Genomic DNA, 144,179 nt, shown 5'->3' with positions numbered 1-144,179 from the left:
TAGGTTATAGGGAGAGATTATACAAATGAGGCCTGCTTTCTGTAGAATTTAGAAGGCTTGGGGTGAACTTCAAGATATTAACAGGAAAACACAGGGTAGATGACATTACGCTATTTCCACTGGTTGGTGACTCTAGAAATAGGGGCAGAGTCTGAGCATTAGGGCCAGACTATTCAGGAGTGATGTTAGGAAGCACTTCGACACACAAAGGGTGAGAGGGGTTTGGAACTCTCTTCCACAAATGTGCAGGTTAGGTGAATTGGCCTCGCTAAATTGCCAGTAGTGTTAGGTGAAGGGGTAAATGTAACAGGTCCAGGCAGCGGACCGTGGAGGGGGTCGTTAGGGCCGACTGCCTGCCCCTCTTCCGCGGTTACGTTAGAGCCTGGGTGTCCTTGGAGGAGGAGCACGCGGTGTCCACCAACACCTGGAGTTGTTCAGGGAGAGGTGGGCGCCGCAGGGAGTGGAGTGCATTATTTCCCCCTCCAACTCTATTTTGATTGAATCCCTGCCCTCCCCTTCACTGTTTAACGTGAAGGGCACTGCTTGTCACTAAAAACAAAAGCTTCCGCCTAAAGAAGTCATTTCATTTTGCAGAATCAGAAGGCAAAGGGGAATGTTTAAGAATGCAAATTCACAAAACAGTAGCCCACAGCCAATCTCCCCCTTGTACACCCAGCATCATTGTGTTAGATGGAACTAGATACTCACCTGGTGTAACAACACTTTCTTATATTGCCAGAGTAAATTGGACCAAATGATAGATACACAAGTAAATCAATTAGCCAGAAAGGCTACATTAGCAGAGATGTCCAGAAGCTAAAAACCCATTGTTTTCCATTTGTCTATCTCATGTTTCCATATGAAGTACAGCCCAGCACTCACTAATTTGTAGATAGTGTTACAGGCAAAGAGTATAATATTCTCTTCATGATGCCTGGGACTAGATTGACATGGATTTTAAAAGCACATTACTGAACTGCCTAATTACAATCTTCTTTTCTGTGAGAAAACCAGCCCGGCTCGCTTGACTTCAATTTGTGCGGGATTTAAATTTTTTTTGACAGGCCTCTTACTCAACTCTGAAGACAGTCTGAGTCAAGACTGCACTTCACATCTTCAACACACCAATCACCTCCCCACCCCCCCCCACCCCCCCCCCCCTCCACCCCCCACCCCATCCCAAGCCCTGATGAGAGCTCATTAAGGATCACAAAATATCTTTACTTCGCAATGGAGTAACATATCGAGCCAGATTTTAACCACAGCAGCAGTTCTCCTGAGCCACTCTCAAATGGGAGTGACATTTCTCATACACTTTTCGCCACATGTATTGAAGTAATTTAAAGTTTAATTTTGGGAATGTGGTAACTGCGGGAATATAGGTGGTGCAGCAGCCAATGTGTGCACAGCAAGCTCCCATAAACAACAGGTCATCTGTTGTGTCATCAATTGAGGGCAAAATATTAATCAAGAATATTTCCCCTGCACTTCTTCTCAAAGGTGCCATGGGATCTTCAATATCCACCAGAGTGAGGAGCAACTCAGGTTAACAATTCATCCAAAAGGAAGCATCTCTGACACTGCAGCACTCGCACAGTCAGTTACTGACAGAGTCAGTCAGCTCACCTTCCTGGACGGGGGCTTTCACCCTGACTCTGGTGTCTTAGAGGCAGGAGCAATCCCACCTAAGCCACAGCTAATCATAGTCAGTGTACAACTGGGGCAAGTCAGGGATTCTGCAAATGCAAAATTGTTCTGAAATGTTTGAGAAGTGAGCACGAATCTCCAAGACAATTGTAGAGTTCTCTCAATGCAGAATAAGGCCATTCAGCCAGTTGTGCCACACTAGCTCTATTTCCCAGGCCAGTTCTGTTTGAAATAACGCCCCAGAGGCCAGTATCCTGTCACCAAGTCCCCCTTTATTTACACTACAGTCCTTGACACTAATCCAGGTCCCTCAGAGCCAGCTCTCAGAGTGAACAGAACCCTTGACACTCCTGTTCATATCTGTCAGCCAGGGCTCCCTGATCGGACCAGGTTAACAGCCCCAGTCAGGGAAACCATATTCTGACTGACCACTTGACTGACCTCGTTACAATCACGACACTATAATTTAGTAGCAATGATATAAATGATAATCCTGGAGAAAGATCATTGAGGTATGTAAATAAAAATGTGCTGTAAGTTTACTTTTTAGAGATGAAAGTGATACCATTTGACTGATAGTCAAGATTACTGTTCTTGATTAAGAAAGTGGATGTCCCCTTCCTATTTGTTCTTGGAAGACGAGTCTCCATCTGTAACGAACAATGGTAGGACAGTACGGAAGGGCAGTTCAAGGTGGAGGGTCACTTCTTTCCCATTCATAAGCTGGGCCTGTGTTTATTACCCGTCCCTTGTTGCCCCCTTGAGAAGGTGGAGGTGATCTACCTTCTTGAACCATTGTAGTCCATGTGCTGTAGGTAGACCCACAATGCCCTTAGGGAGGGAATTCCAGGACTTTAACCCAGCAACAGTGAAGGAACAATGATATATTGCCAAATCAGGATGGTGAAATCTCCAGGAATATATCCAATCAGAGTTAGCTACCTGAGGACATTGACATACTCCCCATCATGGTACACTGGGTTCTCTTCATGCCATAGGCATCCACTGCTCAGTGATCCCAGATTACCTTGTCCATGTATAACGGAACGGGTTTGATAATGTAAAGCAAAACACAGATCCTAAGAGGGCAGGAATCTCCTGTGAATCACCCTTATGTTGGGAAGAGACATTTCAAGACTCCCTCAGGTGCCTCACCTGTAGATGTCTATCCCTCTTTGACAACCCTTCCTCCCTATTCCTTCCTCTCCCTCCTCCATCATACACTCACTGAGGCTCCTTGTTATATGAGGAAGCTCCTGCCCCAGACCTTTGTGCCAATCTCTCTAGGGCAGGGGTCCCAGAGACGCTGGGTCTCTAACCAGTCACCATCCCTTCAGCAACGCAGACCTGACGCTCTGGAACTCCAAATTGGCCCTCCTCTCCTAATCTAGACATTTAATATCTCCCAGCCAAGGGTGGGGTGGTTAACACTGGGGGTTTGTGGGTCAGGCAAGGTCACAGCATTACAGGAGCTCCAATAGCTCAGAGGGTTGTGAGACTGGGAGATTTCATAGAATTCCTCCAGTGTGGGAGCAAGCCATTCAGCCCATCACAACCATGCCAACCCTGCAATGAGCATGCCACCCAGACCCAAATCCCTCCATCCTATCCCTGCATTTCCTGTGGCTAATCCACCTAACCTCCACACGATGGGCAATTTAGCAGAGCCAATCCACCTAACCTGCACATCTTTGGACTGTGAGAGGAAACTGGAGCAAACCCACACAGACACAGGGTGAGCATGCAAACTCCACACAGACAGTTACCAGAGGGTAGAATTGAACCCTGGTCCCTAGCGCTGTGAGGCAGCAGTGCTAACCAGCGAGCCACTGTACCACCCAGACCCAGCAAGAGAGGGAAGGGGGCAAATCCACAGTGGGTTTTGAAATGAAGGCTGAGAATTTGAAAGTGGAGGTGTTGCAGGCCCGGGGTTAAGTGAGCTCAGGAGCTCTCTATGACTGGCACTAGGTACAGGGCATATTGTTGCTAATTTAAAATGCAGCATTTGCAAGTTGACAAAAAGAAATGGGAAAACAAATCCAAAGCTTTCACCTTGTGAGCTGAACGAGGAGGTTGCTGAGAGCACATTAGTCATGGTGCTTGAGGAGAAACCTGACGATGTAATTTGTACATGTCATCTGTGAGTATTGTAAAAGAAGATGAAAAATGCGAGTGTTTGCCAATCTCCAGTTTATCTGAGACTTGCAACTCAAAACTTCAGAGTTTATGGATTGAAAGTTCCTGAGATGGAGTTTGACCAAATTTCCATCTTCCGTAGAAGAGGCAGCATCAGGTTCTGTCGTGGGGCACCTTACCATTCTCTTCCAAGTTGGCTGTTCCATCATGGTCACCAGTCAAGAATGTTCTTTCGATGGGAAGACCCTCATGCAATCTGCTTCTGCTGCCTTGCCATGGTGTGGATTCTCTATTGTAGCAGGGTCTGGCCAATCAGCCCCTCTAAGCAGCTCCACCATTTGGGATCATGGCTGATCATCTAGCTCCATGCCATTTCCCTCCACTAACCCAATATCCTTTGACCTTGGTGCTATCTAGAAATTTAGCAATCTTTGTCTTGGAATTACTCAAGGAGTGAATTTACACAACCCTCTGGGGGAGAGAATTCCAAAGCTGGATCTCTTGCTGAGTGAGGGAAGTCCTCCTCAGGCAGTGGTCTCTCAGGTTCTATCTCTTGGTTCTAGGCATTGCAGCCAGAGAAAGCATCATAACAATACTGAGTAAAGTTAAAATCTCTCCATCTCAGCTCTGGCCACTCTCATTGGGTACAAGAGAAGGGGACATTTTCCCTGAGTTTTGCCAATTTCTCAGTCACCATCACTAGGACAGACAGATCTTTGGTCATTACTATATTGTGGGCAGCTTGCTGACAGGTTTCCTCCATTGAATGCCCCACAAAAGCAATCCATCAGCTGGGAAACATTTTGAGGTGCCCAGTGATTGTGATCGGTGCTACATAAATGCAGGTCTTTCTTCCTTTCTTTCTTTCTGATTCTCCTGCCAATGCTCTGAAATCTGCATCTCCTCTGATGATTAACTTTCCTCTCAGTTTCTGTCTGTCTGCTCTATGATGATTTTCAATGTTCCCTTTTGAGGTTGAAAGTTCTCTTAGCCTTCTCCTCTCAAAGAGAAACTGTCCCAGCTTCTCCAGTCTCTCCAGGGATAGTTTCCAGATTCTTATTCCTGAAACTATTCCAGTAAATCTCTCTCTGCACCCTCCATGAATCACCAAAAGCTAACGTCCTATTTCAGCGGGTGACAGGGAGGGCGAGTGGAATATTGGCCTTTATTTTGCTAAAACTATGCAAGGCATTCGTCAGACCACATCTGGGAAATGGAGATCAGCTTTGGGCTCCTTACCAAAGGAATGATAAGACTGGCATTGGACACAGTCCTGGGAGGGTTCACTAGGTTGATACTAGGACTGGAGGTTGAGTAGATTGAGCCTGCTGGACTTTAGAAGAAGGAGAGATGACCTTCTCGAAAAATAAATGAGATTCTTTGAGGATTGGACACGACAGACAGAGAAAATTTGCTCGTTTTTGTACCCTACTTGTGACACCAGCGAGATCATATACTTGTTAAACATTGAAATACAGAAGATAGGAGCATAAGTAGGCCATTCGGCCCTTTATGCTTGTGGTAACCTGTTCCTGCTTTCTCCCCATTCACCTTGATCCATTTCAGCCTCAGAGTTATATCGAACAGTTATTAAACCATTACATCCAGTCTAGTCTTGGTTAAAATCAGGACGACCAAACTGACATTGCCTGAGTCTCCTTCTGTTACATCACCCAGATATCCATTCTCAACTGGACCAGTCAACCATCATTCACCATATGTTACCATCACTGAATCCCCCACTATCAACATCCTGGGGGTTATCATTGACTAGGAACTTAACTGGACTCACCACATAAACACAGTGGCTACAAGACCACATCAGAGGCTAGGATTACATTGGCAAGTAATTTGCCTCCTGTCTCCCCAAAGCCTGTCCACCAAAGCACAAGTCAGGAGAGTGTTGGAATATTCCCCACTTGCCTGGATGGGTGCAGCTCCAACAACACTCAAAAAGCTTGACACCATCCAGCCGCTTGATTGGCATCACATCTTCAAGCATCCCCTCCCTCCACCACCAACACTCAGTAGCAGCAATGTGTACTATCTACAAGATGTACTGCAGAAAAAAATCCTCAGATAGCACCTTCCAAACCTATGACTGTTTCCCTCTAGAAGGACAAGGGCAGCAGATACATGGGAACACCACCCCCTGCAAGTTCCCCTCCAAGTCACTCACCATCCTGACTTGGAAATATGTCGCTGTTCCTGAAGTGTCACTGGGTCAAATTCCTGGAATTCCATCCCTCAGGGCATTGTGGGTCTACCTACAGCACATGGGCTGTTGCAGTTCAAGAAGGAAGGTCATCCCCACCTTCTCAAGGGGCAACTCGGGGAGAGCAATAAATGCTGGGCCCAGCCAGTGATGCCCATGTCCCACTAAAAATGAATAAGTAATAAAAAAAAGCCATGTGACTGCTCAGCCAACAGTAATTGGTGGACTGGTCAAACCTGGCGATCCAATTGTGAGCAGACATTCTATCACATGACTGGGATTGGGAATGCCTTTCCTGCCTGAGGGCACTGGACCCCAATTGCCCCTTTGCCCCCAGCAGCCACTCCCCTCTGTCTTCACAATCCCTCCCTTTCTTTCATACATTAGCTTGAATTTACAGAACCAGGGCCATTAGATCAAAGAAATCCCACAAAGGAATAAGGAAAAATACAACTGATTCGTGCTAATGTTTACATAAATCTCCCCTCCTACTCTACCACATCCCAGTCCATCAACGTATCTTTCTCTTTACCCTATTCTAGTTCAAGAATTAGGGCCAGAGTTTAAAAATAAGGGGAAATCGATGTTCCGGGCGTAAGCCCTTCATCAGAATGCTCCTGATCTCCCGATGCTGCCTGACCAGCTGTGCTTTGCCAGTGCCACACTCTTCAACTCTAACCTCCAGCATCTGCATACATAGAGTCATAGAGATGTACAGCATGGAAACAGACCCTTCGGTCCAACCCGTCCATACCGACCAGATATCCCAACCCAATCTCGTCCCACCTGCCAGCACCCGGCCCATATCCCTCCAAACCCTTCTTATTCATTTACTGATTCAAATGCCTCTTAAATGTTCCAATTGTACCAGCCTCCACCACATCCTCTGGCAGCTCATTCCATACATGTACCAGCCTCTGTGTGAAAAAGTTGCCCCTCAGGTCTCTTTATATATCTTTCCCCTCTCACCCTAAACCTATGCCCTCTAGTTCTGGACTCCCCCACCCCAGGGTAAAGACCTTGTCTATTTATCCTATCCATAATTTTGTAAACCTCTATAAGGTCACCCCTCAGCCTCCGATGCTCCAGGGAAAACAGCCCCAGCCTATTCTGCCTCTCCCTATAGCTCAAATCCTCCAACCCTGGCAACATCCTTGGAAATCTTTTCTGAACCTTTTCAAGTTTCACAGCATCTTTCCGATAGGAAGGAGACCAGGGTTGCACACAATATTCCAAAAGTGGCCTAACCAATGTCCTGTACAACTACAACATAACCTCCCAACTCCTATACTCAATACTCTGACCAATAAAGGAAAGCATACCAAATGCCTTCTTCGCTATCCTATCTACCTGTGACTCCACTTTCAAGGAGCAATGAACCTGCACTCCAAGGTCTCTTTGTTCTGCAACACTCCCTAGGTCTTGCTAAGATTTGCCAAAATGCAACACCTCACAATTATCTAAGTTAAACTCCATCTGCCACTCCTCAGCCCATTGGCCCATCTGATCAAGATGCTGTTGTCATCTGAGGTAGCTGAAAATGTGTTGCTGGAAAAGCGCAGCAGGTCAGGCAGCATCCAACGTTCCGGGCATGAGCCCTTCTTCAGGAAATGGAGCTAATCTGAGGTAACCTTCTTTGCTGTCCACTACACCTCCAATTTTGGTGTCATCTGCAAACTTACTAACTACACCTCTTAGGTTCATATCCAAATTATTTATGTAAATGACAAAAAGTAGAGGGCCTAGCACCGATCCTTGTGGCACTCCACTGGTCACAGGCCTCCAGTCTGAAAAACAACCCTCCACCACCACCCTCTGTCTTCTACCTTTGAGCCAGTTCTGTATCCAAATGGCTAGTTCTCCCTGTAATCCGTGAGATCTAACCTTGCTAATCAGTCTCCCATGGGGAACCTTGTTGAATGCCTTACTGAAGTCCATATAGATCACATCTACTGCTCTGCCCTCATCAATCCTCTTTGTTACTTCTTCAAAAAACTCAGTCAAGTTTGTGAGACATGATTTCCCACACACAAAGCCATGTTGACTATCCCTAATCAGTCCTTGCCTTTCCAAATACATGTACATCCTGTCCCTCAGGATTCCCTCCAACAACTTGTCCACCACCGATGTCAGGCTCACTGGTCTATAGTTCCCTGGCTTGTCCCTACCATCTTTCTTAAACAGTGGCACCATGTTATCCAGTCTTCTGGCACCTCACCTGTGACTATCGATGATACAAATGTCTCAGCAAGGGCCCAGCAATCACTTCACTTTCTCCCATTTCTCCTTTAAAAATGAGGGATCACCCATTTCAAACAGAGATGAGGAAACATTTTCTTGTCAGAGGGTTGAGAGTGTTTGGAATCTCTTCCTCAAAAGGCAGTGGGTGCAGAATCTTTAAATGCTTTTGAGCCGAGAGAGATAGATTCTTGATTCCGAAGGGGATGAAAGATCCTAGCGATTAGCAAGAATGTATAGTTGAGATTAAAATCAGATCATCCACAATCTTATTGAAATGCAGAGTAGACTTACAGGTCAAGTGACCTCCTCCTGTTCCTGATTGTATGTTGGAATGATTGCTCCTTCATCTACTTCTCTAGCTTTCCCTTAAACACTTAGTGATTTAAACCTGGGCACTATCCAATTATTCTGCAGAATAATTTACTGGCTATTCCTTCAGAATAATTATTTCATTGTACAGGTCTAAACCAGACAGAGGATGGTGAGGATTTGGAATGTACCTTTGGAATTCTACCTTTGAGCCAGGTAGAATGAAGTGCAAAACTTGTGCCCACACCTCCCCCCCCTCACCTCCCTCCAAGACCCCAAGGGATCCTTCTATATCCATCGCAGATTCACCTGCACCTCCACACACATCATTTACTGCAATCGCTGCACCCGATGTGGCCTCCTCTTCATTGGGGAGACAGGCCGCCTACTTACAGAATGTTTCAGGGAACACCTCTGGGACACCTGCACCAACCAACCCAACCGCCCCGTGGCTGAACACTCTAACTCCCCCTCCCACTCCGCCAATGACATGCAGGTCCTTGGCCTCCTCCATCGCCAGACCCTGGCCACATGACGCCTGGAGGAAGAGCGCCTCATCTTCCGCCTAGGAACCCTCCAACCACACGGGATGAATGTAGATTTCTCCAGCTTCCTCATTTCCCCTCCCTCCACCTTAGCTCAGCCCCAACCCTCAGATTCAGCACCGCCCTCTTGACCTGCAATCTTCTTCCCGACCTCTCCGCCCCCACCCCCTCTCTGGCCTATCACCCTCACCCTCACCTCCTTCCACCTATCGTATTCCCAGCACCCCTCCCCCAAATTCCCTCCCCCCCTACCTTTTATCTTAGCCTGCTTGGCACACCAGCCTCATTCCTGAAGAACGGCTCATGCCCAAAACGTCGATTCTCCTGCTCCTCGGACGCTGCCTGGCCTGCTGTGTTTTCCAGCACCACATTTTTCAACTCTGGTCTCCAGCATCTGCAGTCTTCACTTTCTCAGGAATGTACTGCCTGGGAGAACAGTTAAGGCAGGAAACATCACAACCATGGGGTGTCACAGTGGCTCAGTGGTTAGCACTGCTGCCTTACAGCACCCAGGATGCAGGTTTGATTCTCCTTGAGTGGGGTTCCTCCGGGTGTTCCAGTTTCCTCCCATAGTCCAAAGATGTGCAGGTTAGGGTAGATTAGCCATGGTAATGTTTAGGTTGGGGGTGGGTGGGTCTGAGATCCTCTTCAGAGGGTTGGTGTAGTCTCGGTGGGCTGAATACTGTAGGGAGTCTATGAACCTTCAACATGATCTTGGATGGTCATGTCACAGCATTCAAGGCTGTGGGAGAGTGAGACTTGTGTATATTTGGAGGAGTTTTTTTTGCTGGTACAGACTTGATGGACTGAAGGGCCTCTTCTGCGCTGTGTGATCCTGTGATTGAACTCTTGCTGAAAAAAATACACCTGTGGTTGAAGATTTTTGATTTTTGAAGATTTTTGATTTGCACGCACAGGACATTTAGTAAAAATGCCAGTGTAAAGAGGAACAGCATGTATACTAGAAGAAGTATCAAATACTTTACACAAGAATATACAAGTAGCATTACCAACCAATCAGCACTCGCTTCTCTGCAGTACAACATATTGTTCCCCTTGAATTTATATTCTTATGAAATGTCCTGATGATTGCAAGAACAAAGTTAAAAATCACACAACACCAAGTTATAGTCCAACAGGTTTATTTGGAAGCACTAGCTTTCGGAGCGACGCTCCTTCATCAACGCTCCTTGAAAGCTAGTGCTTCCAATTAAACCTGTTGGACTATAACCTGGTGTTGTGTGATTTTTAACTTTGTACACCCCAGTCCAACACCGGCATCTCCGAATCATTGCAAGAACAAACGGTTTCAACAAAACGTGTCTTTTTTCAGTATTATTTATTTTAAATTCAGGTTGAAAAGTAACTTTCAAAATAGAGAAATAGGATAAACAGGAGGAGGGATAAAAATTTGCAGAGCTTCAGAGAAAGAGCATAAAAATAAAAACAACTTGATGGCTGTGACAGAGAGCTAGCACTTCCAAAATGAACCAAATGGCCTCCTCCCATGATATATAATTCTTTGATTCATGGATTCTGCCTTCTTTCAATTCAAATGCCAACCTGAATTCCAACTGCTTCTCTCTCCAAAGTTACAGAGATGGACTGATCTGTAATAATCTGATTATCAGTAAAAAAAAATGTACTTACAACCTCCTTTTATCTTTGTTTCTTGTAGTCTTCCCTCCCTCGCTGTGACTGAGCACAGCACCGACAGTACACTCTCCAACAGGCTGCACACACACACCCCCCCAAAAAAAACAACAAAAATATCTGGCTATTGGCAAATCAAATTGACAGGTTGTAAATTGGGAATAAATGAGTCGTGGGTTTTTTTTCAGGTAGGGCTCTAGTTTGTGGTAAAAGCACCAAGCAGAAATCGAACAAATGTTATTTTAAAAATATTTTCTTTCAGTGATGGATTGTGTCAGACTGGCAGAGTTGTATGTTTTAGTCTGGTGATGGTGGTTTAGAGGGATCATTTCTTAAGACAATAATGTCATTAACAAGGGGGAGAGTGGTAGCAGAGATGTGTTTGAATGTGGTGAAAGACTGCCCTCTGGTGGTGCTTTTGGCCCAGAACAGCACGACTCATGTCGCCTTTCTTAAAGCGTTTTACAGCTGATGAAGACAAACAGCAAAGTCTCATTGACCGCACAGCCTGCACTTTAGTAATGTCGTTCGAGAAATTGGTATTGTCCAGGACCTCACAGAAAACTCTTCAAAATATTGACATGAAGTTTTCTAAGCCCACCTGAAAGGGTTTGGTGCCCCACCTGAAGGACAGTGCAGTGCTCCCTCAGGGCTGCATGGGGAGTGTCATTGAGCTTTTGTCCTCAGGTCTCGAGAATGGGAACTAACTCAGAGAGGAGACTGGGATCCGGATTCCTGATATAACAAAAATGGGTCATGGGAAGAAGAACTGCCATATATTAAAGGGCAAGAGTGGACCTGTAGGCCCCTATCCACAAAGACAATGCACTGCTCCTTCATTGTCAAGGGCACAGAGCTGATCTCCTCTCACTATAATATACACCAACATGCTCTTACACTCAATGCTGTCTTTCACAGGTGATGAGAGAATGCGAGCAACGTATCAGTAAACAGTTGTAATCAGTTCTGACTGGATTGCTATCTAAGGGTGTGATTCTCACTTAGGGGGAAGAATTTTTAAAAGGGTGGGAGATTACAGTGGCTCAGTGGTTAGCACTGCTGCCTCACAGCGCCAGAGACCCAGGCTCAATTCCAGCCTCGGGCGACTGTGTCCACATTCTCCTCTTTTCTGCATGGGATTCCTTCGGGTGCTCTGATTTCCTCCCATTGTCCAAAGGTGTGTGGGTTAGAAGGATTGGCCATGGAAAATGCAGGTTTACTGGAATAGGAATATGGGGGAGTGAGACTGGATCTGGGCCTGGGTGGGATGCTCTTTGGAAGTTCAGTATGGACTCAATGGGCTGAATGGCCTGCTTCCATACTAGGGATTCTAAGATTTGTGTTATAATATCAAAAGTGCTTGTCGATACACTCTATGGTCCTCTATCTCAGAGGGTCCTGTAAGGAGAATGATGTTAAACCGTTTCTGACCATACTGTCAGCTCCTATCACTCAGGACCTGCTCTGTTTCAGATACTCACACACACAGAGTCATTGGAAATAGGACTGATGGACCCAGCTGCGGGAGTTGGATATTGTCAACGTTGCTGTGATCCAGTGACAGTGCAGAGAAATGGAGGAGGAATGGGTGTGCCAGGAAAGGGAGGACCTGCTCTACACTCCAGCTCGGTCAAGGATGACCATCTCCTGGGACACTGACCCTGAACGATGCCATCTGCTGCAGTGGGATCTCCCAACCCGAGGTGGGTGGGTGGGTGGGGGGGGCTGCTGTCTGTACCTGGTGACCTTGTGGTCATCGGGGTCACAGATCCGGTGAACCTTTCTGTGACCCTGTGTGCGATCTCCCAGTCATCCTCCCACAAAACAAAGCGAAGCAGTGACTGATGCAACTTGTAACAAATGACACGCTTTATCTCACTTACCCCGGGACCAAGTCAGTGCTGCAGCCCGGGGCGATAGGATTCCGAAACCAAAGGAAAACCAGGACTGGGGGCCTAGCAGCATCTGTGGAGAGAGAAGCTGAGTTCATGCTTTGGGTCCAGTGACCCTTGGTCAGGATTCTGAATGATAGCTGCCTTCCCCCAGCTACAGGAAGCGATAGACCATCCCCATGTTGTGTTGGGAGTGTCAGATCACAAACAGCTCACTGTGTCATCAATCCATCAAAGTGCACATCCATGTGTGATCTTCAATAACTCCATCCTGGAAGACACTGCCAGCTTCCCTGGGAGCTACCATGACACCTAGATCCTTGTGAACACTCAAGGCCTGGTCCTTTATGAGGCTGGTTACTGAGACTACACCCCACCCCTTACCCGGAACCACAGCTGGTGACTCAGATCCACAAGCCCCTGACTGGGGCCGAGCGCAGAGACAAGGCAACACATTCTTCACCCAGGGCATAGGGGAGCAGGTGATAGGGCTCCTGAACATGAGGCCACAAGGCTAGGATCAGTCAGTGGGGTGTCACAGTCCGCTCCAGGTGGAGTGAGCCGTTCAATCCTGCAGGTTATGCTCTACACAACTGGAGCGAGCAGCGAGGAGATGGGATGGACTCTGAAGAGCCGGGAGAGCAGCCGCAGTTTCCTCGGGAGAGCGGCCGCAGTTTCCTGAGGAGGAACACTGAGCAGGAGGAACATCACCTTCACTGGGATGGAGGGCTGCAGTGTTTGGTATTACTAACCAGGAAGGGCTGAGCACTGACAGAGGGGTTCTGTTGATCTAAGCTGGGTGCAGTGATTACTCAGGGATTGAAGTCGTTTTGCTGGGCAAAAAACAGGCAGGCCCTAGTTGTTCCCAGAAAGCAAATGCAGCTTTTGTTGATTTTTTTTTGCTGTTGATGAAACAATGTGAGTGTTTTGAATCCTTTGAGGGTTTTCCAGTCTGTGATGGTCCCACGTTGAACAGTGAGGGGATGCCAGTCTATACTGGGCACTGGGGAAACAGTGACACTCCCTCACTCAGAGGAACAAGCTGGGGGAGGGGAGGGTGCCCTGAAACTGGTTCCAAAAGCTGCAGTTTCAATGATCGTTGATCAGACAGGGGATAGTGTAAAATGGCAATACATTTATGAACATGAACTTGTATTTCCAATGAGGAGACACTGTGCCACCTATGTGCCTTCCAAAGCATCCCTCCCAATTGGCACTGGTGACATGCATCCCTGGATGTGCCAGAGTCATGGGCATTGCTGAGAGCACAGCAGTGCCATAGAGGCAAGGACTGTAGCACATGAAGCAAGGAGCATGAGATATCTCAGCGGAATTGACAGATAGAAACTGTCCAGGAAACTCTGACAAACTGACAGCTCGTGGATTTCTGGTAAAAGCTAGCCAGCCCAATGATACTGCCTTTTGAGTGTCTTGATGGTTATCCCATATTGACAGCCTCCAGTTAGACTTTTCCCCACAAAGGGGAACCTTCTCTCAATCTTCGCTCAATCACAACCCTTCACAAGTTTAAATCCTTGGCTTTTGGTTTTCAAGTTGGATAAGGCTGTTATATAAGTCACACTCAGGCACGTGCCATACCATTTGGTAAATCTCCCCTGCTCTTTCTCCAGTGACAACCAGAACTGTGTGAACTATTGTGACTGAGATTGAATCAATTGTCTAATATAAATGTAATACAATGTCCCTACTTTTCAATTCAATCTCTCTGGAAATATAACCTCTGTTCCTTTCATTTCTGTCTGTCAAACATGGCTGCATTCCTCCAGGGGGGAATCAAACTGCAGTAAAGCTGGGCCACTGCTCCCTCCTCATTATAGCCTTCTTACCCTTGAATCAAAGAATCCTTCCAGTGTAGAAGCAGGCCATTTGGCCCATCGGGTCCACACCAAATGTCTGGAGAGCATCCCACCGTATCACCTGTAAGTGTGCAATTCCCATAGCTAACCCACACATACCTGAACACTATGAGGCAATTTAGCCTGGCCAATTTAGCCTGGCCAATCCACCCTAACCTGCATATCTTTGGAGTGTGGGAGGAAACCGAAGCATCCAAAGGAAGCCCACACATTCACAGGGAGAATGTGCAAACTCCACACAGATAGTCGCCTGAGGCTGGAATCGAACCTGGGTCCCTGGTGCTGTGAGGTAGCAGTGCTAACCATTGAACCACTGTGCCACCCCATGATGCTAGGCCAGCTCTCACTAAGCCTTTTCGATTACAACCATCACCTTCTGTCATCTGAGCAGCAAACCCAAGTCTGTACCTCACCATGTGGTAACTTTGCTGTCACCATCCTCTTCAAGTACAGGAGACTGCAGAGCCTCAGTCTAGGGTGGGAGGGGGAAACCACTTCCTGGAAACTGCAGAGCCTCAGTCTAGGGTGGGAGGGGGAAACCACTTCCTGGAAACTGCAGAGCCTCAGTCTAGGGTGGGAGGGGGAAACCACTTCCTGGAAACTGCAGAGCCTCAGTCTAGGGTGGGAGGGGGAAACCACTTCCTGGAAACTGCAGAGCCTCAGTCTAGGGTGGGAGGGGGAAACCACTTCCTGGAAACTGCAGAGCCTCAGTCTAGGGTGGGAGGGGGAAACCACTTCCTGGTCTAATTAGAAGAGCCTTTTTTAACACCCAGTGGGTAACGGGAACCTTGTACCCGCTGCCGGTAAGTGTAGAAAAGGCAGAAACACTCATCACATTGGACATGTATTCAGATGTTCACTTGCAATGCCAAGACTATGATTTTGGATTGGTGGTGCTGGAAGAGCACAGCAGTTCAGGCAGCATCCGAGGAGCGGCAAAATCGACGTTTCGGGCAAAAGCCCTTCCAAGTGGTGGAGAAATGGGATTAGAATAGGGGGCTGGTTGTTTTTGACAGTCACAGACTCGATGGGCTGAAGCGTTGTTTTCCATGTAGTAGCGCTTTCTGGCTCTGTGGCTCTATGCACATTAACACCTGGCAACATTAATGCTGTAGACTTTGTTACAAAGCCTTTAGGGAGGTGTTGGATGTTTGGTCTCATTCCTTCCAGATGCTAAACTGTTCTGCTCACAATTCCAAATACCATCATGGTGGTGGGGGGTAGGAACGTGGGAAAAGAGATAAGCCATTCGATCCATCAAGCCCACCCCACTATTCAATGGGATCATGACTCATCCAACACTTCAATGCCTTTTACACATAATCCTGTACCCCACTGATTATCAGAAATCTATCAATCATGACTTGCAGCAGACTCCATGACTGACCCTCCACAGCCCTGTAGGGTAGAGAAATCCAAAAGTTCATCCGCCTCTGAGCAAAATAATTTATTCTTGTCTCAGACCTAAGTGGCATCCCTTTATTTTTTAATTATGCCCCTGGCTTCAGACTCACCAACCAGGAGAAACATCCGAGAATGAAAGCAAAGCCTTCGGGATGCAAGAAATCCGAAACAAATACAGAGAGCACTGGAGAAACTCAGCAGGTCTGGCAGCATCTGTGGAGAGAGGTGGAGAGTTAATGTTTCTGACACTTCTTCAGAACATTCAAAACGAGGTATTTCTCTGTATGAATCTTGTCAAACAGTTTCTGCCCAGATTAATTAACTCTCCTATGGACTATTTAATTTTTACGAAAACTAAAAGAGCTGTGGATGCTGTAAATCAGAAACAAAAACAGAAGTTGCTGGAAAAGCTCAGCAGGTCTGGCATCACCTGTGGAGAGAAATCAGAGTGAACGTTTCAGGTCCAGTGACCTTTCCTCGGAACTCTAATTTTTATGTTCACTTCCCTCTTTGGTTTGAACTTATTTAAATGCTTCCAGCTTTTTGTACAATTCCTTTTAAGTTTTTGTGGACCATTCCCTGAAGCTGTTTTTATTTGGCTCCTGCAGCAACAGCATTCCCTCTCTTTTGGTTTTGAGTTTCTTTGATTACAGAGCTGCTTCCACGAGGAAGCATTGGAAATTGTAATAATCAGGAAATGATGATGTCGATGTGAGATGAGAATTAAATCATTCAGTGGCCCCTTCTTCCCCAGGTTCCTCAAACCCAGTCCAGCTCCCTGCACTCTCCCTGCACACAGAGTAAACGTTGGGAGTTGAGTGGAGTGCAAGAGTTTCAGGGAATATATCTCAACCTTTCACCTTCTTAAAAGCTAACAAGCTGCTGGTCATTGAAGGGTAGTCATTTCACCTTCTTTTGGGCCAAAGGTAAATAGAAACAAAAACAGAAACTGCAGGAGAAGCTCAGCAGGTCTGGCAGCATCCGTGAGAGAGAAACAGAGCTAACATTTCTGGTCTGGTGACCCTTCTTCAGAAAGGTGAACTCTGTTTCTCTCTCCATGCCTGTTGCCAGACCTGCTGAGTTTCAGCAACAGTTTCAGTTTCTGTTTCTGATTTCCAGCATTTGCAGTTCTTCTGGTTTTTTTTGTTGGATGTAAAAACAAGCTGATCTTGTGCCGTAGCCCAAAGGGCAAGCCAATTAAGCTGATTAAGTAAACTGCTTGCCTCTAGTTCTTGAGGCAGGTTGGGCCGAGGGTGTAAAAGCAGGGCCTGACGTGTGTCCAACAAAAATGTTAACTGTAGAGAGTGAAGCGCTGGGTGTTGAGTTGAGTTGAGAGTTGAGTTGTGTTGAGTTGAGTTTGTTGAGTTGAGTTGAGTTTGTTGAGTTGAGTAGGGAGTTGAGTTGCGTTGAGTTGAGTGTCAAGAAGGCATACAGGACACTTGCCTTTCTCAGTCATGACATAGACTATAGGAATAGGGAGGCCATGTTAGATCTGTCCAGAACTTCTGTTAGGCCTAGGCTGATGAATCAGTACTCCTCCATGTTGACCACCACTTAGAGGAAGCACTGAGAGTAGCGAGTTCGCAAAACATAGTCTGGGTCGGGGATTACAATGCCCACCACCAAGAGTGGCTCAACAGCAGCACCAATGATTGAGTCGATCAGGTCCTGAGGAACATAGCTACCAGACTGGATCTATGGCAGGTGGTAAAGGAACCAACAAAAGGGAAAAACATTCTTGACCTCATCCTTACCGATCTGCCAGCTGCAGATGTATCTGTCCATGGCAGTATCGGTAAAAGTGACCACTGCACAGTCCTTGTGGAGACAAAGTCTCACCTTCACATTGAGAATACCCTCCATCGTGTTGTGTGGCACTATCATCATGCTTAATGGGACAGACTTCAAACACAACTAGTAACTCAAGACTGGGCATCCATGAGGTGCTGTGGGCCATCAACAGCAGCAGAATCATACTCCAACACAATCTGTAACCTCATGGCCTGACATATCCCCCACTCAACCATTATCATCAAACCAGGGGATCAACCCTGGTTCAATGGAGAGTGCAGAAGGGCATGTCAGGAGCAGCATCAGGCATACCAGAAGATGAGGTGATGACCTGGTGACAACACCAAACAGGACTATACAAGCAGCATGTGATAGACAGAGCTAAGTGATCTTACAACCAAAGGATCAGATCTAAGAAAGGTCACTGGATCTGAAACGTGCAGGTTAGGTGAATTAGCCATATTAAATTGTCCATTGTGTTCAGGGATATATATGGTAGGTGCACTTGTCAGGGATAGATTTAGACTAATAAGGAAGGGGAATGGGTCTGGGCGGGTTACTGTTCGGAGAGTTGGTGTGGACTTAGAAACGTACAAAAGTACAGCACAGAACAGGCCCTTTGGCCACTGATGTGCTGAGGTTTAATCCCAATGTAAAATATAGTAACAACCTACGCAGCCCTCAACTCACTGCTATCCATGTGCATGTCCAGCAGTCACTTAAATGTCCTCAATGACTCTGCTTCCACCACCACAGCTGGCAACGCATTCCTTGCATTCACAACTCTCTGTGTAAAGAACCTTCCTCTGACGTATCCTTTATACCTTCCTCCTAATATCTTCAAACTATGACTCCTCATACCAGTCCACCCTGCCCTGGGGAAAAGTCTCTGGCTATTGACTCTATCCATGCCTCTCATTACCTTGTATACCTCGATCAGGTCACCTCTCTTCCTCCTTCTCTCCAGAGAGAAAAGTCTGAGCTTATTCAACCTTTCTTCATAAGGCAAGCCCTCCAGTCCAGGCAGCATCCTGGTAAACCTTCTTTGCACCCTTTCCAAAGCCTCTGAATCTTTCCCGTTGTAGGGCGACCAGAACTGGACACAATATTCCAAGTATGGTCTCACCAGGGATTTGTAGAGCTGCAGTTAAACCTCGCGGCTCTTAAACTCGATCTCCCTGTTAATGAAAGCCAAATACCACATGCTTTCTTAACAACCCTATCCACTTGGGTGGCAACTTTGAGGGATCTATGTACTTGAACACCCAGATCCCTCTGTTTCTCCACACTGCCAAGAATCCTGTCTTTAATCCTATATTTAGCATTCGAATTCGACCTTCCAAAATGCATCACTTGTTGGGCTGAAGAGCTGTTTCCACACTGTAGTGATTCTATATTATTAGAAGCATTAATTCTGATTTTTCTCCATAGATGCTGCCAGACCTGCTGAGATTTTTCAGCATTTTTTTTGGATCAGATCGAAGCTCAGCAGTCCGTCCACATCCAGTCTTGAAATGACAGTGGACAATTCAACAACTCACTGGAGGAGGATGCTCCACAAATATCCCCATCCTCAGTGATGGAAGAGCCCAGCACATCAGCACTAAAGATAACATTGGGGCCATCACAACAACCTCCGAGTAGATGATCCATCTCAGCCTCCTCCAATGGTCCCCAGCATCACAGATACCAGTCTCCAGCCAATTTGATTCTCTTCATATGATGTCAAGAAACAGTTGATGGCACTGAATATTGCAAAGGCTGTTGGTCCTGACAACATTCCAGCAATGGTACTAAAGACCGGTGTTCAGGAACTTTCCACTCCCCTAGCCAAGCTGTTCCACGACAGTTACAACACTGGCATCTACCTGACAATGGGGGGAATTGCCCAGGTATGTTCTGTACACAAAGCAGGACAAATCTTGTGTCTTCCTGACCCATAGACCCGTAGCCAGTGAGAATATGTGACAATGCCAATAATCCTCAACACAGGTGCCCCACAAGACGTCATCCTGTGCTATGCTCCTCATGCTCTCACGACTGTGGCCAGATTCCACCCAACTCCATTTACAGGTTTGCTGATGACATCATCGTTGTAGGGCAGATCTCAAATTCCGATGAGACAGAATACAGGAAAGAGATAGTGTGCTGAGTGACACGGTATAAAGACATCAATCTCTCCATCAACATCAGCAACATGAAGCAGCTGGCTATTGACTTCAGGAAGCAGAGTGGAGGGGATGGTGCTGAGGTGGAGATGGTGAACAGTATCAAGTTCCTGGGAGTGACAATCACCAACATTCTGTCCTGGTCTACCCATGTTAACACTACACTCAAGAAAGCACAACAATTCTGCTTCTACCCCTTCAGGAGGTTAAGGAAATTCAGCATGTCTACAAGGACTCTTACCAATAGAAGGACCATCAAAAGCATCCTATCCAGGTGCATCACAGCTTGGTTTGGCAACTGATCTTCCCAACACCATGTGAAACTCCAGAGAGGTGTGAACACAGCTCAGTCCATCTCGCAAACCAACCTCCCATCCACTGACTCCATCTAGACTACCCACTGCCTCAGGAAGGCAAGAAGGCCCCACCCACCCCGGTGAGACTTTCTTCCACTCTCTTCCACCAGGCAGAAAGTATAAAAGCTTGAATACACATTCAAACAGATTCAAGAACAGCTTCCTCTCTGCCATTATCTCATTTTTGAATGGGCCTCTCAGATGCTAATATTGATCTCTCTCTCTCTCTGTACCTTCTCTACAATACTTTATTCTGCACTCTGTTCTGCTACCCTGATGCACTTGCATGGTACAATCTGCCTGTGGAGCATGCAAGGCAATACTTTTCACTGTATCTCAGTACATGTGACAACAATGAATCAAATTCAGACTCAAAACTCCAATCTAAACATTCCAATTACCACCCAATCAGCCCACTCTCCATCATCAGTAAAGTGATGGAAGGGGTCATCAACAGTGTGAGGTGCAAGTGTGGACTGCAGATGCTGGAGATGCACAGCAGGTTAGGCAGCATCCGAGGAGCAGGAAAATCAACATTCCGGGCCGGAACCCTTCATCAGGAATCAAAAACATAAACAGCAAGCAATAAACAGAACAAAGTGATCCCACAATGATCAGACCTAGGCTCTGCAGTCCTGCCACACCCAGTCATGAAAGGTGGTGGACAATTAAACAATGCACTGGAGGAGGAGGCTCCACAAGTATCCCCATCCTCAATGATGGAGGAGCCCAACACATCGGCGCTAAAGGTAAGGCTGAAGTATTCACAGCAATCTTCATTGCAGCCAAGTGGATGACCCATCTCAGCCTCCGCCAGTGGTCCAGAGTATTAAAGACACCAGTCTTTAGCCAATTCACTCCACTCCACATGGTATCAAGAAATTGTTGCAGGCACTGGATACTGTGAATGCCATGGGCCATGACAATATTCCAGCAATGGTATTGAACACTTGTGTCCAGAACTTGCCACTCCTCTACCAGCAAAGTTCCAGTAAAGTTACAATGTTGACACCTACCCAACAATGTGGAAAATTGCCCAGGTATATCCTGTACATAAAAAGCAGGACAAATCCAACCCGGCCAATTCCCGCCCCATTAATCTATGCTCCATCATCAGTAAAGTGATGGAAGGGGTCGTCAACGGTGCTATTAAGCAGCATCTGCTCAGCAATAACCTGCTCAGTGACGCCCAGTTTGGGTTCCCCCAGGGTCACTCAGCTCCTGACCTCATTACAGCCTTGGGTCAAACATGTGTAACAGAGAGCTGAATTCCAGAGGGGAGGAGAGAGTGACAGCCCTTAATATCAAGGTGGCATTCAACCAAGTGTGGCATCAAGGAGCCCTAGGAAAACTAGAATCAATGGGAATTGGGGGCAAACTCTCTGCTGGTTAGATTCATACCTGACACGTAGGAAGATGGTTGTGGTTGTTGGAGATCAGTCATCTCAGCTCAAGGACATCTCTGCAGGAGTTCCTCAGGGTAGTGTCCTCGGCCCAACCATCTTCAGCTGCTTCATCAATGACTTCATCAATAAGATCAGGAATGGGATGTTTGCTGATAATTACAGAATGTTCAACACCACTCATGACTCCTCAGGTACTGAAGCAGTCCATGTACAAATGCAGCAAGATTTGGACAATATCTAGGTTTGGCCTGATGAGTGCCAACTGACCACAAAAATGCCAGGCAACAGCCACCTCCAATAAGAGCCAATCTAACAACTGCTGTTTGATATTCAATGGTGTAGCCATCATTGAATTCCCCACTGTCAACATCCTGGGGGTTACCATTGACCAGAAACTCAGCTAGACTTGTCATATAGATACAGATACAGCTACAAGAGCAGGTCAGAGGATAGGAATTCTGTGGCAAGTAACCCACCTCCTACTCCCTAAACCCTGACCACCATCTACAAGACACAAGTCAGGAGTGTGATGGAATACTCCCCACTTGCCTGGATGAGTGCAGCTCCAACATCACTCAAGAAGCTTGACACCATCCAGGACAAAGCAGCCCGCTTGATTGGCACCACATCCACAAACATCCCCTCCCTCCACCACCGATGCTCAACAGCAGCAATGTGTACTGTCTACAATAAAAACTGAAAGGACTGCAGATGCTCACAATCAGAAACAAAACTTCATGGAAGTGTCACTCAAAGTGAACTCTGATACCTCTCCACAGATGCTGCCAGACCTGCTGAGCTTTCCCAGAAAATTCTGTTTTTATTTGTGTTCTGTCTACAAGATACACTGCAGAAATTCACCAAAGATCCTCATACGGCGCCTTCCAAACCCACACCCACTTCCATCCAGAAGGCCAAGGTCAGCAGATACATGGGAACACCACCCCCTGCATATTCCCCTCCAAGCCACTCACCATCCTGACCTGGAAATATGTCACGTTTCTTCACTGCTGCTGGGTCAAAATCCTGGAATTTTCTCCCTAAGGGCATTGTGGGTCAACCCACAGCACATGGACTGCAGCAGTTCAAGAAGGCAGCTCACCCCCACCTTCTCAAGGGGCAACTAGGGATGGGCAATAAATGCTGGACCAGGCATCAACACCTACATCCCACAGGAGAATGAGAAAAATCCTTCTGGATTCCAGAATCACATCTGAGCGTAAATGTAGAATCTCTACAGTGCGTCGACCCAACAAGTCTGCACTGACTCTCTGAAGAGTATCCCATCCAGACTCAGCCCCCATGGCTACCCATGGTTAATCCACTTAACCTAAACATCTTTATAATGTGGGAGGAAACCCCACACTGACAGAGGGCAAATGAGCAAACTCCACTCAGTCTCCTGAGGCTGGAATTGAATCCGGGTCCCTGATGCTTTGAGGTAGCAGTGCCAACCACTGAGCCACTGTGCCACCCTATATGTTATTGATTGGGTTTTACAAATGCTAACAGGTTGAGGAGCTTGCCTGGTCAGATGGTCAGATAGGCAAGGCTATAGTTTCCTGTTGCATTCTCCATGGCAATGCCTCAGCTAATCAGAGTGACTGGCCGACCAATCAGCAACCTTTCCTCCAGCAGTATACGTTGCGAGTTTGTTTGAGATTTGGCATTCTTGCATTTGTCCTGATAGTGCAAGGCAGAAAGCTTTAGCAATACTGTGTTTCTGTTCAATCAACCTCAATGTCATCAGGAAAAGATGCGTTGAAAAAGAAACAGAAATTTGTGGATGAACTGTCTAGCCATTTGGGTTCTTGTTTCTAATTTCCAGCATCTGCAGTTCTTTGGGGGTTTTTTTGTTTAAAGAGAAGTTGAAGTCAGGAATAGATTGAGAAACCTTTGTTACAACACCAGCTATAACTCACTCTAACCATTGAATTACTTCATAACCCATACCCTATAACCTGACCACCAAAACGGAGACAGGCACAGTGAGTGCAGCAATCAGGGAGTGCTGCATCATCAGAGCTGGCATCTTTCAGATGAGGTGCTACATTTATTAAACAAAGGCATCGTGCCACCCTCAGGTAGCTGTGAAAGATCCCCAATGCTGCCATTCTGAATGGGGAGTTCTCCTGGGTCAATGTGGAAGTGAGTCATCACCACTGTTTTGTGGGATCTTACTGTGCACAAATAATTGCTGCGCTTCTGACATCATGCAGCGACCACGCGGCTTAGCGCAATGGGGACATCTGGAGCTCGTGAAGAGGTTCTAGAAGAAAGTGAGGACTGCAGATGCTGGAGATCAGAGCTGAAAATGTGTTGCTGGAAAAGCGCAGCAGGTCAGGCAGCATCCAAGGAACAGGAGAATCGATGTTTCGGGCAACAGCCCTTCTTCAGGAATTTTCAGCTCATGAAAAGGTGCCAAAGAAGTGCAACATTCTTTTCATTAAGATTAATAATCTTTTTAGTCCATTCGATATATAAACTTTGCTCCTCTCTCCTTCTCCCTCTCTCTTTATAGAACATAGAACATACAGCACAGAACAGGCCCTTCGGCCCACGATGTTGTGCCGAACTTCTAACCTAGATTAAGCACCCATCCATGTACCTATCCAAATGCCGCTTAAAGGTCGCCAATGATTCTGACTCTACCACTCCCACGGGCAGCGCATTCCATGCCCCCACCACTCTCTGGGTAAAGAACCCACCCCTGACATCTCCCCTATACCTTCCACCCTTCACCTTAAATTTATGTCCCCTTGTAACACTCTGTTGTACCCGGGGAAAAAGTTTCTGACTGTCTACTCTATCTATTCCTCTGATCATCTGATAAACCTCTATCAAGTCACCCCTCATCCTTCGCCGTTCCAACGAGAAAAGGCCGAGAACTCTCAACCTATCCTCGTACGACCTACTCTCCATTCCAGGCAACATCCTGGTAAATCTTCTCTGCACCCTCTCCAAAGCTTCCACATCTTTCCTAAAGTGAGGCGACCAGAACTGCACACAGTACTCCAAATGTGGCCTAACCAAAGTCCTGTACAGCTGCAACATCACTTCACGACTCTTGAATTCAATCCCTCTGCTAATGAACAATAATACTCCATAGGCCTTCTTACAAACTCTATCCACCTGAGTGGCAACCTTCAAAGATCTATGTACGTAGACCCCAAGATCCCTCTGTTCCTCCACCTGACTAAGAACCCTACCGTTAACCCTGTATTCCGCATTCTTATTTGTTCTTCCAAAATGGACAACCTCACACTTGGCAGGGTTGAACTCCATCTGCCACTCCTCAGCCCAGCTCTGCATCATATCTAAGTCCCTCTGCAGCCGACAACAGCCCTCCTCACTGTCCACAACTCCACTTATCTTCGTATCATCTGCAAATTTACTGACCCACCCTTCGACTCCCTCATCGAAGTCATTAATAAAAATTACAAACAGCAGAGGACCCAGACCTGATCCCTGCGGAACTCCACTTGTAACTGGGCTCCAGGCTGAATATTTACCATCTACCACCACTCTCTGCCTTCGACCGGTTAGCCAGTTTTCTATCCAATTGGCCAAATTTCCCTCTATCCCATGCCTCCTGACTTTCTGCATAAGCCTACCATGAGGAACCTTATCAAATGCCTTACTAAAATCCATGTACACTACATCCACTGCTCTACCCTCATCCACATGCTTGGTCACCTCCTCGAAGAATTCAATAAGACTTGTAAGGCAAGACCTACCCTTCACAAATCCGTGCTGGCTGTCCCTAATCAAGCAGTGTCTTTCCAGATACTCGTAAATCCTATCCCTCAGTACCCTTTCCATTACTTTGCCTACCACCGAAGTAAGACTAACTGGCCTGTAATTCCCGGGGTTATCCCTATTCCCTTTTTTGAACAGGGGCACAACATTCGCTACTCTCCAGTCCCCTGGTACCACCCCCGTTGCCAGTGAAGACGAGAAGATCATTGCCAACGGTACTGCAATTTCCTCTCTTGCTTCCCACATAATCCTAGGATATATCCCGTCAGGCCCGGGGGACTTGTCTATCCTCAAGTTGTTCAAAATGTCCAACACATCTTCCTTCCTAACAGGTATCTCTTCTAGCTTAACAGTCCGTTTCACACTCTCCTCTTCAACAATACGGTCCCTCTCGTTCGTAAATACTGAAGAGAAGTACTTGTTCAAGACCTCTCCTATCTCTTCCGACTCAATACACAGTCTCCCACTACTGTCCTTGATCGGACCTACCCTCGTTCTCGTCATTCTCATGTTTCTCACATACGCATAAAATGCCTTGGGGTTATCCTTGATCCTATCCGCCAAGGATTTTTCATGCCCTCTCTTAGCTCTCCTGATCCCTTTCTTCAGGTCCCTTCTGGCTATCCTGTATCCCTCCACTGCTCTGTCTGAACCTTGTTTCCTCAACCTTATGTTTCCTTCTTCCTCTTTACTAGACATTCAACCTCCCTCGTCAACCAAGGCTCCCTCACACGACCATTTCTTTCCTGCCTGATCGGTACATACATATCAAGGACACGTCGTATCTGCTCTTTGAAAAAGTTCCACATTTCCACCACATCCTTCCCTGACAGCCTATGCTCCCAACGTATGCTCCTCAAATCCTGTTTTACAGCATCGTAATTTCCCTTCCCCCAATTGTAAAATCTACCTTGTTGTGCGCACCTATCTCTCTCCATAACCAAGGTGAAAGTCACAGAATTGTGGTCACCATCACCAAAATGTTCACCCACCAACAAGCCCACCACTTGTCCCGGTTCATTACCGAGTACCAAATCCAATATGGCCTCCCCTCTGGTTGGACAATCTACATACTGCGTTAGAAAAGCTTCCTGGACACACTGCACAAACACCGCCCCATCCAATCTACTTGATCTAAAGAGCTTCCAATCAATATTGGGAAGTTGAAGTCGCCCATGACTACTACCCTGTGGTTTCTGCACCTTTCCAAAATCTGTTTCCCAATCTGTTTCTCCACATCTCTGCTGCTATTGGGGAGCCTATAGTAAACACCCAACAAGGTGACTGCACCTTTCCTATTTCTCACTTCAGCCCATACTACCTCCAGAGGCAGATCCCCCTCAAACTTCCTTTTTGCAGCCGTTATACCATTTCTAATTAGCAATGCCACCCCACCCCCTCCTTTTTTACCACCCTCCCTAATCTTACTGAAACATCTGTAACCAGGAGCCTCCAACCACCATTCCTGTCCCTCTTCTATCCACGTTTCCGTGATGGCCACAACATCGTAGTCCCAGGTACCGATCCATGCCTTAAGTTCACCCACCTTATTTCTGATACTCCTTGCGTTGAAGTATACACACTTGAGCCCATCTATCTACCTCTATCTCCCCTCTAACCCCCCTCTCCCTCTATCTCCTCTTCTACCTCCTCTCTCCCTCAATCTCCACTCTCTACCCCCTTCTCTCCCTCTATCTACCCCTCTAACCCCTCTCTCCCTCTATCTCCACCTCTACCCCCTCTCTCCCTCTACCTCCCCTCTAGCCCCCTCTCTCACTCCATCTCCCCGTCTACCCCCCTCTGTCCCCCTATCACCCCCTACCCCCTCCCTCTATCTCCCCCTCTACCCCCCTCTCTCCCTCTATCTCCATCTCTACCCCCCTCCCTCCCCCATCCCTCCATCTACCCCCTCTCTCCCTCTAACTCCGAATCTACACCCCTCTCTCCCTCTATCTCCTCCTCTACCCCACTCTCTCCATCTATCTCCCCCCTACCCGCTCTCCCTCTCTACTCCCCTCTCTCCCTCCATCTTCCCTCTGCCCCCTCTCTCCAATCTCCCCTCTATCCCTTCTCTCCCTCTATCTCCCCTCTACCCCCTCTCTACCTCTATCTCTTCTCTACCCTCCTCTCCCCCTCTATTTCCCCCTCTACCTCCTCTCTCCCTCTAACTCCCCCTCTAACTCCCTCTTTCCCTCTATCTCCGCTTACCACTCTCTCTACCTCGATATCCCCTCTACCCCCCTCTCCCTCTATCACCCCTCTACCCCCCTCTCTCCCTCTATCTCCCCTCTACCTCCCCATATCCCTCTACCTCCCCTCAACCCCCCTCTCCCCCTCTATCTTCCCTTGAACCCCTCTCTCCCTCTATCTCCCCGTCTACCCTCCTCTCTCCCTCTATCTCTCCCCACTAACCCCCTCTCTTCCTCTATCTCCCCTCTACATCCCTCTCTCCCTCCATCTCCCCTCTACCTCCTCTCTCCCTCTATCTCCCCTCTACCCCCTCTATCTCCCCCTCTACCCTCCTCTCTCCCTCTATCTCCCCTCTACCTCCCTCTCTCCCACTATCTCCCCTCTACCCCCTTTATCTCCTCCTCTACCCTTCTCTCTCCCTTTATCTCCCTGTCTACCCTCCTCTCTCCCTCTATCTCCCCCACTACCCCCTCTCTCCCTCTATCTCCCCATCTACCCTCCTCTCTCCCTCTATCTCTCCCCACTAACCCCCTCTCTCCCTCTATCTCCCCCTCTACCCTCCTATCTCCCTATATCTCCCCCCACTAAACCCCTCTCTCCCTCTATCTCCCCGTCTACCCTCCTCTCTCCCTCTATCTCCCCCCACTAACCCCCCCCATCTCCCCCTCTACCCCCTCTCTCCCTCTATCTCCCCTCTACCCTCCTCTCTCCCTCTATCTCCCCCTCAACCCCTCCCTCCCCCTCTATCTCCCCCTCTACTCCCCTCTCTCCATCTATCTCCCCCTCCATCTCCTCTCTCCCTCAATCTCCCCTCTCTCCCTCTATCTCCCCTCTACCCCCTCTCTCCCTCTAGCTCCAACTCTACCCCCTCTCTCCCTCTAGCTCCAACTCTACCCCCTCTCTCCCTCTATCTCCCCCACTAAACCTCTCTCTCCCTCTATCTCCCCCACTACACCTCTATCTCCTCCTCTACTCCCCTCTCTCTATCTATCACCCCCTCTACCTCCTCTCTCTCCCTCTATCTCTCTTCTCTCTCTCTATCTCCCCTCCACCCCCTCTCTTCCTCTATCTCCCCTCTACCTCCCTCTCTCCCTCTATCTCCCCTCTACCCCCTCTATCTCCTCCTCTACCCTCCTTTCTCCCTCTATCTCCCCCTCTACCCACCTCTCTCCCTCTATCTCCCCCACTACCCCCTCTCTCCCTCTATTTCCCCCTCTAACCCCCTCTCTCCCTCTATCTCCCCTTACCACTCTCTCTACCTCGATATCCCCTCTACCTCCCTCTCCCTCTATCACCCCTCTACCCCCTCTCTCCCTCTATCTCCCCTCTACCTCCCTCTCCCCCTCTACCTCCCCTCAACCCCCCTCTCTCCCTCTATCTTCCCTTGAACCCCTCTCTCCCTCTATCTCCCCGTCTACCCTCCTCTCTCCCTCTAACACCCCCCACTAACCCCCTCTCTCCCTCTATCTCCCCCCACTAACCCCCCCATCCCTCTATCTCCCCCTCTACCCCCCTCTCTCCCTCTATCTCCCCTCTACCCTCCTCTCTCTGCCTCTATCTCCCCCTCAACCCCTCTCTCCCCCTCTATCTCCCCCTCTACTCCCCTCTCTCCATCTATCTCCCCCTCTACCTCTATCTCCCCTCTACCCCCTCTCTCCCTCTAGCTCCAACTCTACCCCCTCTCTCCCTCTATCTCCCCCCTACACCCCTCTCTCCCTCTATCGCCACCTCTACCCGCCTCTATCTCCCCCTCTAACAACCTATCTTCCTCTTTCTCCCCTCTACCCCCTCTCTCCCTCTATCTCCCCCTCTGCTCCCCTCTCTCCCTTTAATCCCTCTCTAACCCCCTCTCTCCCTCTATCTCCCCCTCTACCTCCTCTTCCTCTATCTCTCCTCTACCCTCCACTTTCCCTCAATCTCCTCCTCTACCCCCTCACTCCCTATATCTCCCCTCTCTTCCTCTATCTCCCCTCTCTTCCTCTATCTCCCCCTCTCTCCCTCTATCTTCCCCTCTACCCACTCTCTCCCTCTACCTCCCCTCTCTCTCCCTCGATCTCCACCTCTACCCACCTCTATCTCCCCATCTAACCCCCTCTCTCCCTCTATCTCCACCTCTACCCCCTCTCTCCCACTATCTCCCCTTCTACACCCCCTCTCCCTCTAGCTCCCCCTACACCCCCTCTCTCCCTCTATCTCCCCCTCTACCCCCCTCTCTCCCTCGAGCTCCCCCTCTACCTTCCTCTCCCCCTCTAGCTCCTCCTCTACACCTCTCTCTCCCTCTATCTCCCCCTCTACTCCCCTCTCTCCATCTATCACCCCCTCTACTTCCTCTCTCTCCCTTTATCTCCCCCCTCTCCCTCTATCTCCCCCTCTACCCTCCTCTCTCCCTCTATCTCCCCCCACTAACCCCCTCTCTCCCTCGATCTCCCCCTCTACCCTCCTCTCTCCCTCTATCTCCCCCCACCAACCCCCCCCTCTATCTTCCCCTCTACCCACCTCTCTCACTCTATCTCCCCCCACTAACCCCCTCTCTCCCTCTATCTCCTCCTCTACCCCCTCTCTCCCTCTATCTCCCCCTCTACCCCCTCTCTCCCTCTATCTCCCCTCTACCCTCCTCTCTCCCTCTATCTCCCGCTCAATCCCTCTCTCCCCCTCTATCTCCCCCTTTACTCCCCTCTCTCCCTCTATCTCCCCTCTACCCCCTCTCTCCCTCAAGCTCCAACTCTACCCCCTCTCTCCCTCTATCTCCCCCCACTAACCCCCTCTCTCCCTCGATCTCACCCTCTACCATCCTCTCTCCCTCTATCTCCCCCCACTAACCCCCTCTCTCCCTCTATCTCCCCCTCTACCCTCCTCTCTCCCTCTACCTCCCCCCACTAACCCCCTCTCTCCCTCTATCTCCCCTCTACCCTCCTCTCTCCCTCTATCTCCACTCTACCCTCCTCTCTCCCTCTATCTCCCCCTCAATCCCTCTCTCCCCCTCTATCTCCCCCTCTACACCCCTCTCTCCATCTATCTCCCCCTCTACCTCTATCTCCCCTCTACCCCCTCTCTCCCTCTAGCTCCAACTCTACCCCCCTCTCCCTCTATCTCCCCCTACACCCCTCTCTCCCTCTGTCGCCACCTCTACCCGCCTCTATCTCCCCCTCTAACGACCTATCTTCCTCTTTCTCCCCTCTACCCCCTCTCTCCCTCTATCTCCCCCTCTGCTCCCCTCTCTCCCTTTAATCCCTCTCTAACCCCCTCTCTCCCTCTATCTCCCCCTCTAACCCCCTCTTCCTCTATCTCTCCTCTACCCTCCACTCTCCCTCAATCTCCTCCTCTACCCACTCACTCCCTCTATCTCCCCCTCTAACCCCCTCTTCCTCTATCTCTCCTCTACCCTCCACTCTCCCTCAATCTCCTCCTCTACCCACTCACTCCCTCTATCTCCCCATCTAACCCCCTCTCTCCCTCTATCTCCCCTCTAACCCCTCTCTCCCACTATCTCCCCCTCTACCCCCCTCTCCCTCTAGCTCCCCCTACACCCCCTTTCTCCCTCTATCTCCCCCTCTACCACCTCTCTCCCTCTAGCTCCCCTCTACCTCCCTCTCTTCCTCTCTCTCCCCTCTACCTCCCTCTCTCCCTCTATCTCCCCTCTACCCCCTCTATCTCCTCCTCTACCCTCCTCTCTCCCTCTATCTCCCCCACTACCCACCTCTCTCCCTCTATCTCCCTCACTACCCCCTCTCTCACTCTATCTCCCCCTCTAACTCCCTCTCTCCCTCTATCTCCCCTTACCACTCTCTCTACCTCGATATCCCCTCTACCCCCCTCTCCCTCTATCACCCCTCTACCCTCGTCTCTCACTCTATCTCCCCCTCTAACTCCCTCTCTCCCTCTATCTCCCCTTACCACTTTCTCTAACTCGATATCCCCTCTACCCCCCTCTCCCTCTATCACCCATCTACCCCCCTCTCTCGCTCTATCTCCCCTCTACCTCCCTCTCTCCCTCTACCTCCCCTCAACCCCCCTCTCTCCCTCTATCTTCCCTTGAACCCCTCTCTCCCTCTATCTCCCCGTCTACCCTCCTCTCTCCCTCTATCTCTCCCCACTAACCCCCTCTCTCCCTCTATCTCCCCCTCTACCCTCCTCTCTCCCTCTATCTCCCCCCACTAACCCCCTCTCTCCCTCTATCTCCCCGTCTACCCTCCTCTCTCCCTCTATCTCCCCCCACTAACCCCCCCCTCTATCTCCCCCTCTACCCCCTCTCTCCCTCTATCTCCCCTCTACCCTCCTCTCTCCCTCTATCTCCCTCTCAACCCCTCTCTCACCCTCTATCTCTCCCTCTACTCCCCTCTCTCCATCTATCTCCCTCTCTCCCTCAATCTCCCCTCTCTCCCTCTATCTCCCCTCTACCCGCTCTCTCCCTCTATCTCCAACTCTACCCCCTCTCTCCCTCTATCTCTTCCCTACACCCCTCTCTCCCTCTATCTCCCCCTCTACCCCCTCTTCCTCTATCTCTCCTCTACCCTCCACTCTCCCTCAATCTCCTCCTCTACTCCCTCACTCCCTCTATCTCCCCATCTAACCCCCTCTCTCCCTCTATCTCCCCTCTACCCCCTCTCTCCCACTATCTCCCCCTCTACCCCAATCTCCCTCTAGCTCCCCCTACACCCCCTTTCTCCCTCTATCGCCCCCTCTACCCCCTCTCTCCCTCTAGCTCCCCCTCTACTCCCCTCTCTCCATCTATCACCCCCCTACCTCCTCCCTCTCCCTTTATCTCCCCTCTCTCTCTATCTCCCCTCTACCCCCTCTCTTCCTCTATCTCCCCTCTACCTCCCTCTCTTCCTCTATCTCCCCTCTACCTCCCTCTATCACCTCTATCTCCCCTCTACCCCCTCTATCTCCTCCTCTACCCTCCTCTCTCCCTCTATCTCCCCCTCTACCCACCTCTCTCCCTCTATCTCCCCCACTACCCCCTCTCTCACTCTATCTCCCCCTCTAACTCCCTCTCTCCCTCTATCTCCCCTTACCACTCTCTCTACCTCGATATCCCCTCTACCCCCCTCTCCCTCTATCACCCCTCTACCCCCCTCTCTCCCTCTATCTCCCCTCTACCTCCCTCTCTCCCTCTACCTCCCCTCAAACCCCCTCTCTCCCTCTATCTCTCTTCTCTCTCACTATCTCCCCTCCACCTCCCTCTCTCCCTCTATCTCCCCTTACCACTCTCTCTACCTCGATATCCCCTCTACCCCCCTCTCTCCCTCTATTTCCCTTCTACCTCCCTCTCCCCCTCTACCTCCCCTGAACCCCCCTCTCTCCCTCTATCTTCCCTTGAACCCCTCCCTCCCTCTATCTCCCCGTCTACCCTCCTCTCTCCCTCTATCTCCCCCCACTAACCCCCTCTCTCCCTCTATCTCCCCCTCTACCCCCCTCTTCCTCTATCTCTCCTCTACCCTCCACTCTCCCTCAATCTCCCCCTCTACCCTCCTATCTCCCTCCATCTCCCCATCTAACCCCCTCTCTCCCTCTATCTCCCCTCTACCCCCTCTCTCCCACTATCTCCCCCACTACCCCCCTCTCCCTCTAGCTCCCCCTATACCCCCTCTCTCCCTCTATCTCCCCCTCTACCCCCCTCTCTCCCTCTAGCTCCCCCTCAACCTCCCTCTCTCCCTCTATCTCCTCCTCTACACCTCTCTCTCCCTCTATCTCCCCGTCTACTCCCCTCTCTCCCTCTATCACCCCCTCTACCTCCTCTCTCTCCCTTTATCTCCCCTCCCTCTCTCTATCTCCCCTCTACCCCCTCTCTTCCTCTATCTCCCCTCTACCTCCCTCTCTCCCTCTATCTCCCCTCTTTCCCTCTATCTCCTCCTCTACCCTCCTCTCTCCCTCTACCTCCCCGTTTACCCACCTCTCTCCCTCTATCTCCCCCACTACCCTCTCTCTCCCTCTATCTCCCCCTCTAAGTCCCTCTCTCCCTCTATCTCCCCTTACCACTCTCTCTACCTCGATATCCCCTCTACCCCCCTCTCCCTCTATCACCCCTCTACCCCTCTCTCCCTCTACCTCCCCTCAACCCCCCTCTCTCCATCTATCTTCCCTTGAACCCCTCTCTCCCTCTATCTCCCCGTCTACCCTCCTCTCTCCCTCTATCTCTCCCCACTAACCCCCTCTCTTCCTCTACCTCCCCTCTACCTCCCTCTCTCCCTCTATCTCCCCTCGACCTCCTCTCTCCCTCTATCTCCCTTCTACCCCCTCTATCTCCCCCTCTACCCTCCTCTCTCCCTCTATCTCCCCTCTATCTCCCTCTCTCCCTCTATCTCCCCCCTACCCCCTCTATCTCCTCCTCTACCCTCGTTTCTCCCTCTATCTCCCCCTCTACCCACCTCTCTCCCTCTCAACTCCCCCTCTACTCCCCTCTCTCCATCTATCTCCCCCTCTACCTCCTCTCTCCCACAATCTCCCCTCTCTCCCTCTATCTCCCCTCTACCCCCTCTCTCCCTCTAGCTCCAACTCTACCCCCTCTCTCCCTCTATCTCTTCCCTACACCCCTTTCTCCCTCTATCGCCACCTCTACCCGCCTCTATCTCCCCCTCTAACGACCTCTCTTCCTCTTTCTCCCCCTACCCCCTCTCTCCCTCTATCTCCCCCTCTGCTCCCCTTTCTCCCTTTAATCCCTCTCTAACCCCCTCTCTCCCACTATCTCCCCCTCTCTTCCTCTATCTCTCCTCTACCCTCCACTCTCCCTCAATCTCCCCCTCTACCCCCTCACTCCCTCTATCTCCCCTCTCTCCCTCTATCTCCGCCTCTACCCTGACTCTCCCTCTATCTCCCCCACTACACCTCTCTCTCCCTCTATCTCCCCTCTACCCCCCCTCTCTCCCTCTATCTCCCCCCTTCCCCCCTTCCCTCCTCTCCCCCTGTACCGCCCCCTCTACCACCCGCTCTCCCTCTATCTCCCCTCTACCCCCTCTCCCTCGATCACTTCTCTACCCCCTCTCTCCCTCAATCTCCCCCTCTACCCCCTCACTCCCTCTATCTCCCCTCTCTCCCTCTATCTCCGCCTCTACCCCCTCTCTCCCTCTATCTCCCCCACTACACCTCTCTCTCCCTTTATCTCCACCTCTACCCCCTCTCTCCCTCTATCTCCCCCTCTTCCCTCCTCTCTCCCTGTATCGCCCCCTCTACCACCCGCTCTCCCTCTATCTCCTCCTCTACCCCCTCTCTCCCTCTATCTCCCCCTACCCCTCTCTCCCTCTATATCCCCTCTACCCCTCTCTCTCTATCTCTGCCTCTACTCCCTCTCTCCCTCTATCACCCCTCTACCCTCTCTCTTCCTCTATCTCCCCCTCTACTCCCCTCTTTCCCTTTAATCCCCCTCTACCCCCCTCTCTCCCTCTATCTCCCGTCTACCCCCTCTCTCCCTCTATCTCCCCTCTACCCCTTTCTCTCCCTGTATCTCCACCTCTACCCCCCTCCCTCCCTCTATCTCCCCCCTTCCCTCCTCTCTCCCTGTATCGCCCCCTCTACCACCAGCTCTCCCTCTATCTCCCATCTACCGCCTCTCTTCCTCTATCTCCTCGTCTACCCCCTCTCTCCCTCTATCTCCCCCTACCCCTCTCTCCCTCTATATCACCTCTACCCCCTCTCTCTCTATCTCTGTCTCTACCCCCTCTCTCCCTCTATCACCCCTCTACCCTCTCTCTCCCTCTATCTCCCCCTCTACTCCCCTTTTTCCCTTTAATCCCCCTCTAACCCCCTCACTCCCTCTATCTCCCCTCTCTCCCTCTATCTCCCCCTCTACTCCCCTCTCTCCCTCTATCTCCCCTCTACCCTCTCTCTACCTCAATCGTCCATCTATCCCCCTCTCTCCCTCTATCTCCTCTCTACCCCCTCTCTCCCTCAATCTCTCCTCTATCCCCTTTCTCTCTATCTCCCCTCTACCTCCTCTCTCCCTCTAGCTCCCCCTCTATCCCCCTCTCTCCCTCTATCTCCCCCTCTACTCCCCTCTCTCCATCTATCTCCCCACTACCCTCCTCTCTCCCTCTAACTCCCCTCTTTCCATCTGTCTCCCCTCTATCGCCTCTCTTCCTCTATCTCCCCCTCTACTCCCCTCTCTTCCTCTATCTCCCCCTCTACCTCCTCTCTCCCTCTATCCCCCCTCTCTCCCTCTTATCTCCCTTCTAACCCCTCTCATCTTCTATCTTTCCTCTACCCCCTCTATCCCTCTTTCTCCCCTCTACCCTCACTCTCCTTCTATCTCACCCTCTACTCTCTCTCCATCTATCTCCCCCTCTACCTCCTCTCTCCCTCTATCTCCCCTCTACCCCCCTCTCCCTCTAGCTCCCCTCTACTCCCCACTCTCCCTCTATCTCCCCTCTACCCCCCTCTCTCCCTCTATCTCCCCTCTACGCCCCTCTCTCCCTCTATCTCCCCTCTACGCCCCCTCCCTCTATCTCCACCTCTACCCCCCTCTCTCCCTGTATCTCTACCTCTACCCCCCTCTCTCCCTCTATCTCCCCTCTACGCCCCCTCCCTCTATCTCCCCCTCTACCCCCCTCTCTCCCTGTATCTCTACCTCTACTCCCCTCTCTCCCTCTATCTCCCCCTCTTCCCTCCTCTCTCCCTGTATCGCCCCCTCTACCACCCACTCTCCCTCTATCTCCCCTCTACCCCCTCTCCCTCTATCACTTCTCTACCCCCTCTCCCCCTCTATTTCCTCCTCTACCCTCCTCTCTCCCTCTATCTCCTCCTCTACCCCTCTCTCTCCCTGTATCTCCACCTCTACCCCCCTCTCTCCCTCTATCTCCACCTCTACCCCCCCTCTCTCCCTCTATCTCCCCTCTACCCCTTCTCCCTCTATCACTTCTCTACCCCCTCTCTCCCTCTATCTCCTCCTCTACCCCCTCTCGCCCTCTGTCTCCCCCTCAAACCCCTCTCTCCCTCTATCTCCCCCTCTAACCCCCTCTCTCCCTCTATCTCCCCCTACCCCTCTCTCCCTCTATATCCCCTCTATCCCCTTTCTCTCTATCTCCCCTCTACCTCCTCTCTCCCTCTAGCTCCCCCTCTATCCCCCTCTCTCCCTCTATCTCCCCCTCTACTCCCCTCTCTCCATCTATCTCCCCACTACCCTCCTCTCTCCCTCTAACTCCCCTCTTTCCATCTGTCTCCCCTCTATCCCCTCTCTTCCTCTATCTCCCCCTCTACCTCCTCTCTCCCTCTTATCTCCCTTCTAACCCCTCTCATCTTCTATCTTTCCTCTACCCCCTCTATCCCTCTTTCTCCCCTCTACCCTCACTCTCCTTCTATCTCACCCTCTACTCTCTCTCCATCTATCTCCCCCTCTACCTCCTCTCTCCCTCTATCTCCCCTTTACCCCCCTCTCCCTCTAGCTCCCCTCTACTCCCCTCTCTCCCTCTATCTCCCCTCTACCCCCCTCTCTCCCTCTATCTCCCCTCTACCCCCCTCTCTCCCTCTATCTCCCCTCTACGCCCCCTCCCTCCCTCTATCTCCCCTCTACGCCCCCTCCCTCTATCTCCCCCTCTACCCCTCTCTCTCCCTGTATCTCTACCTCTACCCCCCTCTCTCCCTCTATCTCCCCCTCTTCCCTCCTCTCTCCCTGTATCGCCCCCTCTACCACCCACTCTCCCTCTATCTCCCCTCTACCCCTCTCTCTCCCTGTATCTCCACCTCTACCCCCCTCTCTCCCTCCATCACCCCTCTATCACCCCCTCTACTCCCCTCTCTCCCTCTATCTCCTCCTCTACCCCCTCTCTCCCTCTATCTCCCCCTCTAACCCCCTCTCTCCCTCTATCTCCCCCTCTAACCCCCTCTATCCCTCTATCTCCCCCTACCCCTCTCTCCCTCTATCTCCCCTCTACCCCCTTCTCCCTCTATCTCCCCCTCTACCCCCTTCTCCCTCTATCTCCCCCTCTAACCCCCTCTCTCCCTCCATCACCCCACTACCCCCTCTATCACCCCCTCTGCTCCCCTCTCTCCCTCTAGCTCCCCTCTACCTCCCTCTCTCCCTCTATCTCCTTCTCTAACCCCCTCTCTTCCTCTTTCTCCCCTCTACCCCCCATCTCCCCCTTTACTCCCCTCTCTCCCTTTAATCCCCCTCTACCCCCTCTCTCCTTCTATTTCCCCCTCTACCCCTGTCTCTCCCTCTATCTCCCCCTCTACCTCCTCTCTCCCTCTATCTCCCCTCTACCCTCCTCTCCCTCTATCTTCCCTCTACCACTCTCCCTCTATCACCCCTCTCTCCCTCTATCACCCATTCTACTGCCCTCCCTCCCTCTATCTCCCCTCTACCCCCCTCTCCCTCTATCTCCCCGTATACCCCCCTCTCCCTCAATCACCCCACTACCCCCTCTCTACCTCTATCTCCCCTCTACCCCCCTCTCTCCCTCTATCACCCCACTATCCCCCTCTCCCTCTATCTCCCCTCTACCCCATCTCTCCCTCTATCTCCCCCTCTACCCCTCTCTCCCTCTATCTCTCCTCTACCCCCCACTCTCCCTCTATCTCCCCTCTACCACCCCTATCTCCCCTCTATCCCCCTGTCTCCCTCCACCCCCTCTCTCCCTCTATCCCCCCCTCTACTCCTCTCTATCCCTCTATCTCCCCCTCTACTCCCCTCTATCCCTCTATCTTACCTCCACTCCCTCTCTCCCTCTCTCCCTCTATCTCCCCATCTACTCCCCTCTCTGTCCCATGTCTGCATGGGTTTCCTCCGGGTGCTCCGGTTTCCTCCCACAGTCCAAAGATATGCAGGTCAGGTGAATTGGCCATGCCAAATTGCCCATAGTGTTAGGTAAGGGGTAAATGTAGGGGTATGGGTGGGTTGTGCTTCGGCGGGGCGGTGTAGACTTGTTGGGCCGAAGGGCCTGTTTCCACACTGTAAGTAATCTAATCTAATGTCTCTCTATCTCCCCCTCTTCCCCCTCTCTTCCCCTATCTCCCCTTCTACTCCCGTCTTTCCCTCTATCACCCCTCTACCCCCTCTCTCGCTCTATCTCCCCCTCTACTCCCCTCTCACCATCTATCGTCCCCTCTACCCCCGTCTCCCTCTATCTCCCCTCTACCCTCCTCTCTCCCTCTATCTCCCCCTCTATCCCTCTCTCCCTCTATCTCCCCCCTACCTCCTCTCTCCCTCAATCTCCCCTCTACCCCCCCTCCCTCTATCTCCCCTCTACCCCCCTCTCTCCCTCTATCTGCCCTCTACCCCCTCACCCTCTATCTCCCCCTCTACCCCCTCTCTCTCTCTATCTCCCCATCTACCCCTCTCTCTCCCTCTATCCCTCTCTCACCCTCTATCTACTCGTCTACCCCCCTCTCCCTCTATCATCCCTCTAACCCCTCTCTCCATCTATCTCCCCCTCTACCCCCTCTCTCTATCTCCCACTCTACCCTCCTCTCTCCCTCTATTTCCCCTCTACCCCCTCTCCCTCTATCTGCCTCTACCCCCCCATGTCCCCCTCTCTCTCTCTATCTCCCCATCTACCCCTCTCTCTCCCTCTATCTCCCCCTCTACCCCTCTCTCTCCCTCTATCCCTCTCTTTCCCTCTATCTCCCCCTCTACACTGCTCTCACCCTCAATCTCCTCATCTACCCCCTCTCTCCCTCTATCATCCCTCTACCCTCTTTCTCTATCTCCCTCTCCACCTTCTCTCTCCCTATATCTCCCCCTCCACCCCCTCTCTCCCTCTATCATCCATCTATCCTCTCTCTCTCTATCTCCTCCTCCACCTCTCTCCCTATATCTCCCCCATACCCCCCTCTCTCCCTGAATCTCCCCCTCTACCTCCTCTCTCCCTCCACCTCACCTCTACTCCCTCTTCCTCTATCACCCCTCTACCCCCTCTCTCCCTCTATCTCCCCCTCTACCCCTCTCTCCCTCTATCTCTCCTCTACCTCCCCTCTCCCTCTATCTCCCCTCTACCCCCCTCTCTCCCTGTATTTCCCCTCTACTCCCCTCACTCCCTCTATCTTACCTCCACCCCCTCTCTCCCTCTATCTCCCCCTCTACCCCCCCCTCTATCTCCCCATCTACTCCCCTCGCTCCCTCTATTTCCCCCTCTGCCCCCTCTCTCCCTCTATCTCCCCCCTACCTCCCTCTCTCCCTCTATCTCCTCGTCTACCCCCCTCTATCTCCCCCACTAACCCCCTCTCTCCCTCTATCTCCCCCTCTATCTCCTCTCTCCCTCTATCTCCCCTCTCTCCCTATATCTCCTCGTCTACCCCCTCTCTCCCTCTATCTCCCCTTCTACTCCCCTCTCTCCATCTATCTCCCCCTCTACCTCCTCTCTCCCTCTATCTCTCCTCTCTCCCTCTATCATCCCTCTACCCTCCTCTCTCCCTCTATCTCCCCCTCTACCCCTCTCTCTCCCTCTATCTCCCCCTCTACCTCCTCTCTCCCTCAATCTCCCCCTCTACCTCCTCTCTCCCTCAATCTCCCCTCTACCCCCCTCTCTCCCTCTATCTGCCCTCTACCCCCTCTCTCCCTCTATCTCCCCCTCTACCTCTCTCTCGCTATCTCCCTGTCTACCCCTCTCTCTCCCTCTATCTCCCCCTCTGCCCCCCCTCCCTCTTTCCCTCTCTCTCTCCCTCTATCTCCCCCTCTACACCCCTCTCGCCCTCTATCTCCTCGACTACCCCCTCTCTCCCTCTATCTCCCCCTCTAACCCCCTCTCTCCCTCTATAATCCCCTACCCCTCTCTCTCCCTCCATCTCCCCTCTACCCCCCTCTCTCTGTCTCCCCCTCTACCCCCTGTCTCCCTCTATCTCACCCTCTACCCCCCTCTTTTTCTCTATCTCCTCCCCACCACCCATCTCCCCTCTACCCCCTCTCTCCCTCTATCTCCCCCTACCCCTCTCTCTCCCTCTATCTCCCCTCTAACCCCTCTCTCTCTATCTCCCCGTCTACCCCCCTCTATCCCTCTATCTCCCCCTACCCCTCTCTCTCCCTCTATCTCCCCTCTACCCCCCTCTCTCTCTATCTCCCTCTCTACCCCTCTCTCTCTCTCTATCTACCCCTCTAACCCCCCCTCCCTCTATCTCCCCTCTACCCCCTCTCTCCCTGTATCTCCCCCTCTACTCCACTCTCTTCCTTTCTCTCCCCCTCTACGCCCCCTCTCCCTATATCTCCCCCTCTGTTCCTTTCTCTCCCCCTCTACACTCCTCTCTCCCTCTCTCCCCCCCCCCTCCACTCTCTCTGTCTCCCCCTATACTCCCCTCTCTCACTCTCTGTCTCTCTTGCTCTTTCTCCCTCTCCATCTCCATCTCCATCTGTCCCTCTCTCTCTCTCCCTCTCCCTCCCCCTCTCTCGGTTGATTTGCTCTGAGAAGGGCAGTGGAGTGGGATGGAGGTGAGCTTCACTTGCACCATGTGATTTGCCCCAGTCATACATCCGCCTCGAGGGATAACTGCAGACAATCTTGGGATCTGCAGCCTGTTGGCTGGGATTCAGACGGGCAGGAATATCTTCAGTTGTAGAGTAGACAGGACGAGGCCTGGGGTGTGTGAGCGGTCAGTGCCCTGCAGAATCCTGTGGCTGAATCCATAGGGAGCAGGGCTCACCTTTCGGATCACCGATCGAGAGGTGGTCACCAGGATCAACTGTAAGACTGGGTTCCTTCCTGACCTCAACCCCCTCCCTCCTTAATGTCCCAGTGTCGCAGAAGTAGGAACACCACCAGAGGGACCTATTTGTCTTCAAACACATTGAAACACTGTGCATTTTCTAAACAAGGTTTACCGCACTGATTCCTGGGATGATGGGAGAAGGAGAAACGAGATCAGTCAGGACTGTATTCACTGGAGTTTAGAAAATCAGGAGGCATCGCATTAAAACCTAAAGTTAAAAAGAATCCAACAGGACTAGACAGGGTAAATACAGGAAGGATGTTCTAGGTGACCAGGGAGTCCAGAACCAGGGGTCACAGTCTAAGGATACAGAGTAGGCCATTTAGGACTGAGATCAGGAGAAAGTCGTCACCCAGAGAGTGGGGAGCCTATTGAATTTCCTGCCACAGAGAACGGTTTGAGGCGAATATATTGAATATTTTTTAAAGAGTTAGATATAGTTGTTAGGGCTAAAGGGGTCAAATATTATGGGGGAGAAATCATGAACAGGGCACTGAGTTGGATGATAAGCCATGAACATATTGAATGGTGGAACAGGCTCGAAGGGCCGAATGGTCTACTCTAGCTCTTATTTTCTTTGTTTCTATAGTTGCGCCACAGGGACAGCAAGCCAAACTAAATCAGCCTCACTAATACCGGATTCACGATACAACATAGAACATTCAACGTTACAGCGCAGTAGAGGCCCTTCAGCCCTCGATGTTGCACCGAGCCGTGAAATCAATCCGAAGCCCATCTAACCATCCATATGCCTATCCAATGACCATTTAAATGCCCTTAAAGTTGGCAAGTCTACTACTGTTGCAGGCAGGGCGTTCCACACCCTATTGCTCTCTGAGTAAAGAAACTACCTCTGATATCCATCCTATATCTATCACCCTCAATTTAAAGCTAGGTCCCCTCCTGCTAGCCATCACCATTCTAGGAAAAAGGCTCTCCCTGTCCACCCTATCTAACCTCCTGAATATCTTAAATGTCTCAATTAAGTCACCTCTCAATCTCTCCGCTCTCAAAAACAGGCTCAAGTCCCTCAGCCTTTCCTCACAGGACCTTCCCTCCATACCAAGCAACATCCTGGTAAATCTCTTCTGAACCCTTTCCAAAGCTTCCACACCCTTCCGATAGTGCGGTGACACAACAGTCCAAGTGCAGCCACACCAGGGTTTTATACAGCTGCAGCATGACCTCGTGGTTCCGATACTCAATCCCTCTGCCAATCAAAGCTAATACACCTTAACAACCCTATCAACTTGGGTGGAAACCTTCAAGGATCTGTGTACCTGGACATCGAGATCTCTGCTCATCTACACTACCAAGAATCTTACCATTAGCCCGGTACTCTGCATTCCTGTTACTCTTTCCAAAGTGAATCACATCACACTTTTCCATATTAAACTCCATTTGCCATCTTCAGCCCAGCTCTGCAGTATATCTATGTCCCTCTGTAACTGGCAACATCCTTCGTCACTATCCACAACTCTCCCAACCCTAGTGTCATCCGTAAATTTACTAACCCACCCTTCTACGTCCTCATCCAGGTCATTTATAAAAGTGACAAGCAGAAGTGTACCCAAAATAGATCCTTGTGGTACGCCTCTAGTAACTGAACTCCAGGATGAACATTTCCCATCAACCACCACTCTCTTTCAGCTAACCAATGCCTTATCCAAACCACTAAATCCCCCTCAATCCCATGGCTCTATATTTTGTGCAATAGCCTACTGTGGGGAACCTTATCAAATGCCTTTCTGAAATCCATATACACCACATCAACTGCTTTACCCTCATTCACCTGTTTGGTCAATTTCTCAAAGAACTCAACAAGATTTATGAGGCATGACCTACCCTTCACAAAACCGTGTTGACTATCCCTAATCAACTTATTCATATCTAGATGATTATAAATCCTATCTCATATAATCCTTTCCAATACTTTACCCACAACCGAAGTAAGGCTGACTGGTCCATAATTACCAGGGTTGTCTCTACTCCCCTTCTTGAACATGGAAACAACATTTGCCATCCTCCAGTGTTCTGGCACTATTCCTGTAGATAATGACGATATAAAGAACTTGGCAATCTCCCCCCAGCTTCCCAGAGAATCTCAGGATAAATCCCATTCATCCCAGAGGACACACCTATTTTTACACTTTCCAGAATTGCTTACACTTCCTCTTTATGCACCTCAATCCCAACTAGTCTAGTAGCCTGTATCCCAGCATTCACCTCGACATTTGCTAATATGAATACTGATGAAAAGTATTCATTTAGCGCTTCCCCTATCTCCTCTGACTCCATGTGCAACTTACCACTACTGCTCTTGATTGGCCCTAATCTTACTCTAGTCATTCTTTTATTCCTAATATATCTGTAGAAAGCCTTAGGGTTTTCCTCGATCCTATCTGCCAACAACATCGGATGTCCCCTCCTGGCTCTTCTTAGCTCTCTCTTTAGGTCTTTCCTGACTAACTTGCAACTCTCAAGCACCCTAACTGAACCATCACATCTCATCCTAACATAAGCTTTCTTGACAAGAAATTCAACTTCCTTAGTAAACTACAGCTCTGTCACTCGACAATTTCCTCACTGCCTGACCAGTACTACTCATCAAGGACACACAGTAGCTGATCCTTGAATAAGCTCCACATTTAAATTGTGCCCATCCCCTGCAGTTTCCTTCCCCATCCTATGCATCCTAAATCTTGCCTAATTGCATCGTAATTGCCTTTCCCCCAGCTATAGTTCTTGCACTGCATCATATACCTATCTCTAAAGTAAAGATAACCAAATTGTGGTCACTATCACTGAAGTGCTCACCTACCTCCAAATCTAACACCTGGCCAGGTTCATTACCCAGTACCAAATCCAATGTGGCCTCGGCCCTTGTTGGCCTGTCTACATACTGTGTCAGGAAACCCTCCTGCACACATTGGACAAAAACTGACCCATCTAAAGTACTTGAATTATAGTATTCCCAGTCAATATTTGGAAAGTTAAAGTCCCCCATAACAACTATCCTGTCACTCTGGCTATTAACAAGAATCATGTTTGCTATCCCTTCCTTGACTTCTCTGGAAATATTCAGAGGCCTATAGAAAACTCCCAACAGGGTGACCTCCCCTTTCCTGTTTCTAACCTCAGCCCATACTACCGAAGTAAATGAGTCCTCAAACATCCTTACTGCCACCGTAATGCTGTCCTTGACTAACAATGCCACACCTCCCCCTCTTTTACCATTGTCCCTGTTCTTACTGAAACAACTAAATCCCAGAACCTGCAACAACCATTCCTATCCCTGCCCTACCCATGTCACAAAAAACATCGAAGTCCCAGGGACCAACCCATGCTGCAAGTTCACCCACCTTATTCCGGATGCTCCTGGCATTGCTTTTGACCTCAGTGCTCTCAAACTACCACAAACTTGAACTACAATTTAGGTTCCCAGCCCCCTGTTGAATTAGGTTGAACCTACTCAAACAGCATTAGCACATTTTCCCCCCAGGATATTGGTGCCTCTCTGTTTCAGGTGAAGACCATCCTGTTTATAGAGGTCACACCTAGCCCAGAAAGAGCTCCAATTATCCAGGCATCCGAAACCCTCCCTCCTGCACCATTCCTGTAGCCTCATGTTTAACTCCTCTCTCTTCCTATTCCTCGCCTCGCTAGTATGTGGCTCAGGCATCAAACCAGAGATAGCAACTCTGTTTGTTCTATCACTAAGCTTCCACCCTCGCTCCCTGAATTTCTGCCTTAAATTCCCATCTCTCTTCCTACCTATGTCATTGGTGCCTATGTGGACCACAACTTGGGGCTGCTCCCCCTTCCCCTCAAGGACCATGAAAACACGATCAGAGACGTCATGAACCCTGGCACCTGAGAGGCAACACACCAACCTTGAGTCTCTCCCATTCCCACAGAACCTCCTGTCTGTCTCACTAGCAATGGGGTCCCCAATGACTAATACTCTGCTCCTCTTCCTCCTTCCCTTGTGAGCAACAGGGACAGAGTCTGTGCCAGAGACATGTACCCAATGGCTTACCCCGGGTAAGTCACCCCACCCCCCAACAGTATCCAAAACAGTATACTTGTTATTTAGGGGAACAGCCACAGGGACCACAGGGGATCCCTGCACTGCCTGCTGGTTCCCTTTCCATCCCCAGACTGTAACTCATCTGTCTTTTTCTTTTATCTACATAGAACATAGAACATAGAAGAATACAGTGCAGTACAGGCCCTTTGGCCCTCGATGTTGCGCCGATCCAAGCCCACCTAACCTACACTAGCCCACTATCCTCCATGTGCCTATCCAATGCCCGTTTAAATGCCCATAAAGAGGGAGAGTCCACCACTGCTACTGGCAGGGCATTCCATGAACTCACGACTCGCTGAGTAAAGAACCTACCCCTAACATCTGTCCTATACCTACCACCCCTTAATTTAAAGCTATGCCCCCTCATAATAGCTGACTCCATACGTGGAAAAGGTTCTCATGGTCAACCCTATCTAAACCCCTAATCATCTTGTACACCTCTATCAAGACACCCCTAAACCTTCTTTTCTCCAATGAAAACAACCCCCCAAGTGCCTCAGCCTTTCCTCATACGATCTTCCTACCATACCAGGCAACATCCTGGTAAACCTCCTCTGCACCCGTTCCAGTGCCTCCACATCCTTCCTATAATATGGTGACCCAAACTGCACACAAAACTCCAGATGCGGCCGCACCAGAGTCTTATACTACAGTCTGATCTGTAACTACCTCCCTGTAACTCTTGTCAATAACCCCCTCTGCATCCCGAATGATCCGAAGTTCATCCAGCTCCAGTTCCTGTTCCCTAACACGGTTTTCGAGGAGCTGTCGTTGGGTGCACTTCCCACAGATGAAGTCAGCAGGGACACTACTGGTGATCTTTACCTCCCACATTCTGCAGGAGGAACATTCAACTGCCCTAATCTCCAATCTCACTGTTCTAACTTCCCAATGGGACTACTGAAAAACTAAAATAAAATAAAGAAAGTAGTCACCTTACTAATCAGGCACACAGAACGCTTCGTTTGGTTGGAGGAGGGGGACGGGTGGGAGACCCTACCCAAGGAATGTTTCGAGTAAAGCCACCACCCAAATGTAAAGCCTCACTTACTCAGCAGTCCCGTGTCTGCTCTTGCTCAGTGTGCACTCCACCTATACACGAGGTAAGCTTATATATATTTTAAATTTACCTTCCCATCGGGCCTCTGCTCCTTGCTGTCGCTCCTCCCACTCCAACTGCCACCAACAAAACAGATAATCAATTCGAAATATTCAGTGACCCTGAAAATTGCCCAATTGTTCTTGACCATAATTTAAGAACAACAGGTAGCAGATACCAAGTTTATAACTTAAACAGACATTAACATCCTTTGTGTGAAGAATTCTCTCCAGCTCCTCCTCTCGTGTGTACAGCTCCAATTTCTAGATTAGTCCAAGGTTCCCACAACAGCGGAGAGAGCTTTTATTTATTGTACTCTAGCGATTCTTTTCAAATAAACCCAGCGAATGCCAGAGAAACTCAGCAGGTCTGGCAGCAACTGTGGACGGAGAGGAGGAAGTTAACATTTCCAATCTGGTATTACTCCCATCCAGAACAAGAGGCTTGGACCCAGCAATTGGCCAACAGTTACAAGTGTAGTGATTGTAACAAGGTCAGCCAGCTGGGCCTCATAGAGTAAGAGTTCCCTGATTGGGGCTGTAAATCTGGTCCAATCAGGGAGCCCCGGCTGACAGATGTAAACAGGAGTGAGCCCGGGTGTCCTTAGAGAAGGAGCACGCGGTGTCCACCAACACCCTGGAGTTGTGACTGGCCACTCGAGTGTTTCCTTCCCTCTGGAGAAATTGGCTCGGTTTGTGACTGTGACTCTAAAGAAAAAAAATATATAAACAGGGGAAACCGGGGTTACGTTAGAGCCCGGGTGTCCTTGGAGAAGGAGCACGTGGTCTCCACCAACACCCTGGAGTTGTGACTGGCCACTTGAGTGTTTCCTTCCCTTTGGAGATTGGACCATTTTGTGACTGTGACTAAAAAAAAACATATAAAAAGGGTGATTGTTACCCTTCCCTTCACTGTTTTGATAACACAACATTGCCCTTTTGATGTGAAGGGTAGTGCTTGTCACTGGCCACTCAGGTGTTTTTCCCCCCTTCTGGAAAAAAAATGTAAACAGGAGTGTCAGGGGTTCTGTTCACTCTGAGGCCTCTCTGCGTGCAGATAATGGATTACCTGGTGACGGGATACTGGCCTCTGTGGAGATATTTCACTGGCAATGAGAGTAAAGCATGGTCCTAAAACAATCTGCTCGCAACAGCCATCCTTTAGTTGGGGGTAAGCATTTCTGGCATCGTGCCATTACTTGGGAAGTTTGACTCCTTCCATCCTGCTGTTGAGGACTGGGCCCAGTATGTGGAAAGAATGCATTATTTTTTCCAGGCTAAAGACATTGGGGCGAGTGAAAAGCAATGAGGAATTCTCCAGACAGCGTGTGGACCTGCAGCTTTCCCTGAGGCACCTAATACCAAAACCTTTCAAGAGCCAACAGATTTAATTAAGGAATATTACATCCCCGAGCCTCATCTAACCCTGAGACATATCAGTTTTACTCAGCAATTTGCGAAGCAGGGGAATCCATGTCAGGATTTTTGACGAGGTTAAGATGACTAGCAGATGCAGGTGACTTTGGTTTAATGCTTAATGAGGTGCTAAGAGACCGTTTGGTATGTGGGATTAATGATGTAATCATGTGAAAGCATCAACGAGCTGAGGCCTACCTGGACTTCAAACAGACACTACAACGGGCTTTATCACTTGGAAATGTAACAAGTGGAACATATGAGTTTCAGGATATTCTGATGGAGGTAGAAGTCCGACTGAGCTTGGGAAACACCACTTGAGTGAACGCAATTGTGCAGCCTCATTCAGGACATATCCTGAACAGAGGGACTCTAACTTATCCCACAGCAAAACCCTGGAACAAACCAAGCCTCACCAAATGGTTAAAGTTTTCTTCAGCATCTGGGCCAGCAAGCCATGTAGTTGCTGTTGGTAGGCAGACTCAAGACAGCAAAAGAGTCCCATGAGGCCTGAGTGGAGTAAGAGAACTCATAGGCCTGTATCCAGGAGAGTGAACACCCTGGAACGCTCACCTACATCTGGTTTGGAATAATTAAATTGCTTAGCAACATCCAAATCAGAACCAATCAAAATTAAATGGTCACAGAGTCATACAGCACAGAAACAGACCCTTCGGTCCAACCCGTCCATGCCAACTAGATATCCCAACCCAATCTAGTCCCATTTGTCAGCACTTGGCCCATATCACTCTAAACCCTTCCTATTCATATACCCATCCAGATGCCTTTTAAATGTTGCAATTGTACCAGCCTCCATCACTTCCTCTGGCAGCTCATTCCATACACGTACCACCCTCTGTGTGAAAAAGTTGTCCCTCAGGTTCCTTTTATATCTTTCCCCTCTCACCCTAAAGATATGTCCTCTAGTTCTGGACTTTCCCACCCCAGGGAAATGACCTTGTCTATTTATCCTATCCATGTCCCTCATGATTTTAATGGAGTTCAGTGCTAGCGTGATCATTTCAGCAGTTGCAGAACCAGCCTGTAACAAAATTCACTCTGGACTCCAACCGTTAGGTTTGTGGAAAACTTCAGCTACACTGAGAACCTGTCCTGGGGAACCTTTAGAGACTAACTTTGGTTCCGATCTCTTATCAGAAGCAGCTGGTTTAGTTACCATTGATTGTAGTAAAAGGCCCAGGCCCAAGCTTGGTGGGATGAAATTAGTTGTGAAAGATTCACCTTGATTGGCTCAACATTTTTCAATTAGAAAATGGCTGCCTGTGTGAAGTCCTAATTAAATCCTCAGAAGTTTTTCAGGAAGCTCTCGGGACTATCACAGGAGCAAAGGCCACCTTGCCTGTTGACCAGGAAGCAATCCCATGATGCTGCCAGGCACACCCAGAGCCATTTGCCTTACGGGCAAAAGTAGAGGCAGAAAATTAGGGGCAGCACGGTGACACAGTGGTTAGCACTGCTGCCTCACAGCACCAGAGACCCGGGTTCAATTCCCGCCTCAGGCGACTGACTGTGTGGAGTTTGCACATTCTCCCCATTGTCTGCGTGGGTTTCCTCTGGGTGCTCCGGTTTCCTCCCACAGTCCAAAGATGTGCAGGTTAGGTGAACTGGCCATGCTAAATTGCCCATAGTGTTAGGTAAAGGGGTAAATGTAGGAGAATGGGTCTGGGTGGGTTGTGCTTCGGCGGGTCGGTGGGGACTTGTTGGGCCGAAGGGCCTGTTTCCACACGGTAATTAATCCAATCTAATCTAAAAACCAGGAGGCTGGAAAACAAAGGAATCATCAAACCAGTCTAGAGTGTGGAATGGGCAGCACCAGTCATACCAATTGTGAAGCCCGACTGGTCGATTCACCTTGGGGGGATTTTAAACAAACGGTAAACTGCTTTCTGCAGCTGGTTAACACCCAATCCCTCACAGAGAACGTTTGTATGCAAAGCTGACAGGGGGCTGACCTTCACAAGATGGACATGAACCAGGCGTACTTGCAGTTGTGGTTAGATGAGAACTCCCAGATGCATGCTACAATTAAAACACATAAGAATTTGTACCAATAAAACAGACCGCCATTTGGGCTGAACATGAGGAACGTGTTCCAAAGTCTGCCCCCAGGTCACCATTTATGTAGATGGCGTGCTAATAACAGGGACAATAAATAAGGAGCACTTCGAGAATTTGGAAATAGTCCTTAGATGTTTCTCCCAGGTGCAGATACGCCTTAGAAGGGAAAAATGTGACCTACTTGGGCAACAGAGTCAACCCAGGACTGGGTTATGCCCATTGGAAGATAAAGTGAGGGCGATCAAAGATGCCCCAGCCCCATGTATGCACCTGAGTTTAGGTCTTTCCTTGGGTTGGTGAATTGTTATGGAAAGTTCATCCATACCCTGGCCTCCACCCTGGCACCTTTGCATCAACTCTCAAAGAAAGGTCAGCCTTCGAAATGGCCGCTTAGCCAAGTCAAGACTTTCCTTGAAGTGAAGAAACAGCTATCATTCTCAAAGGCATTGATAGACTATGATCCCAAGCAAGATGTGATATTGATGTGTGATGCCATCCCATATGGCATTGGGGTCGTATTAGCTCATAGATGGCCAAATGAAGAAGTACACCCAATAGTTATGCATCCAGGACTTTGGCTCATGCAGACTGTAAATACACCCAGATAGAAAGGAAGGTTTGGCAGTCATATTTGGAGTCAGCAAGTTTCACCAATGCCTTTAATGGACATAAATAACAAACCACAAGCCCCTGCTAGATAGAACATAGAACATATAACATAGAACAATACAGCACAGAACAGGCCCTTCGGCCCACGATGTTGTGCCGAACTTCTATCCTAGATTAAGCACCCATCCATGTACCTATCCAAATGCCGCTTAAAGGTCGCCAATGAATCTGACTCTACCACTCCCACGGGCAGCGCATTCCATGCCCCCACCACTCTCTGGGTAAAGAACCCACCCCTGACATCTCCCCTATACCTTCCACCCTTCACCTTAAATTTATGTCCCCTTGTAACACTCTGTTGTACCCGGGGAAAAAGTTTCTGACTGTCTACTCTATCTATTCCTCTGATCATCTTATAAACCTCTATCAAGTCACCCCTCATCCTTCGCCGTTCCAACGAGAAAAGGCCGAGAACTCTCAACCTATCCTCGTACAACCTACTCTCCATTCCAGGCAACATCCTGGTAAATCTTCTCTGCACCCTCTCCAAAGCTTCCACATCTTTCCTAAAGTGAGGCGACCAGAACTGCACACAGTACTCCAAATGTGGCCTAACCAAAGTCCTGTACAGCTGCAACATCACCTCACGACTCTTGAATTCAATCCCTCTGCTAATGAACGATAATACTCCATAGGCCTTCTTACAAACTCTATCCACCTGAGTGGCAACCTTCAAAGATCTATGTACATAGACCCCAAGATCCCTCTGTTCCTCCACCTGACCAAGAACCCTACCATTAACCCTGTATTCCGCATTCTTATTTGTCCTTCCAAAATGGACAACCTCACACTTGGCAGGGTTGAACTCCATCTGCCACTCCTCAGCCCAGCTCTGCATCATATCTAAGTCCCTCTGCAGCCGATAACAGCCCTCCTCACTGTCCACAACTCCACCTATCTTTGTATCATCTGCAAATTTACTGACCCACCCTTCGACTCCCTCATCTAAGTCATTAATAAAAATTACAAACAGCAGAGGACCCAGAACTGATCCCTGCGGAACTCCACTTGTAACTGGACTCCATGCTGAATATTTACCATCTACCACCACTCTCTGACTTCGACCGGTTAGCCAGTTTTCTATCCAATTGGCCAAATTTCCCTCTATCCCATGCCTCCTGACTTTCCGCATAAGCCTACCATGGGGAACCTTATCAAATGCCTTACTAAAATCCATGTACACTACATCCACTGCTCTACCCTCATCCACATGCTTGGTCACCTCCTCGAAGAATTCAATAAGACTTGTAAGGCAAGACCTACCCTTCACAAATCCGTGCTGGCTGTCCCTAATCAAGCAGTGTCTTTCCAGATACTCGTAAATCCTATCCCTCAGTACCCTTTCCATTACTTTGCCTACCACAGAAGTAAGACTAACTGGCCTGTAATTCCCAGGGTTATCCCTATTCCCTTTTTTGAACAGGGGCACAACATTCGCTACTCTCCAGTCCCCTGGTACCACCCCCGTTGCCAGTGAAGACGAGAAGATCATTGCCAACGGTACTGCAATTTCCTCTCTTGCTTCCCACATAATCCTAGGATATATCCCGTCAGGCCCGGGGGACTTGTCTATCCTCAAGTTGTTCAAAATGTCCAACACATCTTCCTTCCTAACAGGTATCTCTTCTAGCTTATCAGTCCATTTCACACTCTCCTCTTCAACAATACGGTCCCTCTCGTTCGTAAATACTGAAGAGAAGTACTTGTTCAAGACCTCTCCTATCTCTTCCGACTCAATACACAGTCTCCCACCACTGTCCTTGATCGGACCTACCCTCGTTCTCGTCATTCTCAGGTTTCTCACATACGCATAGAATGCCTTGGGGTTATCCTTGATCCTATCCGCCAGGGATTTTTCATGCCCTCTCTTAGCTCTCCTAATTCCTTTCTTCAGGTCCCTTCTGGCTATCCTGTATCCCTCCACTGCTCTGTCTGAACCTTGTTTCCTCAACCTTATGTAAGCCTCCTTCTTCCTCTTTACTAGACATTCAACCTCCCTCGTCAACCAAGGCTCCCTCACACGACCATTTCTTTCCTGCCTGATCGGTACATACATATCAAGGACACGTCGTATCTGCTCTTTGAAAAAGTTCCACATTTCCACCACATCCTTCCCTGACAGGCTATGCTCCCAACATATGCTCCTGAAATCCTGTCTTACAGCATCGTAATTTCCCTTCCCCCAATTGTAAAAACTTCCTTGTTGTGCGCACCTATCTCTCTCCATAACCAAGGTGAAAGTCACAGAATTGTGGTCACCATCACCAAAATGTTCACCCACTAACAAGCCCACCACTTGTCCCGGTTCATTACCGAGTACCAAATCCAATATGGCCTCCCCTCTGGTTGGACAATCTACATACTGAGTTAGAAAAGCTTCCTGGACACACTGCACAAACACCACCCCATCCAATCTACTTGATCTAAAGAGCTTCCAATCAATATTTGGGATCTATCCAAAGAGGTCAAGACAATGCCTCCCATAGCTTCAGGCTGAATTCAGGCTGGGTTCTAATAATAAGTGTGCATAATTACAAGTTGGAACACCCTCTGGGTGGCCAAGTAGCGAATGTGGTCTCCTGTTGGCAGATATGCCAACAGTGGTACCGCCACTGGAACAGTCTGCAATGGTTTTAAATTTCCTGGACTCACTCCCAGTCACAGCTTACAATATCAGATTTTGGACATAGAAAGATCCGGTCCTGACAAAACTGAAACAGCTGGTGGTGATGGGGGAAACCTAAGGGCCTTACAATCAGAACTGAAACCTTTTTGAACCCAGAAAGAGCAGATCACAGGAGAGGTCGCTACATTATTGTGGGAGGCAAGAGTGATGCCCTGAGCAATGGCCACCACCCCATTACTGGCTGAACTCCTACAGGGTCATCCAGGGGTTTCCAAAATGAAGATATTGGTGAGCTGCTATGTCTGGTGGCCAGGATTGGTAGGGCAGTGTCCAGAGTGCCAAAACGGATAAAAATGACCACTAACAGCCCTCCCACATTGTGGGAACGGGCGGGTAAACCCTGGACTCGGTTACACCTGGGCTGAGCAGGCCCTTTCATGGTCTTAATGTTCTTAGACATTGTGGATGCCTACTCAGAGCGGTTGGATGTGCATACAGCTCTTTCATCAAACACAGGGATGACGTTAGAAAAACAGCTTTTGCAATACATGGACTCCCGGAAGTATTGGTCATAGATAATGGGCCATCATTTACCAGCAGGAAGTTTGAATATTTCCTGAACTCGAAGAGTATTCGTCATATAAGGACAGACCCATAACATCCATCAACCAAACTTAGAGGGCAGGCTTAAAGAAACAGCCTCATCCCTGATGAAGGGATTTTGCCTGAAAATTCGAATAGAACAAAGAACAAAGACCAAAGAAAATTTACAGCCCAGGAACAGGCCCTTCGGCCCTTCAAGCCTGAGCTGATCCAAATCTACTATCTAAGCCTGTTGCACAATTCCTAAGCATCTGCATCCCTCTGCTCCCCACCTATTCATGCATTCATCCAGATGCATCTTTAGTGATTCTACCGTGCCTGCCGCTAACACCTCTGGTGGCAACGCATTCCAGACACCCACCACCCTCTGTGTGAAATACTTGCCGTGTGTATTGCCCTTAAATGTTTCCCCTCTCACCTTGAAAACGTGACCTCTCGTTATTGAATCCTTCACCCTGGGAAAAAGCTTTTCTCTATCCACCCTGTCTATACCCTTCGTGATTTTGTAAACCTCAATCAGGACCCCCTCAATCTCCTTTTTTTTCTAATGAAAACAAACCTAACCTACTCAACCTCTCTTCATACTAACACCTTCCATACCAGGCAACATCCTCGTAAACCTTCTCTGCACCCTCTCCAAAGCGTCCACCTCCTTTTGGTAATGTGGTGATCAGAACTGTACACAGTGTTCAAAATGCGGCCGAACCAATGTCTTGTACAATTTTAACATGACTTGCCAGCTCTTATACTCAATATCCAGTCCGATGAAGGCAAGCATACTATATGCTTTCTTGACCACTCTATCCACCTGTGCAGCAACCTTCAGGGTACAATGGACCTGCACTCCCAGATCTCTCTGCCCATCCCCTTTTCCTAAGGCTCTTCCGTTCATTGTATAATTCGCTCTAGAATTAGTCTTGCCTAAATGCATCACCTCACATTTGTCTGGATTGAAATCCATCTGCCACTTTTCCGCCCAACTCTCCAGTCTATCTATATCCTCCTGTATTCTTTGACAGTCCCTTATGGTTTTTGCTACTCCACCAATCTTCATATCATCTGCAAACTTGCTGATCATACCAACAGTGCCCTCTTCCAGATCATTTATGTATATTACAAACAACAGTGGCCCCAACACTGATCCCTGTGGAACACCACTGGTCACCTTTCTCCATTTTAAGAAACTCCTTTCAACTACTACTCTCTGTCTCCTGTTTCTCAACCAGTTCTTTATTCACCGAGCTAGAACACCCTGCACACCATGTGGCTTCATTATTCTACCACAGGGAACCTTATCAAATGCCTTACTAAAGTCCATGTATATGACATCAACTGCCCTTCCATCATCTATCAATTTGGTCTCTTCCTCAAAGAACTCTATTACATTGGCAAGGCATGATCTCCCCCGCACAAAGCCATGTTTCCTATCACTGATAAGCCCATTCTTTTCTAAATATAAATAAATCCTAACCCTCAGTACCCTCTCCAGCAAATTTCCCACCACCGACGTCAGGCTCATTTGTAGTTACCCAGAATATCCCTACTACCCTTCTTGTACAGGGGGACAACATGAGCAACCCTCCAGTCCTCTGGCACCTCACCTGTATTTAAGGTTGCCACAAAGATATCTGTCAGGGCCCCAGCTATTTCCTCTCTCGCCTCCCTCAGCAATCTGGGATAGATCTCATCCAGTCCTGGGGATTTGTCCACCTTAATAACCTCTAGCCTACCCACACATCTTCCCTACTTACATCAACATGATCCAGACTAATCAAACTTCTATCTCTAATCTCAACATTCATCATGTCCCTCTCCTCAGTGAACACTGATGCAAAGTAATCATTCAGAATCTCACCCATTCTCTCAGGTTCAACACACAGCCTTACTTCATTATCCTTTAGTGGACCAATCTAGTTACCTGCTTGCTTCTTATATAAGAATAAAATGCTTTGGGATTCCCCTTAATTCTGCTTCTCAGATGCTGCCTGACCTGCTGTGCTTTTCTAGCACCACACTCTCGACTCTAATCTCCAGCATGTGCATTCCTCACTTCCGCCTTAAAGAAATAGTATACAGCTTCACTAGAAACCAAACTATCCCGGTTCCTGTAAGACTACAGGGCCACCTCTCACGCATGTACTGGGATAGCTCCAGCAGAGTTGCTAATGGGAAGATGCCATTTTTAAAGATGTGATCACATGACATTGGGCATCAGTGGCTAGTTTTTTGATCCAAAATTCCACATTTTTATCAAATTCAAAGACTCTTCCCATTGTTGTTTACTGTATCTAATCCGAACGGAGTAAACCCTTCCATCCCCTCCTATTTTATTCAAGTCATCACAATCCTAGTGGGTCGTAAGGTGGCTCTGTCATTTTAGAGAGATGCCTGGTGATGGTTTCACCTGAGTGTCACCACACCTCAGGAGAGGGGAGAGGTTGGGAATGAGAATCGTTAGTGGTAACCTCAGCCTGTGTGGGAATTATTGGTGCTTCCCAGAATAGCTATCCAGCCAACTGAGCTAATCTAGTCCCTCATTGCATAATGAATCAAATTCCTACCATTTATTTCCATTACATAGAAACTTAAATTGACTTAAATTAAAATCGACAATTTTCCATTACTTTCATTGCATTCAAACCCTTCAGACCAGAACACTTCCCATTCATTCCTGTCCTACAGAGTCTCTCTGTAACACAATTCAGAGCAGTCTCAGACTCAAACTGTTATTGAGAGCTTCTCTGAGACTGAATGAATGTGAAAAGTTCACTGCATCAGCCTAACTGAGTTCCTGTAGCACTGCCCTGCTTCCTGCCCTCAGTGCTTAAGATTTGTTTTCCCAGGGAAATCCTGTACATATGATCAGGAATCCAGACGGAGAGAATAATGCCTTGTCTTGATTTCTTTACTCTTTAACTAACTTAACTAGGAAACAGAGCTGGGGCTTGCTGTGGACAAGTCATACAGTGTTGTATCAGTGATTACTTTCCAAGTGCAATGTTAGTGTGAGGGTTTCCCAATGATACATGAATGAGAGATTCCCAGTACAATGTTAGGATTAACCAGTGTAATAATTGTCGCTACCTCTTCTATCGACAGTTTTACCAAGCACAGAACTTAACATATAGACCGGTCAAGGACAGGCGACAAAACCGAGAACAAAAACAGATATTGCTGGAGAAACTCAGCAGATCTGGCAGCACCTGTGGAGAGGGAAAGCAAAGTTAATGTTTCAGGTCCAATGGCCCTTCTTCAGAACTGGTTGGTATAAATGCTAAAGATGGGGTGGAGGGAGTAGTGGGAATAAGTAATCTGTTGGTGCAGATGGAGCCCAGGAAGAAAGAACTGCAGTTGGGCACACAAGAGGAGTGGGTACAGGTCAGCCTGGGAGAATGAACAGCTGCTAATGGGGACCATTAATGACAGACAATGGGTTGTTTGTGGTAGGAGCCTGTGAGATGACAAGGCCTGATGTGTGTGGGTTGGGGTAAGGACATGGAGAAGGTATTCAGGCCCTAAAATTGTTGAACTCAATATTGAGTCCAGAAAGCTGTAGAATTCCCAAGTGGAAAATGAGTTGCTGTTCTTCCAGATTACTCTGAGCTTCACTGGATCAATGAAGCAAACCTGAAACAGAGACATTCGTCAGGGAACCAGGAGGTGTGTTAAATTGACAGACAACTGGAAGCTCAGAGTCTGTTTTTTGTGGGCAGAATGTAGATGCTCTGTGAAGTGGTCTATGCTTTGCTTCCCCAATGTAGACGAGACCACATTGTAAGTAGCGAATGCAGTGGACCAGGTTGTGTGAAGTACAGGTAAAGTGTTGCTTCACCTGGAAGGTGTGTTTGGGCCCTTGGATACTGAGGAGGTAAAAGAGCAGGTGTTACACCTTCTGCAGTTGCAGGGGAAGGTGTCGTGGAGCTGTGGAGAGATGTTGGGATTGGAGGAGGAGTTCACCAGAGTGTTCAAATATATGAGCAAAATAAGTGGAAAAGTTTATCAATCTCATTTCCAATCTCCACCTTGCTGTCACCTTTACCTGTCCATCTCTGAACCCCCTTTCCCTTTCTTGACAGCCCTGTACCATTCCTGGGGATAGCAATCAGTCATTTATTCCATCATCACTGGGAAATGTTCATTCCTTATCTTAAAGTGAAATTATACAGCACAGAAACAGGCCATTCAGCCTATTTTGTCAGTGCTTGTGTCTGATTAGATTAGATTACCTACAGTATGGAAACAGGCCCTTCAGCCCAACAGGTCCACCCCAGACCCATTCCCCATATTTACCCCTAACTAACGCACCTAACACTACAGGCAATTTAGCATGGCCAGTTCACCTGACCTGCACATCTTTGGACTGTGGGAGGAAACCGGAGCACCCGGAGGAAGCCCACGCAGACACAGGGAAAAGGTGCAAACTCCACACAGACAATCACCCAAGGCTGGAATCGAACCCAGGTCCCTGGTGCTGTGAGGCTACACTGCTAACCACTGAGCCACAGTGCCACCCAGAGCCTATTCTCACTCTTTCTCATCAATCCCCATCAACATATGCTTCTATTTCCTTCCCCCTCAGGTGTTTAGCTAGATTTCCTTCCCATTCCTACTGTATGCCTCAACTGCACACTATATTAGTGAATTACCTTTGTCACTCTGCCCTGGGTAAGACTTTTCCCTGGGTTCCTGACTGGAATTATTCAGGACCAGCTTGTACTTGGGGAGGTTAGTTACTCTGGTGACAAGGCAAATGGTATGCAGATTAGTTTAACATCAATAATGGAGGCTTAAACTTCTGGTTAAAAAATAGATTCAAGGTCTATCTCTGAGATCAACCTCAAGGAAAAGTCACAGTACTTTGATGGAGTTTAACAAGTCATTGCCAAGAAACTACCTTCAGATAAAGAACGCAATGAAAAAACCATCTAGATACAGTTCCCTGACTCTCTCACTAAGCAAGTATCCTCTCTTGGATTAGTGGTGCTGGAAGAGCACAGCAGTTCAGGCAGCATCCAACGAGCAGCGAAAACGTCGATTTCGCTGCTCGTTGGATGCTGCCTGAACTGATTAGTGGTGCTGTCTTCCAGCACCACTAATCCAGTATTTGCTTTCCAGCATCTGCAGTCATAGTTTTTACCTCAAGTATCCTCTCTTCATGATCCAACCCTTTCAGAATCTTAAAGAGCTCTTTTAGAGAACTCTCTTTCTTACATTGAGTCAGGATTGACCAATTCTACATTTCAGGTTTGGCAATTATTCATCACATTCAATCATCCACAAACAGTTCCTGGTCTGGCAATTCCTCAGTTTGAAAGTCCTCAGCTTTGGTTTTGCACCTCTCCATAGCCTCACCTGCTCTCATCTCTGCCACCCTCCACCAACCTTACAACCCCCATCGATCTCTGCTCTGATCCTAGTCTGGACTCTCCAGCACTGTTTCCAGCCTGCACCTCACGTTTGGAAATTCATTCCCAGAATTTCTACAGCCCTCCACTCCTCTCTCTCTCTCACTCCTCTTCCTTGTCGCTACTTTTCTGACCAAGTCTTTGGAAACATGTCTTTGTATTTCTTTCCGTGGTGTTGTCCCAGTGAAACAACTGGTGCATCTTATTACACTAAAGGTGCTATATAAATGGAAGCTATTGGAGAAAAGTCTTTGCATTTGAGAGGAGTATTGGATGGCAATTTGGATAGGAATGGAGTGCAGGGATCTGGGGAAAAAGCAGGAGCTTGGCACTACGGAATAGAACCAGGATATGTTCAATGGTCTTCAGAACAATTCAGCCATTCTGTGAGAGTTGAGGGCTTTAGGGAATGACAGGATAAGTGGAACTAGTTGGATAGTTCTTTCAAAGAGGCAGCAGTGCAATGGGCTGAATGATCTCATGCCACACAGTATCTACCTACATTTCAAAACAGAGCAGCTGCACAGTCACAGCTGATCTGTGGTAGCGGTCATGCCAAGATGGGTCTTAGAGGGGCCAGGTTTGGACAGTTTCGGCTACAGGGCTTGAACCAGACAAAACAGCAGAGTCTGCACTAATTTGCTGCATTGTTTAAGAAGGCAAAAGGAAATGAAGGAAGTGAGTCACATCTATATTGTTGGAGACTTCAAACCTGCAGTGCGGGAGAGGAAGGAAGGGAGCTGAGAGGAAATGCAAGCCTTTAGCTGCTGGGATCAGTGGAATGTGACCTCTTCAGAAGAAGCTGGTGTTTAGCACAAGTTGTGTTTCTCTCCTGCAGCATCTAGTGAGTCTCACTTGCTCATGAAGAGTGTCTGGGTTCTGATCAGGACACTGCCCACTCATGCTCTCTCTCTCTCACACACACACACTCACGCAAACACGCAACCAGCTGGGAAACCAGCTGGGTGCCAAGTTACAACTTGTTACTGTTCGGTTCTGCAATACACACCTCACTCAACAACAATGTGGCATTCGTATGTCTAGGAGAAAGTGAGGACTGCAGATGCTGGAGATCAGAGCTGAAAATGTGTTGCTGGAAAAGCGCAGCAGGTCAGGCAGCATCCAAGGAGCAGGAGATGGGCTGAAGAAGGGCTCATGCCCGAATCGTCGATTCTCCTGCTCCTTGGATGCTGCCTGACCTGCTGCGCTTTTCCAGCAACACAGTTTCAGCTGCATTCATATGACACCAGTCACATAGCAAAACATACCAAGGCACTTCAAAGAAATGTTATCAGTCACTGAGGCTTACAATTGTGTGGCAGCAATGGTGTAGTGGCAATAGTTTATTAATTCAGAGACTCAGGATAATGCTCTGCGATGGTGCTGTTATTGCTAGACTACTAATTAACCTCATCTATGCCCCTCCTGATTTTGTAAATCTCCATAAGGTCACCCCTCAGCCTCCTATGCTCCAATGAAAAATGTCCCAGCCTATCCAGCCTCCGCTTATAACTCAAATCCTCCATTCCTGGCAACCTCCTGGTAAATCTGTTCTGTACCCTCTCCAGTTTAACAATATCCCTCCTATAATCTTATGCAAAAAGAAAATAAAAGGGAGATAATGGGACAGATGATTGAGGGTTCACAGGCAGTGAATTGCCTATCCCAGAGAGAAATGGAAATGCCATCATTGAGTGGAATCAAGGCAGAGATCAATAGATGTCTGGGTATAAAGGGAATCGGGGGATTGTTTAGGAAGGGTGGGTAGTTTATGTTACTGTGAAACTTATGTCTCAGGATTCTATTGTGCTTTTTGTTGTGATGAATGCCATAAAAATCATAGACTCAGATAGTTCAGAAGAGGCCTTTGGCCCGTGCAGTCTGCATCAACAAAAAACCATTCTAAATCATCACTAGTCCCATTTTCCAACACTTGGCCCATAGCCTTGAATGTTGTGATATCTCAAGGGCTCATCCAAGTACCTTTTAAAGGCTGGGAGGTTTCCATCCTCAGCTACCCTCCCAGACAGAGCATTCCAGACCCCTCCCAGACAGTGCATTCGAGACCCCTCCCAGACAGACCATCCCAGACCCCTCCCGGACAGTGCATCACAGACCCCTCCAGAGAGTGCATCCCAGACCCCTCCCAAACAGTGCATCCCAGACTCCTCCAAGACAGAGCATCCCAGACCCCTCCCAGACAGTGCATTCCAGACCCCTCACAGAGATTGCATCTCAGACTCCTCCCAAGCAGTGCATCCTAGACCCCTCCCAGAGAGTGCATTCAGACCCTTCCCAAACAGAGCATTCCAGACCCCTCCCAGACAAGGGCATTCTAGACCCTTCCCAAACAGAGCATCCCAGACCCCTCCCAGAGAATGCATTCCAGACCCTTCCCAAACAGAGCATCCCAGACCCCTCCCAGAGAGTGCATTCCAGACCCTTCCCAGACAGAGCATCCCAGACCCCTCCCAGAGAGTGCATTCCAGACCCTTCCCAGACAGAGCATTCCAGAACCTTCCCAGACAGAGCATCCCAGACCCCTCCCAGACAGAGCATCCCAGACCCCTCCCAGAGAGTGCATCCCAGACCCCTCCCAGAGAGTGCATTCCAGAACCCTCCCAGACAGTGCATTCTAGACCCCCACTACCTTCTGGTGAGAAGGCTTTTCTCTGAATCCCCTCTAAACCTCCTGTTATTCCTATAACTTTAGGCTCCCCTCGTTATTGACCTTTCTATTCAGGGGAACAGCTGCTTTCTGTCACGGCCCTCATGGTCTTGTGCACCTCTCTCTCCCACTTGCACAGACCATTCTATCCTTTTGACTGCCGATGTTGCTGACATCTTAACAACGTGCCCTTAATACAGCGGATTTAGAGATGTAAGATCGTGAACTTACTGAGTGGTGGAACAGACTTGAAGGGCTGAATGGCCATCTCCTGCTTTCTTATGTTCCACAGGCAGGGAGAGATAGAGATTTTGTGAGATCCAGTCTGAACAAATGAAGAGAGTGGTGGGACAAAGGAAATAGGGCCTGCCTGAAGGAGGCCGAAATCAGAAGAAGGTTGAAGGGCTGGAGCTGGTAGGACAGATAGGGAAGGATGAGGTGAAGAGGGTAATGCTAATGTATCAATAACATAAAACTATGGTTTTCTTGTGAATGTTTAGCTGGACTTCAGGGAAGGAGCCCTGTGCCCTGCACTTGCACTGGCCTAGATGTGACATTCATCAGCACTATTCACCTTTAGTGAGTGAACTTCAATTATTTTATTCACTCAAGGGACATGGGTGTCACTGGCTGGGCCAGCATTTGTTGCCCATCCCTAGTTGCCCTCGATGAGGTGGTGGTGAGCTGCCTTCTTGAACCGCTGCAGTCTATCTAATGTGGGTTGAGCCACAACACCCTTAGGGAAGGAATTCCAGGATTTTGATTTAGCACCACTGAAGGAACAGCGATATATTTCCAAGGCAGGGTCGTGAGTGGCTTGGAAGAGAACTGCAAGGGGTAGTGTTCCCACATATCTGCTGCCCATGTCCTTCTAAATGGAAGTGGCTGTGGGCTTGGAAGGTGCTGTCTGAGGGTCTTTGGTGAATTTCTGCAACGTGTCCTGTAGATAGTACACACTGCTGCCTCTGAACATCGATGGTGGAGGGAGTGGATGATTGTGGATATGATGCCAATCAAAGGGGCTGCTTTGTCCTGGATGGTGTCAAGCCCTTGAGAGTTGTTGGAAAAAGATTGTTAGGATCAAATCAGCCACTGCTCTTCCCTAACACATGCAGGATTTTGATAAATAACAAGAGAGTCTGTGTGCCATCAGGACTGACAGTAATCAGACCACACAGATTCATGAACAATACAGAAGTACCAGAGGGAGGAGAGTTTTTTCAGACAGTAGGTAGTTGTGATCTGGACGGCATTGCCTGAGAGGGCAATGGGAGCACATTGATACGGTTTTCTGAAGGGAAATGATAAATACTTGAGAAGGTGAACATCTCAGAGTTAGCTGGCAGGGATTAATTAGTTGGCTCTATGAAAGGACCATCACAGGTTGATCCAGTAAATGGCTGGATGAATGTTTTTCTCTGCTGTATGATTCTCTGAAGATGTACGCAATGAGTTGAAATTCTCAGCCAGAAGTGTTTGTGAAAACAGCATTCCAGGGGCATATTTTCAACTTTAGTACCAAGATGCAAGTTAACGCCCAGACGAAGCAGCAGCGTGAGGTGCAGAGAATTCCTCATGCAGAAGATGACACATCTAAGTTTCTTTCCATTACCAGGCCCTTCGTCTGAAAGACGGCTCATATTCAGAGTGACCCAATTAGCTCAGGTTCGAGTGTTAAGGGAGATTCTCTGAACCCGACCTCGCAATGGGTAACACAATCTCCAACTCCATTCCCTTTGTGGGAAATCTCCTTCTGGGACTTGGCATTGTCAAAGTCATCAGATCCATTGGATATCATCAATATCTATCAACCAGACCCAGAACAGCTCAAACAAATGTAGAAGGTGCTGGAGTATCTGTGGAGAGAGAATCAGAGTTCATGTTTCGACTCTTCTTCAGAACAGACCCTCAGTTGCACAGTATACTGTCTACCATTCAACGTTCACTCATCTAACTATTGATGCTCAGTAGCAGCAGTGTGTAACATCTATAAGATGCACTGCAGATACAGCAGATTATCTGAATGGGTACGGTTCCAAAAACACTCAAGAAGTTCAACAACCATCCAGACTAGAGCGGCTCATTTGACTGGCATCCTATTCACTATCTTCAACTCTCACTGACCCCAGCACTGACACATAGAGGCAGCAGTATGTCCAATCACATGATGCAAAACAACTGCTCACCGGGCTCCTTTAATATCAGCTTCCATAGTTGGGACCTCTGCCCAGGAGGAGGAATTCCACTCCAGGACATCCCAGACGGCCTCCTATTTCAAGGACTGCAATTCTCCCTGCCAACCTGATCAACAATGCCTTCCAGCGCATCTCCTCCACTTCCCGCACCCCCGCCCTTGAACCCCACCCCACCATCTGCAACAAGGACAGAGGCCGACTGGTCCTCACCTTCCACCCCACTAATTTCTGGATACGGTGCATTATCCGCCATTTCAGCCACCTGCAACCAAACTTTCCCATCCCTATCTGTGATCCGCAGAGACCAATTTATCTGCAACTCCCTCATTAGATCCACGCCGCACACCAACTGACCTTCCACTCCCAACACCTTCCTATGCCCCTGCAAGAGGTGTAAACCCTGCACCCATACCTCCCCCACTCACCTCCATCCAAGGCCCAAAAGGATCCTTCCACATCTGGCAGAGACTTTCCTGCACATCCAAACACCTCATCTACTGTCTCCATTGCTCTTGATGTAGTCTCCTCTACATGTGAAAGACAGGACACCAACTCGCAGAACGTTTCAGGGAACATCTCTGGAACACACACACCAAATAACCCCACAGCCCTGTGGCCAAACACTTTACCTCCTCCTCCCACTCCACCAAGGGCATGCAGGTCCTGGGCCTCCTCCATCACCAAACCCTAACCACCCGACACCTGGCGGCAGAATGCCTCATCTTCCACCTTGGGACCCTCCAACCACATGGCATCAACATCAAGTTTGCCAGTTTCCTCACCTCCCCTCCTCCCACCTCATCCCAATCCAACCCTCCAACTCAGCACCACCCTCTTCAACTGTTCTACTTGTCCATCTTCCTTCCCACCTATCCGTTCTAACCTCCCCTCTGACCTATCATTGCCACCACCCCACCTGCATCTACCTATCACCTTCCCAGCCACCTTCCCCCACCCTCCTATTTATCTCTCAGCTTCCTTCCCCCACTAACCCTGCCCCTGCACACATTCCCAGTGAAGAGCTTTTGCCCGAAATATCGATTCTCCTGCTCCTCGGATGCTGCCTGACCTGCTGTGCTTTTCCAGCACCACACATTTCGACCTCTACCTTCTAGAAGGACAAGGGCAACAGATAGATGGTGACACCACCCCCTGCGAGTTCCCCTCCAAGTCACTCACCATCCTGACTTGGAGAAATATTGCTGTTCCTTCACTGTCACTGGGTCAAAATCCTAAAATTCGCTTCCTAACAGCATTGTGACTCCATCTCTAGCACATGGACTGCAGCAGTTCAAGTGGAGTGAGGAAGATATAAGCATGCAGGTTCATAGCTCCTTGAAAGTGGAGTCACAGATAGATCGAATAGTGATGGTATGCTTTCCTTTATTAGACAGAGCATTGAGTATAAGAGCTAGAAGGTCATGTTGTGGCTGTAAAGGACATTGGTTAGGCCTTTTGAAAAATTCTGGTCTCCATCCTATTGGAAAGATGTTGTGAAACTTGAAGGGGTTCAGAAAAGATTTACAAGGATGTTGCCAGGGTTGGAGGATTTGAGTTACAGGGAGAGGCTGAACAGGCTGTGACTGTTTTCCCTGGAGCATCTGAGGCTGAGGGGTGACCTTATAGAGGTTTACAAAATCATGAGGGGCATGGATAGGATAAATAGACAAGGTCTTTTCCCTGGGGTGGGGCAGTCCAGAACGAGAGGGCATAGGTTTAGGGTGAAAGGGCAAAGATTTAAAAAGACCTAAGGGGCAACATTTTCATGCAGATGATGATACATGTATGGAATGAGCTGCCAGAGGAAGTGGTGGAGGCTGGTACAATTGCAACATTAAATAGGCATCTGGATGGGTATATGAATAGGAAGGGTTTAGAGGGATACGGGCCAAGTGCTAGCAAATGGGACTAGATTAGGTTAAGACACCTGGTCGATATGGACGAGATGGATCGTAGGACATCTAGGCCAGTGCAAGTGCAGGGCACAGGGCTCCTTCCCTGAAGTACAGCTAAACATTCACAAGAAAACCATAGTTTATGTTATTGATACATTAGCATTACCCTCTTCACCTCATCCTTCCCTATCTATCCCACCAACTCCAGCCCTTCAACCTTCTTCTGATTTTGGCCTACTTCAGGCAGGCCCTATTTCCTTTGTCCCACCACTCTCTTCATTTGTTCAGACTGGATCTCACAAAATCTCTATCTCTCCCTGCCTGTAGAACATAAGAAAGCAGGAGATGGCCATTCAGCCCTTCAAGTCTGTTCCACCACTCAGTAAGTTCAGTGCTGGACGTGCTGTTTCTGTGCTGAACGTCTCTATGACTTTATAAATCTCCCAGAATTAGGGATACATGGGATTAGGGGGAATGAGGAATTGGAAGAAATTATTATCACCAAGAAGCCTGTGTTAGAGAAACTAATGGGACTGAAGGACTGATGATGTACATCCTGAAAGAGATATCTATGGAGATAGTGAATACATTGGTGATTGTCTTGCAAAATTCTACAGTTAAGTAGATTGTTAGGAAGAACAAATGTGCAGAGTTTTTATTAAACTATGAAGGTTACAAAGTGCAGAGATTCAAGGGGAGTCCTTAGAACATAAGAACCAGGAGAGGGAGGAGGCCATTTGGCCCTTCGAGCCTGCTCCACCATTCCATAAAACCATCTTTTCATGACCTCAGCTAACTTACCCGCCCGCTCATCGTAAACCTTAATTCCTTTATTTTAAAAAAAGTCTACCTTAGCTTTAAAAACACTTACTAAAACAGCGTCAACTACTTCCCTGGGCAGGGAATTCCATAGACTCACAGCCCTTTGGGTGAAGAAGTTCCTTCTCAATTCACTCCTAAACCTGTTCCCTCTAATCTTGAGGCTATGCCCAATTGTCCTAGCTTCACCTGCCAGTGGAAACATCCTCTCTACTTCTATTTTATCGATTCCCTTCATAATTTTATATGTTTCTATAGGATCCCCCTTCATTCTTCTGAATTCCAATGAATATGATCCCAGTCTCCTCACAAGCCAACCCTCTCAACTCCGGAATCAACCCAGTTAATCCCTGCACCCCCTCCAGTACCAGTACATCATTTCTCAAGTAAGGAGACCAAACCTGCACATAGTACTTGAGGTGTGGCCTCACCAGCACCTTGTACACCTGTAACATAACCTCTCTGCTTTTAAATTCATTGCCTTTAGCAATGAAGGACAAAATTCCATTTGCCTTCCTAATTACTTGTACCTGCAGACCAACCTTCTGTGATTCATGCACAAGGACACCCAGGTTCCTCTGCACAGCAGCATGCTGCAACTTTTTACCGCTCAAGTAATAATCTATTTTACTGTTACTCTTACCAAAATGGATGACTTCACATTTATTAGCGTTGTATTCCATCTGCCAGACCTTTGCCCACTCATTTAAACTGACTACATTCTTCTGCAAAGTTTCACAGTCCCCTGTACACTTCACTCTATCACTCATCTTAGTGTCATCTGCAAACTTTGACACTATACACGTGGTCCCCAACTCCAAGTCATCTATAAAAATTGTAAATAATTGCGGTCCCAATACCGATCCCTGAGGCACACCACAAGTCACTGATTGCCAGCCAGAATAGCACTCATTTACCCTCATTCTTTGCTTCCTGTTAGTCAACTAATCCTTTATCCATACTAATACTCTACCCCTAAAGCCATGCATCCTTATCTTATGCAGAAGCCTTTTGTGTGGTACCTTGTTGAAGGCCTTTTGGAAATCTAGGTACACCACATCCACTGGGTCCCCGTTGTCCACCTTGCTTGAAATGTCTTCATAGAATGACAAAAGATTTGTCAAGCATGACTTGCTCTTCATGTCCTTGTCAGTAAGTCACTGAAGGGTAACATGCAGGTGCAGCAAGCTATTAGGAAAGTTAATGGAATGTTAGCCTTCATTGCAAGAGAATTTGAGCACAGGACGAGTGAAGTCTTGCTTCAGTTGTATAGCAGAGTGGTTAAGCACACCCCAATTACTGTGTACAGTTTTGGTCTCCTTACTTTAGGACAGATATTATTGCCACAGAGGGATGCAACTAAGATTCAGCAGACCTGTTCCTGGGATGGCTGGAGTGACCTAGGATGAGAGATTGGGAAACTCGGCGGGTATTCTATCGTGTTTTGAACAATGGGAGTGATCTCACTGAAATTTCCAAACTACTTAAATGGATAGAACCAGACTAGATTCAGGTAAGACATTTCCCCTGGTTGGAGACTCTTGAAGTGTGGCCACAATTTCAAAATAAGGAGGATGCCACTTTGGCCTGAGTATGTATTTATGTAGAGGGTTGTGATTCTTTAATAGTCTTTCTCTCCAAGGGCTGTGAACGCTTAGTTTTTGAGTTTAAAGTAGAGATTGACAGATCTCTAAATACCAATGGTGTAGAGGGATAATGTGGAGGAATAGGTTGATTTCCTACCGGACAAATGGTTCTTCACACTCATTTTCTCCCCCTCATTCTGACGCTGCCCAAGTATTCTTTGGCTACTTGGGGTTGCAGGTGAAAATGTAAACCCCAAACCAGTCACACAGGTTTCTGGCCAAGAATTCTACCCACCACATACATCTCCAAAGATTCAGGAGGCCATTCAGCCAATCATGCTTGTACCAACTCTTTGAAAGAACCATCCCGTTATTGCCCAGCCCCCTGCTCTTCCTGCATAACGCTGAACGAAACATACTTTCCAAGTACTTATTCAATTCCCTTTTGAAAGGTGCTGTTAAATCTTCTTCCATAACCCTTTTAGGTAGCATTTTCCAGATCACAGCTCAATGTGTGAACAAATTACCCACTTCGGCCTTCCTGATTCTTTTGCCAGCTATCCTAGAACTACATTTTTTGCTTTCTGAATTTCCTGCCAATGGAAATAGTTTCTGCTAGAATCACTTTGCTGTTTAAATATCTCTTTTAAATATCCCTTTAATGTTCTCCACAATAAAGAGAACAACCCCAGCTTCTCCAGTCTCTCCATTTACTCTGTAAACTGACTCATTATTATTTCTGTCACTGTATTGTATCTGTGCCCTCAGAACACTGTCTTGAAGCCCTTCATTAGTGGGATTCTGACTTTATAACACAAGCGCTGTTAAGTTTCTATCCAATGCACTTTGTTGCACCTGATCTGTGTGGTTACTATGTTTGTCCTACAATAGCACAACCTCCTTTGTTAAAATGTGCAAATGTTGCCTGGGTGTCTCAAATTAAGCTGGTGAATCCCAAAGGATGCTCTCTAGTGTAATGTGGGGAGCTACTGGAATTGTAACCAGAATAAACTTTTCATCACATTACAAATAAATTAGATTAGATTCCCTACAGTGTGGAAACAGGTCCACACTGACCCTCCAAAGAGTAACTCACTCAGACCCATTGCCCTAAGGTATATCTACCCTTTACTAATACATGGCCAATTCACTTGACCTGCACGTCTTTGGACTGTGGGAGGAAACCCACGCAGATACAGGGAGAATGTGCAAACTCCACACAATCAGTCACCCAAGGGTGGAATCGAACCCAGGTCCCTGGTACTGTGAGGCAGCATTGCTAACCACTGAGTCACTGAGCCACCATGCATTATGCCACCCATAAAGGTTTGGAGATCAAGAAGAAATGTAGGAAAGATATATAGCTGCGATCATCAACCATTTTCTCACAGTATCAGTCAATGTGCAGTCATTGTCAAAGAAACCAAATCTCAAGGGGACTACATCCAAATTGATATTGTGGCTTCAACCCTCTGTGATGTGGAGCCGCCGGTGTTGGACAGGGGTGGACAAAGTCAAAAGTCACATGACACCAGGTTATAGTCCAACGCGTTTATTTGAAATCTTCACCTGGCAAAGGAGCAGCGCTCCAAAAGCTTGTGATTTCAAATAAGCTTGCTGGACTATAACCTGGTGATAGAGAGGACTGCAAATGCTCGAAAGTCAGAGTCGATAAAGTGTGAAGCTGGAAAAAGCACAGCAGGTCAGGTAGCATCAGAGGAGCAGGAGAGTCAACATTTCGGATCAAGACCTTTCATCAGGAATGGGGAGGGGGAAGGGGGCTGAGAAATGAATAGAGGGAGGGGGTGGGACTGGAGGAAAGGTAGGTTGGATGGCAGTAGGTGGATGCAGGTGGTGATTGGTGCTGTGTGAATTCTGATTTCAGCTCTCTCTAACATAGAGTGTAGCCAGATCTCCAGTCATTAGCTATGAAGAGAGATTTCAAAAACTGGTTCTTATTACTTGGAAAGTGAAAGATTAAGGAATATTATAATTGAGATTTTTCAGATTTGCTGTTGATTTGATGGGATTGACAGTAATATTTTTTCAAAAATATACTTTACTCAAAAGATTTGTGAATCAAAATTACAAAAACATTTCAACTTGAAGCTTACGGACTTTGTGATAATATTGAACTCGTCCCCATTCACTATGTTTCACTCAATATAACTGTAACAGGCTTAATATTTGCCATGTAGGTTTCATGTCAGTTATACAGCCTAAGGGTAAAACATTGCAACTCATAGTCTGCAGATTTAGCATCAGACATAGTTTTAGTTTCTACACAGTATGTGTCACTCTGAGGTGTCTCAATGTGTTTTCAATAGTCTTGGTTTCCCATGTACATTTTTTCTAAGGTACATAACCCATGGATTCAACAACTTTCAGTTCCTTGGGGGACTATGATTGAAAGACTTTAAATAACCACTTTTCCCCACTGCGCCTCTGAGGCAGTTGCCCCAGGTTTCAGTGTGTCCCTCAGCATGTAGTCCTGAACCTTGGAATGTAGAAAGATGTTTTCCACTACTTAAAACATTTAGGAAGGGAAGATTTTAAATCCAAATCAGGTTTTGCTTTGGGAAATTAGTTTAAAAAAACACACCTCATAGATATCATAGAGTCCCTATAGTGTGGAAGCAGGCCATTCGGCCCATCAAGTCTATACTGATCCTGCGAAGAGCATCTACCCAGATCCACCCAATCCCTGTAACCCTGCATTTCCCATGGCTAACCCATCTAGCCTGCACATCTTTGGGCTGTGGGAGGACACTTGGAGGAAACCCACACAGACACGGAGAGAATGTGTAAACCTCACACAGACTGTCGCCTGAGGGTGGAGTAGAACCCATGTCCCCGGGCACAATGCTGCCCCTTTTAAACAGAGTTGTGGAAATCGCCATAAATATGAAGTTACCATAGTCCAACTGGATCATTGGGCTGACCTCGCATTAGAGAGTAGGACAGTTGGTGGTGTTTTAACCTGAGAGTCACCAAGCCTCAAGCAATGGGAGAGGTTCAGAAGGAGAGTCTTTGATGGTCACCTCAGTTGAGTGCAAGAATCGAACCCGTGCTGTTAGTATTATTCTGCATTGAAAACCAGCTGTGCAAGCGAAGCAACTCCATTCCACTGAATAGCAAGTGAGAACTCAGTAAATCACCCTGAATCAGAGTAAAGAACAAAGAATAAAGAAATTTACAGCAGAGGAACAGGCCCTTCAGCCCTCCAACCCTGTGCTGATCCAGATGCTCTATCTAAGCCTGCCATCTATTTTCTAAGGGGCTGTATCCCTCTGCTCCCTGTCCATTCATGTATCTGTCTAGATACATCTTAAATAACACTATCACTCCCACCTCTACCACCTCCATTGGCAATGCCTTCTAGGCACCCACCACCCTCTGTGTAAAGAACTTTCCATACATATCTCCCCTAAATCTTTCCCCTCTCACCTTGAACTCGCGACCCCTAGTAATTGAGTCCCCCACTCTGGGAAAAGCTTCTTGCTATCCACCCTATCTATACCTCTCATGTTTTGGAGATGCCAGTGTTGGACAGGGGTGTACAAAGTTAAAAATCACACAACACCAGGTTATAGTCCAACAGGATTAATTGGAAGCATTAGCTTTCGGAGTGATGCTCCTTCATCAGGTGGTAGTGGAGGGCTCAATCCTAACACAGAATTTATAGCAACAATTTACAGTGTGATGTAACTGAAATTATACATTGAAAAATTGATTGTCTGTTAAGCCTTTCATCTGTTAGAATACAGTGATAGTTTCACTTCTTTCATGTGTAAATCGCAAAACTTTTTTTTAAGAAGTTGCATTCTCGGGTTAGCTGTTAACAATGGTGATAGCTAGACAGTATGTTGAAGGTGTTGGCCCCTGTGTTCTCTGTCTATGCCATGATGTTTAGATTGATTCTAATCTAAAAAGTGAGCTAACGGAGTTTTACATAAATTCATGCAGTTTTTGAGCTCAGAGTTCTACATGAATGCATGCAGTTTTTGAGCAAAGTACAATGTAACTCTGCAAGTACAAATTCACCCCACAAAATATATGTGTGCATGTGGGTCTTTGTCTGTCTGTGTGTGTGTCTGTCTGGGGTGGGGGTTGTGAGTATGAGAAAGTGTATGTGTGTGTGCGTAGTGAGTGCAGTGTCTTAAGTCTGTGAGAGGGTGCATGTGTGAGTGTGGGAGTGTGTGTGTCTGTAAGGGTGTGTGTGAGTGTCTGCTGCACATCTGTGTGTATGTGTGTCCATGTTTATGTGTGTATAGGAGTGCCTGTGTGTGTGTGAGAGTGTGTGTGTGTAGGAGTATATGTGTGTGTGTGTATAGTGCAGTGGTGGTCACCTGTAATGTGACCCAAGATCCCGGTTGAGGCCCTCCCTATGGGTACCGAACTTAGCTATCAGCCTCTGCTCGGCCACTTTTCTCTGCTGCTTGTCCCGAAGCCCACCTTGGAGGATGGTCACCCGAAGGTCCGAGGCTGAATGTCCTGGACCACTGAAGTGTTCCCCAACTGGGAGGGAACCCTCCTGTCTGTTGATTGTTGTGCGGTGCCCATTCATCCGTTGTCGTAGCCTTTGCTCGGTTTCCCCAATGTACCATGCCTCAGGGCATCCTTGCAGACTTAAGACCCTCTGCACTCACTACACACACACACACATACACTTTCTCACACTCACAACCCCCACCCCAGACAGACAGACAGACACACACACACACACAGACAGACAAAGACCCACATGCACACATGTATTTTGTGGGGTGAATTTGTACTTGCAGGGTTACATTGTACTTTGCTCAAAAACTGCATGAATTTATGTAGAACTCTGAGCTCAAAAACTGCATGAATTTATGTAAAACTCCGTTATCTCACTTTTTAGATTAGAATCAATCTAAACATCATGGCATAGACAGAGAACACGGGGGCCAACACCTTCAACATATTGTCTAGCTATCACCATTGTTAACAGCTAACCCGAGAATGCAACTTTTTAAAAAAAAGGTTTTGTGATTTACACATGAAAGAAGTGAAACTATCACTGTATTCTAACAGATGAAAGGCTTAACAGAAAATCAATTTTTCAATGTATAATTTCAGTTACATCACACTGTAAATTGTTGCTATAAATTCTGTGTTAGGATTGAGCCCTCCACTACCACCTGATGAAGGAGCGTCGCTCCAAAAGCTAGTGTGCTTCCTATTAAACCTGTTGGACTATAACTTGGTGTTGTCTGATTTTTAACTTTATACCTCTCATGACTTTGTAGACCTCAATCTGGTCCCCCCTCAACCTCTGTCTTTCTAATGATAATAATCCTAATATACTCAACCTCTCTTCATAGCTAGCACCCTCCATACCAGACAACATCCTGGTGAACCTCCTCTGCACCCTCTCCAAAGCATCCACATCCTTTTGGTAATATGGTGACCAGAAGTGTACACAGTATTCCAAATGTGGCCGAACCAAAGTCCAATACACCTGTACCATGACCTGCCAACCCTTGTACACAATACCCCATCCGATGAAGGAAACCATGCCGCATGCCTTCTTGACCACTCTATCGACCTGCATTGCCAACCACACGGTACAATGAATCTGAACACCCAGATCTCTCTTGACATCAATTTTTCACAGGATTTTTCCAATTACTGTATATTTCGCTCTTGAATTGGATCTTCCAAAATGCATCACCTTACATTTGCCCGGATTGAACTCCATTTGCCATTTCTCTGCCTAACTCACCAATCGATCTATATTCTGCTGCATTCCCTGACAGTCCCCTTCACTATCTGCTACTCCACCAATCTTAGTGTCATCTGAAAACTTGCAAATGAGGCAACCTACAACTTCCTCCAAATCATTTATGTATATCACAAACAACAGTGGTCCCAGCACGGATCCCTGTGGAACATCACTGGTTACAGGTCTCCATTTTGAGAAACTCCGTTCTACTACTACTCTCTGTCTCTTGTTGTCCAGTAAGTTCTCTATCCACCTAGCTAGCACACCCTGGACCCCATGTGACTTCACTTTCTCCATCAGCCTATTATGGGGGACCTTGTCAAACACTCTACTAAAGTCATTGTATATGATATCTACATCCCTTCTCTCATCAATCAACTTTGTCACTTCCTCAAAGAATTCTATTAGGTTTGTAAGACATGACCTTCCCTGCACAAAACCAAGCTGCCTATCACTGATAAGCCCATTTTTTTCCAAATGGGAATAGGTCCTATCCCTCCGTATCTTCTCCAGTAGCTCCCTATCACTGACATCAGGCTCACAGGTCAGTAATTACCTGGATTATCCCTGCTACCCTTCTGAAACAAGGGGACAACATTAGCAAATCTCCAGTCCTCTGTGACCTCACCTGTGTTCAAGGATGCTGCAAAGATATCTGTTAAGGCCCCAGTAATATCCTCGCTTGTTTCCCTCAGTAACCTGGGGTAGATCCCATTCAGACCTAGGGCCTTGTCCACATAAATACCTTTTAAAATACCTAACACTTCCTCCCTCCTTATGCCGACCTGACCAGAGTTCTCAACGATCTATCTCTAACCTTAACATCCATCGTGTCCCTCTCCTCAGTGAATATCGATGCAAAGTACTCTTTAAGAATCTCACCCATTTGCTCTGACTCCAAGCATAACTTCCTTCCTTTGTCCTTGAGTGGGCCAACCCTTTGTTGAAAGTGTGGTGCTGGAAAAACACAGCAGGTCAGGCAGCATCCGAGGAGCAGGAGAATCGATGTTTCAGGCATAAGCCCTTCTTCAGGAATCAATTTCTCCTGGGTCAACCCTTTCTCTAGTTCCCCTCTTGCTCCTTATACATGAATAAAAGGCTTTGGGATCTTCCTTAACCCTGTTTGCTAAAGATATCTCATGACCCCTTTTAGCCCCCTTAATTCTTCATTTCAGATTGCTCCTACATTCCCGATATTCTTCCAAAGCTTTGTCTGTTTTCAGTCACCTAGACCATGTATATGCTTCCTTTTTCCTCTTAGCTAGTCCCAGAATTTCACCTGTCATCCATGGTTCCCTAATCTTGTCATTTCTATCCCTCATTTTCACAGGAACATATCTCTCTTGCACTTTAATCAACCTCTCTTTAAAAGCCTCCCACATATCAAATGTGGATTTCCCTTCAAACAGCTGCTCCCAATCCACATTCCCCAGCTCCTGCCAAATTTTGCTATAGTTGACCTTCCCCCAGTTTAGCGCTCTTCCTTTAGAACCACTCTTGTATTTATCCATGAGTATTCTAAAACTTACAGAATTGTGATTACTATTCTCAAAGTAATCCCCTACTAAAACTTCACTCCCCTGGCCGGGTTCAATCCCCAACATCAGGTCCAGTATGGCCCCTTCCCAAGTTGGACTATTTATATACTGCTCTAGAAAACCCTTCTGGATGCTCCTTACAAATTCTGCTCCATCAAGACCTCTAACACTAAGTGAATTCCAGTCAATGTTGGGAAAATTAAAACTTCCTATCCCCACCATGATGTTGCTCCCACATCTTTCTATGATCTCTCTACATATCTGTACCTCTATCTCTTGCTCACTGTTGGGAGGCCTGTAGTAGAGCCCCAACATTGTTACTGCCCCTTTCCTATTTCTGAGCTGTGCCCATGTTGCCTCACTGTTCGGGTCCTCCATAGTGCCCTCCTTCAGCACAGCTGTGATATCCTCTCTGACCAATAATGCAACTCCTCCACCCCTTTTACCTCCTTCTCTATCCCTCCTGAAGCATCGATATCCTGGGATACTTAATTACCAATCATGCCCTTCCCTCAGCCAAGTCTCAGTAATAACAATAACATCATACTCCCAGGTACTAATCCAAGTCCTAAATTCATCCATCTTACTTACTACACTTCTCGCATAAAAACAAATGCATCTCAGACTACCTGTCCATTTGCATTCATAATCTGCTCCCTGCCTACTCTTCCCTGTAGTCATGCTGACTTCATCATCTAGTTCCTTACAGGCTTTAGTTACTAACTCCTTCCTGTCCACTAACCTCCTCACTTGGTTCCCATCCCCCTGCCACATTAGTTTAAACTCTCTCCAACAACGTTAGCAAAAGCCCACAAAGACATTGGGTGCCAGTCCAGCCCAGGTGTAGACCACTCAATTTGTAATAGTCCCACCTCCTCCAGAGATGATTATTTTTGAAATAGCATTTGAAGCAAGAAGCATAAAGTATTACAATTGTGATGAATCTATTACCATCAGATGCAGGGATTGAAGAATGTAAGACCATAGGAAATAGGGGGAGGAATGGGATACCCGGCCTCCTAAGCCATTATATAAGACTGTGGCTGATCTGCTGCAGACCTCAACTCAAACAATAAGAGGATGCCATTTATGACAAAACTATTACAGTTTGTAGTATGGTTGCAAAGGTGATCTTACAGAGGTTTATAAAATCAGAGGGCGAATACACAAGGTCTTTACCCCAGGCTAGAGGAGTCCAAAATAAAAGGACATGGGTTTAAGGTGAGAGAGGAAAGACTTAAAATGGACCTGAGGGCCAACATTTTCATGCAGAGGGTGGTGCATGTGTGGAATGAGCTGCCAGAGGAGGTGGTGGAGGTGATATCATTACAACATTTACAAGGTATCTGGATGGATACGGGAATAGGGAAGGTTAGAGGGATAGAACACAGAACATTATAGCACAATCTCAGGCCCTTCGGCCCTCGATGTTGCACTGACCTGTGGAACTAATCTGAAGCCTATCTAATCTACACTATTCTATTCTTGTCCATACAGGCAAAAGTGAGGACTGCAGATGCAGGAGATTAGAGTCAAGAGTGTGGTGCTGGAAAAGCACAGCAGGTCAGGCAGCATCTAAGGAACAGGAAAATCGATGTTTTGGGCAAAATTCGTTCATCAGAAATGACACTGTGAGCCAAGGGGGTGGTGAGATAAATTGGGGGGTTGGGGGGGGGGGCTGGAGGCAGTGGGGGGCTGGGAGTAAGGTAGCTGAGAGTGCGATAGGTAAATGAAGGTGGGGGTAAAGGCAATAGGTCAGGGGGAGGGTGGAGTGGATAGGTTAGAAGGAAGATGGACAGGTAGGACAGGTCATGAGAGTGGTACCAAGTTGGAAGGTTGGAACTGGGATAAGTTAGAGGTAGGGGAAATGAGGAAACTGGTGAAATCCCCATCGATGTCGTGGGGTTGGAAGGTCCTGAGGCGAAGATGAAATGTTCTTCTTCCAGGTGTCGGGTGGTTCGGGTTTGGCAATGGAGGAGGCCCAGGACCTGCATGTCCTTGGTGGAGTGGGAGGGGCAGTGGGGTTGGTTAGTGTGGGTGTCCTGGAGATGTTCTCTGAAGCGCTCTGCGTGTAGGCAACGGATACAGTAAATGACACGTGTGGAAGTGCAGGTGAAACTTTGATGTATGTGGAAGGCTCCTTTGGGGCCTTGGACGGAGGTGAGGGGGGAGGTGAAGCCACAGGTTTTGCAATTCCTGCGGTGGCAGGGGAAGGTGCCAGGAAGGAAGGGTGGGTTGGTGGGGGGCATGGATCTAACAATGGAGTCGTAGAAAGCGAATAGGGGTGGGGAAGGAAATATATCCTTGGTGTTGGGGTCCATTTGTAGGTGGCAGAAAAGGCAGAGGATGATGCAATGTATCTGGAAGTTGGTGGGGTGGAAGGTGAACACCGGGAGGGTTCTGTCCTTGTTGCGGTTGGAGGGGTTGGGTTTGAGAGCGGAAGTGTGGGAAGTCGATGAGATGCACTGGAGGGCATCATCGATCACGTGGGAGGGGAAATTGCAGTCTTTAAAGAAAGAGGCCATTTAGTGTGTTCTGTGGTGGGAATGGTCCTCCTGGGAGTAGATGTGGCAGAAGCAGAGGAATTGGGAATAAGGGATAGCATTTTTACAGGAGACAGGGTGGGAGGAGGTGTAATCCAGGTAGCTGTGGGAGGTTGTGGTTTTGTAAAAGATGTCAGTGTTGAGTCGGTCACCATTGATGAAGATGGAGATGTCCAGGAAGGGGAGAGAGGTGTCTGAGATGGTCCAGGTGAATTTAAAATCAAGGTACAACATGTTGGTGAAGTTGATGAACTATTCCAACCTACTCATAGGAGCATAAGGTGGTACTGATGCAGTCATCAATCTAGTGGAGGAAAAGGTGGGGAGTGGGGCCACTGTAACGATGGAAGATGGACTGTTCCACAGAGCTGACAAAGAGATAGGCATGGTTGGGGCCCATGCAGGTGCCCATGGCTACCCCTTTCGTCTAGAGGAAATGGGAGGATTGGAAGGAGAAATTGTTAAGAGTGAGGACCAGTTCAGCCAAACAAATAAGAGTGTCAGTGGAAGGATAATGGTGGGGACGTCAGAACAGGACATAACAGAGGGCTTAGAGGCCCTGGTCATGGAAGATGGAGGTGTAGAGGGATTGGATGTCCATGGTGAGGCTGAGCCATTAAGGGCCAGGGAAACGGAAGTGTTGAAGGAAGTGAAGGGCTTGGTGGTGTCCCAAATGTATGTGGGAAGTTCCTGGACCAGGGGGAATAAGACAGTATCAAAATAGGTGGAGATGACTTTGGTGGGGCTGAGACAATGGGTTGGTCAGGGTGGTCAGGCTTGTGGATCTTGGGTAGGAGGTAGAATTGGTCAGTGTGAGCTTCCCGAACTATGATGTTGGAAGCTGTAGGTGGGTAATCCTCTGAGGTGGTGAGGTTATGGATGGTCTGGGAGATGATGGTTTGGTGATGGGAAGTGAGGTCGTGGTCAAGGGGGTGGTAGAAGAAGGTGTCTGTGAGTTGGTTCATTTCTTTAGCGGTGTAGAAGTCAGTGCACCGATGCATACCTCAGTATCCCCCGCCATTTCCACTTCACCACCTACAAACAGACCCCACTACCAGAGATATATTTCCCTCCCCACCCCTATCCCCTTTCCATAAAGACCATTCCCTCGGCGAATCCCTTGTCAGGTCCATGCCTCCCAACAACCCGCCCTCCCACCCTGGCACCTTCCCCTGTCACCGCAGGAATTGAAAAGCATGTGGCCACATCTCCCCCCTGACCTCCATCCAAGGCCCCAAAGTAGCCTTCCACATTTATCAAAGTTTTACCTGCACCTCCACATGTAATTTACTGTATCATTTGCTCTCGATGCGGTCTCCTCTATATTGGAGAAACCGGGCACATGCTCGCAGAGTGCTTCAGAGAACATCTCTGGGACACCCGCGCCAACCAAACCCACCGCCGCGTGGCCAAACACTTCAACTCCCCCTCCCACTCATGCAGGTCCTAGGACTCCTCCATCACCGCTCCCTAACCACCTGGTGCCAGGAGGAAGAATACCTCATCTTCCACCTTGGGACCCTCCAACCCCATAACATCAATATGGATTTCACCAGTTTCCTCATTTCCCCTCCCTCCATCTTATCCCAGTTCCTACATTCCAACTGAACACTGCCCTCATGACCTGTCCTACCTGTCCATCTTCCTTCCAACCTATCCACTCCTTCTCCTCTCTGACCTATCAACTTCATTTACCTAACGCACTCTCAGCTACCTCCTCCCCCGTGCCAATTTATCTCACCACCCCTCGGCTCATAGCCTCATTCCTGATGAAGGCTTTTGCCTGAATCATCAGTTCTCCTGCTCCTCGGTTGCTGCCTGACCAACTGTGCATTTCCAGCACCACAGTCTCATCCATATGCCTATCCAATGACCATTTAAATGCCCTTAAAGTTGGTGAATCTACTACTGTTGCAAGCAGTGTGTTCCTCACCCCTACTACTCTCTGAGTAAAGAAACTACCTCTGACATCTGTCCTATATCTATCACCCCTCAATTTAAAGCTATGTCCCCTAGTGCTAGCTATCACCATACATAGAAAAAGGGTCTCACTGTCCACCCTATCTAACCCTCTGATTATCTTATATGTCTCAATTAAGTCACCTCTCAACCTTCTTCTCTAATAAAAACAGCCTCAAGTCCCTCAGCCTTTCCTTGTAAGACCTTCCCTCCATACCAGGCAACATCCTAGTAAACCTCCTCTGAGCCCTTTCCAAAGCTTTCACATTCTTCCTGTAATGCAGTGACCAGAACTGTACACAATACTCCAAGTGCAGCCACAGTAGAGTTTTGTTGCAGCATTGTCTCATGGTTCCGAAACTCAGTCCCTCCACCAATAAAAGCTAACACACCATATGCCTTCTTAATAACCCTATCAACCTGGGTGGCAACTTCAAGGGATCTATGTACATGGACACCGAGATGTCTCTGCTCATCTACACTACCAAGAATCTTACCATTGGCCCAGTACTCTTTATTCCTGTTACTCCTTCCAAAGTGAATACCCTCACACTTTTCTACATTAAACTCCATTTGGAACCTCTCAGCCCAGCTCTGCAACTTATCCATGTCTCTCTGTAACCTACAACATCCTTCGTCACTATCCACAACTCCACCAACCTTGGTGTCATTCACAATTTTACTAACCCATCCAGGTCATTTATAAAAATGATAAAAGCAGTGGACCCAAAACTGATCTTTGCAGTACCCCACTAATAACTGAACTCCAGAATGAATATTTTCCATTAATCACCTCACTCTGTCTTCTTTCAGCTAGCTAATTTCTGATCCAAACCACTAAATCTCACTCAATCCCATACCTCTGTATATTTTTACAAGAGCCTACCGTGGGGAACCTTATCAAACACCTTACTGAAATCCATATACACCACATCAACTGCTATACCCTCATCCACCTGCTTGGTCACCTTCTCATAGAATTGAGCCAAAAGCTGGCAAATGGGACTACAATCAGGTTAGGATTTCTGGTAAGCATGGACAAGTTAGATTGAAGGCTAAAGTGAGTACTGCAGATGCTGGAGATTAGAGTCAAGAGTGTGGTGCTGGAAAAGCACAGCAGGTTAGGCTGTGGAGCAGGAGAATCGATGTTTTGGACAAAAGCCCATGAGACTGAAGGGTCTGTTTCTATGCTGTCTGACTCTGAGTCTAAGTGCAAATGCAGCAAAGACAGATGGGTGAAGATAAAGTATAGATCAAACAAATACGTGAAGAGAAGTGTAGACTTGAAAGGCTGGATTGTCTTCCCCGATTCCTATTTCTAGAGCCCATTGTCAATTTTATATTGGCCACGCTGAGCCTTACAATTTTGAATTGGCATTGATGTGGTGGACAAGAAAGAATGTCGATGATTCAGGACTGAAAACCCCTAACAATCCTTGCTGAGCATTGACTTTAGCACAGGAGGTATTTGTGGCAATCTCTTTGTTTTCTGCTCTTGTCATCCTTCATCAATAACTTCCTGTTGTTAGTGACAGCTTTCCACAGCTGCTTCCTTCAGTTTCATAATTCCACAATCACAAAAACTTGTACTTATATAGCACCTTTAACATCATAAACAATTGCCAAATGCTTCACAGGAGAGCAGACGAACAAAACGTTGATACTGAGCCACATTAGGAAATGACAGGGCTGATAATTGCAGTGGGGCCTCCTATTCCATTGGCTGTATGTGTTGCTTATACTACAGCTCACAGATTTGAAGTTATCACTCCCTCTCCCACCAACACTGACTACCAGAAGTGTGTACCGTCTACAAGATGCACTTATATAAATTCACCGATGATCCTCAGTCAACACCTTCCAAACCCACACAGGACAACAGCGGCAGATACATGGGAACACCACCCCTGCAAGTTCCCCTCCAAGCCACTCACCATCCTGACTTGGAAATATATCGCCGTTCCTTCACTGTCACTGGGTCAAAATCCTAGAACAAAGGGCATTGTGGGTCAACCCGCAACACATAGACCATAGCAGTTCAAGAATGTGTCTCAACCCCACCTTCTCAAGGGGGCAACTAGGGACGGGCAATAAATGCTGGCCCAGTCAGCAGTGCCTGCACCCAGGGATTGAATTTTTAAAAATTTTGTTTCAGGATAGGGATCTACAGACCCTTAATCTGATGTAGTAGAGGAAAAGCAATTTGTGACCGAAGAAAGAGAGGCTGTCTTAACCGCAATGTAGTTTGTTGCAAGGTAGCAACTAGATACAAGGAACACAAATATAATGGACAAAGAAAGAGTTTCAGCACAGACAGGATAATGAGGCAGATGTTAGAATAAAAGGCAGACTCTCAAAGGTAACATATGGACTATTACCTGAGCTATGTGAATTGGCACAAGGCAAATAAGATTGGAGAGGTGAGGGGATCTGATTGAAACTTACAGAATACGGAGTGGTATGGATAGACTGGACATGGAGAAGGTGTTTCCATGAGTAGGAGAGATAAGAGCCCAAGCCACAGCCTCAGAGTGAAGGGACGACCCTTTAGAACTGAAATGAGGAGGGATTTCTCCAGCCAGAGGGTGGTGACTCTGTGGAACTCATTGCCACAGAGGACCATAGAGGCCAAGTCATTGAGTGTGCTTAAGACAGAGATAGATAGGTTGTTGATTGGTAAGGGAATCAAAGGTTATTGGGAGAAGGTAGAAGAATGGGTTAAGAAACATATCAGTTGTGATCAAATGGTGGGGTATACTCAATGGGCCAAATGGCCTTATTCTTCTCCAATATCTAGTGGCGTTCTTGGCTCAAGGAGGGGTGTGATTTATGGGGGTCTTGCACCAGTACGGGGTAATTTGGACTGCATGGTTGGGATGGTCTACACCTGAACTATACTAGGGCCATTACTCTTGTAAGCTGCATAATTAAGGATGTGGAGACGGTGTTAAATGAAATGCTGGGGGAGACACTTAAAATTTAGCAAGATGCCGAAGAGTCAAGACAAGGCAAGAGAGATAGGTATTTGTATTGAAAATACAGGAAGGGATAGAGAAAATGCATCTAAGAGTGAATTAGCTCATAAGTTTGGAGGTTACAGCATCGAGAAAAAGACAAGCTGAAATCTCTATACCAGATGCAATTAGAATTAGATTTTACACATTAATCTCTTATGTGGGGCTTTGTCGGAAGCTTTCTGAAAGTCCAAGTGAGCTATATTCAATGGCTTCCACTGATCAACCTTGCTAGTTACATTCTCGGTGGGTTCCAGTAAATTTGTCAAGCCTGATTTCCGTTTTGGAATTAAGAAAACGATGAGCTGAAATCTCTATACCAGATGCAAGGATCTGAACGTGGAAACAGCCATCATTAAGAATGATCCAATTGTCATCACACAGGCATGGCTACAGGGGCCTGAATATTTCAGGGTTCTCGGCATTTATGAAGGGCAGAAAAAGGCGAAAAAGGTTGAGGGGTGGGATTGTTGATTAATCATACTCTCAACATAATAGAGAGGATGACTTAAATCTAGGAAACTAGGTCGTAGAAGTAGTTTGGGTAGAGATGAGAAATGATAAAGGCTTGGCTCACTTGTGGGTGTGGTGTGCAGGCCCCATATCAGTAACCCCATTGTAAAATGGCAAATAAAGGAAGGAACAACTGAAGCTTGGCAAGAAGGCTCGGTGATCAGCATGGAGTGTTACAATCTACATATAGACGAGAAAAGAGTATGAAAGAAAGCTAGCTAGAATTACAAAAACATAGACAAAGAGTTTCAATGTATGATTAAAAGAAAAAGAGTTAACAAAGTGAACTTTGGACTTACAGAAAGTTAGTCTGGGATATTACTAATGGAAATAAGGAGATAACGGGTTTTCATAAGTTTTCATCATAGACACTATAATTAACATGAAAACATAGATGATAGGAGCAGGAGTAGGCCATTTGGCCCCTCAAATCTCCACCACCTTTCATCTTGATCATGGATGATCATGGGGCTCAATATCCTAACTCTGCCCTCCGCCATATCCCTTGATCCCTTCAGCCATCCTTCAGCTCCTTCTTGAAAACACAAAACGTTTGACCTCAATCATTTTCTGTGGCAGAGAATTCCACAGGTTCACCACTCTGTGGGAGAAGAAAGTCCTCATCTCGGTCCTAAATGGCTCACCCCTTAACCATAAACAATGACTCCTGGATCTATTGGGAACATCCTTTCTGTTTCGTCCTGTTAGAATCTTACAGGTTTCTATGAGACAACCCCTAATTCTTCAAAACTACAGGGAATATAATCCTAATCAATTCAATCTCTCTGCAGTCCTGCCGTTCCACGAATCAATTTGGGATGCACTCCCTCTATAGCAAGAACATCTTTCCTCAGATAAGGAGACCAAAACTGCGCACAGTATCCTAGGTGTGTCCTCACCAAGGCCCTGTATAACTGCAGTAAGATATCCTTAATCTTGTACTCGAATCCTCTCGCTATGAAGGTCTACGTACAGTTTACCTTCTTTACTGCCTGTTACACTTGTGCGCTTTCTTTCAGTGACTGATGCACAAGGACACAAGGATCTTGTTGAGCATTCCTCTCTCACAATTTACAGCCATTCAAATAATAATCTGCCTTCCCAGTTTTGCTCTGAAAGTGGATAACCTTACTTTTATCCACATTACGGTGCATCCAGCATATATTTGCCTACTCACTCAGCCTGTGTAACTCACACTGCAACATCTCTGCATCCTCCTCACAGCTCACCCTCCCACCCAGCTTTGTGTCATCTGCAAACTTGGAGATATTGCATTTAGTTCCCTCATCTAAATCATTCCCATATATTGTGAATAGCTGGGGTCCAAGCACCTGTCCCTGCGGCACCTCACATTCAGAAAAGACCCATTTTCTCCTACTCTTTGTTTCCTGTTCGCTATCCAATTTTCTATCCAACTCAACACACTGCCCCTAATTCCATGCACTTTAATTTTAGACATTAATCTCTTAGGTGGGACTTTGTCAAAAGCTTTCTGAAAGTCCTAATGAACTACATTCAATGGTTTCCACTGATCAACCCTCAGAGGGTTCCAGTAAATTTGTCAAGTATGATTTCCGTTTTGGAAATCCATGCTGACTGTGTCTGATTCCACCACTGCTTTCTAAGTGCTGAGCTATAAAATCCCTGATAATTGTCTCCAGTATCTTTCCTGCTACCAACATCAGACTCACTAGTCTATAATTGTCTCTACCTCTCTTTTTCAACAACGGGGTTACATTAGATACCATTCAATCTATAAGAACTGTACCAGAGTCTAAAGAACCTTGGAAGATGACCACCAATGTATTTGTTATTTCTAGGGTCACTTCCTTTAGTACTTGGGGATTGAATTACCAGACCCTAGTGATTGATCAGCCTTCAGTTCCATCAATTTCTCCAACACCATTTCTCTACTAAGATAGATTTGCTTCAGTCCCTCCCTGTCACTAAATCCTGTATCCCCCAACATTTCTGGTTCATTATTCATTTGTGAAACAGAAGCATCTCAGAAATAAGTTTATATCAAGACATGGAAGGGAGGGAGAAACTCAAGATAAACGGAGCGACTAGAGACGTAGGACTGGGAAGATTAGGACCTCTTGAAGAAGGTTGGGTAAGTGTAGAATTTTTAAGGAAAGACTGTCCTCAATAGGCACTAATAGACTGAGCTGTGTGCTTGTCGACATATATTGGCTCCTGATCCAGGAGAGTTTGACATTTTCAAACTTTCTTCCAAGCACTTCCATATGCCCACATCCAACCCCACTCCCTATCCCTTTACCACTGTAATCTCCTCCAGACAATAGCACCCAAGATGCTCCTTGCTTCTCCAATCTTGGCCTCTTGACCACCCCACATTGTCATCATCCCATCAATGGCATCCACTGACTCAGTCAGGAATTCCATCACTAAACCTCTCCAATTTTTAAGATGTTCCTTAATTCCGACAAGAGAAAGCTCCTTCATCACAATAGTGCAATGCGTCTGTTTCCTGATGGGACCTCAGGTTTAATGTCTGATGCAAGTCCAATGGTCCTGCACTCTCTCAGCTAGTTGCATGGGGTACTCCCACTCTGACATCTCATATTTCTTCACTGACACTGCGACGATCAGACTAGATTATATGCTCAAATCCCTGGGGTTGAGAATTGAACTGACAACCTTCTGAAAGAATCCTGGCTGGACGATCACTTTCTAGCCCAGGGGACAGTAAAGAGGTCACACTTGGGACCTTCTCATTCTGTTTGGCTCAACATGGTCTCTCCAACAAGCCCTTGAGGGGTGCAGTTAAATTTCCTTTCTTTCAGTTGAATGCAATGATCTCTGTATTTTTGTTAAACTCCCATTGAAGTTCACACTGACATCCTCTCTCTCCAGCTGTCTGTTTCAGGACCTGAGCAGATATGAACTCCTGATTATGCAAGATACCCCAGGGGACATGGACATCAGTTGCAACTGATGTATGCTGCTTTGGAAATTATTGTCAATTCACAATCTCAGATTCCTTTCAGCTGAACCAGTGTGGATGTAGCACTGGTTCGTCAAAAGATGCTCAGTCCCATTGTCCACCCTGTATTTTTAATAGCAGCTGTGTCACATTGTTGAAGTCCATCATCTTAAACAAACACTCCAACCTTCACTACAGCAGGTGAAGGTGGGAGTTCATGTTTATTTGACAAAGAATTCTTGAACAGCAAGAACCCATACATTCCATCAGCTACAAAGACATAGTCAACAATCTCTTGAGAACAGCTCCATCTCCAAGCTTCCTGCTTTATCTTGCGCTACTGCAGCTGGAGCACATTGAGAATCCAGCCTGAACAATCTCTAGGCTGTTGGTGTCTCAATATTGAAGCTGTTTCTCTGAATCTCTACATCAGGTTCAAGCATATGCAGAGAATGTTGGAGGAACTCAGCAGGTCCAAGAGCATCTGTGGAGAAAGAAAGCAGAGTTAAGGCTATGATTCGTTATCAGAACTCAGAATTTCAGAACCATTCTGAACAAGAGTCATATCAGACCCAAAACATTAACTCAGTTTCTCTCTGTACAGATGCTACCAGCCCTGCTGAGTTTTTCTAGCATTCTCTGTGTTCCTGGTTCAGATTTCCAGCATTTTGCTTTCCTCTAAGTCAGAACTGAGCTCCTTGTATTTGCTGTTCCTTCATTGCAGTTCATCAGTCTGGAACTCAATATTTAGTAGCACCTTGAGAGCATCTGCACCACCACACAATATTACAGTGCAAGAGGAAGATATATCAGCAGTTTCCCAAATACAACAGAGAGATGGACTATAAATGGGTCAAGAAGAGTATCTCCAAGTATAAAATGAATGAAACATTCAGTGGGGACAAACTGCTGAGTGTAGTGGTGCACTGAACTGTCTAGGACATGATTAAAAATACAATGAGGAAGTTAGAAGTAAGAAGGGAAGTCAAGATGGAAGATATCAAAGGATAATGAAGTTGTATGTTATCAGCAAGGGTCATTGAACCAGGGTTCAAGAGACAATTGCACATGTTTTTGGAACAGGGTGAAATTGAGGGATTTGACTGCAAGATGGGTTTGATTTATCAAAGAAGGCCTGTGCTCATTCGGTCAATATTCCATTTCCAGATTACCCTTTTGCTCATTCTTATGTCAATATTATTCAACGTTTTTTTAACCAGATAATGTCCTCAACAACAGGCTTTTTTTTAAAAATTCACTAAAGAGCTCTTCCTATCTCTGTTTCCATTCTGAATCATTTTGCTTCAAATGGGAGTGCAGGTGATATCAGGGATTCACTTGGGGACAGTTACTGGTTCAAGTTTAGGGACACAGCTTCAGGTCAAAGGGAACCAACTGGTGAGGGTGAAGAGTGCACTTTCTTTGAGATTAACTCTGCTCCGACTTAGTCCCCTTTTGTGAGTTCTTTTTCTGTATAAAAGAGAAACTGAAAACATATGGGGAAAACAGATGAGAATGATCATTTATTTGAATTGGCTTTAGTACACCCACAGTGTGACCAGTTCATGTTGCAGGCAACTCCCGAAATGTGTCATACAACACAATTATTTAAATCACCATTTATGTCTCTGAAAAGCAAGTGGCTACTTTGGGATAATTACGTTCAATTTATCTGGTTTCCGACACACTCAGCCCTCAGCCCTGATATCACAAACGTGTTGGACAATGTCAGGAAATGACTGAATGCCAAACAGGCTAGGTCCCAGGAGCAGGAACAGAGGAACAAACAGCTCTGGAAAGCTGAGGCAACACACTCAGCACCGCAACCACACAAGTCAACTCTGGAAACTAGTGCTGTAATCTGCACTAGATATTTGTTCCTCTCAATATTCCTTATTTTTGGATGTAAACAGGACAGCAAGGGACTGAAGTGATTTGAAGAGAGGTAAGTGGATTTGATTCAGTAAGTAACTGGAGGGACAGTGCAGTCATCAACAATTGGAATTATTAGTGGGTTAGGGTGGGGCGGCATTGAGTTCAAGCGTTCCCACTATCGTGATTCAACAATGTACCAGCTTTAAATAATATGGTACCTGACCTGGGACAGTGTAGAGGGAGGTTTACTCTGTATCTAACCCCGTACTGTCTCTGTCCTGGGAATATTTGATGGGAACAGTGTAGACAAGCTTTATTCTGTATCTAAGTCTGTGCTGTCCCTGTTCTGGAACTGTTTGATGAGGACAGTTTAGAGGAAGCTTCACTCTGTACCTAACACTCATGTCATCCCAGTCCTGGGAACATTTGATGGGAACAGTGTCGAGAGAGCTTTAAGCTGTACCTAACCCTGTGCTGTCCCTGCCCTAGGAGCTTTTTGATCGGGACAGTATAGCAGAAGCTTTACTCTCTATCCAACCCCCTGCTGTCATTGTTCTGGGAGTGTTTGATAAGGACAGTTTCAAGGGAGATTTACTCTGTATCTAACCCCGTGTTGTTCTGAGAAATGGACTGATTGTAATCAAACCATTAATGTAGGTACTAAAAGCCATGCTCACCACAGAGTTGGCGTGGTGGCTCAGTGGTTAGCACTGCTGCCTCATAGCACCAGAGACCCAGGTTCAATTTTAGCCTTGAGCAACAGTCTGTGCGAAGTTTACACGTTCTCCCCATGTGTGCGTGCACTTCCTCCAGATGCTCCAGTTTTCTCCCACAGTCCAATGATGTGCAGTTTAGAATGGCTTGGTCATGCTGAATTACCTATCATGTCCAGAGATGTGTATGCTAGGTGGATAAGCCATGGAAAATGTTGGTTAACAGGGATGGTTGGGGGAGGGGGGAATCCGAGTGGGATACTCATCAGAAGGTCAGTGCGGACTTGATGGGCTGAATGGCCTGATTTCACACTGTTGGATTCTATGATGCTAAGAAAGGAAGTCACTTGCCTGACTCTAGAGGATGCACCGTCGGGCAGGTTAGTTTGTTAAAATTACTACAGTATTGCATGTGGTATTATCCTGCCTGTTTTTCCCATGTCAAATCGGATCCAATCAGATGCAAGTAAAACCTTCAAATAGCAAAGTCTGATAACCAAGGGGGTCATCTGATTATAACAAACAGAATTGAAACATCCTCTCGCAGAATACCCAATGTGTAGTTCAAGAACATTTTGCCAAAGAAGCACACATAGAATCCCTACAGTGCGGAAGCAGGCCATTCGGCCCATCGAGTGTGTTGCTGGAAAGGCACAGCCAGTCAGGCCGCATCCGAGGAGCAGGAGAGTCGAAATTTTGGGCATGAGCTCTTCATCAGGAATCTCCAACAGATGTCAACTTCTCCCATTCGGCCCATCGAGTCCATACCAACAATCTGAAGAGAATCCCATCCATCCCCATATGCCCTACTCCTGTGACCATGTATGACCGATGGTTAATCCACCTAGCCTGCACATCCTTTGACATTATGGGTAATTTACCATGGCCAATCCACCCTAACCTGCATAGGCTTGGACTGCGGGAGGAAAGCAGAGCACCCGGAGGAAACCCACACAGACACATGGGGAGAATGTGCAAACTCCACACAATTGCCCAAGGGTGGGTCCCTAGCGCTGTGGGGTAACAGTACTAACCACTGAACTACCATGCCACCTCAAGAAAGGGGTGAACTTTTTTTTCAGTCTGTCAATCGTTGTGGTCCAGAAAGAGAGTAATGAGACCAGATTCCAAAGTAATCTTCGAGTTAATTGGAATTTCTCAAAGTATCTTTATTTATTTATTTCAGCATTCCAGAGGGTATTGGCTGGTTGAAAGTGAGGACTGCAGATGCTGGAGATCAGAGCTGAAAAATGTGTTGCTGGAAAAGTGCAGCAGGTCAGGCAGCATCCAAGGAGCAGGACAATTGTGTATTGGCTGATTGTATGAAAACAAATGGCATGCAAATATATGGGGAAAAGCACTAGGGAATAGAACTGGCACAAGCTGATGGGCTGAATGGCCTGCTTCAGTAACAATTCTGTGATTTGTTCTTGGGATGTGAATGTCCCTGGCTAGGCCAGCATTTGTTGTCCATCCCTTACCACCCTGGAGAAAGTGATGGTGAACCATGGCATCCTTGAAGTGTAAGGTCGCCCACAGTGCTGTTAGGAACAGAATGAAGCAACTTGACCAGTGGGGACATTCAGCCCATTACAACTGTACCAGTATTGTCAGAGAGCTCTTCATTTTACCCGTCTCCCCAGTAGCCCTGAAAGTTGTCATAGAGGCAAAAAAAACCAGAGAAGAGTCAAAAAAATGTTGCTTCTGAGTATGCACTGCCTGAAGTGGTGCTGTTAATCCAGCACTAACATTGGAAATGGAATTGGGTTGATGTTTGGAAAGGGGAGAAATTGGAATATATGGGGAAAGAATGGGGGCTATTTGAAGAGCTCCTCAAGAGAGGAGCAGTGATTGCCTGAATGGCCTCATTTGGTGTTGTGAGAACTTATCGGTCTGTCCAGGGCAGAACTTCTTTGAAAAAGCGAGAGAGACAAATCCAAACAGAATTGGAACACGACATGTTCTGAGCAGGACTGTCCATTGTATAGATACCCACAACGTTGACTTGTCCACTTCCTGATGCTGCCTGGCTTGTTGTGTTCTTCCAGCCTTCTGCATGTACATTGTATAAGCAAGTATTTAAACAGCATCACGTCACAGAAAGAAGCACAGCAGCTGGAACTCTGACCCATTCGCTTCGGCATTCAGAATATTAATGGGTTCATTATCTGAGAGCACTAGATCCTTTGTCTTCTACGTGACCCCACATTATGATTTGCAAAAGCAAGTTTAGCGGATTCCATAGGTGAGTCATTGGAAGCAAGTCAGAACTCAAGACAAAGGGAGTGATCAGTATAAATTGCTGATTAAAGCAGGATACCCCTCAAGGTGACTGCAAAGGGAGGTGTCACTGGTGAAGTGAATAACAGTCCCATTTCCCACTCAAGTGGCTATGAGTTCGAGCCCCAGGGCAGAAGCGTTGCCCCCCTTCCCCTCCCCCGGTTAGCAGGGGATGGTGGGGAGGCCTCAAATTCCAAAGGGTGGTCCACCCTGGTTAAGGCCCTCAAACTGTACATGTTAGCCGCTGAAAGGCAGTGCTTCCCCCCTCCCCTCCCCCCCACCACCACCAACCCCCACTCTCTTGATGTTGAGACTGAAGGGAAGGACAGGGAGGAGCCAAATCTCAGCCTTGTTCAGGCTTTACACAGCGAATGTCACTCAAGACGGCCCCTCTTTGACACCAGGTTCTCACCATCCACGCCACAGTCTCCCCTCACAGAACCGGTCAAATCCAGAGCACAGGTCAAGGCTGGCAGACAATGGCAGAGTTACCAGGGCATGGGGCTTTTGTGGGAGTGGGAGGAGATGGGCCAGAGGGCCCAGGCCCGGAAAATCAGGCCTGTTTCCTGTTTCCATTCCTCTGACCTCTGTCTTGAAAGCTTCAGCCTGCTGCCTCAAGGGACAGAAAGCGACAAACTTGCTCAACAACTCAGTGTGAGAAAGACCTCCTTAAATTTCCTCCTAAACAATTTGACTCTGATTTTGAGTATCTGTTGCCTCATTTTGAATTCCCCTGATCTATCCAGTAATGCCCACATCTCAGTAATGCCCACATCTCAGTCCTGATGAAGAGCTTATGCTCGAAACATCGACTCTCCTGCTCCTCAGAAGCTGCCTGACCAGTTGTGCATTTCCAATGCCACACTTTTTGACCAGGCTCACATCTAATAAATGCAAAGGAAGTAATTAACTTAACATGCAGTCTAAATAGTCCATCTCTCCCCATAATCTCCCATAACAGTACTGTAAATTCTAGGACAAGAATATTGCAGTGAGTAACTGGCCTCCTGACACCCCAAGGCCTATCCACCATCTACAAGGCACAAGTCAGGAGTGTGATAGAATACTTCAAGGAGAAAGTGAGGACTGCAGATGCTGGAGATCAGAGCTGAAAATGTGTTGCTGGAAAAGCGCAGCAGGTCAGGCAGCATCCAAGGAACAGGAGAATCAACATTTCGGGCATAAGCCCTTCTTCAGGTATGCCCGAAACGTTGATTCTCCTGTTCCTTGGATGCTGCCTGACCTGCTGCGCTTTTCCAGCAACACATTTTCAGCTGTGATGGAATACTCCCCACTTGCCTGGATGAGTGTAGCTCCAAAAACACTATCGATGATCAATACTGTCCAAGATAAAACATCCCTTATAATTAGCACCTGTACCACCAACTTCAACATCCACTCCCTCCACCACCAATGTTCACGAGCAGCAGTGTGTATCATCTAAAAGGTGCACTGAAGAAATTCATAATTGAAAGCACTTTCCAACACTCTGTTCTCGAAAAGAACAAGGGCAGGAGATCATGGGAAAACCACCACCAGACCAAACATGCACACCATAATATAAAACTCGATTGCCATTCTTCACTGTGGCTGGGTAATAATCCTGGAATCCCCTCCCTGGCACTACAGGTCTACCTACAGCACATGGAGCTACAGCAGTTCAAGAAGGCAGCTCACTCCCACCTTCTCAGGGTATGAATAATAAATGCTGGGCTAGCCAGTGACACCCACATCCCTGTGAATAAATGTTTTAAAACTACACACGCAGCTTATAATTTAAATATTGGGATATTAAACCTTTACTCTGCAGTCGGGGGAGATGCTTTTTCTCAGTCTAATCCAGCCTGACTTGCAATCCTACAGCTTCGGCTGTCTAATCATAACCCAGGCTCATCCTGCTTCCGCCTTGTCTCCCCATCTCCCAGTTCCTCTCCTCCCCAGCATCTTTCTTATCTGACACCGTTTCGGCTCTGATACTTGGTGCAGGCCGTAAGATCTTCAAACATTAATTTCCAGCTGGAGTTGTGGGAGATAAGTTTAGCTGACCATGGACACTGACAAGGAATCTACAATGCTGTCTGTCCAAAATAAACTTGGCACATATTGTCATTCAATTGCCTCAACATTGGAAAAATTGAAATAGGTTCCTACTCCGGTGTTTAGGTTTGTAAGCATCAAATAAATACAGCAAGACAATAGAAGAACAAACATGATTTAAACTGAAGATTGTTTTTTGGTGGCATCCAAATTCAGTAACCTAACTTGCCTGACTTTATGATGAAGTGAAACAATCGCTACGATTAGTTTCGATGTGACTGTAAGGGGCCAAATCTTAAACAGTAGATTTCTTCCTCAAAAGGACATTTGTGATCCAGTTGAGTTTTAACAACAATCATGGTCACTTTAAATGATTCCAGATTTTGACACGTAAAAAGGTATCATCAAATTGCTAAAGGAGTAGATTATTCCGAGAATGTAACCTCCACACTAACACATGTTAAATTTACATCAACAGTAAGTCGTTCAGGCTTATTACATAGGTGATTCATGCTACCATTATGACTGTCAAAAGTGTCAAACTTCATAAACTGGAACAGCCACTCAAACCCTAGATTGCATTCTCGAAATAACTCACTGCTCACTGTCATTTTTTTATTATTCACTCAAGGGATGTGGGCGGAGGTGACTTGGTCAGCTTTTATTGCCCATTCCAGTTTGTCCCCTTGGGAAGCAATGATGCAGGGAGCTGGATTGAGGTGTACAAAGTTAAAAATCACCCAACACCAGGTTAAAGTCCAACAGGTTTAGGTGGAAGCACAAGTTTTCAGAGCGCTGCTCCTACATCAGGTAGCTAGTTGGGAAGGTAAGGAACCACTGCAGTCAATGTGCTGCAGGCTGACACACAAAGCCCAGAATTTTGATCCAACAATACCAAAGGAATGGCACTATGTTTCCAAGTCAGGAAGGTGAAGTAAGGGGAACTTGGAGATGGTGTTCTCATGTACCTGTTGCCCTTGTCCTTCTAGGTAAAAGTGGTTATGGGTTTGGAAGGAGCTGTCTGAGGATCTTTGGTGAATTTCTGAAGTGCACCCTGTAGATGGTACACTCTGCTGCTACTGAGCGTCGGTGGTGGAGGGAGTGGATGTTTGTGGATGTGGTGCCAATCAGGCGGGCCTGCTTTGTCCTGGATGGTGTCAAGCTTCTCGAGTGTTGTTGGAGCTGTACCCATCCCAGCAATTGGGGAATATTCCGTCACACTCCTGACTTGTGCCTTGTAGATGGTAGACAGGCTTGGGGGAGTCAGGAGGTGAGTTATTTGCTGCAGTATTCCTAACCTCTGATCTGTTCTTGTAGCCACTGTGTTTATGTGGTAAGTCCAGTTGAGAGTTTGGTCTATGATGCCCCTAGGATGTTGCTAGTAGGGGATTCAGTGATGGTAACACCATTGAATATCAAGGGGTGCTGGTTAGATTGTCTCTTGTTGGTGATGGTCATAGCCTGGCATTTGTGTGGCGTGAATGTTACATACCACTTGACAGCCCAAACTTAGGTATTATCCAGGTCTTGTTCCATTTGAACACAGACTGTTTCAGTCAGAGGAGTCATGAAAGATGCTGAACGTTGTGCAATCATCAGTGAATACCCTCACTTCTGACCTTATGACTAGGGGAAGGTAATTGATGAAGCAACTGAAGATGGTTAGGCCTAGGACACTAACCTGAGGAAATCCTGTAGAGAGGTCCTGGAGCTGAAATGATTGACCTCCCACAACCACAACTACCTTCCTATGTGCAAGTATGACTCCAATCAGCAGAGAGTTTGCCTCCTGATTCCCAAAGGTTCTAGGAGAAAGTGAGGACTGCAGATACTGGAGATCAGAGACAAAGAGTGTGACACTGGAAAAGCACAGCCAGTCAGGCAGCATCCGAGGAGCAGGACAGTAAACATTTTGATCATAAGCTGATGAAGAGATTATGCTTGAAACGTCAACTCTCCTTCTTCTTGGATGCTGCCTGACTGGATGTGCTTTTCCAGCAGCACACTTTTTGACCCTTAGATTCTAGTTTTGCTAGGGCTCCTTGATGTCACACTTGATTGAATGCCGCCTTGATATCAAGGGCTGTCACTCTCCCCTCCCCTCTGGAATTCAGCTCCTTTGTCCATGTTTGACCCAAGGCTGTAATGAGATCAGGAGCTGAGTGACCCTGATGGAACCCAAACTGGGCATCACTGAGCAGGTTGTTGCTGAGCAGGTGCTGCTTGATGACCCCTTCCATCACTTTACTGATGATGGAGAGTGGACTGATGGGGCAGGAATTGGCCGGGTTGGATTTGTCCTGCTTTTTATGGACAGGACATACCTGGGCAATTTTCCACATTGTTGGGTAGCTGTCAAGGTTGTAACTTTACTGGAACAGCTTGGGTAGAGGAGTGGCAAGTTCTGGACACAAGTGTTCAATACCATTGCTGGAATATTGTCATGGCCCATGGCATTCACAGTATCCAGTGCCTGCGACAATTTCTTGATACCATGTGGAGTGGAGTGAATTGGCTAAAGACTGGTGTCTTTAATACTCTGGACCACTGGAGGAGGCTGAGATGGATCATCCACTTGGCTGCAATGAAGATTGCTGTGAATACTTCAGCCTTACCTTTAGCGCCGATGTGTTGGGCTCCTCCATCATTGAGGATGGGGATACTTGTGGAGCCTCCTCCTCCAGTGCATTGTTTAATTGTCCACCACCATTCATGACTGGGTGTGGCAGGACTGCAGAGCTTAGATCTGACCTTTTGGTTGTCGGATCACATCGTTCTGTCCATCACTTGCTGCTTCTGCTGTTTTGTACACAAGTAGTCCTGTTTGGTGTTGTCACCAGGTTGACACCTCATCTTCAGGTATGCCTGTGCTGCTCCTGACATGCCCTCCTGCACCCTCCATTGAACCAGGCTTGATCCCCTGGCTTGATTGTAATGGTTGAGTGGGGGATATGTCGGGCCATTTGGTTACAGATTGTGCTGGAGTACAATTCTGCTGCTATTGACAGCCCACAGCACCTCATGGATGCCCAGTCTTGAGTTGCTAGATCTGTTTGAAGTCTGTCCCATTTAGCACAGTGAAGGTGACACACAACATGATAAAGATTATTCTCAATGTGAAGGTGAGACTTTGTCTCCACAACGACTGTGCGGTGGTCACTCTTACCGATACTGTCATGGGCAGATTGGTAAGGGTCAAGTATGTTTTTCCCTTTTGCTTGTTCCCTCACCACCTGCCGCAGACCCAGTCTAGCAGCTATGGCCTTTAGGACCCGACCAGTATGATCAGTAATGCTGCTTCCAAGCCATTCTTGGTGGTGGACATTGTAATCTCCCACCCAGAGTACATGTTGTGCCCTTTCCACCCCCAGTGTTTCCTCTAAGTGTTGCTCAACATGGAGGAGGACTGATTCATCAGCCGAGAGAGGACAGTACGTGGTAATCAGCAGGAGGTTTCCTCAGCAGGTAGTTTTGAACGAAAGGGCACTGAAGGAATAGAAAGGTAGAGACCAACAGCAAATATATTTCGAAAGTGGGAGGCTGACAGGGAAATAAGGATGAAAAAATGAGGCAAATTCAACAAAAACTAAACTTAATCAATATCCGTAATAAATCAGATGTGAGACCTAACCTGCTGTGAAGGTAGTTTGAAACATTGTGATTAATGCCCTACAATTTCCCTGATCGGTACTTGCTCAGGTATACTGCTCACCGCCTGTTGATTTAGGGCTTGGTCAAAAAAAGCAAGAGCAGTTCTGCTGTACCCTGAAGCAGCGATTCGCTTCTGTTGAAAGAGCTAGGTAAGGTGTGCGGCTGGGTGGGGGTGTGCTGGAGATGGATAGCTCTGGGCCCATGTGTGAATGCCACCCTCCTCAGTCTCTCACTCTCTTTCTCGGCTCTCACACAATAGAGGCTGTCAGATGTTTACTTCAGTTCTGAGATTCATTTCCAGTTTCCTCTTTCTAAATATCGAGCAACACTTCTGATGGAGTTTCATTTTGCAACTTGCCCCTGGAGTCTCATTCACTCCGCCTGAAAGGAAGACACACAAAAATATTTTTTTCCTGTGTTGTCTTTTCAAACTACTCTTTATTTTTAAACTTTCTCTTCCACTCAGTGTTTCACTTTTGCAGCCAGCTCCCCAACCCCGTGATCAACTGTCCCCTAAGAGTTTGTGTAAACTTGAAAAAGGCAAGTCAACGCTGATTGGTTAAACAGTCACTGTGGCAAATACACCAGGGCATTTGCCATGACAACATCTCATCCAATCAGAATCCAGCTTCTAACCAATCAGCATGCCTTTTTTTTTGCATGGATTGTAAATTGTTGTTCCCTTTGAGGTTTGTATTCTTGTGCCTGTCCTAATGATTGTGAATTCTTGAATATTTTCATAGAATCCCTACAGGGTGGAAACAGGCCCTTCGGCCCAGCCAGTCCACACTGACCCTCCGAAGAATAATCCACCCAGACCAATTTCTCCTACCCTACAACTAGTGCACCTAATCTACACAATCCTGAACACTATGGGGCAGTTTAGCATGGCCAATTCACCTGACCTGCACATCTTTGGATTGTGGGAAGAAACCAGAGCACCCAGAGGAAACCCACGCAGACACAAGGAGAATGTGTAAACTCCACACAGTCGTCTGGCACTGGAATTGAACTTGGGTCCACGGTGCTGTGAGGCAGCAGTGCTAACCACTGAGACACCATGCCACCTTTTTGGAATGTGTCAGCAGTGTTTGCCTCAACAATGCTTACATTCTTTACAATTAAGCAACGATTGTGAAAACTGCAGAATATCACAAAATCTCAACTGATCCAGTAATGTTCTTCTGTAGGAAATGAATCTACAACAGTTATTCTGACTACTCTTTATGTGTCTCGAGTCTCCAAGTAACTGGTTGACCTCTGATGCCCTCCTCTGTAGTGGTTTCACAAGTTAGCCAGGCCATTGTTACTGGGTAACGAAAGTCCCGACAAAGGTTACAGACAGTGGAAGAGAAGGAAGTCTAATTTTATTACAGTTCATTCTCTGGGATGTGTTTTCTACTTTTTTTTAATTCATTCACAGGATGTGGGAGTCACTGGCTAGGTCAGCATTTATTACCCATCCCTAATTGTCCAGAGGGCAGTTAGGAGTCAGCCACCTTGCTGTGAGTCTGGAGTCACATGTAGACCAGACCAAATAATGATGGCAGTTTCCCTCCCTAAAGGACATGAGTAAACCAGATCTTAATCAGCAATGGATTCATGGTCATCATTAGACTCTTAATTCAAGATTTTTATTGAATTCAAATTCCATCACCTGCCATGGTGGGATTCGAACCCAGGTCCTCAGAACATTTCTGCAGTCCTGGTTTGTCCCTAATTGCCCTCTGAAGGGGGTGGGGGTACTGTGGGTCTTCTGGAACTGCTTACAGGCCGTGGCTCTTACAGTGCAGTTATGGAGGAAGTTCCAGAGCTTTGACCAAGTGGTGATGGAGGAAAAGCTGGCATATATCTGGGTCAGGATGGTGTGTGACCCAGAGAGAGACTTGGAGGTGATGATGTTCCCATGTGCTTGCTGACCCTGTGCATTTGGGTAGCAAACATTGTGCATTCAAAAGGTTCTCTGAGCATCACTTAGGCTAACACAAACCAATAAAAATATGTCAGGAGCAAAAACTAAAGGAAGGAGTCAAGGAGAGGCTGCACTAACTGTAAAATCAAATTATTTTTTAAAAACCTGAAGAATATCTGATTGAATGTCGGCACAGGAACTAGAGGAGAGATGAGGAGAATTTCTACGAATAGGCATTTGGTTGTACAGAGGTTGAGCAATGCTCAAAAAAAGGACACATTTTGTAACAGCTTTTCATCTTGCACACATCAGGATATTTCACAAGAATACCAATTCAAGTGAAAAAAATCAAATTTATCATAAGAGGAGAGTGTTGGTTGATGGCAAGCTAACTGTGATTGGTAAAGCATTTCCATGGAGAATGCTCCCATCAATGCTAATTGACAGTTAAATGCCAAAATCTGTTTAAATTTTAAACCAGATGAGTTGATTCTGATTGATCAGGGCATTCCCCTGAGTAATGAATCAGCAAATAGATATTTTGTCACGATGAAATAGGCACATGTTCTGTCTGTACATAATTGAACCCTGTGTATTAATATATGTACAATCACTGTGCCTGCACTGATAACTCTTTCATAGAGACACCACTGATATGATCCTCCTGGGCTGTCAGTTTCTATATTATTTATTGTGGGCATTTTATTGGTTCAGGTATTTTACTGAAGGCAAAACATGGCCTTTAGACCACAAGCACATTATGATGATGCTCTGTGAATAAAATAAGCAATGATTCTACTGCACACATCTCTGGGAGGTTGGCATCGTATTTACTGAATGAATAACAAGTGTGATCACACATTGCAGAAAATATTTGCCAATGGTTTGATGAAGTTGCTAACCTGTTGGAAAATAGGAAGATTAGCACCTTGGCTTAAATCGCAAGGAAATTTCACACCAGTTCCTTCCAAGATGTTCATTGACTGACTGTGATTCCAGCACATTGCGACTCAGTGGGTGCTACCATTATTCAACTCCCATTTCACTGGAGAAAAAGAGAAGAGGGGACATCATTTTATTTCTTTATGCTTTAGTTCATCTACTGCTTAAATCCATAATTACTGCTTTCATTCCTTCCAACCTTGTTCACATCTAATGCTCTTCTACTCTGATACCCATCTTCTGCAAATTTTTCAAATTTTATCTCATCCAAAACCCATTCGCCCACAAAGCCTTGGTTCACTGGTCTAACTTGGCTTCCATACAACATCATCCCTTTTTCAAATTTACATCCTTGTGTTTAATTGGCTGGATGGCCTTACATTCCATCGATCTCGATAATCTCCATTAGCCCCATGCAGTTCTGCAGTCCCATTTTTCTGTCTGCAGGTAGTTCTTCTATAACGCGATGGCTGTGTTTTTGTGTATCTCCGTGTTACAGAAATATTGCGCTTCAGAAACGGCACTTAGAGTATTGGAGATGTAATCGTGTTGCAGCCAAGACACATTTTAAAAGTTTGCACATTAGAAACAGTGTCCCAAGTTTATCAATCGTGTTATAGCAGAGCGACCTGTGCTGCCAATTCTGTTTGCCCCACCAGTAGCAGAGGTGCCTCCAGCTTCCTGAGTTCTAAGGTCTAGAATTCTCTCTCTAAATCATTCCACCTCCTCCTTCAATACAATCTTTAAATGTCACCTGCTTGAACAAGTGTGTGCCCAATAAGCTTCCTCTGTGACTCAAGCGTTTATACTAAAGCTCCTTCGAAGTACCTTGCTCTTTGAAGATGTTATCTAAATGCATATATTGTGCTAATGATATCTGTTATGGCCAATCACTAAAGCCGGTGGAGTAGTGGACAGTTTGGAAGAGTGTTACAGGTTGCAGGGGGAGCTTGGATAAACTGCAGAATTGGGCTGAGAGGTGGCAAATGGAGTTCAATGCAGATAAATGTGAGGTGATGCACTTTCGGAAGAATAACAGGAAGGCAGAGTACTGGGTCAATGGAAAGATTCTTGGTAGTGTGGATTTGCAGAGGGATCTTAGAGTCCATGTACATAGATCTCTGAAAGTTGCCACCCAGGTGGATAGTGCTGTTAAGAAGGCATACGATGTGTTAGGTTTCATCGGTAGAGGGACGGAGTTCCAGAGCCATAATGTCATGCTGCACCTATACAAAACACTAGTGCGGCCACAGTTGGGATATTGTGTACAATTCTGGTCGACCCATTACAGGAAGGATGTGGAAGCATTGGAAAAGGTGCAGAGGAGATTTACCAGGCTGTTGCCTGGTCTGGAGGGAAGGTCTTATGAGGAAAGGCTGAAAGATTTGGGTCTGTTCTCATTGGAAAGAAGGCTAAGAGGAGATTTGATAGAGACATACAAGATGATCAGAGGATTAGATAGGGTAGACAGTGAAAGTCTTTTTCCTAGGATGATGGCATCAGCGTGTACGAGGGGGGCATAACTATAAAAAACTACGAGGTCAATTACCGGAATGGCGGGACTACCTTACGCTGAAAGATTGGAGCGACCGGGCTTGTACACGCTTGAGTTTAGAAGGCTGAGAGGGGATCTGATTGAGACGTATAAGATTATTAAAGGATTGGACACTCTGGAGGCCACTTACAACAGAGTTGAGGAGAAACTTCTTCACCCAGAGAGTGGTGGGTGTATGGAATGTTCTGCCCCAGAAGGCTGTGGAGGCCAAGTCTCTGGATACTTTCAAGAAAGAGTTGGATAGAGCTCTGAAGGATAGTGGAATCAAGGGTTATGGAGATATGGCAGGAACAGGATACTGATTGAGGATGATCAGCCATGATCATAGTGAATGGAGGTGCTGACTCGAAGGGCAGAATGGCCTCCTCCTGCACCTCTTGTCTATTGTCTATTGTCAAATGGAGGGGTGATAGATTTAAGACAGATGTCAGAGGCAGGTATTTTACGCAGAGAGTGGTAAGGGTGTGGAATGCCCTACCTGCTAATGTAGTCAACTCAGCCACATTAGAGAGACTTTAAACAATTCTCAGATAAGCACATGGATGATTTTGGGATAGTGTAGTGGGACGAGCTGAGAATAGTTCACAGGTTGGCGCAACATCAAGGGCCGAAGGGCCTGTTCTGTGCTGTGTTGTTCTATGTTCTATGTTCTATCTCTGAGTAAAGTTCCCTTATCATTACAGTTCTAGATTAGTTATTCCTAAATTGAGAAGCTCCTGGGTGAGGAGGGATGTGTTGTCTGCTCTTCTTTATTTACCACCTCCCCCTCAGTTGCTCACAACAGTGTTAATTTGCAAAAGATCACTTCCTTTTGACTGTCTTTCTCACCAGAGTTTATGCCTGAAACATCGACTCTCCTCGGATGCTGCCTGACGTGCTGTGCTTTTCCAGCACCACACTCTTCGACTCTGATCTCCAGGATCTGCAGTCACCATTTTTTCCACGTCTTTCTCCCCAACCAAACAAATTCATATTTAAAAGGAGTCAATTGAATCAGGCTTTCTTGAACTAATGAAAGAGTGAGTTGACTAGTTACTGAACATAAAAAGGATTAATAACAGAACACAATACACATAGATTAAGAGTAAGAGGTGAGCCCAAATAAAGGTAAAAGATGAAAAAATATATACAGATTTGTCTCAGAATCCTGAGAAGAGTAGACAGTGGAACATTGCAGCCATTATTTTGGATGAGACCAGTAGAATAGATATTGTTAAGTAAGCAGCTGGCTTTGAGATTCTTGGTCTTGCAAGACAGCAGATCATCTGTCATCGTCTTTCCTATCATGTGACCATGTGCAGCCCTCACAGCAAGAGAGTATCTTTCCTTTCCACCTGCAGTGCCAGAGTAACACGGAATTTTTTTAGCTGTGACCCTCATGCCCACTTGCACTCACAGACCAGGATTGATGCTGGTGTTAAACTCTTGTTGTTGTATGTCTGCATCTTGGGAAATAACTCACAGGAGATGGCTTTCTGCTGAGGGATAGGGGTGGAGGGTGTTGGTTCAAACATGACCCCAGCTTATGGTCTGCCTTCATAACTCAACTAGATGAATTATGCAAGTTTCATCAGATTAATTTCCTGAATATTACTATAAGGAGCACTTGTTGGAGATGGTTGGCATCCCATTACATACAGCAAGCCTGTCCTTACAGACAGACTGACTGTGCAGTGTTGGGCTGGATTTAGCTGCCCACAGGCTGGGAAGTCCTGGTTTTCAACTAAAACCTTGTTGTTCTCTCAAGTTGTAGTAAAAGTCTCCGTGACATGTTTGCAAGAGGAATGGTGGAGCTCTCCCTGGTTTTGTGGACACTGGGGTACGGGGACTAATATTTTGGGGACATGGGCTTGGATTCCACCAAGGCAGTTAGTGAAACTTGACTTCAATAATCAATTTTTATAAATCTAGCCTAATGGTAATCATGTAACCATTATCAATTGTCATTAAAAACCTTCCAGTTCATTGCCATCCCTCCCTGTCTGGCCCACACCAATGTGGTTGATTCTTAACTGCCCTCTGGGCAATTAGTGATGGGCAATAAATGCTGGCCCAGCTAGCAATGTCTATCCCCTAGCCCATATGATAAGAAAACAGAATATTTGGTTTACGATCAGATTGCTGTTTATGGAATCTCTTCTCTGTTCAAATTGCATTTCCTCCACCTGAATTACTCCATGGGCTGTCAAATACTTTGATAGGTTTCTGGGATCACAAAAGCTGCTGAACAAATGCAAGTTTTGTCTTTCTTTCTTCATTGTGCTCGAAGCGCTGTCTCTAATTTGTGACTGAAAAACAGATTTGCATGAGACACTAAACCAAGCATATGGAGAGGTTTCCCCAGTGTCCTGGTACAAAATCAGATAAGAGTTGGGTATCATTGAAATCAAACTTGATGAGTGTTCTAGTTAATTGAATCTCGACAAGACAAGATTAACATTCCACAAAGTCAGGAAGCGGTTTTTGTTGCCATGTCCCTACGTCTGGTTCAGGAGATCTGGGTTCAAGTCTCACTTGTTCCAGACGTGGCCTCAAAGTGGCCATGCATGTAGGTAGGTTGGTAAAGAAGGCGTATGGCACGCTTGCCTATATTGGTCAGGAAACTGAGTACAAGAGTCAGGATGTCATATAAAACTTTGGTTTGACCACACTTGGAGTATTGTATTCAATTCTGTTCGCCGCATTACAGGAAGAATGTGGAGGCTTTGGAGAGATGAGGAAGACGTTGACCAGAATGCTATCCGGATTAGAGGGTATGAGCTATAAGAAGACGCTAGAAAATCTTGGGCTGTTTTCTCTGGAGCAGCGGAGGCTGAGGGGAGACTTGATAGAAGTCTCTGAAATTATGAGATGCTTAGATACGGGCTGACACCAAATTAAATTAATCCCTTCTGCCTGCCCTTGGCCCATATCCCTTCATCTTTTGCATATTTATCTGCTTATCTAAAAGTCCCTTAAATGCCCCAACTGCATCTGCCTCCACCACCACCTCTTCCAGACCCCTACCACTCTCTGTATTAAAAAACACTTGCCCCTCACATCTCCTTTAAACTTTTCTCCCTCTCACTTTAAATGCCCCCTAGCATTAGTCATTTCAATTCTGGGAAAGTGAATTTTTTTACACAGAGTGCTAGGGGTCTGGAACGCACTGCAAGGGGTGGTGGTGGAGGTCGATACATTAGGAGCATTTAAGGGACTTTTCAATAAGCACATGAATATGCAAGGAACAGAGGGATGTGGACCAAGAGCAGGCAGAAGGGATCAGTTTAATTTGTTCAGCATAACATCGTAGGTGAACAGGCCCGTTCCTGTGTTCTATGTGTATCATTACCTGTCCCGATCAGGTTAGATCTGGGAGGCAGGAATCTGTTTGGATTCTGATGAAACTCCAAATGAAATGAGCTGATCATTTCTGAGAGACCGTACCCTGCAGGATTGAATACACTCCCCTTGAAGTGTATTCATTTTGCTCAATGTATGAATAATTCTGTACAAAGTTCATGTTGAGAGGAATTCCTCAGTCTGGCCCACAAAACAGGAACTTTTGGGTGATGCTGCTGGAATTACATTGGAAACCTAGAAGCAAGAGTCGGCTATTTGACCCTCCCACCCCCACCCCGGACCTGCTACATCATTTAATATGATAATGGCTGATCATTGAGTTCACTATCCTAATCCCACCCTCCCTCCATATTCCTTGATCCATTTAGGCACAAGAGCTGGCTCTACCTTCTTCTTTAAAATTCTACATAAATGTCCAATATGTTCGCAGATGGAACACCCTGCTGCTTTAATCCAAACGCTGTTTAGAGTTTCTGTATGGACAGTAAAGTCTTACAATGAATTGCTTATTGCCCCACGTCATCCAAAAAGCCGCTGCACTTGAACCTTCCCGCATACAACCTTTCTCCGCAATTCTTGCCATGTCTTGCAAGCACAGCTTTCCCCAAAATGCAGCATTTGTCAAACAGTTCCATCGCAGTGCTGTAGGGTCTGTGCAGGGGAAACTCTACACTTCTCCCCTCAACAGCACTGGCTGCTGTGAGATCTGTTTCGATGCCCAGTGTGATTTTTATTGAAATGGTGATTGAATCAAAGGATATGGTAGAAAGGGTAGGTCAGTGTAGTAAGTGTGGAGGGTGGCAAGTGAGTGAGTGAGTGAGCGGGTGGGTCGTGGAGTCATGGAAACAGACCACCTGATTCAGTCTAGATTAGGAGGGGCAGTCAGGTCAGGAGGGATAGCCAGGTTAAGAGTGGTCAGGCCGAGTTGGGGGGGTTAATTGGCTGGTCAGGGTTCAGCATGTAGTTGGGTAGACTCAAGTCAAGCAATAGATGAGAGGGCAAGAAGGTAATCAGGACAGGAGAGGCAATAGCTTAGTGCTGATATTGTTGGGCTTTTAATCCAGTGACCCAGGTAATGTTCTGAGGACCTGTGTCGAATCCCACCAGGGCAGATGGTGGAATTTGAATCCAATAAATATCTGGAATTAAGAATCTAACGATGACCATGAATCCATTATTCACAAATGTCCTTTATAGGTGGGAGCAGCTGACCTTTCCCAGTCTGGCCTACAAGTGACTCCAGACCCACCACAATGTGGTTAAATCTTAACTGCCCTCTGGGCAATTAGGGATGGGCATTGAATACTGGCCCCAGCCAGTGACTCAGTGGAGGTAAGAGAGGATGCAGTTGTCCAGAGTGTAGATTAGGATTTTTTTGTCGAACGTTTTCTGTATAGTAGGCGAAGGTGGGTACTGCAAATGCTGGAGATCTGAGCTGAAAATGTGTTGCTGGAAAAGCGCAGCAGGTCAGGCAGCATCCAAGGAGCAGAAGAATCGACATTTCGGGCATGAGCCCTTCTTCAGGCTGATGCCCGAGACATCGATTCTCCTGTTCCTTGGATGCTGCCTGACCTGCTGCGCTTTTCCAGCAACACATTTTCAGCTCTGATCTCCAGCATCTGCAGTCCTCACTTTCTCCTGCTGGAGATTAGAGTCAAGATGAGAGTGGTGCTGGAAAAGCACAGTAGGTCAGGCAGCATCTAAGGAGCAGGAAAATCAATGATTCGGGCCAAAGCCCTTCATCAGGAATGGCTCAATGAAGAGCTTTTGCCCAAACGTTGATGCTCCTGCTCCTCAGATGCTGCCTGACCTGCTGTGCTTTTCCAGCATATTTCCTGAATAATGTCAATGGAGTGATAATATTGTCACTGGACTGTAATCCCAAACCCTCGGTTAATGCTCTGGGGACATGGGCTTGAATCCAACCACAACAGATGGTGAAATTTGTACTCAATCTGGATTAAAAGGGACAGCCTGAAGGTGAGTATGTTACCATTGATAGTTATTGCTAAAATCCACCAGGTTCAAGCTACTTGGTGTCAATCAGCTGCCTTCATGTGCTCTGTTCTCCATGTGAGTACAGAACTGCAGCTATCTGACTGACTGCTTTGTGAGCAATAAATACTGGCCTCACCAGTGACACCCACAACCTAGGAATAAATACCAAGAAACAGGAAGTTACCCACTCTGTCCTTTATTGCATTTATTAAATACCTTGTATTTATAGGAACCTTGTATTTTTAGTCTCTCCCACAAGTGGGAACATCGTCTCTACTTGTATCCTATCAAGCCCTTTCATAATCTTCAAGACCTCAATTATCTCAGGGTTCTGAGGATTCAGTTGATCATGAATAATTTAACATCAAAACAGAAAATGCCGGAAGTAGCAGCATCTGTTGATAAAGAGAATTAACGTCAAAGATGCTTCTATCCTGTATTTTCTCTCTCGTTCAGAACCTGTGGATTTATCATGAAAAGGCCAGTTACACCAATGTCACTAATTAATAGTGAAGAGCTGAGTGAATTGCTTTCGGCTTGTGGGACAAATGTCACAAGGACACCAGGAAATTTGCTATCTGCCTTGCACCTTCCTCTTCCTCAAATGCTAATCATGTTGGACTTTAAGTTTATTTTTCAGTGAAGTTATTTCATTCAAAGCTCTAATGATGGATCCATACACAAGGAAGAACTCACCTTTCATAATCACACAACTTCTCAAACCACCCCACACAATGAGGTTTCTGTTTTGTAGCCCAGTCACTGTTATAGTGAAAGGAACATAGCAACCAATTTGCACACAGCAATTTACCATGACCGCACTCTGATAAATAGATAATGTTTCTTTGGTGATCTCTGTTGAGAAAGAAATGTGGCCAGACCTTCCCTGCTACTCTTCATTGTAATGCCATGAGGTCTTGACCATCCACTGGGGCAGCAGAATGGCTCAGCAGTTAGCACCGCTGCCTCACAGTACCAAGGACCTGGGTTCGATTTCTACCTCGGGTCACTATCTGTGTGGAGTTTGCACATTCTCCCCGTGTCCAGTTTCCTCCAGTAGACCAAAGATGTGCAGGTCAGGGTGAATTGGCCATGCTAAATTACCCATAGTGTTAAGTGCATTAGTCAGGGGTAAATATAGGGTAGGGGAATGTGTCTGAGTGGGATCCTCTTTGAAGGTATAAAAAGCTCTTGCTGGGCTGAATGGCCTGTTTCCACACTGTAGGGATTCTGTGATCAGATTAGATTCCCTACAGTATGAAAACAGGCCGTTCACACCAACCCTCCAAAGAGTATCCCACCCAGGCACATTCCCCTACCCTATTACTCTACACTTTCCCTGACTAATGCACCTAAACTACACATCCCTGAATACTATGGGCAATTTAGCATGGCCAATTCACCTAACCTGCTCATCTCTGGACTATGAAAGAGGTTCCTCCTTTTGATTCCTCATCAATTAACCTTTAACCCCAACTGTTTGACAGAGAGAGTCAAGGGGGGGATGTAACTATGATGTCCAGAATCCTAGGCTGGATAGATTGAGTAGTTCAGGTTAAACTGTTTCCACAGGAAGCTGGGTCAGTGAGGACAGGACACAGATGTCAACGCTATTGCAATTTTCATTTCGACAGTGAGTTCTGGTGATCTGGAACACGCTGCCTGAGAAGGAGGTGTAAACAGATTCATTAGAGACAGGGGTGTGGGGAAAGAACTGGAGAGCAGGGCTATCCAGGGAGCAGCATAGGCACAATGGGCCAAATGGCCTCGTACTGTGCTCTAGGATCCAATGATTTTATGGTTTACCTCTGCTTCTTGATCCCAGTCCAGTGGTTCAGTTAAATAGTCGATGATGAAAGGGTCTTCAGGAGATGATCATTGCACTGAACCTAAAAGCACCACAATTCAAAATGAGAACAGGAATCACTCACAATCTGGACATCATCTGAAAAATGGGTCTTCAGGCAGTGTAGTGCTCCCTTTGCACTGGGGTGCCAGCTGAGATTTTGACCTCCGGAGTGAACCTTGAACCAAAGACGTGCAGGTTAGGATGGATTGGCCATGCTAAGTTGCCCATTGTGCCCAGGTATATGCGTGCAAGGTGGGTTAGTCATAGGAAATGCAGGGTTACAGGGATAAGGTAGGGCGGTGGGTCTGGACTGCTCTTTGGAGGGTTAGTGTGGATTTGATGGGCTGAATAGCCCGCTTCCACCTGTCGGGATTCTATGATTCTATGAACTGATAGCTGTGAGATTGTTTGACATTGTGTCTGCAAGATGATATTTCCATCCGCAAAAACAACTTATATTCATTAACTGGCTTTGTGGAAGTCAAGAGGGATTTATCAGGTGGAAGGAAAGTTCTTTGAAACTTTTCTTAAGGACACACCATAAATAAAACATTTTTCTGTCTCACCAGATATTATTCTTCCCAACAATAAATTCCTGTTTAAGAAACCAGACCGTACAAGAAGAATATCAATTCTTCTCTTTAGCATTTCAATAGGAAAGGACAGTGCTGTTCCCTAAAGCATGCAGACAATTCCAGTGGGAAGTGCTGGCTAATAAGCAGCACACCAGACATGTTCTCCAGTTAAATGACAGGAAGGGTGTGTTAGAGGAACAGAACCTATTTAAAGCTCAATGCAACTTTCAAGCTGCCTCATCATAATAAAGCTCATGCAAGGGGCAATCACTGTGATTCCTTTTGGATCCATTTGATGTGAGTTCAATGATGTGGTTTACACCCCCTGGAGGAAGGAAAGTGGGAATGAAGCTGAATGAAAAACATTGATATTCATAACTTAATCCATCCACATTAAAACATCCAGACAGAGGGAGGTGATGAGGGGTATTTTACACGAGGCGTTGCAATGATCTGGAAGGAGCTGCTCAGATGAGTGGTGAAAGCTGATTCCTAAAGTCCGTTAGTCCAGAGTTTGTATTGGACACACAGTCATTATTCCAGTGAAAGATGGGAGGTGTGCAGGGGGACCCTGCGGAATCCCATTTGTAGCAGATGCTGGAGGAACTGCTGGGGAAACTGGACATTCCACAAGGCAATTCCTTTCTGCTGGAATCCCTCCGAAATCCTTCATTAAAATGGGCAAACCCTGCATGGTTCTGATGAAATAAGACAGTGACTTGGGAAAAGTTAGATTGTTAGGTATTTAGCTGATCTCCTGAGTGGCTGTAACACTGACTCCATACTTAACTTCACACATACCCTCAAATTCACCTCCCCCAGTCCCTGACCAGACAGTCCCTGGGATCTGACACCCCCCCACAAAGGCCCTAACACACATCCCAGGACCCCGCCCCTCTAAGCTGCACAGCTCTGCATGTATGACTGCTCCAAAGTGCCATACACAAGGATCAGCATCAACACACTCATCATAGTAATGACTTCCAGTTTCAGAGGTCACTGCTTCACTCATCTTCTGCAGCTACACTGGCCCCACCCCCCACATTTTCCTCTGCTACATCGATGACTGTATGGGCGCTGTCTCATGCTCCCACGAGGAGGTTGAACAGTTCATCCACTTTACCAACACCTTCCACCCCGACCTCAAATTCACCTGGACCATCTCAGATTCCTCCCTCCCCTTCCTAGACCTTTCCATTTCTATCTTGGGCGACCGAATCAACACGGACATTTACTATAAACTGACCGACTCCCACAGCTACCTAGACTACACTTCCTCCCACCCTGCCCCCTGTAAAAACGCCATCCCATATTCCCAATTCCTTTGTCTCCGCCACATCTGCTCCCAGGAGGACCAGTTCCAATAGCGTACAACCCAGATGGCCTCCTTCAAGGACCGCAATTTCCCCCCAGACGTGATCGACGATGCCCTCCACTGCATCTCCTCCACTTCCCGCTCCTCCGCCCTTGAGCCCCGCCCCTCCAATCGCCACCAGGACAGAACCCCACTGGTCCTCACCTACCACCCCACCAACCTCCATATACAGCGTATCATCTGCCGTCATTTCCGCCACCTCCAAACAGACCCCACCACCAGGGATATATTTCCCTCCCCACCCCTATCAGCATTCCAAAAAGACCACTCCCTCCGTGACTCCCTTGTCAGGTCCACACCCCCCACCAACCCAATCTCCACTCCCGGCACCTTCCCCTGCAACCGCAAAAAATGCAAAACTTGCGCCCACACCTCACCCCTTACTTACCTCCAAGGCCCCAAGGGATCCTTCCATATCCGCCACAAATTCACCTGCACCTCCACACACATCATTTATTGCATCCGCTGCACCCGATGTGGCCTCCTCTACATTGGGGAGACAGGCCGCCTACTTGCGGAACGTTTCAGAGAACACCTCTGGGACACCCGGACCAGCCAACCCAACCACCCCGTAGCTCAACACTTAAACTCCCCCTCCCACTCCACCAAGGACATGCAGGTCCTTGGACTCCTCCATCGCCAGACCATAGCAACACGACGGTTGGAGGAAGAGCGCCTCATCTTCCACCTAGGAACCTACCAACCACAAGGGATGAACTCAGATTTCTCCAGTTTCCTCATTTCCCCTCCCCCCACATTGTCTCAGTCAAATCCCTTGAACTCAGCACCGCCTTCCTAACCTGCAATTTTCTTCCTGACCTTTCCGCCCCCACCCCCACTCCGGCCTATCACCCTCACCTTAACCTCCTTCCAGCTATCGCATTTCCAACACTCCTCCCCAAGTCCCTCCTCCCTACCTTTTATTTTAGCCTGCTGGACACACTTTCCTCATTCCTGAAGAAGGGCTCATGCCTGAAACGTCGATTCTCCTGTTCCTTGGATGCTGCCTGACCTGCTGCGCTTTTCCAGCAACACCTTTTCAGCTCTGATCTCCAGCAACTGCAGTCCTCACTTTCTCCTCACTGCCTCACTCAACACTTGGAAAATTAGAGGCAACGCTGCATCAGACCTGACCTAACCCTCTCCACCAACACCCAGTACAATATCTCACACCATCCTCCCACCCATCCAAACCTTTCCCAGCCCACACTCATGGTCTGCAACCAACCCCATGCCTCCCCGACCCAACTGAACACACCATCAGCCAGTCATGATATATAGTCAGAGTGGATACAGCATGGAACCTCAGTGACCATGGTGCTTGTGCCTCACTGACCATGGTGCTGGTACCTCACTGACAATGCTGCTGGTTGCTATAACCAGTCCATGCAAATCTTAATCCAAAACTAAAATAGTCTCATCTGCCTGAGCGTGGCCCAGTTATCCAAATGTGTTTTCAATGTTGTAACTCCCATTTTCACTGGCCAACCCGAAACACCATATTATAGAGTCACACAGCATGGAAACAGACCCTTCAGTCAATCTAGTCCATGCTGACCAAGTTTCCCAAACTAAACTCGTCCAAATCACCAGCATTTGGTTTATATCTGTATAAACCTTTGCTATTCATGCACCGGTCCAAATGTCTTTTAAATGTTTTAACTGTACCTGCATCTACCACTTCTTCTGGAAGATCATTTCACAAGTGAACCACCCTCTGTGTGAAAAAGTTGCCTCTCAGATCCCTTTTAAATCTTTCCCCTCACACCTTAAACATATGCCCTCTAGTTTTGATCTCGCCCATCCGAGGGAAATTCTTGGTTGGCATGGACGAGTTGCAACAGAAGCGTCTGTTTCTGTGTTGTATGGCTAAATGACTCTGTGGCATGTCCCCAGCTAGGAGAAAGTGAGGACTGCAGATGCTGGAGATTAGGGTCAAGAGTGTGGTGCTGGAAAAGGTCAGGCAGCATCCGAGGAGCATGAAAATCAACATATTGGGCATAAGCCCTTCATCAGGAATGTCACCAGGTGCCATCCTACTAACCTGGGGCACCCTCCCCATTTCACACCCTACTTGGCACCTCACCCCCTCAATCCCTCTGGCACCCTCTCCTCCCAACAGCCTAATATCTAATCTAATCTTAAGTACACTTATCTAATGTACTTAGCCTTTGACAGTAGCTGTTTCTGAAGAATTGCCTCTCAGAAATACAAAGCTCCCTTCCCTCATAAAAAAAGATGGGTCAGCTTGGCAATCCCCAGATAATCCAGCCCACAGAGTTATTACAGCACAGAAGGAGTGTATTTGGCCCATTGCATCGTGCTGGTTCTCTATAGAACAATCCAGTCAGTACCCATTCTGCCCACTCTCATCCCATAGCTCTGCTTGTGCATTTGCCTCAAGTGCCCAATGAATTTCCAACTGAATATAAAACATAGAATATCACAGCGCAGTACAGGCCCTTTTGCCCTCAGTGTTGCACCAATCTGTGGAACCAATCTGAAGCCCATCTAACCGACACTATTCTATTATCATCCATATGTTTATCCAATGACCAGTTATGACCTTTAATGTTGGCGAGTCTACTACTGTTGCAGGCAGGACGTTCCACACCCCTACTACTCTCTGAGTAAAGAAATAACCTCTGACATTTGTCCTATATCTATCACCCCTCAATTTAAAGCTATGTTCCTCGTGCTAGCCATCATCATCCGAGGAAAAAGGCTCTCACTGTCCACCCTATCCAATCCCCTGATTATCTTATATGTCTCAATTAAATCACCACTCAGTCTTCTCTCTGATGAAAACAGCCTCAAGTCCCTCAGCCTTTCCTCATAAGACCTTCCTTCCATACCAGGCAACATCCTGGTAAATCTCCTCTGCATCTTTTCCAAAGCTTCCACATCCTTCCTGTAATGCAGTGACCAGAACTGTATGCAATACTCCAAGTGTGGCCGCACCAGAGTTTTGCACAGCTGCAACATGACCTCATGGCTCCAAAACTCAATCCCTCTACCAATAAAAGCTAACACACCATATGCCTGCTTAACAACCCTATCAGCCTGGGTGGCAACTTTCAGGGTCAATGTACAAGGAAACTGAGATCTCTCTGCTCATCTACACATTCAAGAATCTTACCATTAGGCCAGTACCCTTTATTCCTGTTACTCCTTGCAAAGTGAACCACCTCACAATTTTCTGTATTAAACTCCATTTGCCACCTCTCAGCCCAGGTCTGCAGCTTATCTATGTCCCTCTGTAATCTGCAACATCCTTCAGCACTGTCCACTACTCTACCGACCTTAGCATCATCTGCAAATTTACTAAATGATTTGTTGTCTCTGCTTTCACCAAATGTGATGAGTTTTGTTGCTTCAAAAGTTTATGAGTTTGGAGGAGATTATAGTGACAGAGAGGGTTGAGACTGTGGTGGGGTTTGTAAACAGAGATGAGAATTTTACAATTGGGATGTTGCTGGGCTGGGACCAGTGTCAGTCAATCAGCATAGCGGCGATGGGGAAGCGGGTTTTGGTGGGAGTTACTGTATGGGCGATGGAGCGTTGATGAGAGGAAGAAGGATAGGAGGTCACCCAGGAGAATGTTAAAATACTCATAATATCACCGACAATATGTGGTGTAAAGTGCGCTGGGTTAATTAGCCTTAGCTGGCTGGCTCACAGTAAAGAGTGACACCAATAGTGTGGGTTCAGGTCCTATAGCAACTCAGGTAATCATAAAGGTCTTACCTTGTCCTTGTCTGAGGCATAGCAACACTCAGATTAAACTGCCAAAAGTCACTTCTCTCTAATGACAAAGTGGAACATTGGTCAATCTTACTAAACCAAGAGGATGAAATGTAATATCCTTTGTTTTGTGTTACAGGTCATTGAGATGTTTGGGGCACTGTTTCCCCTATGGCTACTGATCTGCACTATGGGTTGGGCAGCACAATCAGGGCTAAGCCTCAAAGTCAACAGCAGTGACACAAAATCAGACTGGATCTGGAACCAGCTCGCTTCCTGGGAGGGCGCAAAAGATCCCAGACAAATCGGAAAGGTAAGATTCCTTCCCTTCACTACTGGAACTGATGCCTGTCAAGGGATGACTCTATGACTCTATGTGATAATAATGCTTTCTGTCTCACATAAATGTGAAAGACCCATGTTTGCGATTTGAAGAGGAATCAGGAAGTTTGCCTTGTGTCCAGAGAAAAGATTTATCCCTGAACAAAGCAACCAGCAATGGAATATTTGGCTGTTATCAAATTGCTCTTTTTGGGGGAAGTTGCTGTGCACAAATTGGCTACTATGATTTCTATCGGATAAAGATAAAGTCACCGTTGAATTACTGAATCATAGGGCTGCTCTTTTATAAGACAGATGACTGGGAATGGTTTCACCTGAAGGTCCGAGAATTATAGAGTCATACAGCGCAGAAACAAACCCATCAGTTCAACCAGTCCATGCTGACTGTAATCCGAAATTAAACTAGTCCCATCTGCCTGTGCTTGGTCCACATCCCTCCCAATATTTCTGATACACATACTTATCTAAATGCTTTTTAAATGTTGTAACTGCACCCAGATCCACCAATTCCTCAGGAAGTTCATTCCACACACAAACCACGTGCTGTGGAAAAGAAATTGCCCTTCATGTCTTTCTTAAATCTTTCTTCTCTCACCTTAAAAATATGCTCCCTTGTTTTGAACTTCTTCTCACTAGGGAAAAGGCACCTGCCATTCACATTGTCTACACCCCTCATGATTTTTTAAACCTCTATAATGTCACTTCTCAACCTCCTGAGCTTCAGTGAAAAATGCCTCAGCCTATCCAGCCTCTCCTTATAATTCAAACTCTTCATTCCCAGCAACATTTGGTAAATCTCTTCTTATAACAGGAAGACCAGAACTGGACACAGTCATCCAAAAGAGGCTGCACCAATATCCTGTACATCAAAATCATGCCCTAACTCCTATATTCAAAGGTCACCACATCTCAGGCAAGGGGAGAGGTGAGAAAGAGTGATCGCACAGTAACATCAGCTCAGTGTGGGAATTAAACCCATACCATTGGCATCACATTGCATCATAAAGTGGTTGTACAGTCAACCGAGCTAACGAATCTCCTTGAATGCCTTAACGGTGTAGTTACTTTACTCACCATTAAGAGGGCTTTGATGTGACCTCTGATGTGGAAGGCTTGAGATAAATGTTGATGCACTGGACATCGAAACTGGCAGTGTGATCATTCACAGGGACAGCCCTCAGTTACACTCCAGCTTGCAATTCTGCTTGACGTTGAGTCTTCTGTTTAGGATTACGTTTTCTATGAGCAAAGCTGAAGTGTCAAGGATTTTCGCTGGGGACAGTGATTCCTGAATCTTGGGAATGATCTTGGAACGTGGAAACAGTGGTAGGGAATCTTAAGATCTGGTTTTATGGAGGTTTGTGGTCTCGGGATCCTACAGTTGGAATGAAGAGTCCTAGTTGCTGGGAGCACTGTGGGGGAGAAGCAGCATTCTGGAAGCATGAAATTTAGGATCTGGGAATAGGGATTGAGATTATGTGGGAAAGTGGGGTGAGCAGTTTGACGATTCAGGGGTATTCACATATTTCTAGAACAGGAGTGCTCTTGGAAAGCAACCAATTAGTACAGATTCTGCAGTGGAGATAGCTCACAAAACTCAAACCAGAGAGTTAACGTGACTTATGCAGCACTTTCACTATGACCAGACGGCCTAAAGTGTTTTAAACCCAATGATGTACTTTCTGAACTGTGCTCGCTGCAGGAATGCAGGAACTGCAACACTCAATTTGCACTTAGTAAGCTCCCGCAAGCTTCAAAGACCAGAAAATCTGTGATATCGTTTGAGAGAGAACTTCTGGCTGGGACACCAGAGAAGTCCTCTGCTCTTCTATGAAACAATTCCCTGAGATTTTTTACATACACCCAGGCAGGTCAATGGTGCCTCAGTTTAACATCTAATCCAACAGACAGTGCGTCCTAATGGTGCAGTGCTCCCTCAGCACCGCTCTGGAGTGACAGCCTTGATCGTTTTTCTCCTGGAGTGGAACCTAAAGCCAGAATCCAGTGAACCAGATAGAACATAGAACATAGAACATAGAACAATACAGCACAGAACAGGCCCTTCGGCCCACGATGTTGTGCCGAACTTCTATCCTAGATTAAGCACCCATCCATGTACCTATCCAAATGCCGCTTAAAGGTCGCCAATGAATCTGACTCTACCACTCCCACGGGCAGCTCATTCCATGCCCCCACCACTCTCTGGGTAAAGAACCCACCCCTGACATCTCCCCTATACCTTCCACCCTTCACCTTAAATTTATGTCCCCTTGTGATGTGAGTGAGCTAGCAACAAAGGCACAGCTGTCAAAGAAAATGGAACTGCACAATACTGAAATTGATTTACATAGCAATAACAGAAGCAGCTTCACAAAGAAAATGGAGTGGAGGCTGAAATCTGGGACTTTGACTAGTGGGGTGGGTGAAGAGACTGAATGTATGGTGAGTAAGTATATCGAGATCACCAAGATAGGTCAAAAGGCCAATTGTCAAGAGGAGGTAGAGAGTCTGCAGAAGGATATTGCTGGGTCAATGCATGGACAAACATTTGGCAGATGGAGCATAATGTGGGAAAATGTGAACTTGTTCACATTGACAAGAAGAATGGAACATCAGAATGCTGCTTAAATAGGGAGATGTTGTAGAAATCAGCAATGCAGAGGGATCTGGTTGTTGTGCTGTATGAATCACATTAGTATACAGATTCAGCAAATGATTAGGAAGAAAAATAGAATGTTAGTGTTTATTACAAGGGAATTGGAATATCGAAGTAAGGGCATTTTACAATAGTTCTATTGGAATATTTCATACAATTTATCCCTCCCTATTTAAGAAAAAGATATAATTGTTTTAAAAACAGTTCCAAGCTTGTTAACTTATTCATTCCTGGAATAAAGAAGTTGCCTTGTGTAGAAATGTTGAATAGGTTCGCCCTGTATCCATTGGAGTTTACAAAAGTAAGAGCTGATCTAGCTGCAGTATAAAAGGACCTGAAGGTGCTGGGTAGGATGGATGTTGAAAGGATATATCTCCCCATGTGGGAAGGGTTAAAACTAAGGGGTGGTGTTTAAGAATTAGGGGTCTTCCATTTAAGGCAGAGATGAGTAGTATTTTTAATCTCATAAGAATTCTCTTCCCATTGGGTGGTGGAGGCTAGGTCTTTGAATCTAATCATGGCTGGGATAGATATTTGATAGGCAAGGACATTGAAGGCTATAGAGAGGAAAATGGAGTTCTGACTGCTGATTGAATAATGCAGCATTGACCGACTCCTATGTCCCTGTATAGAAATATGCAGAATTTATCATCTTTTTATCAGTTAATTAATCTCTCATACAGATAGACCATTGCGCATATGATTCCTACATTACAGGAACAAAATATTAATTTCACTCCCTTCACAGTGCCCTCTCTCTCTCTCTCTCTCTCTCTCTGTCTCTCCAAGGAGGAGTTTGCAAACAATGATGATGACTTTAACATAGCAACATGTCAAAATGAGAACCACCATCGTCAGTGAGTGCGGAGGAGTGGGTGATATGTGATTGGATGGGTGGACCATGCCATGTCAGTGGGATTTCCCATGAACTGAATGTTGACATCTCACAATTGGGGATTAGAGCCATAAATATTTGCATGTTTGATGGTGAAATATGTCTATTTTACTTTCCAGATAGAATCAGGAAGACACGTGTTGGGAAAAACACAATACGTTCTACGTGGTGAGGGAGTAGGAACTATTTTTAAAGTGAATCCAAATACTGGAAACATTGGCGTGTTCAGAGAGTTGGACCGAGAGAAGAAGGGCCGTTATAAATTAGAAGGATTTGTGATTGACATAAAGTCTAAGAAACAAGTGGGTCCTTCAACCAACTTCACTATTAATGTTCTGGACCTGAATGACAATGCACCCATATTTACAAAAGACCCATTTAATGGAACTGTTCCTGAGATGTCTGGTACAGGTAAGAACAAGGCTACTTGAGTCAATACAGGGTATAGGGTTAAACAAGGGTCAGATATACTGTAAAACCCTGCTACACATCCCCACAAAACACTCCCCAGACAGGGGGTTAGATACAGAGTAAAACTCCTTCTATACTCTCCCCATCATACACTCCACAGGCAGGCACAGCATGGTGTTAAATACAGAGTAAAACTCCTTCCACACCATCCCCGGAATGTAGAGGGTTAGGTACAGAGTAAAGCTTACTCTATGTTTTCTAACCTTCTGTTCAGAGATGGCATTTCACAATTCTGGGGCAGGTAGGATTGAGGTCGGCTGGTTCAGAGGTAGGGACACTACCACTACACCACGAGAGCTATACACTGTCCCCATCAAATACTCCCAGGGCATGTGCAGCACGGGGTTAGATACAGAGTAAAGCTTCTTCTACACTGTCCCCATTAAACACTCCCATGTCAGTGACAGCATGGGATTTCACTTGAACACCTGTTCCTAACTCACGCACAGATGTCAGTGTCTCCTCTGATAATGTGAGTTTTCCTGTCCCTCTATTGTATGGGATGGTGGTTATTTCACAGCCTGACATTAATGTTATCCAGGTCCTGGCTCCATCAGTTGTCTCCTATGCCACCCCCACAGAATTCCAACTCACTAGTGCTTGGCATTAATATGAGTAATTATTAATGTTCTCTGAGGTTTGCATTATAACTTCGGTCTTAACTGAAGCTTCAACATGCACTAACAGAGTAACAGAAACATCAGGTCAGGGACAACAGGATTGACTTCAAGGAACAGACTGGAGTTGTCTGGGATTCCAAGTGGCTAAACTTAGCCTTCCTGTGGCATTCCTTTTCCTTTGAAGAAGATATCAACCTCTTTCTTATAAATGGGCTAAAAATGGGGGAGAGAGGGATGTTACACAGAAATGTTGAAAGTTCTTTGTGAATGTAGATTTGGGACTGATGTTTTGAATGATCAAAATGACTCTCACTCTGTGAGACACTTGAAAACAGGCTGTAATGAACAATGTTTTTCACAGCTATCACAGCCAAGACCTCATACCTGAGCAACATGTTTACTCCATCCTCCCACCCTGACGTTTTCTCTAAGCTCCATGCTTATCTCACTATTTTCTTCACAGTTACATCTAACCTATTTCTCTGCATCTCCCTCCAAATGTAATCCCAAATGATCATCTAATGACTATTCAACCATTTACATTCCTACCATCTCTTGCCAAAGTTCTAACATGACAGCTTCCATTTATCTGGTCTCTTTGCTACTCTTGCTGCTCTGGTTGGTAGTATTCCTGATCAAAGGCACTAGTCGATGTTTTTTTACACCGACTCCATTACCACTCTTTAAGGTGGTTGATGCAGAATCCATCTCAGTTATACTGGAACGAATTGTTCCTCATGACCTCGAGTAATATCAGAGCCTTTGTGTCTCTCCTGGATGTGTGATGTCTGAATGAGATGCAATGGTAGCTGTTGTGTTTGCTGAGTGATTGTAACTTCACTGTATAGTCCCTGTGCCACTCCTCCTGTCCAGGTATTAATGTTGCTAGAGTCTGCTTAATGCCAGTGATGAGGCTATCTGCACAATTGGTGTGTCTGTCTCTATGTGTTTGTGATCTGAGGTTATGCTGGATTTGAACATGTGGCATAATGAAGGAAGTTGAGCCCGCCACCAATTAGAACTTTTCCTGGTGAAATGCCGGTGATTAGTGGGATCATTCCTCAAGGTCAACTCTACCTTATGATTTCTGCCTGCAAATAAAAAGGTCCCTGAGCTTCCAGTTGCCTGCCACTTGAACACCCCACCCTGTACCTGACTAACATCTCTGTCTCAGGCTTGCTGCAGTGCTCCAGTGAAGCTCAGTGCAAGCTGGAAGAGCAATACCTCATTTTTGACTTGGTGCCCCTCCTTCTGGACTCAACAGCTTTAGGGATTGAGCTCTCCCATGTCCTTACCCCAACACCAACACACCAGGCCCTGTTATCACACAGACTGCTATTCAACAAAATCCATTAGTAGCCACTAATAGTCCCGATTAATAGCTATTCACCGCCCTAGCTGGATTGTTATCCACTCCTCTGTCTGTCCAACTGCTCTTCTCTCTCCTTGGGCTCTATCCCACTTGTTGTTTCCTCTTACCCTCTCCCCACACCCTATCTTCTGCATATAAATGGACATTTTCCTAGCTACCATCAGTTCTTAGGAAGGGTCACTGGACCCGAAATGTTAACTCTTGATTTCACTCTGTAGATGCTGCCAGACCTGCTGAGCTTTTCCAGCAATTTCTATTTTTTATTTCTAATTAACAGCACCTGCAATTCTTTTGGGTTTTTTCTACGTTGTGATTCCTTGTCATCAGCTCCATGATAGTGCTAACACATCTTTCTGCTTCTCTATAAGCTTCTGGACAAAATGATCTGGTCACATGGTGAAACCAGTATTTTTCAGTGAATTATCTAAAACATTAATTTAGGAAGTGCCAATGGTTTAGATTAGATTACTTACAGTGTGGAAACAGGCCCTTCGGCCCAAAAAGTCCACACCGACCCACAACCCACCCATACCCCTAACCTAACACTACGGGCAATTTAGCATGGTCAATTCACCTGGCCTGCACATCTTTGGACTGTGGGAGGAAACCCACGCAGACATGGGGAGAAGGTGCAAACTCCACACAGTCAGTCACCTGAGGCGGGAATTGAACCCAGGTCTCTGGTGCTGTGAGGCAGCAGTGCTAACCACTGTGCCACCGTGCCGCCCCCGTTGTTTCATGCTAGATGTAAGGTACATGATTTATCTGTACATTAATATCAATTATTTTGGAATTTGGAGTGTGAACTAGTGGCATGTGGTTTTTGGTGTATGATAGGTCTTAATGATTAACTTGTCAGGATTTCTGGAGCTGTGACTGTTTTTTAAACCCAGTGTTACAGAAATCTAAAGTGATGATGGGAATTTGCTTGCATTGAGAGAGTTTTACAATCAGACAAACATTAAAAAGATTAATTTGGTTTTGGTCACATGTGACTCAAAGTGGGAGTAGAGTGACCATGCTCTCCTCCAAACTAAATAAATATTAACCCATTCCTCTACAAATAATGCCAATAGAGTAGGGTTTGAATAAGTTACTTAATAATTTGTGATTTTGTGCTTTTGTGTCTCCACTGCAGGAACTTCCATTCTCACTGTGAGTGCTCATGACCCAGATGACCCAACTGTTGGCAAACATACAGAAGTGACTTACAAGCTACTAAACAATGAGAACAATTTCTCCATTGATCAGATGACAGGTAAGCAATCAATTCCAATTTCACTCACTTGAACTGCTGGGAATGAAATAAGCCTTCCCTAGAAACACAAGACTGGCTCAGACTAAAACAGCAGCCACTACTTGTACTGGATAGGGGAAAGGAGAGGGAACAGTAGCAAAGGGTAATCAACACATTTAGCATTCTGCCAAATAGCAGGTTCACTCTCATTCATTTCAGGGATTTCTGTTCTAATTTTTCCTTTTTTGCAGTTTTGTTCACTGTCTTTGGATTCGGCCTTCAGTTGGGCAGCACGGTGGCTCAGTGGTTAGCACTGCAGCCTCAGCACCAGAGTCCCAGGTTCGATCCCAGCCTCGGGTGACTGGCTGTGTGGAGTTTTCACATTCTCCCCGTGTCTGTGTGGGTTTCCTCCCACAATCCAAAGATGTACAGGTCAGGTGAATTGGCCGTGCTAAATTGCCCATAGTGTTAGGTGCATTAGTCAAGGGGAAATGGGTCTGGGTGGGTAACTCTTCGGAGGGTCAGTGTGGACTTGTTGGGCTGAAGGGCCTGTTTCCACACTGTAGGGAATCTAATCTAACCCATCCTCCTGTCAGGTTAATTTCACAGAACAGTAGGGGAGTAATCCTGAACCTTCTAGGGCCAAATATTTTCATCCTCATACATCACCAAGAAAGAAAGTGCCATGAACATTTATGTCATTTTTGCAAGGTTTGTAGCTCAGTTTGAGGTTTAGGGTGTAGGTTTGCTCGCTGAGCTGTAGGTTGGATTACCTGGCTAAGGAACATCATCAGTGGCGACCTCCAAGTGAAGCAAAGCTGTTGTCTCCTGCTTTCTATTTATGTCATTGGTATCAGGCATTAATCTACCTGCGTTAGTTACTGTGGAAAATAACAACCCATGATGCAGGAGCAGCATATTAACTCCAACAGAAGGTTGGCTGGTTATAGGAAACAGGAAACCACTGAAACGTCAATTCCCCTGCTCCATAGATGCTGCCTGACCTCCTGTGCTTTTCCAGCACCACACTCTCAACTCTGATCTCCAGCATCTGCAGTCCTCATTTTCTCCTGGCTGTAGGAAGCAGAGAGTAGGAATAAATGGGTCATCTTTTTGTTGGTAAAAGTGGTGTGTCATCGGGTCAGTGCTGGCTCTCAAGTTTTTACAATTTATATAAATGAATCGGGTGAAAGGACTGAAGGTTTGGTAGCTAAATTTGCTGATGACACAAAGGTAAGATCAAAGAATGCCTACATTGTGGAAACAGCCCTTTGGCCCAACAAATTCAACACCGACCCTCCGAGGAGTATCCCATCTAAGTCCATTCCCCTGCCACATTACTGCACATTTACTCCTGACTAATGCACCTAGCCTACACATTCCTGAACATTGTGGGCAATTTAGCATGGCCAATTCACCTAATCTTCACATCTTTGGACTGTGGGAGGAAACCGGAGCACCCAGAGGAAACCCACGCAGACACGGGGAGAATGGGAAAACTCCACACAGTCAGTTGCCTGAGGCTGGAACCAAGCCTGGGCCTGGCACTATGAGGCAGCAGTCCTAACCAAAGAGCCACTGTGCTGCCCCAGAAGCACAAGACTGGCTCAGACAAAAACAGTAATCACCATAAGTAAGAAAGTAATTTGTGAGAAGGACATATGGAAGCTACAAAGAATATAGATAAGGTAACAGAGTGGACAAAGATCTGGCAAATGGAGTATCACATGGGAAGATGTAAAATTGTCCATTTTGGCAAGAAGAAAAGAAACATATTATCCAAATAGTGAGAGATTACTGAGTTGAAAGAAATAAATGGATCTGGGTATCCTCATGCATGAATCATGAAAGTTCAGAATGCAAATATAACAAGTAATCAGAATGTTATTATTTATTGTGAGGGGGAATTGAATACAAACTTAGGGAGATTGTCCTTCAGTTGCACAGGGCATTGGTAAGACATGGTGAATGGCTCATGCCCAAAACATCGATTCTCCTGCTCCCCGGATGCTGCCTGACCTGCTGTGTTTTCCCAGCGCCACATCTCGACTCTGATCTCCAACGTCTGCAGTCCTCACTTTCTCCTCCAAGACAACAGCATAGTGTACAATGTAGATCACCTTATTTAAGGATGGGTGTAAGTGCATTAGACAGAAGTCAGAGAATATTTATGAGACCTATACCAAAGGCTTATGAGGAAAGACTGGACAGGTTAGGCTTGTATGCATTAGAATATTAAGTATTGGCTTGATTGAAGCATAGAAGATCCTGAGGGCTCTTGATTGAGTGGATGTGGAGACAACGTTTCCTCTTGTGGAAGAATCTGGAACCAGAGATCACTGTCTAGAAACAATAGAATTCAATCCCCACTATCACCAGACACATCACAACCCTCACCAACTTCTATAGGAAGCATCCTAACTTGGTGCATCTCGGCTTGGTATGGCAACTGATCTGCCCAGGACTGTAAGAAACCACAGAGAGTTGTGAACACAGCCCAGACCATCACACAAGCCAACCTCCCATCCATGGGACAGCACGGTGGCTCAGTGGTTAGCACTGGTACAACACCATGTCAGTGACCTGGGTTTGATTCCAGCCTCAGGCTAGAATTCTCCCCGTGTCTGCATGGGTTTCCTCAGGGTGCTCCAGTTTTCTCCCACAGTCCAAAGGCATGCAGGTCAAGGGGAATTGGCCATGCTAAATTGTCCATAGTGTTCGGGGGCGTGCAAGCTAGGTAGGTTAGCCATGGGAAATGCACGGTTACAGGGATAGGGTAGCAGATAGGATGCACTTCAAAGGATCAGTGTGGACCCAATGGGCAAAATGGCCCACCTCTACACTGTAGGGATTCTATGATTTAGACCTCTCTCTGCCACGGAAAGGCTGCCAATATCATCACCCCGGTAATGCTCTCCTACAACCTCCTCCATCAGGCAGAAGATACAGAAGCTTGAACACACGCACCAACAGGTTCAAGAACAGTTTCTTCCCCGCTGTTATTAAAGCAATGTCAATTAATTGACACATATTCTGCTGAAGGAAAGAAACTCTGGTGTACTTCAGGCTGAAAGTGGCCTTCTGAAGCAAACAGAGAGAGAGCCCCTCGGCTGGTGGAAAGCTGAAATCTTCTCTGTATCTTGTTCACAATCCCAAGCTGTTTAGTTACCTGAGAACTAATCACATTAGGTTGTTGGCAGGCAGAAGGCATTTGACATCAACAATTGGTCACTGTCTACAGACTAATCAACCTCTTGTTGCCACTCAAATCTGTACACAGTCGCTTGGATCCAGTTCATCTGCAAACACTGTTGCAACCCACAGCAATGAATATCAATTTACTGGCTCTCAAAACGTAAAATCAATCCTTAGTTTTCAAACAACTCTTTTCTCATTTCAGTCCACAATTTAAACAACACAAAAATAAAGACACGGTCTTTGTAGTATTTAAAATGGAGATGTGGCTAATAAAAGTTCTCACAGAGGATGGAGTCTTTGGAACTATTCCTTCAAAGATGATGGAAGCAAAGTCCTTGATATGTTTAAGGCAGAGGTGGAAGGGGTGGGGGGTAGTTTATCGAGGTCAGGTGGGAGTGTGGAGTAATCAGTTCAGCTCTGATCTTATTGAATGGCCGAGCAGACTCAAGGGCAGAATGGTCTATTGCTGTTCCTTATTCGCACGTCCATATGTTATGTGATGCATCTGAATTCCACTCCAGGTACTTGAGCACATTATCCAGGCTCAGTCTCCTACAGTACAGCTGAGGGAGTGCTGCACTGCAAGAGGTACCTTCGATCATGTGCAACATTAAGATGATACTCCATCCACTCTCTCAGGGCAGATTGTAAAATATCCACCAGCCACTACTTTGAACAGAGAAGGTGAAATATCCCCAGTATCCTGGTCAATATTCATCTTGTGACCAACTTCACTGAAACCAACTGTATGTGGGACCTTGCTGTGCGTAACAGTCCCTCCACTTTAACCTGACCTATTATAGGAGACAATCCCCGGCGATGTCGAAAGGCTGAGATATATCTATAAGTCTTGTTTCTCTTATAGAGTTTGCCTGTGATGACTTTCATTTACAATAGCATTAAAGAGCACCTCTAATGACAAATGTTATTCTTCTCTTTATTTGTAGGAATCATACGTGTTGTGAACCCTAACCTGGACAGGGAGAGGAAGAAAGACTTTCGGGTCATTGTCCAAGCCAAGGACATGGGTCTTGAACAAGGAGGAATGAGCTCAACTGCTACTGTATATATCTCTCTGACTGACATCAATGACAACGCCCCCTACTTCCCACACAGTAAGATCCTATCACACTCATTGAAGTGGAGACTTATAAACAGCAGGAAATCATTCAATAACTCATGCCTGCTCTACCGTCTGAGTTGATTGGGGCTGATCTGGATCACAGATCTATTTACATACGTTGGTTACAAAGCCCTGACACCTTAACCCAACAAAGCCCTTATTGCCCCCAGTCTTGAAATTGCTAATCCCTTCTAATGCACAGCCTTATACAAAGTAGAATTGTAAATTTCTGCCAACGTTTGTGTGAAAAACTAGATTTCTCATGTCCAACTAAGTAGTCTTAATTCAATTTTCAAAAGACAGAGACACATTTAACAGGAAACTTTATTTAAGAGGGAAGAAAGGAGTATAACCATATGCTATGGTAATTCTTGACCAGAAGTAAGGAAAATGTATAATTTCTTTAAAATATCTGTGGAATTCATAGTATAGTAGGAAATCAACACAATAATAATGATGATGATATTTAAAATTATCATGTAACTCAGTCATCAGCAGAGAGAATCCTACAACAGAGATTTGGAAGAAGCACTATACTAAGGATCTGTGCACAATGTCTTATTACAAACAAAGAGTTTACAGGATTACTGAGTTTGAGAGAGACTTAGTCTAAGTTAAGAATGTGCTATAGATACAAGGGACTCAGAGTAATAGCAGTTTCGCAAAACAAAGCAGCGTCTAAAACTGCAGGACAGACACTGAACATTGAGGAGAACCCAACAAGTATAGAATCCACAGAGGGACAGCTACACAGGATTGAGTCAATGGGTGAAGCACAATCCAGAAACATAGCTACAGCACTCCATAGCATAATTAATGCAGAGCTTTCTCAAAGCCATATCAATCACTGATTTGAAGAATGTTTGAAAATAATTTGTAAGAGTTTGCAATAATCATGAAGGGATTAATTGATTTTTTTACTTCAATAACAATTCCATATGACTAAGCGAACCTTAATGTGGAGGTGGTACTAACAGGAGAGGACTTCAGGCTAGGGACCATATGGCTAGCAGGCTCAAAGGGGAGGTAGAGGCAGAAGACAATTGGTGAAACCATAGAGGCAACAAAGATCAAATATCTATTATTTTCAGGCTAGGGGAGGCAATGTTCTAGTGGTAATAGCACTAGCTTATTAATTCATAGAATCCCTACAGTGTGGAAATTGGCCCTTCGGCCAATCAAGTCCACACCAACCCTCTGAAGAGTATCCCACCAAAACCCTTTCTCTTATTTCTCTACATTTACCCCTCACTAACACATCCCTGAACACTGTGGCAATTTAGTATGGCCAATTAATCTATTCTGCAAATCTTTGGATTGTGGGAGGAAACCAGAGCACCCAGAGGAAACCCATTCAGATGCAGGGAGCATGTGTAAACCCCCACTGACCATCACCCGAGGCTGGAATTGCACCTGGGTCCTTGGCGCTGTGAGGCAGCAGTGTTGACCACTGGCCCACCATGCCCCAGTAGACACAGGTAATGTTCTGGGAATCCGGGTTTGAATCCTGTCTTGGCATATTTTGCAATTTGAATTCAATTTTAAAAAACTGGAGTCTAATGAAGTCGGATAAATTTCCTATTTCCAATAAACCTCGTACGCAAACCTTGTGAAATTGGCATGTTGGTTTGTTTCACGATATCGTGGGAAGAGGTAAATGACCACTCAGCCCGGAATGACAGGTTAACTCGGAATGATCCCTGAGCTCGGAATGATCCCTCAGCTCGGAATGATCATTCAGCTTGGAATGACCGCTCAGCTCAGAATGACTGGTCAGCATTGAATGACCGCTCAGCTCGGAATGACCGCTCAGCTCGGAATGACCAGTCAGCACTGAATGACCGCTCAGCTCGGTATGACAGTTCAGCTTGGAATGACCGTTCAGCTCGGAATGATCACTCAGCACGGAATAACCGTTCAGCTCGCTATGAAAGTTCAGCTTGGAATGACCGTTCAGCTCGGAATGACCTCTCAGCTCGAAATGACAGCTCAGTTCAGAATGAATTCTCAGCTCGGAATGATCACTCAGCACTGATGATTTGTAAATTCTCCCCCCAGCTACAGGCGTATACAGTTTATAAAGGGTTACAAATGGCTGATTGTTTGTTACAGAACATTACAAGTCTAACTACAACAGATAGTTTAACAATATTAAAAGGCTAACAACGCTACTGGTCTAACAACATTGATCAGTTGTACAATTGAAACCGCTCAGGTAGCATCCTGTTCATAGTAGCAAGTGTTTAGAGACTATCAATATTAAATAGTTTGGTGACATCTTGTCTGCAGGGATATTGTTTTAGCGGAGAGTGTGGTGCTGGAAAAGCACAGTCAGTCAGGCAGCATTCGAGGAGCAGAAGAGTCGAAGTTTCAGGCATAAGCCCTTCATCAGGAGGGGCCTTCATCAAAAAGTCTTCACTTTCTCCTATTGTTTTAGCTGGAGCTCCCATGGAGTGAGAGATCCCTCAGGGGTCTCAGCAGTGGGTGCAGAGGCACAACAGCATTATCAGTGAGAGAATCCAACTAACGGGTCGTTTAACTAACATGTTTCCTCTGGTTAGGGAAAATGGCTTCCACAGTCAACATGGAGTCACTTCTCCCACAAACGATGTCCATGAATCCATTGTTCATTGTCAAGAAAAACACACCTGATTCACTAATGTCCTTTAGGGAAGGAATCTGCCATCCTTACCTGGTCTGGCCTACGTATGTCTCCAGACCCACAGCAATGTGGTTGACTCTCCAATATCCTCTGAAATGACTGAGCAAGGCACTCAGTTCATGGGCAATAAGAGAGGGACAACAGAGGCTGGCATTGCCAACGCTGCACACATCCCATGAAAAATGCCGCACTGCACACTTCCTCTACTACCATACCAGGTACATCACGTGCAAATTCATTTATGCGAATTAAGCACATAGGAACATTAAAAAATAGAAGCAGGTTAGATGCTGATGTCTTGTGTGCTGCACCATTCTGCAAGATCATGGTGGTCAATCTTCCTAAAATCCACCCTGATGCACAATCCCCATATCCACCGAATCTTCTCGTAACCAAGCATTTACCAACCTCTGTCTTGGATTACGCAATGACTGAGCTTCCACAATCCTCTGGGATAAAGAATGCCAAGGATACACAACCTTCTGAGTGATGAAATGTTGCATCATCACAGCCCTAAGGGCCCAATCCCTATTTTATTCATTTCATAAGATGAAGGCATCACTGGTTATGCCAACATTTATTGCCTGTTCTTATTTGCCCAGAAGACAGTTAAGGGTCAACTATGTTGTTGTGGAGTCACATGTAGACCTGACCAGGTGAGGACATCATATTTCTTTCCCTCATGAGCCAGAGGGGTTTTTCATGACAATTTACAATGGCTTTAGGGATTCCATTAAGCTAGTTTTTATTCCAGAGTCCCATGTCCGCAGAACATTCACCTGGATTTTCATATTACCCACACTGTGACATTACCACTTCACCACTGCTCCCAATTTCAGATTATTCTGAGGCAAGACTATACTGCCCAGGGAAGCAACCTCTTAGCATCGACCCTTTCCAAGAACTTCTTATGTTCCAATGAGATCACATTTCATTCCTCTAAACTCAAGAGAATAGCATCCCTTCTGTTTGTCCTCTCTCTCTGTGAATGAACATTGCAACTCCCTGCACAAGGATTTCTAGATCCATCACAGAGCTAGGGTGAGGGGGGGGGCGGGGGGCGGTGGCGGGAGGTGAACGTTGGTCTTCAGAGGGAGAACAGATTTTGAAGCTAAATTTCTATTTTTTTTAAACCAAGTTCTTAAAGGTAATAAGGAATGAAAGGTGAACTCAGATTGGCATGAAGCAAGTAATGAAAACATATATAGCACATGTTAAGCAGATTGGGGTCAATGATGGAGTAGGTGGGATTGTGGAATAATCAGATCCGACATGATCTTATTGATCAGCTGTGCAGATTCAATTCTGAGTGGCTTATTCCTGCTCCTCATTGGTCTGTCTGTATGTATGTTCACACGCAAATCCTCGAGGTTTCAACTCCAAGAGTGTATCTGAATTTCCTGAACCTCTGACCAATTTGCATATTATTAGTGGCCTGTGATTTAAGGTTTTCTACAAGGCGGCTCTTTCAACATATGCCACAAAAGCATCACGTTCTTAATAGATAGATGTCTTGAAGTTTACTTACAGCACTATTTGTTATCAAGACTAGGATACCACAGGCTTACACACATAGTCTGGGCTCTGTGCTTACTTACTGGTGTTACCATACAATGCACTTCACTGGCTGATGACACTGACTCCATTGCGAAGAGACTGTGCCTGAAGTCAAGTGGGTTCTTTTGTACAGGCACAGCATATGCTGTCATGTTGTGGAGCTGTTTGAAAAGTACAGACCTGACTATCTCATAATACAGGGTCTAGATTAGAGTGGTGCTGGAAAAGCACAGCAGGTCAGGCAGCATCCGAGGAGCAGGAAAATCGACGTTTCGGGCAAAAGCCCTTCATCAGGAATGGAGGCAGGGAGCCTCCAGGGTGGAGAGATAAATGGGAGGGGGTGGGGCTGGGGGGAAAGTTGCAAAGAGTACAATAGATGAATAGGGATGGGGATGAAGGTGATAGGTCAGAGAGGAGGGTGGGGGAAAGTAGCAAAGAGTACAATGGGTGGATGGGGTGGGAATGAAGGTGATAGGTCAGAGGGGAGGGTGGAGCAGGTAGATGGGAAGGAAGATTGGCAGGTAGGTCATGAGGATGGTGCTGAACTGGAAGGTTGGAACTGGGCTGGGGAGAGGGGTAATGAGGAAACTGGCTCATAATACAACACAGTATTATCTTTGCAGCGACCTCCTAACCAATATGAATGTGAGTTTTACTATATCTGCAGGGCAATACAACTATTCTGTTTTGGAGGATGCCACAATTGGAAGTGCAGTAAATCGAGTGAAAGCCAAGGACCTGGATGAAGGAGAGAATGCAAAAATATTGTACACCATTGTCAGTCGCAACAGTATGTTTGACATTAAAACAGACCCACATACACAAGAGGGAGTTATAACAGTAAAGAAGGTAAGTTGATACTCACTGTATTTTCTTTCATTCTTTCATTGTTTGTGGGCCTCACTGGCAAGGACAGCATTTGTTGGCCAACTCCTTAAAAGGTGGGAGTGAGCTGCTGTCTGGAAACGCTGCAGTCCACAATGCCCTTAGGGAGGGAATTCCAGGATTTGGACCCAGTGACACTGAAGGAACGGCGATATATTTCCAAGTCAGGATGCAGATTGGCTTGGAGGAGAACTTGAAAGGGATGCCATTCCCTTGTATCTGCTGCCGTTCCCTCTAGCCTCTAGAGAGGCCATACTTAGGAGGTGCTGGTGAAGGTGATGGCATGATAATTTCACTGGATAAGTGATCCAGAAGCCCCAGCTAATAGTTCTGGGAATGTAGGTTCAAGCTCCAAGTGGGTAATTGGTGAAATTTAAATTCAATTAATTAGTTTTAAAAGTAAATTGGGAATCGAAAGCTTGTCACAGTAACGATAACCGTGAAACTATCACCACTTGCTATAAAAGGTTGACACACACACAACTGATCCCACCCTCTAATTCAGACATGAACACGGTCCCAGACTGAATATACATATCATATCACAAGCAAAGGCTGCAGTGCATACAGAAGTCTCGCAATATTGAAATGGGAGGGGAAGGACATGGGGGAGACGGGCTGAGCATGTGGGAGCAGGAGGGGGGTGGGGACATGGGAAAGGAATGTGGGGACAGAGGAGGGGCAGTGTGTGTAGACATGGGTAGGAGATGGTGTGAGCATGTGGGAGCAGGAGGCGGTGAGGATATGGGAGAGGGGAGTGAGGAAAGTAGATATTGTGGTGGGGGTCAGTGAGGATTCAGGATTTTGAGTTCTCCCTTGTCCTTTGAGTTTGTTTCTACTAATTACCAAGTCAACGCCACAGCTTGCACTGTTTTTGCCATCTGCTTTCTATTTAAACAGAGCCTGGACTTTGAGAAGCAGCGACAGCACCAGATTGAAGTGGAAGCAGAAAACCCCACATTAGTGAAGGGGCTGAAGTACAAGACTAAGACAGTTGTTGTTATTGATGTGCTCGATGTGGATGAGCCTCCGGTATTCAGCCGAGGTCACTACACCTTCACTGTCAGTGAGAACCAGCCCATTGACACCTCGATCGGGAGGGTTTCAGCTAAGGACCCAGACCGGGCCAAAAACAGCATTTGGTAAGGAATCCTCTTGGATCAATTATCTTGGATAAACACCCGGAATTTCACTCAATGGAGACGAGAGCAATGTATCAGATATTGCAATTTCCTCAAACTCTTGCACACCATTTTTAACCAAAGAATCATCCAATTCCCTCTTAAATGCTTCAATTGAACCTGGCTCCACCACATTTCCAGGTGGTACCTTCCAGACCCTAACTGCTCACTTAGTGAAAATGTTTTTGTCTAAAATCACCCTTGGTTTATAAACCCCTTGAACCTCAAGATCAGATTCCAGTCTGTAACTCACTCCTGCCTTTATGTTATTCCATGTATAAACCACCCTGGGCCCCTCAATTCAATTCCATCTGGTGCTCTTGATGCTTTGGATTGTTATTTGATGCATTTAATCTCAAAAGCATGAAATAATTTAGCATAGTTAAATGAATATTTTGAGTTCAGCGTTGTAATGTTATGTTGTTTGGAAATGCATTCTGTGCCTCCAGGTACTCATTAATAGATGGGAAAGAATTTTTTACCATCAGACCAGATGATGGAGTGATTAAAACCGGTGTGGAGCTGGATCGAGAAGATATTGCCTGGCACAACATCACAGTGGCAGCCCATGAAGTTGGCAAAAACAGTAAGTCTCCATTCCTGCCTGCAGAGACCTTCATTTCAGACTGGGTCATCACCACTACTTAAGGGGTGGCATGGTGGCTCAGTGGTTAGCACTGCTACCTCACAGCACCAGGCACCTGGGTTCAATTCCACCCTTGGGTGTCTTGCATCGGTTTCCTTCAGGTACTCCGGTTTCCTCTCTCAGTCCAAAGATGTAAATTGCCCCGTGGTGTCCAAGGATGTGCAGGCTGAGTGAATTAGCCATGGGAAATCCAGGATAACAGGGATGGGATGCTCTTCAGAGGGTCAGTGATGGACTGAATGGCCTGCTTCCACACTGGAGGGATTCAATTAACTGTTCCAGTGGTCTTCTAGTCAGCATCCTTCCATGAACCATCTGGAATTATCCAAAGCTCTCCAGTTCATGTATAACCTGCCCCTACTTATGCATCACATTGACACACAGTCTGATGAGTTCCAATTGCAAAACCCTTGTTCTTCTCTTCAAAATATCTCCAGAACCCTGCCCTTCCCTCAGCCATAATCTCCACGAGCTCTATAACTATCTGAGACTGCTGCACTCCTCCAAGTCCAAGCTGTAGAGTATTTCAAATTTCCACCACTAGCAGCCCTTGCTTCAGTTTCTCTGAAGCTGAGCACCTCATTTCCTTCCCTATACCTCTCCACATTGCTAATCACTTAAATTACTGTTTGCTTTATAGATTCCACATCCTACACTCACGTGACAATTAAAGTGTTGGATAAAAATGATAATGCTCCAACTTTGGCTGAAAGCTACAATCCCCATGTCTGTGAAGATGATGCAGTTGGAACGGTGAGTGGAGACTGGCCAAAAATCTATATTAACATGCAATATATTAACATGTATAACACTGCCATGTGACACTGAATAATAATATATATTAACACAGCATGTGATACTGAATATGGTGTCAACCCACACGATACTGGGCATCACAACATCTATAGTATGCATTAATACGTCATATGGTAATGGATATAATGTTGTGTACAGTATGTATTAAGTTACCATCTGTAACTGGATATAACATTGTGTATTGTATGTATTAATGTATTACGTGATACTGGTTATCACACTGTCTATATTATATAATAGCACAACATGTGATTCAGGAATAATATTGTTTATATGAACACACTATGTGATACTGTATTATTATTTGGATTGACTCTAGGTTATCCAAATGATCTCTGCTGTTGATCTCGATGAAATTACTCCAGCTGTCAGATTTCATTTCAGGATAGCGGAGAAGGACAGCAACTTCTCAGTCAAGGACAATGGCAGTAAGTGAAAACATCAGGATAATATAACAGGGAGAAAGGACCCGAAATGATGCTGTGCAATACTAGTCAATGAGTGATGAATAAACACAGCCAAATTCAGCTGTCTGATTTTAATAGACATTTTCACAATAGACGAACCTTTGTTGAAGTGAAATAGAAACTTCATATAATGATATACAACACAAATAAAGCCCACTGGTGATATGTGGAGACCAACTTGCAGGAAGGTTACAAGTTAGTCATGAGGTGGAGGAGTTGGTGTTGGACTGGGGTGGACAAAGTTAAAAATCACACGACACCAGCTTATGGTCCAACAGGTTTATTTGGAAGCACTAGCTTTCGGAGTGCTGCTCCTTCATCAGGTAGTTGTGGAGAATAAGATTGCAAGATGCTCCGAAAGCTAATGTTTCCAAATGAACCTCTAAACTCGTCCTCTTCATATACCCATCCAGAAGCCTTCTAAATGCTGTAATGGTACCCAGCTCTACCACTTCCTCTGGCAGCTCATTCCATACACGCACCACCCGCTGCATGAAAAAGTTGCCTCTTAGGTCCCTTTTATATCTTGCACCTCTCACTCTAAACCTATGCCGTCTAGTTCTGGGCTGCCCCATCCCAGGGAAAAAGACCTTGTCTATTTATCCTATCCATGCCCCTCATGATTTTATAAACCTCTATAAGGTCACCCCTCAGCCTCCGATGCTCCAGCCTATTCAGCCTCTCTCTGTAGATCAAATCATCCAACGATGGCAACATCCTTGCAAATCTTTTCTGAACACTTGGAAGTTTCACAACATCCTTCTGATAGGAAGGAGACCAGAATTGCACACAATATTCCAAAAGTGGCCCTCTACTCAATACTCTGACCGATACAGGAAAGCATACCAAACGCCTTCTTCACTATCCTATCTACCTGCGACTCTACTTTCAAGGAGCTATGAACATGCACTCCATGATCTCATTGTTCAGCAATACACTCCAATCCCATCATACATCCCTCATCCCTGGTTCCATACTTATAAATCCATTCAGCACCTTTTGTACAATGAAGCCTTCCTTTATGAGAGAACGGTGATGTCAATGGCACAGGATAACGGAGAGCAACCAAAGCCTATCCTCTCTCTCTTAGCTTTACAATTTCTCTCTTCATTCTCTCCCCTAGATAACACTGCCAACATCACCGTCAAACAGGCAGGCTTCGATCAGAACGAGGCCAGAAAGTTCTCATTGCTGATAAACATCTCCGACAACGGGAGTCCATCCCTGAGGAGCACTGAGAAACTGGAGATCAATGTGTGCACCTGTGACAGAGACAGGAAGCCGATACACTGCCGGCACTTTGCTCCGCTCACCTCAGGAGTCACCGTCACCGTCCTGCTGATTGTCTTCCTCTGCATCATCGTTGCTATTGGTGAGTCAATTGCAGAGGGTACAGCAAAGAAAGTAAAATACTTTTCTTGAGGCTGTTGTAATGTAGCAAACACAACAATCCAGTTGCACACAGCAGCCCTGCCACAAATAGCAATGTGATAATAAATGACCGAATAATCTGTTCTTTAGTCTTGACAGTTGAGGGGCAAATATTGTCTCGGACAATAAACAAACACTACTGGCCTTTTTACATCCACAGAAGACAGTCGGTGCCACAGTTTAATGTTTCTTATGAAAGGTAGCACTTCTGGCAGTGCAGCATTCCCTCTGTTCCATACTGGACTACTAGCCTGGATTGTTGCAGGGTTTGGAATCCCGCCATCAAATCAACTGAGGTCCTGAAGCTCACACTGCATCCAGACCCACAGAAGGGCCAGTTTGCCTTTGCTGTGCTCTTCCAGCACCACTAATCCAGAATCTGGTTTCCAGCATCTGCAGTCATTGTTTTTGCCTTTCTGTACACGTCTACTATATATTATTCATCCCATACGAACTGGTAGTCAGAGGCTCTGGTAACGTGGGTTCAAATCTCACCCTATCAGATTGTGACGTTAAATTTAAATAATTGAACATTGTTTTTCTTTTCCCTTTATATTGTCCTGCATTGTATTCTGACTTGCTCACAAATTGACTTACTAACAGACTCAGAGTGGAACATTTTACAAACCAGGGAGTGCATGTACTGGATTGGCATAAGATTTTCCTGCTCCTCGGATGCTGCCTGACCTGCTGTGCTTTTCCAGCACCGCTCTAATCTTGATTCTGATCTCCAGCATCTGCAGTCCTCACTTTCGCCTGGATTGGCATAAAGCCTGTCAGATTTACTAACCTCCTAATGTCCATGAACTGAGTGGCTTGTTCTACTGCTTCCCATCAAAATGGGTTTGGAGTCACATGAGTTAACACACATAAGGACAGCATATTTCTGTTCCTAAAGGATCAAGTTTTTTTTTAATTTCAATTTGATGAAAGGTTAATGTTAGAACTAGTGAGGATAACACAAAGAGTCTGCAGCGAGATACCGACAAGTTAGGCAAAACTTGACAAATGGAATACAATGTGGGAAAATTGTGCACTTTGGTGGGAAGAATAGAGGAGCTGAATATTATTTAAAAGAACAAAGACTGCAGATTGCCTATTGCTACCCAGCCTGCACACTATGGCCAATCCACCTAACCTGCACATCGTTTGTTATGGACTGGGCCAGACACCCTCAAAATATTTTAAGAAGGTAGCCTAGAATCTAATGTTTTCTTAATTTAAAGGCAGATGTGAAGTGAATATTCCAGGTGTGATGCAGCTTGTCAAACCACTCGGATTTAAGCAAAACAGAATTTATTTAAACACTACAGTTGAAACACGAGCAAAAGAAAACAGAATTTAGAATAACATAATTATTTGAAAATCCATCCAACTCACCACAGCAATTTAATAAGCAGCTGTTGCAAATTCCCGCAACATTCCACAAACACACCCCTTGGCAAAAGGAAAATTCAAACTCAGATTTTTATAGGCAGGAGAGATTTCAGAGAGAAAAGCCAGTCAGGAGTCATCTGCTGAAGCTTGAAACCTTTCTCTGGACTGCAGCAGCTTCTCATTGTTACAGCTAAAAGAAATTAGAAAAAACCTGAACTGGGAGAACTAGCTACTCCCCTGTTAAACTAGGCTCTTTCCAGACATTTCAGCACCTCTGCCTTTATGACCTTGCTTTTTAAAAAAAAGCCCAAGGTCCATATAACATTGTCACAGTTTGGGCGAGGGAAGGAAACCGAATCACTTAGTGGAAACACTGAGAGAGGGAGCTGGGAGCAGCTGTAATGTGAGCCTTGGAGCAGCACATGGCATGAGAGTTCCAGAGTACAGCTATGATCATATTGAATGGTGGTGCAGGCTCGAAGGGCAAAATTGCCTACTCCTGCACCTATTGTCTATAGTAGGCTGGGGACACAGCCCTGGAGCAGGATGAGGATACAGACTCGGAGCGGGATGGGGACTCAGCCCTGGAGTGGGATGGGGATATAGCCCTGGAGTGGGATGGGGATATAGCCCTGGAGTGGGATGGGGATATAGCCCTGGTGCGGGATGGGGACACAGCCCCGGAGCAGGTTGGGGATACAGTCCCAGAGCAAGATAGGGATACAGCCTCAGAGCGGGATGGGGATACAGCCCTGGAGCGGGATGGGAATACAGCCCCGGAGCGGGATGGGAATACAGCCCTGGTGCGGGATGGGGGATACAGCCCCGGAGTGGGATGGGAATACAGCCCTGGTGTGGGATGGGGATACAGCCCCAGAGCGGGATGGGAATACAGCCCCGGAGCGGGATGGGAATACAGCCCTGGTGTGGGATGGGGATACAGCCCCGGAGCGGGATGGGAATACAGCCCCGGGGCGGGATGGGAATACAGCCCTGGTGTGGGATGGGAATACAGCCCTGGAGCGGGATGGGAATACAGCCCTGGTGTGGGATGGGGATACAGCCCCGGAGCGGGATGGGAATACAGCCCCGGAGTGGGATAGGAATACAGCCCCGGAGCAGGATGGGAATACAGCCCTGGTGTGGGATGGGGATACAGCCCCGGAGCAGGATGGGAATACAGCCCCGGAGCGGGATGGGAATACAGCCCTGGTGTGGGATGGGGATACAGCCCCGGAGCGGGATGGGAATACAGCCCCGGAGCGGGATGGGAATACAGCCCTGGTGTGGGATGGGGATACAGCCCTGGAGTGGGATGGGAATACAGCCCCGAAGTGGGATGGGGATACAGCCCCAGAGGAGCACACAGACAGCGTGTCCCAAGTGGTGACCTGGAGCAGGGAGGCAGTCCTGGCACTTATCTTGGAGCAGCTGAGTGCCAACTTGGAGGGGTCTGGGGTTTGAAGCAGAGTGAGGATAGCTGTTGGATTTGACCCTGGCGCGGGGTGGTCAGGCCATGTGTTGCGGCTCTGTGCTGAGCTGCTGCACGGTAATGTCTATTTGGAATTTCCCACCTTACTGTAATGTCGACCCTTTAATGCTTTCCTTTTTTTTAAACTTGTTTTCAACTCTGTAAGTAATGCAACTACTTTTATTCCACCATTGTCTCCGAGAATTGCACCGAGGTAATTATACCTATGACGTCTCCGTAAGAAGGCAGATATTGTAAAGCTCTTCACTGTACTCTGACAATAGAGAACATGAGACAACAAAAGATTATTGTATTGTCTATTGATTTGAATTCAAATTCTCCAGCCTCAAGATGGGATTGAGATCTTCGGAACTCTGATGAGTATTTGTCCAGGCCTTTGAAATATCCTCTCCAGTGTCATCACCATTACGTTACCATTCTCAGTCTGTCAATACCTACCAAGTCCTGTTTGGTAATGCTTGTTGGCTTCTATTCCCAACTTTCCTGACTTTTGGGATAACTCTAGGTATAAATAACCCAAGGCTGTTCTAATAGCAGTGTATATTATATCTGTATTGTAAATGGCCAATGTTCTTTCTCAAAGACTGCATGTCAAAAATGCTGCAAAAATAGTAAGCCCTCACAAGTTTACCCTTACGTTGCAGATATCAATCTGCTTCATGTGGATTTGTGTAAGGTTCTCACCAAAACTGGTGATCAGCCTGCTCCATCTCAATCTCCAGTCACTGACCAGATGACCTGTCCTGAGCTAACTATGGCCCTGAGTCGGGCTTTCTCAAACCTTTATTCCTTACAGACAGATTGTGTGGTCAACTCTGACACTGTCAAGTCTCCAGCAATTTGATGAGTTTGATCACTGGCAAACCTGGAGAAAGTGAGGACTGCAGATGCTCCTGATGAAGGGCTTATGCTCGAAACATCGACTCTCCTGCTGCTCAGATGCTGCCTGACCTGCTGTGTTTTTCCAGCACTACACTCACTGGCAAATCTGTCCTAAACCACGGCCAGGTCGATCATTGACTCATTTGGACTAGCTCTAGCACTTGGTTTTATCAAACTTTGGCCTCAATCTTAGCTTGCTCAGCACTTGCCACCTATACATCATCCAATTGACTGTGAGATACTTACAGAGCACCAAACTGTGGTTAAAGCACTCTTTGCTTAATGATAAATGGTCAACGGCTGATGTCCTAATCTATTTTAAACTAAGGCTCCAGCCTTTTGGAGTTGCTGTGTGGAGTTATTGTTAAGTTATAACATGTAATCCAAATGTACATTCTTTAACTGACAGACACACATTAAAACCAGTGAACTTTCTAATCACCAGCTCATCATCTAACCTCTAACTTTGCATCAGAGCAAGCTTCATTTTTTTTTGCTCATTCTGGCTAACCTAGCAATTCCCAAGTTATTAAATCCCAAGGTTACTAAATGTGCCAGTTAAATGCAAGTGATTGTTATTGTGGTTGTGGTTCACTAGAAGCAGAAATGGAACACGCTGTAGATAGAGGGTTAATGTGAACAGGGAATCCTCTCAGATTCACAATGGGTCCCAGACTGCCCCAACTGTGACATTGGACCCAAACTCATAAAGGGGCAACACCACCCAACTACATACATAACAGTTGGAGTATACTTCCTCCTCTAGTTGTTCTTTTAGAAATGAATGACTGATTTTGTTCTTCCTTTCCCCTCAGTGTTGGCAGTGCTGATTGTCCACCACAAGATACGGAAGAAGAATGCCTTTGTGGGGTTGGTGAAGCCTCCAGGTGAAATCCGGGAGCAGTTGGTGAGGTATGACGAAGAAGGGGGTGGGGAAATGGACACCAACTCCTTCGACATCACGGTACTGAACTCTCTCCGCGTAAACGGCCCACGGCCAGCGAAGGCCGTGAACTGCAGCCCTGTTTACGCCCCAGTCAGAAAGCCCAACAACGACATGGGCTCAGTGGTCAAGATGAAGAAGGATGAAGCAGACGGTGACAGAGATGGCCTGCCCTACGACACCCTCCATGTCTACGGTTACGAGGGTGCTGACTCAGTCGCTGACTCACTGAGCTCCCTTGATATCTCCTCCATCGACTCCGAACAGGATTACGATTTCCTCACTGACTGGGGACCCCGGTTTCAAATGTTGGCCGAACTTTATGGATCAGATCCGGACAGGGCGATAGGAGACTATTGAAGCGAGAGACAGAGATGTGATTCGTGTTTTTATTTGGGTAAGGAGGTTTACCAAATGGGGTGAGGAAAGGAAGCGATAAAATGAAAGTGGATCATTAGTTTGTATATCACAAGAGTATCAGAACAAGAGGAGGTCATTTTGCCCTTGTTGTATGTTCTACAATTCAACTAGATCATGTACATTTTTTTAAATTAACCTGTTAAGACCATAAGGTGTGGGAGCAGAACCAGGCCATTCAGCCCATCGAGTCTCCTCTGCCATTCAATGAGATCATAAATGATCTGATAATCCTCAGTTCCACTTTCCTACATTTTCCCCATATCCCTCGATTCCCTTCCTGAATAAAAACCTGTCTCTCTCAGCCTTGAATATTCTCAACAACCCAGCCTCAACAGTCCTGTACAGTAAAGAATTCCACAGATTCACTCCTCTTTGAGACACAAAATTCCTCCTCAGCTATCTTTTCCTACTCAGCTGGACCCTTCGCTCTGAGGTGGTGCCCTGTGGTCCTTGATTCTCCCACCAGGAGACACAACTTTGCCACATCGGGGGATGTTATTACACACCTCTGGAGCTGGAGGGACTTGGAGCCAAGCCTCCAGGCTCAGAAGCAGGGACATTGCCAGTGCACGGCAAGAGTCCTGTGGTTGACCTGTATCATAATTCTATCTACCTTCCTTATTTCATAACTATGACTGACAAAACGCTTTGCTTTCATTCATGGTATATGAGTGTCACTACCTAAACCAGTATGCATTACCCAGAGGACAGTTAAAAGTCAACCATGTTGCTGGAGTCACGTGTAGGCCAGACCAGGTAAGGATGGCAGTTTCCTTCCCTAAAGGGCATTAGTGACCCAGATGGGCTTTTCCAACAACCAACAACTGTTCCATGCCATCATTAGATTCTTCATTTCCGATTTTTATTGAATTCAAATTCCACCACCTCCACAGCAGGGATTTGTCCAACAATAATATCACGAAGCCATCGTCTGCTCAGCACTGCATTGTAACACACATTAATAAGAACTAAATTAATAACTACTCTAAAAGTGAGAGACAATCACTGAGTAAACTATCAAATTCATTGACGGTGCTTGCATTACAATAACGGCGTGTTAGGTTGCCAACAGAGGAGCAGGACAATGACAATGAACTGTGGATAGTTAATGGAGGGGAGCTGAGATGGTGGATGGAGTGATGGTGAGGGTTGTCTTTCTTTGATCTGACTCTCAGATTCAGACGGTCATCCTGAGATGAGTCACCAGCCAGGAGTCAGTCAGAGCTTTCTTCACTGACGCATTGATGCACAGTAATACCAGACTGTATCGAACTTACAGCATTAAAATAGACCATTCAGCCCATCCTTTCTGTTCCACTTGAGCTTCCTCCACTTCATCCAAATTCTCTTTCCTCATACTCTCGCTCACCTTCATTTCTAGTCAATAAAGTGTGGCACTGGAAAAGCACAGCAGGTCAGGCACCATCCGAGGAGCAAGAGAGTCAATGTTTCAGGCATAATCCTTCATCAGAAAGTTTTAATACATCAATTCCCTCGCTCCTCAGATGCTGCCTGACCTGTTGTGCTTTCTCCAGCTCCACACTATATCGACTCTGACTTCTCCAGCATCTGCAATCCTCACCATCCCATCATGTCTGTACTACTCACCTCAACCTCACCCTGTCATAATGTGATCTGGATTCTCAGAGCAAGGGAGTTTCTAAAGATTTCTAAATGACTATCTTATATTTATGGCCTTGAATGTTCACTGCCAAATTGATGAAACATTGCAACGCTGTAAAAAAGAAGCAGAGAAGATAAGCTTTAATAAAACTTCTGTAATAGGGGCTTACAGTCTGGAGTTTTCTCAATTTGCTTTAACTGCCCACCAATCAGGACCTGCCTGTATGGGAAAATGCATTGGGAATTCTCATTCTGTAACCATGGAAACATTCAGGCCTATCTAGTTTGGAATATATCAAAATTAATTTTGTTCAAAGCCTATAGGTGTTTAGTTGCATTTTAAATGTCTTAACTTTTTTGATTGATTTAACACAGCATGTAAAGGGTTTTATCATAACCTTTTTTTAAAACTTTTTAAACGTAACTTTGAAAAGTCTTGAAGCAATCAGCAATAGGTATTTCACGTGTGGCCTTCCTATGAGGAATGTGTGTTTGTAATAATTTTGTAAATACTTTGTAGGCAGTGGGTAATAGTTACTCGGTGGTTGGTGTAACTGTTGTAATGAACACCCTGTTGTTACAAAGTTCGTTGTTTTTACATTGTCTTTTGATGTTTGGAAAAAATTTGTTAATAAACGGTTTGTAACATTTGTGAATAACTTGTTCAATAACACCAGTTGATAACAATAATGGGACATGATCCACCGCACTCTGAGCAAGTGAACTTTACAAATTCAAGACGTTTTGAGAAAGTAATTTATCTTCTGTTCCAAATAAGCTAATCCTTGTCCTAATACTATGATCTTTCATTCTAGATCACCCCACATGTAATAACATACTCTCTACATCTAAATAAAAAAACGGAAAGCACTGTAGATGCTGGAAATCGGAAACAAAAACAGAGATTGACGGAAAATCTCAGCAGGTCTGGCAGCACTTTTGGAAAGAAGTCAAAGTTAATGTTTAGGATCCAATGACCCGTCTTCAGAACTGATGGTACCAAGGAAAAAGTTGTTTTTTTTGCAGATGATAGAGTGGGGGGAGGGGGTGAGCAGTAAATGATAGGTGGAGATACAGCCCAAAGGAGAGAGAAGGACAGACAATGGAGTGGATAACAATCAGCCTGGGAGAATGAATTTCAGCCACAATATTGAATTCTTTTTCCATCACCTTCGCCTCCATGCCCAGTTCTTTGGACAAGAGCCCTCTCCCCATTCACCCAGCTCCAACACTCTCCATCCACCTGGGACTCCTCCCATTTACCTGCACTCGATCTGTTCATTGCGAAATGTCAACATGACATCGATCACCTTAATTTCCCTGGCCCCCTTCACCCATTCTAACCTATCTCCCCATGAACTGACTGCACTCTGTGCTCTCAGGTCCAAACCTGACTTTGTCATTAAGC

General features: G+C 46.5%; 1 protein-coding gene across 2 annotated transcripts; it reads left to right on the top strand.

Annotated features, from left to right (window-relative positions):
- Positions 1-88,371: 88,371 nt before the first annotated feature.
- On the top strand, positions 88,372-143,430 carry LOC140496281 (cadherin-5-like). 2 transcript variants are annotated; one of them, XM_072595833.1, is made up of 13 exons: positions 88,372-88,572; positions 90,402-90,490; positions 114,615-114,788; positions 118,488-118,779; positions 121,970-122,089; positions 126,214-126,381; positions 131,276-131,457; positions 132,394-132,635; positions 133,124-133,260; positions 133,961-134,073; positions 134,456-134,564; positions 135,727-135,975; positions 140,601-143,430. In XM_072595833.1, the coding sequence occupies exons 2-13, from the start codon at positions 90,443-90,445 to the stop codon at positions 141,086-141,088; spliced, it is 2,322 nt and encodes a 773-aa protein (XP_072451934.1). In that variant the 5' UTR covers positions 88,372-88,572; positions 90,402-90,442; the 3' UTR covers positions 141,089-143,430. The 2 variants fall into 2 exon arrangements, with proteins under 2 accessions (XP_072451934.1, XP_072451935.1); XM_072595834.1 differs by lacking the exon at positions 90,402-90,490 and having other exon boundaries at positions 88,373-88,572.
- Positions 143,431-144,179: the final 749 nt, after the last annotated feature.

This window comes from Chiloscyllium punctatum, chromosome 26 (genome assembly GCF_047496795.1).
Source record: "Chiloscyllium punctatum isolate Juve2018m chromosome 26, sChiPun1.3, whole genome shotgun sequence".
Lineage (NCBI taxonomy): Eukaryota > Metazoa > Chordata > Chondrichthyes > Orectolobiformes > Hemiscylliidae > Chiloscyllium > Chiloscyllium punctatum.
This window is presented reverse-complemented; position numbering and strand designations above follow the sequence as displayed.

What these genes read in the sequence shown, in the direction of transcription:
- LOC140496281 (XM_072595833.1), top strand. Translation starts at nt 90,443, where the DNA reads ATGCTGGAGATCAGAGCTGAAAAATGTGTTGCTGGAAAAGTGCAGCAG. An exon ending in GAGTTATAACAGTAAAGAAG is followed by an intron (nt 131,458 to 132,393) that starts GTAAGTTGATAC and finishes CTATTTAAACAG; the next exon opens with AGCCTGGACTTTGAGAAGCA. An exon ending in CTCAGTCAAGGACAATGGCA is followed by an intron (nt 134,565 to 135,726) that starts GTAAGTGAAAAC and finishes TCTCTCCCCTAG; the next exon opens with ATAACACTGCCAACATCACC.